This window comes from Equus quagga, chromosome 16 (assembly GCF_021613505.1).
Source record: "Equus quagga isolate Etosha38 chromosome 16, UCLA_HA_Equagga_1.0, whole genome shotgun sequence".
Lineage (NCBI taxonomy): Eukaryota > Metazoa > Chordata > Mammalia > Perissodactyla > Equidae > Equus > Equus quagga.
In genome coordinates, this window is record NC_060282.1 from 15,819,947 (window position 1) to 15,949,618 (window position 129,672).

At 42.3% G+C, this 129,672-nt stretch overlaps 1 long non-coding RNA gene across 1 annotated transcript; it reads right to left on the reverse strand.

The window, feature by feature from the left end:
* Positions 1–21,500: 21,500 nt before the first annotated feature.
* LOC124228190 (uncharacterized) lies at positions 21,501–106,186 on the reverse strand. The gene is made up of 3 exons (XR_006885657.1): positions 105,875–106,186; positions 82,093–82,185; positions 21,501–21,740 (listed from the first exon to the last, which is right to left on the reverse strand). It is a non-coding gene; the product is annotated as an uncharacterized LOC124228190 (long non-coding RNA).
* Positions 106,187–129,672: the final 23,486 nt, after the last annotated feature.

Here is a 129,672-nt window from a genome sequence, read left to right on the forward strand (position 1 = left end):
TTCCCAAATAGTTTAAAAGAGTGCTTCATGAATATATAACAAAGTGAAAAGCATGACTATTTTTCATCAAACCTGCTGTAATCCATCTTTATTTGCTATAGATATTCCAGACACCCCAGATTCAACAGTGCTCACAGATTCCACCTGGGTACGTGTTCTCAGCGGTGATCTTTTATCTAGTTTCTTCTGTGGAACACTAATTAAAATCAATTAGGGTGACATGTCATTGACTGGCCTGGTTTTACCAGTGCATAACAAAGAGACAGAAAAAAAGAGATGAAGGGTAACAATGTGTTACTTGTTTTCACTGCCTAAATTGCAATTGTCTATGTCTAATGGATGAACAACTGAAATTTCAAAGCGCTTACTTCAAGCATAACTAAACCTCTTCCATCAAGCAACTATATTAGAAATTTGATGAACACTCTCTCTTCTTCAAATGTGCATGAAAGAATTCATTCCTTGATGATTTTCATAAAGAATGTCTTCAATCTTCCCTATCGTTGAGCTTTGAAAAGCCTTATAGCCCATGTCCCCTCTTTTGTACTGATCATATACTCTTCTGTGTAGCTCATTGTTTGTTTTATATGTGCTAAATCACGTGTCTCCAGCGAGCTCGTGGGTCCAAGACAAGAAGACCAGGCTTTCTTTTTCCTTTATGTCACACATAAAAGGGAGAGAGGGCAAAGAGATTAAAGGAAAGGAGAAGGGAAGGAAGGAAAAGAAGGAGAAAGGGGAAAAAAGAAAGAAAAATGAAACAAGCACATACTGGGCATCCATCGTCTTCCACACACGGTGCTGTGTACTTCTATACAACATATGCTGCTTAATCCTTTTAAGAATACTGTAAATAAGCACCTCTTTCCCTTTTGGAGATAAGGGAACTGAAACACAAGTTGGTCACCAGCTGAAGGGCAGAGGCGGAATGAAAACCCAGGTCGGTCCTTCATGCTCACTTCTCCTTCTGAAGGAACTTGACCTGCCAATCCCCTTCTCAGGGGACAGCAATGGACAGCCAAATTTTATACCATCAGACTCTAGCTCTCTCCCCATCCTGGGTACAAATGATTGGATGAGATTTCGGCATCTGAGCCATGGCCATGTCCTGCATGAAAAGATTAAGCCATTCAGGTTATTTTTATTATTTGATCTTGAAAATAACTGAGGGACTAAGTTGGTTAGATGTGAGACACAAAACCCAAAATAATGAATTAATAAATTCCCTATCAAGCCAAAGAGTAGAATATATTTATAATACATATAACCAACAGAGGACTTATAGATGGATTATATAACTTGTCTGTATATATCAATGAGAAAAAGACTAACAACATGATAGAAAAATGGTGAAAAGATTTGAACAGGTACTTCAGAAAAGAACATATGCTGTATAGGATGGCCATATAATGTATCATCCAAACTGAGACCACTTTTGAGAAAGGGGGCCCTACTCCTAATTATTCCAAGACAACAGGAGTAAGCCAGGACAGACTCAGGCAAATTATGACGTAGGAGTCACCATAACCAAATAGAATCAAACATATGAAAAGATCCTTAGCCTCATTGATCACTCGGGAAATGCAAATTAAAACAATGAGATACTGCACACACCCAGTGGCATGACTTGAAAGAAAACTGCTAAGACCAACTGTCAGTGAGGATGTGGAGCACACGGCACTCTCATACGCTGTGGGGAGGCGGATGGGGGGGCGTTAAATTGGGGCAATCACTCTGAAAAACTCTTTGGGAATATCTACTAAAGTAAAACACACATGGACAATGCATCAGTTCAACTCTCAAGTATGTATACAACAAAAATGCATACACAAATGCACCAAAAAACATGTAAAAATTTGCATATAGCATTATTCATAATAGCCCAAAACTGGAAACAGCTCAAACGGCTATCAACAGTAGGACCGATAAATACGGCGTAGAATATTCATACAATGGATGACTATGCCATGATTAAGCGAGTGAACCACTGCTACACAGAACAACATGAATGAATATCACGAATGTGGTTCTAGGTACTACAAAGTTGGACTCAAAAGAGTAGATAGTGTATGATTACATTTTTATAAATGTCAGAACAAAGTTAATCTATGGTTTTAGAAGCCAGCCTACTAGTTATCTTTAGGGAAGGGTTAGTGAGTGAGACAGGGGCCTGAGGAGCTTCTGGAATGCTGGGAATGTCTCATTTCTTCATCTGGGTGGTGGTAATTCAAATATGTTCACTACGGGAAAATCATTGAGCTCTAAACTGAAAATTAGTACAATTTTTTGTATATGTGCTATAATTCAGCAAACAAATTAATTAGTAAAGCAAGAAAAATATTTTTTAAAAAAGAAGAAAATTTCTTGAAGCAAAATAGGGCTTTGATGGGCAACATTCAAGCCAGAGGTACAGGGAGCAAAAATAAAGCAAACAGAGGAAGCCAGTGAGTAGAGAGAGTAGAATGAACAGATGTGCAGGTAGAAGCTGAGAAGCCATCGGAGAAAGAACTTGGGTTAATAAAAGAGAGACAAAGAGAACACTGAATACCTTGCACTGCCTCTAATCCTGGTGATTTTCCCATTCTCCATTCATGTGCATCTTTACAACGATCACCCTTTTTCTTGAGGCAATATAAGAGACTCTCCCTTAAAAACAAACAAGGTGAATTTAATCACCAATAGTGCTTTCTTTCGCAGACCTCCTAAAAGTACAACCTCGACAGCTAGGGAGCTTATCTTCATCAAAAGCTGTTTCTGTGATATAAATGAAACCAAAATAAAGTGAGCCAAGTGGCTGATGAACCCTCATACCTTCCATGACAAGGGTTAGATGACTTCCAAAATATATTGCAGATAGAGAAATATCGTCCTGGTTCAAATCTATCATCTGAACTGGGTATATAAGCCATGAGTGGTACTGGAATAACAGACCTTATGGTATTTCATGTTGACACATTTATTGAACTGTACTATGTGCCAGCTGCTAAGCACTGGGGTTATGGACCTGAATATAACATGACTTCTCCTCTTGGCCTCATAGGTTTTGTCTGTTTGGTTTACTGCTGAATCTTCAGCACCTGGAACAGTGTCTAGCACATAGTAGGTGCACAAATAATATTTATTGAATGAATTAGTGAACGAATAGGGAGAATAGATACACAAATAATTGCCATGCAATGGAACATAGTGTCCTGTATAATAGGCTTTGGCGATGAAAGGGAAGTAGTCACTTCTCCAGGAGTGGTGAGGAAAAGCTACATAGAAAGAACTATTGGGTTGAGCCCTGAAGAATTTTCTCTAATTTATTGAGAGACAATGAAAGACATTCCAGGCAAAGAGAACACCATGGGGGAAATTTGGGATATTTGTGTGCATAATTTGTTCACTCTTCTCTTCCACAACCCAATCAATGAAAAGTAGGAAAATGCGAGTGGCCCACCGAAAGTAAATACCCGACTGGCCTCCTGAATCAGCTGGTCAATTCTGTCTACCAGAATAAAGAGAGATGAAGAATTATCCAGATGATGCACATTACTAGACAAAAAAAAAAAAAAAGAGTTCTTGAGGATTAAGTACTCCAGTTTATTGATCTTCCACAAGTTTTCAAATTGAGTTTCATAGAGCCCTAGGGTCCGTCTGAGAGGGACCACCATATGAACCACCTGGCAAGAGAAGAGGAGGAACGTAGACAAGGACCCATGGCCTCCAACCCTGATTTAACCAGAAAAACTCCTCTTTTATCTGTTTTCTTTAAGATTTTACCAAGAAGGTTGTTCTCTATATAACTGGGTAGTTATTCTACTTTTATAAAAATAAAGTTTTTCAACGAGTGATCTATAAAGTGCAAACTCGCAGAATAATTGTACAGACGTTTACTGCACTTTGTGTAGTCACAATTTAGTTACTCTAAGTAAAAAGGAAACTCTATTGATTTTTATGTCTTTGAAATTATGTTCTCCCAGGCATTCCTAGTGTACAGGTGAGTAATCCTAGTTGTGATTTTTAACACCATAAAAAAGAAGACATCTATCATGATTGTCTCACACATAAAGGAGCTGTCAGTGTACTAATTTTGATCCCCTCTCCCCATTCTCACATCCTGCGCTGTGTCCTTTTTTTGGTATACTTTGCACTGGGAACCATGAGCCCCTTCAAATATGTCTATTGGTTGCCATGCTGGTTGGGTATGAGAAATAAAATATTATCACATGCTCCTTTCTCAGATTTCCCCATTTAGTCTCAGTTCGTGACTTTATTTGCATGAATTTACATTCTTCATTTCATTTATAAAATAAGTCAAGGGATTTTATAGTCTCATTGAATGCGCTAACATACAGGATGCCTATGCCATTTCCAGATAGTTAAGATATTCAAATGATTCATTTCCTTTGTGCTTTCTTCCAACTCTCCCAGTGCCACTATTCCTCTTTTAGTAAATGGAATTTTATAATTTTCCAAAGCAATTTTGTAAGTTCCCAAAGCAACAGTTATGTGTGTGCATACATAATTGAAATTGACCAAACGTATACATGTAAATATGTGTGTACATGCATATATAATTTGATTACTTATATCACCTGTATATAAAAGACAGCAATAGTCAATTTCTGCTCCCTCACTTGCTAGCTCTAAGATCTCGGCTTCCTCAACTTTGTAAAGTAGGAGTAATTGTGTCTAAATCTCACAGCATTTACATAAAGTTGTATCATATGTGTATAATAGGACAGCCATGCTATAATTGACCTTCATTTCTGCCTTCGTTCTTCTGTGGCTTTGGCCAAGAAGTAAGGAAACTGATTTTAATGAACTGTGGTCAGAACTGTCACATCTAGATGAGCATTGTTTTTCCAGGTGGCTACCCTAAGACTCTGAAATTTATTTCAAAAATTTTTGTTTGTTCAATAAAAATTTATTGGCTAGCAATTCCTGGGGCACTGAGCTTTGAGGATGAAATATACAAAATCCATGCTTTCTTGAAATTTATATCTTAAACGAGGCAAATATTAATCAAAAAAATCACACCATTGAATGTACAATTACAATCCTGGCATGAACTGTGGGTAAGAGGAAAGGTCCCATGAGAGTCCCTATGAAAAGGAGGTGACCCAGCCTGGAGAGATCAAAGAAGATTTCTCCAAGGAAGGGCCTCTTGAGTTGGGATCTGAAGGATGAGTAGAAGTTAAGTAACCACAGTGAGTTGGGGTGGGGGACCCACAAAGAAATGAGATTAGCAAGAGGAAAGCTCTTGGAAGGTGTAGACTATGGGGAGTATGAAGAACTGAAGAAAAGCCATGGGTCAGGAGCACAGATGGAAAGACGAGAGTGGAGAGAGACTACTGGCCAACAGTGACCAAGCATCTCTAGATACCAGGCACTACTCTGGGCCATTTACCTGGATTGACTCATTGAATCCTCACAAAAACCCTGCAACGGTAAGCACTATAAGGTAAGGTGGGAGTTGAAGGGAAAGTCCCACACTATCTTGCGAATGTTACTAAATACTGAAGAGTAGAGGACTGAGGAGTTCATTTACTTAGCAAATATTTATTGGAGGCTAACTGCATCTCAGGCACCCTTCTGGCACTAGTTTATCCAGGCAAAAAAAGAGGAAAAGCAGAAGAAAAAAGAAAAAACCACAGGAATCATGGAATCCTTCCAGAGGTACGGGGGCCAATAGTGTAATTCCATTCTGCTAATGGAATACGGAGGGTTGACCAGCCAGTTGGCAAAGACAAACCTATGTCGTTATCCACTGGTAGATATCCCTGGCCATATCTCTGTTCTGTCTAAAATGAAAATGAAAATTGATTCCAGGCATTTGTTTGCAGCTGCAAAAAGCTTCCGGGCACAAGCCAGTCCAGCCAGCCCAGCCAGTCACTGGGTTCCTTTCAGCAATTTTTGGAACTTCTAATGATGGGTTGGATGTGCTCTCCTCAAGTCACTGAAGCACAGAACCACCTTGTCTGTTCTACCTTCTTTTCCTCTTTGGTTGCCCCGGTGGTCTTTCTGAAATCATGCCACCCACAATGCAATCCCACACATCAGCTCAAATGAGCCATTTCTGGCCTCCTCCCACTTTCACGTGGCACATGTTCCCAAGTCAGTCCCAGGAAATATTCCGGAAAATTTATAACAGAAGAGGAAGAGGTGGTTGGAACTCCAGCCCTCCTGCACCCCCCATTGCATGTCCCAGTCAGGACCAGGTATTTTTCTACCAACTGAGCTCATTCCTCTTCTTCCTCCATGATTGTGCCCCTAAATGATTCTGTTATATTTGCAAATATCTTAATTGGTTCCAGCTGAGCCAAGGCTGGAAAAGGACCAAGCAGTCAGAAGAGGGGAAGAGCATGGAATTTGGACATAGACATGAGCCCTCATGGTTGCTGGAACCAGCTTATCTGTCTTGAATTCAGCTCCACCACATGGTAGTTTCCCAGAGCAAGTTACTTAACTTCTCTATACCTCAGTTTCTTCATCTACAAAACAGGGTAATATTCCAGTTTTGTAGGATTATTATGAGGATCAAATTAGATACAGATATATGTGATAGACCTATTTTATATATAAAATACATAAATATATAAAATATATATGTGATTTAAATATATACAATGCACTTAGCACAGTTCCTAAAAGAAGCTATTATGATTATTAGGTTTTCTAGTTATCTATTGCTGCATAACAAACCACCCCAAAATTTAATGGCATGAAGGAATAGCCATTTTATTATTCTCACAGGACAGAGACAGTGCCCAAACCTGGGTGGCTTGAATGTCTGGAAATGGCTGGGACATTTCAGCTTCACTGAGGTTCTGTGTCTGGGATCTCCATTCTGATTGTCACCTGGATTCCTTAGTTATTCTTCCCATGAAGTCTGCTGGGTCTGGAATATCCAAAATAACTTCTTCACTCCTATATCTGGCAGTTGTGCTAGAATGACTAGAACCACTGGGACCAGCAGGACATCTCTCTATCTCTCTCCATGCAGCTAACTTGGACTTCCACAAAGCATGGTGGTATCACGGTAGTGAGACTTCTTACTTGGCAGCTGACTTTTCCAAGAATAAGCATTCCAAAAAACCAACAAGGAAGCTGCAAGGCTTCTTATGAACTAGCCTCCAAAGTTACACAGTATCCCTTCTGCCACATTCTATGCTCAAGAGCAAGTCACAGGGTCAGCCAAGATTCAAGGGGTAAGGATTGCATAGAACTTGAATACAAGGAGACTGAATCATTGGAGTGCTATCTTTGGAGACAACATATCAGAGTTTTCCCTCTGACCTGCCTTGATCCACATCCTTCCCACATGCAAAATAAACTCACCCAAAGATGGCCACACCAATGTCTGCCACGTGCTCTTCTGCAATGTGAACCTGATACTCCCCCATCAAGAGGGAGAGTGTATTTCTCTACCCTCTTGGGTTTGAGGAAGTATGTGACATCTTTGGCAACAGAATATGGTAGAAGTGGTGGTGTGCCTGTCCCACATGTAGCCCTCACTGGCATGGGAGCTGCTTCTTCCTGACATCTTTCAAGCTAGCCATCACATAAGAAGTGTGGCTATTTGCATCCACTATGCTGTGGAAAGTATAAGCCAATGCCCTGAAGGGTGAGATGTGATGTGGGAAGAGAAAAAAGCCAAAGAACACCAAGGCACCAGGCATGTGAGTAAAAAAAGCCATCTTAGACATCTAGCCCAGTTGATGCTTCAGATGGCTCCAGCCTCAGCTGCCATCGGACTGCAACTATGTGGCAGATGACACGTAAGAGCCATCCAGCTGAACCCAGTCAACCCTCAGAACTCTGATGTAATAATAAATTGCTTGTTTAAGCCCCTAAGTTCTAGAGTGGTTTGTTAGCAGTAAGAGATAACTGAAGATGCTACCTACATGATCTTGGGCAAGCCACTTAATCTATCTAAGCCTCAGTTTCCCCAGGTGTCTCAAAGAGACACAAAATAAATATTCGTTCTTTTCCTATATTTTATCAATGCTGTGGCAGAGATTTTATATTTGCTTTGCCATTCTCATGCAACATCTTTAGAGGGAGGATATGCTTCCTCTTGATTTGACAGAGAAATGAGAAAGCAGAGACGTGCGTTACTGATGCACCAGATCATTTCCCACCTCTTCTTTGATGACATCAGCCTGAGTATCTCCAGCACTGTCACTTCTATATAAAGATGAGAGGGCAGCTGTCTGAGCTCCAGCTTGCCTCTTTCATCCTAATGGAGATCTCCGCAGGAAAGACACATTGCACTCAAAAGTCTTCCCTGGAATCTAGGTCTTTCACATGTCCGGCCTTTGCATATTTGTCTGCTTTTAAAAGGGGTAACTTCTTCCAAACCACTGTCAGCGTGAATACCAAAAAGAAAATGACAGATGTTTCAGAAGTCCAAAACCTACGCATTCCTAGGACTATGACCATCATAGGCGCCTAGTATTCCATGAATATTAAATGGATGTGGAAAAGGAGGATGACTTGTCTTCCTTTGATTGGAAAACTATATTTCAAAACTTCCATTATTCAAAGAATGTTCATGGAAACATCACATCCTAGTCACCAGGATGCATGTTAAAAATACAGATTCCAGACACATTGCATCAGAATCTCTTGGAGTGGAGGCAGGAAATTTGTGTTTTTAGCAAGCACCCACAGTGATTATTAAGAGCACTAAAATTCAAGAACCACACTCTGCATTCCCAGATTTTTTTTCCAAGTTTGATTTGGGAACTATTAAATGGCTAAGACTGGGAACAAAGAGATCCCAGCAAAATTTAGAAATTCGAGTTCCTTGCATACTTCCTTACAGAATTAATCATGTCTATGGATTTTTTCTGCATTTAAGGGTATAAACGCTACAGATGGTTCGCTGATTTTAAATCTGTTTTTGCTTAATCTGTCTCAATCTAAAACAAAAGCTAGACTACCTTATTATAACTTCCAAGGCTTCAGTAAAAGTGTTTAAAGGCATGAAGAGAATTTAATGGTACCAAGTGATTACTTCCTTCCCAGGTAAAACAGCATGAGAACTCCTTTGAGTTGACCAGGTTCCTTGAGTGAAAGAGCAGAGGATTTAGAGGACTATGTTCAGCAAATCAATTAACTTTCCTGAGCCCGATTTTCCCCATCTGCTAAGAGAATTTGAGGATTACATAGGCTCACCATATTGCGCAACTCACATTATAGTCTATGCGCAATGCACAACTTGAACAACTGTACAAAGAAGTCTTATAAGGGAGTGAACCAATGTGTCTGAAGGCTTTCTATATACTGTAGGGATACTGTAGGGATAGTTAGGGATTCTTGCATGAGGTGGAGATGGGATGGAAAAAGAAAGCTTTATTTGGATCTATAAAACAGGAACCCGAGAAAGAGATTGTATAGATATAAAATTGTTTGATTGAGGTTATTGCTCAGGATCAGTAAAATAGTTGATTGGCCCAAAAACATACACATGTGCACATGCAGACATCCACAAACATACAAACACATCCACTGTAGAGGACACTTTAGGTCCCCTACCCATATTTTCAATACATTCTCTGTTTTTCCGGAAAATCCCTTATTTCTATTTTTGGACAGACCTACTGCTCCTCTAACTTCTGGATGTGTGGTCTGGGTAGGGCTCCATATTCAACTACAAGGATGCAAGGCATGATCCAAGCCTTAGTCAATCAGACCCCACCTTCCCTTGGGGAGAAGCAGAGCAGGACATGACCCAAGCTGGACCAGTCAGAGTCAATCTCCATACTTCCGCAAGTGCTCCTGCCTTTCCCCCGCTGGACTTGAATTGAGCTGGGATGAGGCAGTGGCTGTGGCTGCCATGTCATAGCAGGAAGGGTAAGTCTGGAGCTTCTCAAGAATGAGGGCAGTTTGAGGTCTGGATCCTACCGTGCCTGAGGCAGACTTTTCAGCTATGTAAATCTGTCAGTTCGCTTTTATGTTCTGCTTAGGCCAGTCTGAGTTGTTTTGCCATCACTCGCAACATCATGAAATGAATACTATGCACAGCAGTGAGACCCATTGCTTGACTAATTTACACCAAGGTTTTACTTTATCTCTTTTTTCCTGTCTGCTAGCTTTTATTGCATCGAGACATCAAGTTTCACTATGATGAATACATAATTGATCATTCAAACCACGTCACTTTTGAGAGTGAAAGGGGTGCTATTTATACCTACGTCAGGACAAAAGCATAGGCCAAGGCAAACTGCACTATATGGTCACCATAAATTTGACCAGATGATCAGGCTATTGATAATTTGATGATACAACCAGAACAAATTTTTTTAAAAGTGATTTGCTTTACAGTGCTCACCACGTTATTCCTGACACTTAGAACAATGTCCAGCACAACGCCGATACTCAATATTTATTTAATGAATAAAGCTTTTCAAAACCATTTCAGGATATTCATTCATTTCTTCAAAAAATACTTGAGTACATTTTATATGCCAATCATTGTTCTAGGCACTGAAGGTACAGATGTGAGCAAGGTAGATAAGGTCCTTGCCCTCCTCGAGTTTTCATTCTTGAGGAGAAAGACCACACAATACACAAGGAAGGAAACAGGTACTTTCTGGTAATGGTATGTGCTGTAGGAGAAATGAAACAGAGCGGCATCTGGGGAAAGAGACATGCTCAAGTAATATGATCAGGGAGTATCTCTCTGAAAAGTTGACATTTGGATGGAAACCTAGTCAACCAGGCAAAGAGCAAGAGGGGCTCCCTACAGCAAAGATTAGTTCTCTGTCTGCTACGCTGCACTGCTCTCCAGCTCACAGCATGATCCACACAGTCACACAGTGCTCAGTACTCCCGGAGCTGCCAGTGGATCAACCTTGAGGAGGTGTCAAACTGGTTGAGGAAACAAAACATAGACCCGGGCACAGAGCGAGTGCCATAAGCATCTAAGGATGGGAGAAGTTAGAGCATCCTGGGATGGAGAGTGGGCACAGGGAAAGACTTCACGGAGGAGGAAGTAAGAATTAGGATCAGGGAGTAGAGCAGTGGTTCAAGGCTCTGGGATCAGGCTCTGGGATCAGGCCCTGGGTTTGAATCTTGGTTCTTCTGCTAATCAGCTCTGTGACCTTGAGCAGATAATCTTTGTGAGATTTACCATCTTATTTGTAAGACTGGGATAATAATGACAGTCTCCCAATATGTACTCAGGGCTTAGCACAGCATCTGAGAAACAGTAAGTGTTCAGTAAATATTAGCCATTATTATCAAATAGTGAAGAGGGAGTAACAATTTAAATATGTTCAGGAATACAAGAAGAAATAAGATGCTGGTCTTTCCCCTCAGGAATCTCAATGTGTACTCACAGTAATGGGAGTTCTCAAATATGCTCGTACTGAATACCAGCTCTCTGAAGACTGGATGGCAGCGTTCTACCACGAAACCAAATAATGGTAATTTTTTCCAATTATCAGGAAAAAAAATTAGTTTAAGATCACATTTTTTTTCCAATTTCAAATTTTCTTCCCAGATATATTTTTCTTAAACTTTGGACATCTGCTACCTAAAGAGCTGGCAGTTGAAAAAATAAGTGAACAAGTGGCAGACAAATATTACCAGAACAACTCAGAAACAGCCAACCATGTTTAAACCAACAGCTTGTTCTTTTTCATGGACATGTGCACTCGAAGTTGTGGTTTTTAAATCATACACTGATTGTCATGTCATCTGGAAGTAAAACTGTTCCTATTGCTCGTCCCAGAATTAAATATATCGGTATTTCATGGTGTTCTTCAAGGGGTGTCATGCCTTCCAGATGCTCTATCTCCTGAATAAGTTTGAGAATCACTCTATAGAAAAGTTCAAAGCCATTGACAGAAAGTCCCTAATTCATCCTCGCACCCTCCGAAGAGCTGGGAAGTGGAATATGGCAGAGGTGCCAGAGTGGCCAAAAAGTAAATAAACAAATAAGAGAAGGAGACTAAGATACTGTCATCTCCTTGTAGAGGAAAGTGAAACCCAGAAGATGGTCGATGATTTGCCCACGGTCACTGAGGAAGCTGACAAATGAACTAAAACTAAGAATGCCATCTCAGGGATTCATAGTTCATACACGTCTCTGCTGTGTGCACAAAAATCATTGAGCTTCCCAAGAGAAGTGTGATTTAGGAACTCTGATTGCAACATATTTTGAGGTTTCTAGTCCCAGAGGCAAGATAACTAAAAGAGCCTCAAAGCAGTAGGCAGAAAGTGTCTGCTCCTTTTAATGGATGACACCCCAAATGGCCACTGATTCCCCCATTACACTTTGCATAGCCGTTCAGGCCACTGTCTCTTTGATTATACTAAGTCCTCTCCCCAGTTATGAGTAGTGCCCAGCTCACATGCTACTTATTCCGTGAAGTCTTTGGTTGTAATCTCTCCCTACCCCAAGTATCTTTAGTCATGGCTTTTACATGTTTTCTGGTAAGATCCACATGAGAAATGCCTTGATACGCTCTGCATTCCTTTCTATTGCTGCCACAACAAAATACTACAATTTTAGCAGCTTAAAACAACACAAATTTACTATCTTACAGTTCTGGAGGTCAGAAGTCCAAAATGGTTTTCACTCGGTTAAAATCAAGTGTTAGGCAGGGCTGTGTTTCAATCTCAAGGCTCTAGGGAGATTCCATTTCCTCGACTTTTCTATCTGCTAGAGGCTGCCTGCACTCCTTATCTTGTGTCTCCCTTCCTCCATCTTCAAAGCCAGCCACAGAGCATCTCTCTGACCCTGTTCCACCATCACAGCTCCTTTTCTGATCACAGCCAGAATATGGTTCTGCTTTTAAGGACCCATGTAGTTATATTGGGCCTACCAGGATAATCTCTCAATCTCAATGTCCTTGATTTAATCACATCTGCAATATCCTTTGCCATATAAGTTAACATATTCAATGGTTCTGGGAATTGGGATGTGAACATCTTTGAGGAGCCATTATTCAATCTACCATAGTCTGCCTTTGGCCCAAAAGATTCATGTCTTTTTCACAAGCAAAATACATTCACTTCGTCTCAAGGTCCCCCAAAGCCTCAACTCATTACAGGATCAACTCAAAGCTCAAAACCTCATATAGATCAAATCAGCTCAAAGGTCCCAAATCTCAATATCTAAATCATCTAAATTAGGTAAGAATGAGGCTCTGGGTATAATCCATCCCAGGACACAATTCCTCTCCTTTTGTGGGCCTGTGAAACTCAAGAAATAAGTTATCTGCTCCCAAAATGCAATACTGGGAAAAACATAAAATGACAATTATAGGTATTCCTGTTTAAAAAGGAAAAAACTGGAAGGGAAAAAAAAAAAAACGGAAGGGAGAAAGGAGTCAAGCAATTTTGAAATCCAGCTAGGAAAATTGCATTAGGTTTCAAGGCCTGTGAATAATCCTCTGAGCTTGTGGCTCCTCCCTCAGGTTCCACCCTCTTAGGCTTGAGGCTTTATTCTTTGATTTACCCTTGAATTTTCATAAAAGGTAGCACTTGCTTTCAGCTGAGTAGTTTTGTCAGCTTGTTTTCTGCCAGCAGAATGCTGAAAGCTGACAGCCTTCTTTCATTTAATACTCTCTTTCAGTACAAGCTGACAGTGTTTCTGATGGTATAAAATTCTCAAGAGTGTTGTAGATCTCCTGCATATATCATGATGATTCACACATAAGTCCCATCTGTTCTCAGGCCCTCTGAAACTTACCCAAGATTCCATTTCCTCCTTCTATCCCAATAGAAACAGGTTCATCCCAGGGATGGGACTCATAGTCCCTTCAGGAATGTCCATTGTCCAACTCTCTTGCTTTCCTTTGGAATATTCCTTTGGGATATTTATTGCAGCAGGGGAGAAAAGCTATTCTTATACCATCTTTCATTTATAACATGCTGTTATCTATCTTATAAAATCTATGCTTCCTGAGTGCTTGGGGTTCTTTGACTTTTGATACTCAAAGCCAGAGTTTTAGCCTAGCAGAAAACCACAATTCTCTCCAAAAGCCTGGCTCCTACAACTGAGAACCTTGGCTATAAACTTTTAAAAGTCCATTCAGCTACTCACCTGACTTCATCATTCTAGTCAAGGTAGAGAGTTCTCACTGATTCCTGCATGTGGTGGAATAATGCTGGACAAAGAAAGCATTACATCTGTTAATAATCAGATTAATCAGTGAAATATGTTATGTGATTCAATCCTGTTGGTAATTCTCAAGGTGGGGATTAGTATTCCCATTTACCATAGAAGAAATAGATACACAAAGCATGAGCAACTTGCCCAAGTCACACCACTTAATGAAGTGTCTAAGTGTATATCAAAATTCTGTCTGACTTCAAGACAGAACTGGGGCAAGCAATTCTTATAAATATACCAGCCGAATAAGCCTGCCAACCCTCAATTTGCACACTTGTCAAATGAAGATATGGTTCATAATCCCACATCCACAATTCCAGAATCCAAAAAGCTTTGAAAACTAAAAGTGTTATTGATATTATTGTTTACAAGTTTGGTGCCAAAACAAGACCTGAACTGACACTTACACCAGTTTTGTCCCATGCATGTGCGTCTCTGCTTCTAGTTGATATTTTTGTTGCATTTTGGAGTTTTTATGGCTTTTAATTGCATTTGGAAAATATCCCCCCAAAAAGGTAAACATAGCCCAATCAATAATACACAAGAAGAGAGAGAAGTATTATTTTTATCAATAGCAAAGAAAGGGGAGTCATTGCAGGAATCATGGTGTGTCTATGAGGTGACTTGCCATAGAATATAATGTAGGAAACACCACCATATACAATTTAGTGAAACTGAAAGACAATTTGTTCATATTTTATAGTGACTATGACAACCAAGAAATAAAGAAAAATGAGTGAAACATTGCATTGAGGAAAATATGACGAACTTGATTTTGGATTTATTAGACTTGAAAACAATAAAGTGAATGTATGTCCCTGACTTGCTTGCTAATCATGAACTGAGTGAGGCTATTCTATGAAGAAGTAAACATTGAAGGTGAGTATGAATATTCAGAAAGTTGGGTGCAGAAACTTAGCAAGTGTCATCGTGTAAAATATTTGAAAAACTGTGGTGAAAAAGCTTCTGTTGATCATGAAGCAGCTGAGAATCACATGTATAAATTTTCTAAGATTATATCTAATGAAAATCTTAATTTTTAACAAATTAGCAAATGCAGATGTAACAGCTCTATACCGGTGCAAGGTTCCCAGAAAAATCTTAGCGATGGCTGATGAGTGAACCCCAGCCAGGTTTTGATATTGAGTCCAGGGTGACTGTTTTTAGACCTGCCAGTTCTACAGGAGAGATTTAGTAGATGGTGATTGCAAAGAACCAACTTCCAAGATGTTTAACCAACGTATGCAACTTCTCTGTCATTATTGTGCAAATAGGAGAGCGTAGGGGAGCAGATAAATACCTTCCGACTGATTCAATACCCATTTTGTACCCATGGCTTGAGTTCATTGCAGGCAACTTGGACTGGAAAAGATTGCAGACTTTTATTATTCCTGGACACTACTCCACAAATCCCTCTCCTAAACATCTTGGGGAAAATAAAGTTTTTGGCATGTGGTTTTCCCCTTGATGTTACAATCTGTGATACAGGCTTGCTGGTGAAGTAATTTTACATTCCATGGAGGACAAGCATAAATTCCCCTCCACCTTTTGTTTTCCTTTAGCTGTATGCATACTGCAGTGAACAGAAACCTAGGAATCCGAGACATGCTAAAAGAGTTGAGGTTGTTACTTCTGCAGGAGCTAATGCTCAGAATAATGTTGACACATCAACATTGACAAATTCTAAGCATAGGCTTCAGACTATAGGAATGCTTGAAAATGAAGCTGCAGATGAAGACTTTGAAGCTTGTATCAATAGTGAGAATAGGATCATGCCAAACATGTAAATAAACTAGAAGAAGCTGACATAGAAGTGATGAACACTGACACTGTTGTACACTACTGGAGTGACGGGAAAACTGGAGAAATGATGCTGAATACAGGGACGCATGAGCTCAGCCGTGACAACAATGATGATGACACTGTGAACCCCAATTAAAAATTCCAATAGCTGACAGATTAACAAAAATCCCAAGAACAAGGTTGTAACTCAACAGGGAATAAGAACCTCCCCCTTCCTCCCCACTGAACCTAGACTTCATAAAGACACACACACATCAGATGAGGCGGGATTTTTTTCTTGTGGGTAATTTGCAGAGTTCATTTAAGTTGGGAGTTATCACTATTGCTCAAATTATTTCTACAACTTTATAATTATTTTTACAACTTTACACCTGCACGATGGCATTAGGGGATATGAGACATAGAGTGTGTGGAAAATGGGACATGGAATATTCCTAAAATAAACACCTGGAGAGGAATGTAGTACAGAAGAAAAGGCACAGGTTCTTGGCCACACTGCCTGAGTTTGAATCCTGGCTTGATCACTTGCTAGCTGTGTGACACTGGGCAAGGTATTTCACCCCTCTGGATAGCATTTCCTTGTCTGTGAAATGAGGGTCATAATAGAAACTATGTCACTGGGTTATTGTGAGAGTTGAGTTTAAACCACTTAGGACAGCGCCTGGCACATAATAAACACTAGAGAAAAGAAAGCTATTATTGTTATCTTCTCAAGAAGGTCATATTGAGACAAGTGCTCCACACATGGGAGAGACGTCAAAATATTAAAATAATGAATGAATAGATGAGCGGCCTATATCCCACTCCAGATACTGTCTTTATCCTTTCCTTCAATTTTTACCGATGGTCAAGCTAACCCTCTTTTTGCCTCTATGCTTATCTCAGCTCACCCAAGTCAATGGCCACAAATACAACCCCCCAAAAAGCAGTCAACATAAAGGTATTTTAAAATGATAGTACCCACAATTAATGTAAATGTATGAAAATAGCCACTCATCAAACATTGCCGATACGAGTATAAATTGATGGAAAAAGTGCTTGTATAAATATATACAAGGATTTATGTAAAAGGACCTTCACTTCCTCTAAGGGTTATAGGAGGCTGGTCCTGTTGAAGCCTGAGGGCTATTTACTGAATATCTGCATATGCCAAACATAGTTAAGAGTGCTCTGTATTAATGTTACTGTTGATAAATTGCAGAAGCTCTGCAAGGAAGGTTTTATTGCCTGCATTTTGCAGATAAGTAAGCCAGAAAACACAATAGTTGACTTAGTTTCCCATAGTCATACTCCTAGTAAGTGAAAGAGCCTAACCAGAATTGTGCTCATTCTAATGTGCCATTCTGCTCCATGGCACACCATACACATGTCATTACTGTTATTATTATCCCAACCCATGACTATATGACTCAATGATTCTAGGGTTATCCTTCTAATTTTCACAGATGTTCCACCCACCCCTCTATCTGAAAGTTAACTCTTTAAAGAACCCTCAGGATAAGGACAAGTGGGTTGTCGGAGGCTCATTTGCCTATTTTCTCAGCTCCATTTCTTGCCCTTTCCTTGCTCTGCTCTGATCCCTGCAAACTACACTTCTAGCCTCTCTTGCCCACTAGTTTCTCAGTAGTTTTGTCCAACAGAAAGCATTGGGAAGAAATCTGGAGGATAGAGTAGAGAAGTCAGAATACTTCTCTTCTCCACTTTGAGAGGTGACTCCACATGGCCATAATTCCTCTGTAGTCCAGCATCCTCCAGGCAACACCCCCGTCCCCTTGGCTCCAGTGTTCACTCGTTGGTCCCTCCACCAAGATTACAGTTCCTGCCAGAGGGCACCAGCTCCTGGGTTTTGCCCGTACTCTTTCCTCGCTGAGTCTCAGCCCCAGGGGTAAAGCCGATTTCCTACAATTGTTAACCTCTGAGTTGCCTCACTTTCCCATTTTCCTTTCTCTAAACATCCCTTTGACTAGATCCCTCAACTGCCCACCTGGCATGGTCCTGTTTTCCTGCCTGGCTACCAACTCACGTAGAATGATAGAATGAGAATTGAGACATAGGTATTTTTCTAGGGGTTCTGACACAGAGTTTCCTGGAAGCTGAAGAACTGATGACAAAGAAAAAGAAGCACTGAGCTGGAATCCAGGGTCTGGGTTCTCTTTCCTGAGCCAAACTAGCTGCTGTGACTTTGGACACATTGACATGTCCTAGTCCTGTGAGATTAAATTTCTAGTCCTGGGTCTGTGTGCTCAGAGGCATCACTGCACCTTCGCAAGCAATGCCTGCACTGCCCTTGTGAGCTGCTGGGACGTCTGCACCTTCTGCACCCGCCTACGAGGCAACAGATCCCAGGTGCCCTGCGCTCCTGGAGTCTCCATAGCTGAAGGAATCCTGCTCCTGCCATTCTCTTTCCACCCAAAGCAGAGGCCTCATGCCCTGCATACCCACTCACTTCCTGCCTATTATCCTCAGTTCCCTTTATGGAACTAGCGTTTCGAGGGGAGTCATGTTGCCAGGAAGTTTCCTGGTCTCTTTGCTGTGAGTCATGGAATAACCATCACATGTAATACAATTCAATAACTCCTTGTGAACAGTGGAAACCAATGATTTTTGCCTTGAAGACTTTTTACTGAGAATTCAACTAATTCGTTATGATAATTAGCAAAAATATAGTTCTCTACTGCTCACCTGGGAGCAGACTAATTAGAATATTAGAGGCAGCTGCTCCTACCCAGTGCCACACACATGCTAGTCCAGCAAATATCTTTATTAACACGCATGTTCTGTCAGCTATGCTAAAGCCATAATTTTCTTAAGACCCCCTGCAGTTTCACAGAAGCTTCCTAGAAGGCCCCCAGGCTAGGCCTAGCAGCTGCAAAGAAGCCAAGACATGGACCTGGCCTTGAGGAGACCCCAGAGAACAGTCTTAATCTATTTTTTAAACCATGCCCTCTTTGCATAATCAGAAACCTCTCTTTTCCTTCCTAATTTGATATTTCAAATTAAATTATGAAGTTGATAAAGCCAATACTAAGATATTACGTTTTCTTCATAAAATCAAGTCAAAGAAAGTATATTCCTTTTCAAACTTTGGCTATCACCATCTTCCATAGGCTGTGAAATACTTCCCTAGGGCAACTTCATCACCCCTACCCATGCACAGCTGAGAATCATAGATCTGGAAGGAGAGGACTATATCAGATCTTTCAGCATAAAAGATAAGTGCCCCGCCCTTGAGCTGTCTCATTTTGGATTCACAGGGGAGCACAAGGCAGTGAAGACGGTTAACTTAGGCTTGGCAGCTGGGCAGCCCTGGGTCCAAGTTCCAGCAGCTCCTCTCTTGAGGACCTATATCACCTAAGGAAAGTTGTCCAACCCCTCTGATCCCAGTTTTTATGTTTCCAAAATGAAGAAAATAGCCAACACTCACCTGACGGGTTTGTTGTGAGGATTAAATGAGATACGTGAGCTGATGTGAGACGGCTCACACATCAAGGCTTTTTGACGTGCAGGGGCTGTGTCAAGTGTTTTACCAGCCCATCTACTCTTTGCAATAACCCTATGAGGTAGACACTGCTATCCCATTTTACAGAAGGGAAAATTGAGCCTTCAAGATGTTAAGTCCCTTTTGCCCAAAGTTCTCAAGTTATTAAATGACCAAGAAGGGACCGAGACCTAGACCTGTCGGACCTCATGAGCAGTGTTTTGAACCATTACATTATACGCCTCCCAACGTGCATGTTGGTTCCCTTCCCATCATCAACAATACTGACTACTTATGCTAAGACCCCCCCATGATCCTATTCTTTCTACAAGGACAGGCGTCTTAGTCAGCTCGGGCTGCCATAACAAAATACCACAGACTGGGTGACTTAAACAACAGAAGTTTATTTTCTCAAATTCTGGAGACTATACGTCTAAGATGAGGATTCTAGCCAATCTAGTTTCTGGTGAGAGCTCTCTTCCTGGCTTGCAGGCGCCTTCTTCTTGCTCTGCCCTCACATGGCCTCTCCTCCATCTGTGCATGGGGAGAGAGAGCCCTGGGGTCTTTTCTTAGAAGGATGCTAATCCTATGAGATCAGGGCTGCACTGTTATGACCTCATTTAACCTTAATTACTTCCTTAGAGATTCCTTCTCCAAATACAGCCACCCTGGGGATTAGCGCTTCATCGTATGAATTGGTAGGGGAGCACAAACAGTCCACTAACTGCAAAGATGTTAGATTTGTTCACCATTGGATCCCCTGTGCTTAGAACTGTCAGGCATAGAGTTGGCACTCAGCAAATATTGGTTGAATAAATGAATGAGTTAATAAATGAATGAACACAAAATGAACTTGAATTAATATAGGACACTGATTATAAACCTTTTCACCAGCAGGGATTCATTTTATTAATTTATTCCCATGGGCCTTGTGCTTTGATAAATTTTGTCCTCCAAGCTGAGACTAGTAACAAATTGGTTTTTCCCATGTTTAATTAATCAAAGACAGATAAATTGCTAGCCAGTACTTCTAATCAGCATGAAATATGTAAGCACTGTAACCAGCCCGAGTTGTTTCATTCCAGGCTAAAACAAACACAGTGACCTATTGACTTAGGTGAACTTACTGCAAGCAAATAAAGAATTACTCCTAAGTTTTCAGAATTCCAAAACTAGCTTATGAACCTATAGGGATCCGGGGACCCCAGTTTGGGAAACACTTCCCTAGTGTGATCCGTGTCATACAACAAAATGGCATCTCCTCAAAGGTTTAGGTTCCCATGCGAGCAATTAAGAAAACACATGCATTTGGTCAAAATTATCTTTAAAATCCATTAAATTACCCAGGTTCCAGGTTTTTTATACACAGTCTTCTACAGCAATGTGTCTAAATTTGCAATGTATGCAGTAACATGCAACACACAATCAAGTATATTTGTGCCAATCGTAATTGAATATTATGGCATGTAATTATGTATAATTGATTATCCAGTATACGTGTATGAATGAATTGATGTTAGCTGTGCAAATGATATGACTCCACCATAATGCTTTTCATATATACAAAATAATACATGTAATAAATATTTAGATTACAAGGAATAATTAAATAAACACCAATGTTCTTCCAACCAGGTTTAAGAAATAGAACATGCCAAGAATTTTTAACTCTTATGTTCCTCTCCCTACTAGCATGCCCGCCTACCTTCCCCTAGCTTAATGTTATCGTGCATTTTGCTTTTTCAACTTTACCACATGTTTGTATTACTAAACAACTCATTGTTTAGCTTTGTTTGTATAGGAGCTTTATATAAATGGTATCATATGGAATGTATTCATGTGTGATTTATATTATGTAAATATGTTTTTGCCCAACATTATGTTTCTGTCTTGATGCATGTGACTGTATTTCATTCATTTTTATTGCTCTATAGAAAGTAATTTTTCAACTCAACGTGTTCCTTTTCCCAAATTTAGTTATTTTTATCTAATTTAGCCGTGTAATACAAATGCATCAACAAAGAAAACCAACAGCAATTGCCACAACAAACAACTCCCAATCTGAGTGGTATCAACAAAACGGAAGTTTCGTTTTCTACTCACATCACAGTCCAGACCAAGTGGGCAACTCTGCTTGGCTGCTCCCCTCCAAGGAGTAACTCAGGGATCCAGGCTCCTTCCATCTTGTGACACCAAGATCTTCAGCACTGGCCTTCTCGTAGCCATGGAAGCAGAGAGAACAAGAAAGATCTCTCAGGTTGCAGGGGAGGCTGAGAAATGCCTCCTGTGTGCCCAGAAAAGGAAATGGAGTTGGTGAACGTCTCTGTGGTCTTGGTCAAATTTAAAACGCTGTAAAAAATTTCACTGGGTCAGGATCAGAGGAGAGGCTTAAACAGACTTTAAAAGTTATCTAATCTAACTCCCTTCGTTTTTATCATTCAGTGAATTTTTTTTAGCACCAACTATCTGCTAAACAATGGTAGAGTGACATCTGTAGAATCTTTGATGAAGACCTGCCCATCCTCTGTTTCAACATCCCCCAAGCCAGGGAGCTCACTGGCCCTAAGGAAGCAACTCCCATATTTGCACAGCTTGGACTGATTACTATTCATAATGTACATGTCAAGTAGTTCCAAGTGATGACAAGGACCAGGGTATGTCTGTGCATATGCACAACTGCAGAGGACTCAAGACCCACAGGCCAGATTAGCTGAAAGGTTCACCAACGCTGAAGTCATCTATGATAATGACAGTAGTTTTATATTTTGAACATGAAACTCCACTGTGACTTTTCTCTTTTTTTTACGTTACAACAAATTGTCATAGAGTGTTTTCCAAAGTTTGGATGTATTAGATGTCTCCAAATCTCAAAATAGTTGAGCCAGTTGGGTTTTGCCTTTACCCAACTGTTCCCCATATTTCGTTTTCCTCCATACTCTGCCACACACCTACACACACACACACACACTTACAGATGTACCAGCACATGTACACACGCATACTGAGGCCAATATATTATTCTGTAACTGATGAAGACATTTTCAACTCTTTACTTTGTAAGATTTCAGAATACTTCCAATAAGGAGTAACCCAGCACAAACACACCATATCTCTAACAGATATTTCCAAGGAGTAAGTTTGATAATGTCAACAAACTCTGTGGAGGACGGGGACTTTTGCAGGAATACCGGGGTAAACATTAAGACTGGCCCTGGGTTTTGAAAAGAGGCACCAGCACAAATATTTCTCCTTCCCAGATAGGCATGCTTAAACTTTTCTCCACTCAAAAATACCTTGAGCTCAGTGAATCCTAACTTGGGTGACTTATCTCTTCTGTTGCCCTTGAGTTTGGAGTTTGAGTACAAAATCAAATAACCATTTTGCTTCTGTATGTGGATGTATACATCTCATGGAAAAATTTTAGGGCAAACAGCTTGAATTCAAACGTACTAGTTAGGTAAGAGGTTGGCAAACTTTTTCTGTAAAGCGCTAGATAGTAAATATTTTAGGCTTTGCAGGCCATATGCTCTCTGTTGCAAGCACTCCACTCTGCTGTTAGAGCATGAAAGCAGCCAGAAATGAATGGATATGACTGTGTTCCAAGAAAACTTGATTTATAAAAGTAAGCACTGAGTCCGATTTGGCCCAAGGACCACAGTTTCTGCCCCCTGGTTTCATCCATGATGCCCTGCATCCCTTACGAAAGTAGCAGAGTCACCCCAAAATTGGGTTGGGTGTAGGTAGGGATTCCCAGCGTCAGTCTTCGGAGGGAAAGAAAGTGGAACTGGGAAGGTAGGCCTGAAATCAAGCAGGAAAGGGCCCTCCAGTCTTTCTTTGAGCTTCACTTGCTTGAGTCTCAACTTGGAAGATTGTAGACCTGCTGGTGGGCTCCCCCAGGTAAGAGGAAAATGATATCCTCTGCCCCTTGCCATGTGGTGGCACACGTAGGCTTTGACAAAAAGGAAACTTGAATTTCCCTCCAAACTAAAAGGAGAATGAACCCTATTTTATGGACCACTTTATCCAGCTCCCTACCGTTCAGCTTTGCTGCCCCACAACTATCCTGCTCTATCTTCTACTATAGCTGCCACCCCCATCCTAATGAGTCGAAAATCAAATTCCTGATTAACTCGCCTACACCTGCTCCTCCTCCAGTCATCCCCATCTCAGGAACTGTCAGCTCCCTCCTCCCACTCCTCAAGTCAAAAAAACCTCAGTCATGCCCTGACAGCTTTATCCGCCCGGCAGTAACTCTGGTTACGATTCAACCTCTTCCCACCACTTCCACCTCTCCTGCCCTGCTCCCAGCCAGCATCACATCTCCCATCTCTCCAGTCCCTCGGAGATCTTATCAAGTCTCCTGACTTTAAATGCCATCTATCTATACATGACAACCTCCAAATGTTCACCTCCAACGTAGACCCTCCTCTGAGATCCATACGCACCTTTTCCACTGCCTGTTTAAGATCTCTACATGAGCATTAATAGGCATCTAAAACTTAACATTCACACCGTATCTTCCTCTTCGACTCTGCCTTCCAGCAGTTTTCCCCATTTCAGTAAATAGGAACTTCACTCTTCCAGTGGCTCAGACCAAAATCTAAGATACCTCTCCCTCTTTTTGTATCCATCTGTCTGTCTGTTTCTTTCTCTCTCTCCCCTTCCTCCCTCCCTCTTTATCTTCCTTCCTCCTCCCTATGTAATCCGTTAGCAAATCCTACTGCCCTACCTTTAAAGTGAATTCAAACAATTCTCACCCCCTCTCCGACCCCACATTAGCCCATGACTTTCTTAGATGATTATGATAATCTTCTGCCACCCTATTTCCAACTTTGTCTGCCTGCAGTCTTTTCTCAACCCAAGAAAGAGTTATTTTAAAACTCAAGTCAGATGATGTCACTCCCCTGCTTGTAACCCTTCTCCCTCCAAATTGTCTGATAAGCCTTGCCTACACAACTAACTATAAACTGAGAGAGAGAAAGAAAGGGTGGTCTCTGGTGGTCATGATCATTAGAAAGTTCCAGGATGCTTATTCTGGTCTGGGGCTTAACCAGATCAAAACGTTGTGTATTTTTGCTTACAAAATGTTCATCTGCTCTGGTAACAGTTGAATGCTCTACTCATTTTCTTTCTTTGGCCAATTCTCTTGGATCTACTACTTGATTAATTGGTCCTTATGATGATTCAAACTAATTTTATAAGAAGTAGCTCTTTACTTTCTAAATAGTTAAGGACTGCACACTTACAATAAATGTTAACAACTATACCAAGCTTTCTAAATCAAAAATGCTTTCAGCGGCCAGCCCAGTGGTGTAGTGGTTAAATTTGCATGCTCCACGTCAGCGGCCCGGAGGTTCACAGGTTCGGATCCCGGGCGCAGACATATGCTCCACTCATCGAGCTGTGGTGTAGCGGCATCCCATATACAAAAGAGAGGAAGATTGGCATAGATGTTAATGCAGGGCCAATCTTCCCCACAAAAAAGAGAAAAAGCTTTCATTTATTTAAACTCATTTTGGACCTCACAATATTGGTAAAAAAACAGCAAGCATTTTTTGAATGTTTACTATGGTCTTTGCTTGCAGGGTAATCTCAATTGATTATCAAAAGAAACCTATGAGGTAGCTACTATTATCCACGTGTGTTAGACAAGTAAACTGAGGCCCAGAGAGGTAAAGTAACTTTTCCAAGTACACACAGGATTGAAACTGGAATTCAAACTCACATCTGTCTGGCTATAAAGCCTTACTCTGTTTGATCTCATTATAGTGTTGTTGTAAGGGAAGAATTATGGCATAATGAAGCCAAAAGAGTGAGCTCTAAAATCAGCTTAGATAGAACTGAATCCTGCCTGTACTACTGTGTGGCTTTATACAGATTATGTTGCCTCTCCAAGCCTCAATTTCCTCATCTGAAAAAATGGGGCAATTAATACCTATTGTAGGCAATTATGAAGGCAGAGTAAGATACAGTAGGAAAAATGTTAACACATCTTAGTTATTATTATTTGTGATCTGATAGATGAAGAAAGAAGGAACAATGAAATGAAGTGACTTACTCAAAGCTGAATTGCTATTACTGAAAGAATCAAGATGAGCCTAAATTTGTGGAATTTCTGACATTCCACAAGCCAGTCACTGAAATGGCAATTTCATATGATTCAACCTAATAAGCCTTCTTTTGTCCCAAGTTCTGGGCTCTATTTACTGGACTATAGACTAGACCAGAGATGGACATTTGAGACCTATAGCGTTGGCAGCTTTTAATAATCTTGGTATGAAGATCTGTCTTTTAGGACTCTCTAATTATCAGTATCAGTGGGAAGAGAGAATGTGGGCACTTCTAGATTTCAATATCACCACAAATTTAGCAGCTTCAAACAACACACGTTCACTATCTCACAACTTATGCAGGCCAGTAGTGCAGGCACAGCTTTGCTAGGGGATCTGTTTAGGGTCTCTCAAGGATGCGATTGAGATATCAGCCGGGGCTACTATCTCATGTGAGGCTCAGCCAGGAAGGATCTCTTTCCAAGTTCATAGGAGCTGTTGGCTCAGTTCAGTTCCTTGTAGTTGTAGAACCGAGAACTTCAATTTCTTGCTGTCTGTTGTCTGTTGTCTCCTAGAGGCTGCTCATAGCTCCTCACCACATGGGGTTTTCCAACATGGCAGCTTGCTTCTTCAAAGCTAGCAAGGGAGACAGAGACTCCAGCAAGACGGGCCCTACAATCTTATTTAATTAATCACATCCATACAGTCATGCATATCCCATCATTTCATATGTGGTTGGTTAGAAGCACGCCATAGGTCCTACCTACACTTAAGGGAAGGAATCACACAGGGGTGTCCCCAGGAGACAAAGGTCTTAGAGTCATCTTAAGAGTCAATGTGACACACATGGGATGGTGACACAGCCCTACGGGGAAAAAAACTAGTGACGATATGTGGTTGCAGCAAACAGTACGAGGTATAATAACAGTCAGTCCACAGCTTGCCATATATTACCTACTTCTGTCATTGACCTGACAAACTGGTAAGTGAAGTGACAGATTCAAGCCAGGGGTTTGGAAGTCTTAAAGTTCGACACTTACTATTTGTGCATTTTGGATATGTTATAACTCAACAAAATAGCTCTGAAGTTTTTACTATTTCTTACAATTTCCTTTTAAGAAGGTATAATTTATTTCTTCCCATGAGTTGTATGCTGGTTGTGTAACCTAATTTTTAACACTATTAGATGCCTGATTATTTTCCTTCTTGTTTTAAATAACAAAAGAAATTCTAATTTAGTCCTTATTCATCCAAAGCAAAACAAAAATCCCAATTTTAACATATTGTTGCTCCCTGAAGAGACTGGAAAAGTCAAGCATGTTTGTTTCATTTTAATGCTTGATCTCTTAAATAAGCCGGCAAAGAAATGACATATTTTGATTGAATTTATCAAATGTTTATTATTTTCTGCTACCAGTTATTCAGAGTTATTATGGCTCTATAATTCAGTAAACATGTTCTGATGTAAACAACTGTGAAAATTGCATTTTTGAATGCGCCAACTGTGCCCACAACATAAGAAGAGGCAGTAATTTATTACTCAGACTAATAATTAGAAGTAATTAACTACTAGAAGCAATTAGAAATAGTAATGTATTCCTTAACATAATGTAATGAGCTGGTTTGTCAATGCATGCTTGAATATTTAGCAACCAGTAATTACTTTTAGAGGCAAGGAAGAAATGTGGCTGTTTTGTTAACAATCCGAGATGCGAGGCACATGTGTCAGTCTGGCCCATTAACATGGAGATTCGACAAGTCACTGGGTAGAATCCTGCTGAAAATGAGAGTTCGAGGATACACTTGGAAAGAAATTGTCTCAGGATTTCACATTTTTTCAATCACGGAATGAGTATTTATTGAGTATCTGCTAGGTATTATGTCACCCATGCTAGGCATGGGTGACATAAACATGAGTGAAATAGACACAGTCCTTCCCCAAAAGAGGTCACGCTTTAGAGAAAGACATAGACAAATGTGGTATGTAGCATGATGGGGATACATAAGGTGCTAAGGAAATATAGCCTAGAGAAGGGCTTTTTGTTTTGTTTTTAGTGCTCCTCAGCATTCTCTGATTGGCATGTACACCGAGGCGTTGAGTAGATGAAGAGCAGGGAGAAGAGTCTATGGCATGAACAAAAACACAGATGAAAAGCCCCTGAATTTGGAATGAGCTGGGCACCTCCTTGGAACTAAAGAAAGACCCTGAAGCTTGGAGCAGACGGAGCAGGAGAAAGCACCGGTGTTGGCAGGGTGCCCTCCTGCATGGCTACCCCAGTCACGTTCTTCACCTTAAGAACGATACAGGAGCATTGAAGGGACCTCAGCCAGGCAATGACACAATAAGATTTGCCTTTTTAGAAGATCTTTCTGGCAGCTATTCAAGATAGAATGAGGGAAGGAGAAGAGGATGTGTGGAAGCCAAATAGCACTAATGAGCAGTTCAGTTAAAAGGGATGGTAGCTTTAACCACAGTGATGGCTGTGGGATGGAGAAGTAAAGCCTGAATCACGAACATTTAAGGGTAAAATTGGGAGCGCTTAAAGATGATTGAATAAAAATAGTGACAGCAAGAGAAGGGAGCTGACTGGTAGAGATGGATGGTCATGGAACCATGAACTGACCTAAGGAGTACAAGAGTAGCATCTGGTTGTCCCGTTGACTGGCAGCGCTTTTTGGGACGTGTTGAGTTTGAGGTGTCCAAATGCATCAAAGGGAGCCGGTAGAGCAGGCAGAGTGTATACCCGTCGGGAGCTTGGATGACAGGCCTCAGCTAGAGTTACGTATTTTGGAGCCTCATCGGCATATAGGAAGAGATCTACCTGAACAAGAATTTAGAGTGAGGAGGAAATCCAATCTAGAACGGAACATGGAGAAACTCCATCTCCACAACTCCAGCAGCTGGGCACTTTGTGTCCCTTCCCAAATCTCCCAGCTATTTCTCAGAACCCCCAGTGCTGACTCAACAGGGCTGATAGGTCTTCAGCCTCAGCCCCTTCAATGATATTCTCTGCTCACAAGTCTTTGGAGGGAGGCAACTCCGCTGCTGCTGCTGCTGGTACCACGTTATCAGAACTAAATATTGCTTTTCTCCCTAGGGCCTTCTGTTGCTCCCAAAGCTGCAGCCCCCTGAGTTAACCAACGGTCCTGTGCTCTCCTTAGTCTTCACTGTGTTAATGCATCCACCCTAACCTCAATGCAGGAATGGGAATGCCCTCCTCTGAAACTCTGGAGCATGCATTCTCTTCAGCTGGAACACACTGCGTGCTCTCTACCTAAGGATCGGGCATAGTCCACACAGCAGGCATAGGGAATGGATGCCATGCTGGTCTCTCAGGATTCTCTTGTCTTATCTGTCCTAAAACCTTCCACTCGTGGGGCTCATGCACATAGAAACCTGAGCTGGGGCTGGAGGCCTGTTGACCAGTTCACTGGACAAAACCAGTCTCTGCAACCCAGTTTGTTTCAGCCACACTACCTTTCTGGAAAAAGCCAGTGGTAATACTCTGGTTTAGAGCCAATACCAATGAAATCAACAGGCATTTCTATAATGTTTGGAGTTTAAGGAACCAGCATACTTTTTCTTATTTAATTTCCTTAACAGTCCTATGATGGATGTCATTATCCTCATGACACAGGTGAGGAAACCAAGGCTCAGAAAAGTAAGGTTAATCATGAGAATCGCACAACTAAGGTGGCAGGACAGTGACTGAAAATCACGTCTTGTAACTAAATTTTGTACACTTCTTATTACACCACATTCAAACCTGCTCCAGCTGGAAAAATTATTGATAAAAGATTTCATAGATGCATGTCACCACACTGTGTGAAATCTGAACCACATATGATGGGATTTTCCAGGGAAAATGAGGATAAGAAAACTTCTGATCACATCTAGTTGTGAAAATATTGCAAAATTCAGGGGCAGAGTCATAACTCCAGAAGCTGTTGGGAGGACTGAGAGACGGTAAAGCATCCTAAATTCAGCAACAAAAACAAGTGAAAAGCAAGTTGTCTAGATCTCCATTTGTTGTTGCAGTATTAAGTAGAAAATTAATTTGAACTGTGTCTCCAAAGGGTGCTCCACCAGTGGAAACAGAATCACTTAGGGTGCTTAATAAATGCAGATTCCCTGGCCCTTCCCCAGACCCACTGTCTGAGAATTTCTGGAAATGGGATCCAGTAATTTGCATTTTATGTTCAGTGATTCTTTTCATCCTAAAGCTAGAAAACTACTGAAATAGGCCTTTGCAAAACTGACTGCTAGCCTGGGAGCAGAAAATGAGAACAGCAGCTGGGTGCAGGACAAACTAAGTTTTAATATAATGACTTTCACAGCAAGCGTACGCCTTAGAGCCCTTGGAGAAGTTCTAATAAAGAGAGGCAGGTGTTGTGGGAAAGAAAACTGAATTTAGCTGTGTGCATTTTAAGTTCCTACTTTGCCAGATCACTTGGGAAAATCACTTAAATTCTGAGCCTCAGTTTCCTCATCTAAAAATGGTGAAATTAATTCCTGCCTTGCCAGTTTATTTTAAGCATTAAATAGGATTCACAGGGTGGAACTCTGAAGAGGGTAAAGTTCTTTGAATAGAAGAGCTCTGTACCTTTTGTTTGATGTATGTTTTTGTGAGTTCTCATCCATAGATCTCCATAGATCACCACTAGTAGGACCTCAGCTATTTGCAAATGTCAAAATCAAGTCCATGACCATGAGGTCTTGACAAGTTGAGTCCCCAAGGCCACGGAGGGCAGTTTCCTACTTAATTTTGTTTCAAAAGATGGATGGCAGCAGGATATCAAGCTAATTGCTGCCAGGACAGGAAACTGGTAAGAGCCATGTAAACTTTCTCTCTTCGTCCCTCAGTATCCTCATTATATCTTCTCCTGTTGGCTCCAAAACTGGGCCCTACTCCAGGCACTCTCCCCCTTCAAACAAAGATTATTCTCTGAAAAGCAAAATTTTTCTTTATGTATTTTCTAAATGATATACTAAGACATAGATCTTGTGAAGTGCTTCTTAATTATCTTGCCCTAGAACATTTATTATTATAATATCTATTGGACTACAACACATTGAGGTTGATTCTCCTGTAAGAACAGCCATTAATTAAAAGAGAAATATCGTTACTCCATCCTAGCTTGAACTGGTTTTCACTTCCTTTTTACTTGCCCAGTGTTTCATCTTGTCCTCAAAATTTCTTTGTGTGTGTTCCATTTCCATGGTCAGTCAGTAAGCATTTACTCCTAATGAATCCTGCTTCTGAGAGTGGTTGGATCATTCCACCCCAAAATTCTCCTTATCCCCTTCACTGTCCTTTCTTGGCACTAAGAATGAGTTTAATTCAACTAGTTTCCTAGGGAGGCAGGTTAAACAATCCAGCATGTGGTTTTATGGATATTAAGAAGCTAAGAGTCTTGGAAAACTAAAGATGGAAGAAGAGAAGGGGAAGAAGGAAGAAAAGAACTTGCCTGTACCAAGCACCTTCTACATGAAAAGCACTAAGCTAAGAACTTTAGACTCATTGCTACGTTTAATTAAAATCCTACTTCCCTCCCAGCCCACTGCAAGCTTTAATCTTACTCTCTCCCAAAATGTCCCACATTTGGCTGCACTTACAGTGGAAATTTCATTTTGCTGGAAAATCCATCCAAGGAATGACAAAGTGAATTTTTTCTTTAAGAACACAAACTGAACTTCCCCATCACACCCACTTATGCACTATCATTTACTCGCCCCCTTGGGCAGGCATCATGTAAACATATGCAGAACGATCTGTTACAGAACATCTTTGTGGATACTTAAACCGCTGACTTTGCTATGATGACTCTGAGTCCACTCATAGTCAACCGTAATGCTGGAAGGACCCTTACAGATCATCTAATTCATTACCTATTCCCTCACTTTAGAGATGAGAAAATTAAGGGCAGCATGGCAGATTGACAGCCCCTATAACTTTTCTATTTTTCTGTGCATCAGCAGCTACTTAAAAGAGTGGAGAAATTCCTAAAATGCACCCACAAAGAAGAGGTGACTGTATGATATTTCTAGGGCTTCTATTTAACCTTCAAGTAAAACCTATTTGAATTGTTTATATTGATTTACCTGGTTGTTTACATTGATTCTGAGAACCACTCAATACCTTAGTCTTGAGCAGAATTGAGATGAGTCCAAACCACAGCAGCATTCGAGTAACCAGTGAGCAAAATTGGCATGTCCTGCCCCAAAGCTGAAACCACAGTCACTTTAGCTCAGCCTCAAAGGATTTGCCCTTCCCAACATTATTTCCATTCTTCAGGCATTGTCAAATATCGCTACACAGTGTTCGGGAGTAAAAAGAGAGCAAAGATTGTGGGGCGATCTATGTTTTTATAATAGAGAAGTGGAGGCCTGATGACGCTGAGAGCCAATGACAAAATGGAACCAGCCTCATAATTCTTGGGCTAGAGTCTTATTTTCCAAAAGTTTCCTCACTGAAGGAGAGAGGACTCACTGCCTGTTCAAGTCAAGGGTCGTTTGGTGACAGGGAAAGGAAATCCACTGAAGCTATTCCGAGAGCACCTGGAGTCTTTCTTGGGAAGACGTAACAGGGAACCTCGCAGAAAACCTAAGACTTAAACAAACACAGATCTCCCAGGCCTGGAGCTAGGAAGTTGGAAACTTCAGCGACTCTTTCTGTCTCTGAGAAGCCAGGTAGTCTTTCTAAACTCTGCTTCTCAATGGCATCAGCTCCGTTCTCTCTCAGCTATCTTCTCTGAGCAGGACCCAATCCAATACCCAAGGCTCAACTCTGCATGACTTCCAGATAAGCATCTTTACTATACTGACACCTCTGTGTTTCTTCATTCACTGGTACAGTGATTGACCTTGGGTATGTCTTTCTCTGGTCCAATCAGCAATTGCTGGTGATGGGTTATGAGGCACATAGGGAAAGCAATTCCAGGGGTTGAGTATGAGCAGATCAAACTAAAAGGGGAAGTTGGCATGGAAAACTGATTGCCACCCTCAATGCAACATGCGACTATGTAAGTGGATTTTCTAAGACCAGTCATTCATGATTTCCTCCTCCCCTCTTGCCTCTGCTTCTCCTTTTCCTAAAATTCCCAAGGATGAAAGAATTTGGGATAGGCTCAAAACAGGATTTGGAATTCCCCTAAATAAACAATAAGATCATGACTCATGGACATAGAAAAGATATCTGCTTCCTCTAACACACACACACACAACACACCTATCCCAAGTACTCAGCAGATACAAATGCATTGGTAAACACTCTACAAATATTCACTGAATGACAAACAAATGAATAAATGAATCAAGGAAGGAAGGAGTAAATGAATGAACGAACAAATAAAATGTGTATTTGTATAGATGTGAGTTCTTACCACCGGTAGCATTACAAAGTTTTAAAGAAATGTTTTGCCCACGTGTGTTTAACTGCTCTTCCCTTCCATTGGTGTAATATGGAGAAGCAACATAGCATAGAGATGAAGAGCATGTACTCTGGAGACACACTTCCTGGGTTGGATTAGCATGACCTTGGACAATTTACTTAACTTCTCTATGCCTTCCCTTCTTCTTCTAGAGAATGGGGATAAAAATAATAGCATTAACCTTATAAGGATGGTATGAGGGTTAAAAGAGTTAATGTACGAAAAGTTCTTAGAAGAGTTTCTGGCATAGTAAGTGCTATATAAGAATTCATTATAAGGGGCCAGCCCCAAGGCTGAGTGGTTAAGTTCACACACTCTGCTTTACTGGTTTGGATGCTGGATTGTGACCTACACATTGCTCATCAAGCCATGCTGTGGCAGCATCCCACATAGAAGAACTAGAATGACCTACAACTATGATATACAACTATGTACTGGGGCTTTGGGGAGAAAAAAGAGGAAGATTAGCAACAGATGTTAGCTCAGGGCCAATCTTCCTCACCAAAAAAAGCATACTTTAAAAAGAATTCATTATAATTAGACTAGATGAGTTGTTTCCATAAATTCAATTAATTCAACAAATGTTGAATTATTATTGAATTACTGAATATTTCAATATTGATATATGTGCATCATAGATATGTTTGCATATATGTATGTATATGTACACACATATATCACATATGTGCAGACACGTGTGTGTATCTATCTATCTATCTACACAGTGTGACCTTACAGGATTAGTCAAGGAACTAGATGAGGGAGATAACACATAAGCAACTAACCAAAGAGGTTAAATTAAAAAGAGAAATCCTACATAAAAGTTCCCATAAGGTTATGAGAAATAAGAATCAGAGATTAATTCTACCTGGGAGTTTGTATGTATATTCATGTATGGTTCAGAAATTCCAATGGTTAGGAAAGTTTGCCAGTTTGTACAAGAACTGACATAAAACCTGGATTGACAAGAGCCCACCCATGAGATGAGGCAGGTGTGAGAGACAAAATAGGAGTGGCAAAGGCAGTTTGTAAGGCTTAGGGATGATTTGGAACCAAATCCTGACCTGAGAATCATAGGGCCTTATCTGGGAGGTTCAAGTTGGATTTGATCCAAAGGTAATAATGCATTCCTCTCCAATTAGCATCCTGGGTAGAGCTAATTTTGGCTGAGACAAGCCCAAAAGGTGGCCAGATACTAAAATCAATGAACAGCACTTCCTGGCTGGGGATAATGAGCTAACACTGCTGCTTCCCAACGCTCCTTCTCTCACAACCTCCCACAGCCTTTCCTCACCCCATTTGTTCGGCAAATTCCAATTGCAGCTATTTGTAGTAATGTATTGATCTGGGAGGCAATGCCTGTGGAGAAGCCCTTTCTCCTTGTCTCCATAGAAATACAATGACATTGTTCTACGCCTCCTCAAATTTAGCTGAGTTCTTTACCTTCTCCTTGCGTTCATGAACTTCAGAAGAAATTATCTTCCTTAGACTATGGTCACCGTGTGGGGTTTCTTCGTGGGGTTCCGGGGATGAGTTTGTGTAAATAAAAACTTGTTTTCCAATTGATTCCCAAGGTCATTTCTAGACTGCTACATCCTTATTTGAAACTGATCTGCCGTGAGCGTTCGTTCTGAGTGTCTTTGTCTCAATCTCTAAAGTTTATCAGGGTCTGAAAGAAGAAATCACAATGTATTTAAGAACTACATATTTAAAAATGTCTCCATCTCATTTAACAGAGTCAGAACAGAAGGAGTTGGCCTGAAGGCTTGAGAAAAAATTGTAAAAATTGTTACAAGTCCTCATTCAAAAACAAATATCATCTAATGGAAACAACATGGCTTCTAGAAGTCAACACACTCAGCTCTGCCAATTTCCACCTGTGTGGCCCTGGATGTGTACCTTAACAAACACCCGCCTCAAACGGCTAATATGAAAATTCAATTAGATAATGTTTGTAATGTATCTAGCTCAGTAAGCGCTCCAAAGTTTTCCTCCTTTTCCTTGTCCCTCTTGTGAGAAATGAAATATTTAGCAGCAACTAAGGAATTAGAGAATGGAGATATGGCTGTGGTGTCACCCAGGGAAAACGTGGTAAATTTCCATTCATTACTCATTCAAAAGATCTTTATTGAGTTCCTACTTGGAGTGTTTTTCAAACCCATTATTGGATGTTGTGGGACACAGAAAATTGAAACATGGCTTCTACCCTCAAGAAGCTTAAAATTGAATACGTGATAAAAGACACATAGGCAAAACATTAAGGTATATGTCAGATCATAATTTGTGATCTAAAAGAGGTACCAATTATTACTTTGGGATTTCAGAAAATAAGAAATGACATATAGTTGCTACAGATGAAGAAGGAACTGTGGGCTGGAAATAGAAACACACAGGTGGTCTGACAAAGCATTTAGACTATGCTTGAAGGACTGACTTAGGACCCCTGACAGGAGATTCCACCTGGAAAGGATGCATAAAAGCATAGCTAAACTTCCAGGTGTTGAGGGCCTACTATGAGCCAGGTGCTGTACTAAACACTTTTCAGACATTTTCTCATTAATCCTCACCCTACTACTGCAAGGAAGATCCTATATCTCCTGTTCACAGAAGAATAAATCATCTCTGAAACATTAAATGACTTCCCAGTCATCACACAGTTAGTGAGAACTGGAGCCAGAATTTAAGTTCAATTTCTCTGACTCTTAAGTGCCTGCTCTGAATCACTGCACTATGTACAGAAGAAAAGAAATGCAGGAGGTGTACATCAAACAAGGAATAGCCCAACTTGACTGAAGTTTAGAGTATCTAAACATCAACAGTAAGAGACACATAGAAAAGAAGAACAGGGATAAACTCGAGAAAACCCTCAAATGTTAGCTTAAGAATTTTGGCCTTTGTTTTGTATTTCAGAACTAATTTAGGCAATGGATACCAGAAAGATAGCCTGCATGTTTTCCATTAAGGAAGGCTTCAAGCACAAAGACAAAAATGTGAGAGAAAGAGAACAAGTAGGAGATATGTAGCAGGAATTTCCTCTTATTTCAGCAAATGGATCAATCAGGATAGATTAAGTTATGTGCCAATTACAAATAACCACAAAATATCAGTGGTTTAAAACGATACACTTGCTCACATTGCATGTCTACTGAGGGCCAGCAAGAAATCTCTTCTCCATATCACCTCACTCTAGGACCTTGGCTGAGGGAGTGGCCACCAATGACAACTCTAGCAAAGGGCAAGAGAGCTCTGGATGGTCTTACAACTTCATTTAAAAGCTCCAGCCAGAAGTAACAGGCATCACTTCCATCCCAAGTCATGGTCCCACTTGACCACAAAAGGGTGCAGTCCTAGGTTATGCCCAGAAGTAGAAGAAGCGGACTCCTTAGCAAACTGAATTAATGACTATGCCAGCAAGCCCAGGTCTGAAACTGACTGGGGCTATGTGAAGATCTCATGTGCTGTCATCCTTAGGAATGACTGCCTGATCTGGAGAAGAAAGGACACTTTCTGGGGAGGGTGAAACAAAAATGTAATCTCACACCACCCCTTAGACTTGAATGAGCATTGATGTTACTTTATTGTCTTTAGTATGGTAAATATTGAAACCATAGGGTAAAATGCTCAAGTAGGAAACTAGGACTCAGAAGGGGAATGCTAAGTATAAAGAGGAACTCTAGACTCTCTGGGCCTTCTGTCTTGTGTCTGGACTTCAAGGTACAGCTAAAAATGCTTCCCTGGAGGGTAAGAGAGGAAAGAACTCAGCCAAGAGAAGAAAGGTAGAAAGCTCATTCAAGGGCAGTCTGTAGGGGAGTCCAGATCATATGGATTCAGGTTATAGCACGTGTGTTTCCAGTCTGTTACCCCTGTGCACATAGTAGCATATTGAATGTTTATATGGGGCTCAGCTGAGTGGTTCGTATACTCATCTAGCTAGTGGGCATCCAGGCATTGGAGTGATTGCATTCTGTCAGTGGATCAGCTCAGGGCTGGACTCAGCTCTCTCCCACCCTCTCCATGTAGTCTCAAGCCTTCTTCTTTTTTGTGTAGCCTCTCCCTGTGGCTTCTCCCCATGATCTCTCCAGTAGGGCAATCAGATTTCTTACATGGTAGCTCAGGGCTCCAAAGAAAGCAAAAGCAGGAGCTTCCAGGCCTTTGTAAGACTTAGGCCTGGAACTTACATGGTGTAATTTCGTTGCATTCTGTTGGTTAAAGGGAATCACCAGGCTAGCTTCCATTCAAGGGGAGGAGACTAGTCAGGGATATGAATAAAAAAGAGTATGGGTCTATGGTGGCTATCAATGTAACAGATCATCACAATATGCTTGAAAGGTAATATTCTTACAGCCACAGCCTCTTCACCCCCTAGAAATCTGAACGTTTAGAAAATATAGAGATGGGCCTTAAGAAGAGATCCCATGACTACGCTCTAAGAGACTTTGCCCATACCCCTCACCCTCTACCACAAACGCTCTACAAGAGTTAGAGAAATCAGTTTGTGTGCCTTCTCAGAAAAGTAAGCTAGCTTTCCCCACATCCTTGCAAGAGAGCACACAGTCTCTCCGCAGGAGAAATGAGAAGAATAATGCCTGGTGACTCACTTTGGTAAGCACTCTCAGAAACAAATTACCGAAATGACTCAGTCCTGGCTTCATGAATCCTAGGATGGAGCATATCAGAACTGAAATGAAGGATATTAAGGAACAATAACAGGAATTCGTGAGTGGAAAGGAACACAACTTTTGTACCCACAGATGGCCCAACAGTTCAAAGCTGCCATATCCCAAGGAGAGTTACAAAACCAGGGTAAAGAAGGGAGAAGCCACCACCACCTCTATAGAAGGGATTTGAACTTGAACATGACAAAGCAGGGGGGTAGAAACAGAGATGTGAGAGAGCAGTTTGGTTTATTCGATGAGGTTGTTTTGCAAATAAACCCAATTACACAATTTATTGGATTGTCCTGATACTCTCATTTTAGAAATTCTTTATCCTTTATCTTCAACCTGTGAGATCTTAGTGACTTTTTGCTTTCTTATTTGAAGAGTTAAGATTAATAACTACTGTCAATGCTTCTCAAACAGCCACATAGGAGATCAGATCCACCTTCTAAAGCCTGAAACAATTGGGTGTTCCTGTGCCTGGGACTGGTCCCACCCAGCTGCAATCCTGAGAGAGTTGGCAACAACTTTGCAAGCCAGAGGCCTAAAGCAATTGTAAGCCCCTGAGCCTAGCAACTAGCCATGCTGTGGGCCTACTCATTTATCAGAAAAATTGCAACAGGAATGTGCTATTAGGCCTTACAGCCAACTGTGCTGGGTCTTCCTATGCCCAATAAAGTGAGTGAAGGATCCACGGCAGCCACATACAGCTGAGAATTACAACCAGCTGACCAGGGGTACAGTCTAGCCTCCCTGGGCACCTGCAGCAAGAACAACTCTGCCACAACAGAAGGACACATGTAGCCCACACAGGGCTCACTCCTGGAACAATTGGAACTGATGATAGGGGGGAAGCACACTGCTAGGCCTCATAATGCATCTCTTACATAAGGCCACCTCTGCAAGATCAGGAGATGCAGCTGACCCACCTAATACACAGATATAAGCTCAGAGAAAGAGGCAACATGAGGAGGCAAAGGAATACATTCCAAGTAAGGGAACAAGACAAAACCCCAGAAAAAGAACTAAATGAAACAGAAATAATCTACCTGATAAAGAGTTCAAACAAAAAGTCATAAGGATGTTCACTGATCTTGGGAGAAGAATGGATGAGCTCAGGGAGAAGTACAACAAAGAATTGGAAAATATAAAAAAGAAGCAATTAGAAATGAAGAATACAGTACTGGAAATGAAAAAGTCACTAGAGGGACTCAATAGCAGGGTAAATGATACAGAAGAACGGATCAGTGAGCTGCATGAAAGACTAGAGGAAATCACCCAAGCTGAACAGATAAAAGAAAAAAGAGTTACAAAGAACAAGAACAGTCTAAGGGACATCTCAGACAACATCAAACACACTAATATTTGTATTATAGGTGTCCCAGCAGGAGAAGAGACAGACAAAGGGGCAGAGAATCTATTTGAAGAAACAATAATTGAAAACTTTCCTAACCTAGGGAAGGAAAGAGATATCCAGGTACAGGAGGCACAGAGAATACCAAATAAGATAAACCCAAAGAGGCCCACACCAAGACACATTATAATTAAAATGTCAAGAATTAAAGAAAGAGAGAGAATCCTAAAAGCCACAAGAGAAAGGCAACACACAAAGGAAACCCTACAAGGCTATCAGCTGACTTCTCAGCAGAAACCTTACCGGCTAGAAGGGAGTGACACAATATATTTAAAGTGCTGAAAGGAAAAAACCTTCAGCCAAGAATACTCTACCTGGCAAGGTTATCATTCAGAATGGAAGGAGAGATAAGAGTTTCCCAGACAAGCAAAAATTAAAGGAGTTTATCACCAAGAAACCAGTTTTACAAGAAATGCTAAAGGGACTTATTTAAGTGGGAAAGAGAAGACCACAAATAGGGATAAGAAAATTATCCCCCAAAAAAGGAAATAAAATCACTGGTAAAGGCAAAAATACAGTAAAGGTAGCAGAAAAGAATGCCCACTGTCACCGCTCTTATTTAACATAGTATTGGAAGTCCTAGTCAGAGCAATCAGGTAAGAAAGAGAAATAAAAGGGGTCCAAATTGGAAAGGAATAAGTGAAATTGTAACTATTTACAGATGACATGATTTTATATAGAGAAAACCCTAAAGAATCCACCAAAAAACTTTTAGAAGTAATAAATGCATACAGTAAAGTTGCAGGATACAAAATCAACAGGCAAAAATTATTTGCATTCCTATACATTACCAATGAATGAAGCTGCAGAAAGAGAAATCAAAAATACAATCCCATTTACAATTACAACAAAAAGAATAAAATACCTAGGAATAAACTTAACCAAAGTGGTGAAAGATTTGTACACTGAAAACTATAAAACATTGTTGAAAGAAATTGAAGAAGACACAAAGAAATGGAAAGCTATTCCGTGCTCTTGGATTGGAAGAATTAACATGGATAAAATGTCCATACTTCCTAAAGCAATCTACAGATGCAATGCAATCCCTATCAAAGTTGCAATGACATTTTTCACAGAAACAGAATAAGAATCCTAACATTTATATGGAACAACATAAGGTCCCAAATAGCCCAAGGAACCATGAGAAAAAACAACAAAGCTGGAGGTATCACACTCCTTGATTTCAAAATATACTACAAAGCTGTAGTTACCAAAACAGCATGATACTGGCAGAGAGATCAGTGGAACAGAATCAAGAGCCCAGAAATAAACCCACACATCTATGGATAGCTAATTTTTGACAATGGATAAAAGGAAGTCTCTTCAATAAATGGTGTTGGGAAAACTGGACAGCCACATGCAAAAGAATGAAAGTAGACCATTATCTTATACCATACACAAAAATTAACTCAAAATGGATTAAAGACCTGAATGTAAGACGTGAAACTTCTAGAAGAAAACATAGGCAGTACGCTCTTTGACATCGGTCTTAGCAGCATATTTTCAAGTACCATGTCTGACTGGACAAGGGAAACAATAGAAAAAATGAACAAATGGAACTACATCAAACTAAAAAGCTTCTGCACAGCAAAGGAAACCATCAACAAAACGAAAAGACAACCTAACAATTGGGAGAAGGTATTTGAAAACCACGTATCTGATAGGGGTTAATATCCAAAATTTGTAAAGAACTCATACATCTTAACAACAAAAAAACTAACAACCCAATTAAAAAATGGGCAAAAGATCTGAACAGACATTTCTCCAAAGAAAATATACAGATGGCCAAGAGGCACATGAAAAGATGTTCAATATCATTAAGTATCAGGAAAATGCAAATCAAAACTACAATGAGAGATCACCTCACTCCCGTCAGCATGGCTATAATTGACAAGACAGGAAACAACCAGTGATTCGATGGATGGTCAGAAACGGGTTACTAGACGTATTAAAGTTCATTCTACTTCACAGTAATACCCATTGTAACTTTAACATTTCCAAGAGTAGAATGAGGAGCATGTCTCCACACCACCACCTTTCTCACACAACATAAGACCTCTGTCTGAGAGCTCAAGCTCTGACAACAGGAACATGGGGATTTTATAATGATTATTGTGTCACTTGGGGTCCCAGCAGGAAACAGAATTCCATTCGAAAGGATTTAACAAAAGATAATTTACAACCATTGATAGAATTAAAAGAACCAATTAATCTGGAGGCACTCAGAGCCTAGCAATAACGATAAGCCATCATCATCCCTTTGGCTGAGGGACAAAGGGAGGAAATAATGTTACCATGGTCTGGCGAGAACAGAAACCATGGAGAAGAAAACACTTTGCAGAAATTCTGGTGTAGAAGGATGCAGCCACTATCCCAACCGCAACACTCAAATAGAGAGGGAGCAGGGATGTCAATACCCCAAAGCTTCTCTGCTCAAACCCTCCAAACTCTCCAATCTCCCAGTGGCGTCTGTCATTGGCTGAGTCAAACCATAGGCCAGAGGACAATGGAGCCCTTAATATAATCCAAACAAACCAGTCTCCAGGACACCAAGAGCTCAGCAGGAAGGGGAAAAAAAAATGGTTAACAAGAGTCGGGGGTAGGCATCAAATGGAAAATAATTAGCACAATCATAAAAATGGGGGTAAGGGAATAACTACCCTGAGCCACAGTTGTAGTAATGAGAGTACAGTCAACTCTTAAAAACACTTAAAATTATATTAAAAAAAATTCATGGAGGAAAACACTGAAAGCAATCTTATTCACTCCATATTTCAAATTTATTATATATTACAAAAGAAATTATGGGTGGGGCTTAAGAGTCACTATGGAACCCTGCTTGAAGACCAAAAGATTCTAATTAAAGGGTCTAGCACCACTAAGCTGTGAAAATTTTAGCATGAAAAATAATTGCAATCTTATGGCTAATTCAAACAAGCTGTACCTTAGAAACCTGTACCATTAGTTCACAATGATACCTCAAAGAGGAAATTAAAAATAAAGTATGAAAAATTGCAGGTGTAAAATAAAAGAATGATGAATACAATAAGGTATGTTTAATTTTTTATTTTTAAGAAAGTTATAGTATAGATATCCATGAACATTTTGTTTCTTCTATTCAGTATATGTCTATTTATAAAGTTTCAAAATGTGCTATTTCTATCTTTGTTAATGGAGGAAGTGGATACAAAGAACAGTGAGTGAGACAAATACTCCTAGAGATTATATATAATAACCCAGTACATAAGTGGCTTAAATATGTTTCAAAATTATAAATGATTCATGTTCTTAAAGAGGAAAGTTAACTATGCAAATTCATTCTCTGCTCAAGAAGAAACCTCTGATGGCTAACTAAATAAAATAAAGTATATGTTAGTAACATACATGTTTAGGAATACAAAGAGACCAGGTCAATATATCACAAAGTGGTCAATAGGTCGTGCAACATGGGCTAAGTGAGAGTTTAAATATACATCATGACTTCTACTTCTATCCATGAGGGAGTAAAGAGAACATGAAATTACCTTCCCATTGTAAACAAGATAACTGGAATATAAAAAACAACTATTTTGAGATATTGGACAACATATATAAAAGGACTGTAGTCTCTACAAAAATAGAAACAAATTAGGTGAGCCTGACCACTGTCCAGGCTTTGTCTGCAGGTAATTCCTGAAATGTGGCACAAGGGTGGAGAAGCCATACAAAACCTGACAGTCTTACTGAAGCAAAAAGACAGACATCAGGGTTCAAGAAGGCCAAGGTGGCCAATTGGTGGGGCAGAGTACCTAAGAGGAAGAACCCAAACAGAGAAAGAGTTATGGAAGTCTACCTGAGTCTTAAGTGTTTGACTGAATGCGTCTGCACATGTATACAATGAAACTTCATGAGGCTGGGCAAGGAACAAATTCTAGAGAAAGAACAGTAAGTGGATAGTTGTAGGCCAAAAGATTCCAAGAGCTCACATAGGGCCAGGAATCATGTAAGACCCCCCCAGCCAAAACAGGGAGATCTCAGTGAATACATGAGGCAATGCGTAGAGACCCCAGAAAGCCATGCCTCAGAAATGGAGATAAATTAGTCCTAGAGTAATGGATGTTCTAGGTGCATCGTAAATACCTTAAAAGAAAATCTTGAAGGGATGAACTGGCTCTGCAAGTAACTTAACTTCCTGACAGAAGCAAACCTAACATTCTTAAAAGCAATGTAACAAAATCCAGCCGTCAACAACATGAATTTATTCAATCAAAAACTAATAGATACACAAAAAAAGCAAAAAATTGTGACCCATAGCCTGGAGAAATAGCCAATAGAAATAGACACATGATGGCAACAATGATAATATTAGCAAACAGGACATTAAGACTGCTATTATAAATATGCTTCATATGCTCAAGGATGTAGTGAGAAATATGAACAGAATGAGGAGAAAAAACGGAAGGTATTATTATCTAGAGGTGAAAAATAAAATAACAAAAATAGACGTTAAACTAGATAGAATTAACAGCATACTAGACCCTGGAGAAGAAAAGATAAATTATTTAAAGAAATATGGGCAAAATATTTTTCACGTTTCATAAAAACTATAAACCTACAAGTACAAGAAGTGAAAGAACCTTAAGTATGGTAAACACACACACACACACACACAACTACACCAAGACAGATCATAACCAAATGGGTAAAGTCATAGAGAACAAAATCTTAAAAGCAGACCAGAAAAAAAAAGATACATTACATTCAGAAGAAGAAAGATAAGAATTACAACAATTTTCATATAATAAACTATATAAGCTAAAACAATGGACAGACGACATTAAAATGCTGAAAGATAAAAGAATATTCAGCCTAGACTTCTATACCCATTGAAAACACATTTCAAAAATGAAAGCAAAAGGGGCCAGCCCTGTGGCCGAGTGGTTAAACTTCCACGTGCTCCATTTTGGCAGCCTGGGTTCATGGATTCGGATCCTGGGTGGGACCTACTTCACTCATCAGTCAGGCAGTGGAGGCATCCCACATACAAAGTAGGGGAAGATTGGCACAGATGTTAGCTCAGGGCTAATCTTCCTCAAGCAAAAAAAAAAAAAAAAAAAGGAGGAGGATTGGCAATGGATGTTAGCACAGGGCGAACCTTCCTAACACACATACACACAAATGATAACAAAAAAATACACTTTTCAGATAAGCGAAAGATAGAATTCATCACCAGCAGACTTGTGCTTCAAGAAATACTAACAGTAAATTCTTTAGGCAGAAGTAAAATGACACTAGATGTGAATTTGGATTTACAAAAAGAGCTAAGAGCCCCAGAGAGGGTAAATACATGACTAACTATAAAAGGCAATTTCCCAACTTTCAAAATCTTTAAAATACACTTGATAGTTTCACAGAAAAATAATAAATTAGCACGGGGCTTAAAATATACGTGCAAGTAAAATGCGTAATAACAATAGTACGAAAGATGGGAGGACGAAATTGAAGTACTGTTATAATTTTTATACGTTATTTATGAAGTAGTATTATGTTACCTAAAGATGGACTACGGTAAGTGAAATCTTCATATTGTAAACCCTAGAGCAACCATTACAAAATAAAATAGAGCTGTAGCTAGTAAGTCAATGGTGAAAATAAAATAGAATTCTAAAGCACACATATATGGTACATGTAGAAGAAAAGAACAAGAAGCTGGAATTAAACCCAAATATATTAAAAATTGCATAAAATGTAAATGTCTACACATCCCAATACAAAGAGAATAAACTATATGTTTATATTAATACACGCAGAAAATATATTTGACAGACTTTAACACTTGATTTATAAGTAGAAAACAAAACCTCTCAGCAAACAGAAAAAGGAAACTCCTCAACCCTGTGAAGAATGTCTACAATAAAAGCTACCACTAATATCATATCCAATGGTGAAATACCGAACATCATATTTGGCGGTGGACGACACCGTGAAATCAAGAAGAAAAGCATGCCTGCTCTCAGCAGTTCTATTCAGCATTGTACTGGAGGTCCTCGCCATTTCAATAAGGCGAGGGGAAAAAAGGCATATGGATTGGAAAGAAATAAAACTATTTTCATGTACAGAAGAGATGTCATGTACAAATTTAAAAATCCTAAGGAACCTGGGAGAAAACCCACTAGAAACAAACAAAAAAAATTGAGCAAGGTGACAAGATAAAATGTCAGTATGTAAAAAGCAATTGGAAATTGAAATTTAAAAAGATACCATTTACAAGAGTATCAAAAAACTGAACTACTTAGACATAATTTTTATGAAATATGTTCAAGACCTGTACACTTACATGCATAGTGGCTTTATTTGTAATCAACAAACCAGTAGCTGCTTGAGTTCAGGTCTGGGGTCATGATGGTCATTGACCAACAAAGGACACAAAGGAAATTCTGGGTAGTGATGAAAACATTCTGTGTATTCTAGGTATTGATTGTGTTGTTGGTTATTTGGTGTGCACATTTGTGAAAATTCATTGAACTGTACACTTAAAATGGATGCATTTTTTATATAAATTATATCAAAATAAAGTTGAAAATAGAAAAAAGACAAAAGTTTTTAAAAAGGAAAATATGGACGTGATTTCATGGGGGAACTATGAGATTGGAAATATAGAAGGTGTGGACCTAAAAAGCCATATGAGCATAGTTTATCTCTACTCATCAGTGATTGGTGTTTGAATACGCATGGCAAGGCAGAAGCTCTTGTGCTTTGAGTGAAAATCAGTTAATCTAAAATCTTAGCACTGGGATGGTTCAACATCCACAAATCTATCAACGTGATAGACCAAATTAACAAAATGAAGAATAAAAATCACAGCATCATTTCAATAGATGCAGAGAAAGCATTTGACAAGATACAGCATCCGTTTATGATAAAAACTCTAAATAAAATGTGTAGAGAAAGAAAACACCTCAACATAATAAAGGCCATATATGACAAACCCACAGCAAATATCATTCTCAATGGAGAAAAACTGAAAGCTATCCCTCCAAGAACAGGAAGCAGACAGGGATGCCCACTTTCACCACTCTTATTTAACATAGTATTGGAAGTCCTAGCCAGAGCAATCAGTAAGAAAAAGAAATAAAAGGGATCCGAATTGGAAAAACAGAAGTGAAACTGTCACTCTTTGCAGATGGCATGATTTTATAGATAGAAAACCCTAAAGAATCCACTAACAAACTTTTAGAAATAATAAATGAATATAATCAAGTCACAGGATACAAAATCAACATACAAAAATGAATTGCGTTTCTATAGACTAACAATGAAGTAGCAGAAAGAGAAATTAAGAATACAATCCCATTTACAATTGCAACAAAAAGAATAAAATACCTAGGAATAAACTTAACCAAAGAGGTGAAAGACCTGTACCCTGAAAACTATGAAACATTGTAGAAAGAAATCGAAGAAGACACAAAGAAATGGAAAGATATTCCTTGCTCTTGGATTGCAAGAATTAACATCGTTAAAATGTCTGTACTTCCTAAAGCAATGTAGAGATTCAACACAATCTCTATCAAAATTCCAATAACATTTTTCACAGAAATAGAACAAAGAATCCTAAAATTTATATGGAACAAGAAAAGACTCTGAATAGCCAAAGGAATCCTGAGAGAAAAGAACAAAGCTGGAGGCATCACACTCCCTGATTTCAAAATATACTGCAAAGCTATAGTAACCAAAACAGCATGGTGCTGGCACAAAAACAGACACACAGATCAATGGAACAGAATCGACAGCCCAGAAATAAACCCACACATTTCTGGACAGCTAATATTCAACAAGGGAGCCAAGAGCATACAGTGGACAAAGGAGAGTCTCTTCAATAAATGGTGCTGGGAAATCTGGACAGCCACATGCAAAAGAATGAAAGTACACCATTATCTTATACCATGCACAAAAATTAACTCAAAATGGATTAAAGACTTGAATGTAAGATCCAAAACCATGAAACTTCTAGAAGAAAACATAGGCAGTATGTTCTTTGACATCAGTCTTAGCAGCATATTTTCAAGTACCATGTCTGACTGGATAAGGGAAACAAAAGAAAAGATGAACAAATGGGACTACATTAAACTAAAAAGCTTCTGCACAGCAAAGGAAACCATCAACAAAATGAAAAGACAACCTAACAATTGGGAGAAGATATTTGCAAACCACATATCAGATAAGGGGTTAATATCCAAAATATACAAAGAACTCATATGTCTCAACAACAGAAAAACCAACAACCCATTTAAAAAATGGGCAAAATATCTGAACAGAGATTTCTCCAAAGATATATGGATGGCCAACAGGCACATGAAACGATGTTCAACATCATTAGCTATCAGGGAAATGAAAATCAAAACTACAACCAGAGGGGCCGGCCCTGTGGCTGATTGGTTAAGTTCGCATGCTCCACTTATGCAGCCTAGGGTTTCACCAGTTCGGATCCTGGGCACGGATGGCACCACTCGTTGGGCCATGTTGAGGTGGCATCCCACATACCACAACTAGAAGGACACACAACTAAAATATACAACTACGTACTGGGGGCATTTGGGTAGAAAAAGCAGGAAAAAAAAAGAAGATTGGCAACAGTTGTTAGCTCAGGTGCCAATCTTTAAAAAAAAAAACTACAATGAGATATCACCTCACTCCGGTCAGAATGGCTATAATTAACAAGACAGGAAACAAGTGTTGGAGAGGATGTGGAAAGAAGAGAACCCTCGTACACTGCTGGTGGGAGTGCAAACTGGTGCAGCCACTAAGGAAAACAGTATGGAGTATCCTCAGAAAATTAAGAACAGATCTACCTTATGATCCAGCTATCCCACTGCTGGGTATTTATCCAAAGAACTTGAAAGCACAAATGCATAAAGATACATGCACCCCTATGTTCATTACAGCACTATTCACAGTAGCCAACACTTGGAAGCAACCTAGGTGCCCATGAAGGGACGAATGGATAAAGAAAATGTGGTATTTATACACGATGGACTACTACTCAGCCATAAGAAATGATGAAATCCGGCCATTTGTGACAACGTGGATGGACCTTGAGGGTATTATGCTGAGTGAAATAAGTCAGAGGGAGAAAATCAAATACCATATGATCTCACTCATAAGTGGAAGATAAAAACAACAACAAACACATAGCAACAGAGATTGGATTGGTGGTTACCAGAGGGGAAGGGAGGGGGGAAGGAGGGAAAAGGGGGATTAGGCTCACATATGAGGGGATGGATTACAATTAGTTTTTGGGAGCTGAACATGACGTAATCTACACAAAATTCGAAATATATTATGATGTACATCTGAAAGCTATACAATGTTATAACCCAATGTTACTGCAACAAAAAATAAAAATTAAAAAAAACAAAAAAAATAAAATCTAAGTACTGAAATCATGAGTAGTCAGTGAGATGTTCTTTTTCCTTTGTGTCTGTAAGATTACTACTTCCCTGGTTAGGTGTCGAAATATTATTATTAAAGGTTTAGAAAGATCCCCGCTAAGTAAAGAAATAACCTTTAGAAAATACACAATCAAATACAGAATTAACGAGGAAATGAATTGAAACCATGATAGTGAGATCCTACAATAGGTTTAAATGCACAATAATATGTTTTATGATATCTCTATTTGTATTTTGCCTACTGTTTCATATATGTGCAGCATTTAAAAGAATGTTATACTAAATTTGAAGATGCATTTAGTTATTTGAGAGAATTTAATCAAGTTTTAAAATGATAATGTTAATATTCATTAAATTGGTCTTCAAACTTTTGGTTCTTAGATATACGAATTTAACAAATTGCATATTAAATAAATTACAAATGTTAGTATTTATATCCATGTACAGAGAGCACCGCAGACATTAGAGTATTTACCAATACAGATGAGAAAAATAAACACATAGAAGTTAAGTAATTTGTTTAGCTCCACAGGGCTCTCTGACTCCTGGAACCATATCTTTCATAAGATGTTACATTCTCTCTCAAGACAAATGAGAAAAAGATTAAATCTATTCTAAAAAGAGAAAGACAACACAAGAAATGATTGAGAAATGGCACTGATGGTAAATGAGCAGGAATGACATAAGACAGTACAGTACCGCAGAAAAAACACTGGACCAGAGTCTGGGGAGCTGGATCCTTGCCACAGGATGACTACTCACTTGCTGAGTACTAGAACAAGAACAAGTAGTCCACCTACACAGATCATATGTCCTAGCAAAGTGCCTGGCTATAGACTTTCCACTTGAAATATAAATGATGAAATTGGTATTAGAGCCAATGACGTTGCTGCTCCCAAAAATACAAAGCAATAAGACAGAAAAAAAAAATTTTCAAAAATCAAGGCAACAGGAAAATAGACACAGATGAGATCAAAACAAAAACAAATACAAAGGAATTTGAGTCAAAGTGCAATGAAATGTAAAGTTCAACGATAAAATTTGTCTCTAAGCTTCCTAGAAGCCAAAGTAAAAAGGGAAATGACCAGCTATAAGAAATAATAATGCATAATGGTTAAGAGACCAAGCTTTGGAGTGAGACTCCCTGGGTTCATATCCCAAATCTACCACTTACTGACTGTGTGACCCCAGGTAGGTTTTCCTAACCCAGGTAGGAAAATAAAATAATAACAATAAATAATTCATAGGATCAGTTCAAGTATTTACAGAAGTTAATACTTGCTTGCCGTAAGTTAATTCATATACAACACAGTGCCTGGCATGTGGAAGTTGGTCAGTGTTAGATCTTTTAAATTTTACCTTTTTTTTTTTTTTGCTGAGGAAAATTAGCCCTGAGCTAACATCTGTTGCCAATATTCCTCCTTTTTTTGCTTGAGCAAGATTGTCCCTGAGCTAACATCCATGCCAATCCTCCTCCACTTTATATGTGGGTCGCCACCAGGGCATGGCCCATGAGTGGTGCAAGTCCATGCCTGGGATCTGAACCCTCAAACCCAGGCTGCCAAAGCGGAGTGTGCCAGACTTAACCATTTGTTTTGGAATGGTAACTCCAGCTGATTCTTGATTTAGCAGCACACTAAGAAATTTTACAACTCTTTAAGACGCTTGTATGTGCTCATTAATGACTCGCACTTGCCTAGAAGCCCATAGCAATGACCAGCAAAGTGTTTTAAAAAACCAAAAATTCCCAAAAAACCTAGTACAGTGCCCCAGTCATAGCATACGTTCCATAAATGTTTGTTGAATTACAACGTATGGCACCGAGTACCAGTAATATTAATAAAATTAATAAAAGTTCACACATCCTTTTAACATCTCCCAAAGGGTTTTCTCAGATCTCTAGCATTTTTTCTTTCCTTTTGAAATCTTTAAAGACAGTATCTCCGATCCAGAAGAGAGATAATGAGGACATGAACTAAGGACTCCTTCACCCCTAAACCTTACTGAAATAACAGATCTTGTGTACGCATTTGGTGCCAAAGGTTGTCATTCAACAAGTATTTATGGCACACCTGCAATGTGGCAGGTTCTTCACTAAGTTCTGGAACGAAAAGATGGGAAAGACCATCTCAGTGTTAACAACATTGAGTGCCACGACTTCAAGGAGAATATGATCCAGTAGAAGAGACACGCCATATACACCAATAAACGTATTAGCATGAGGAACATCTATGTGCCATTAGAGCAGTACAGATTGAAAGCGCCACAGGAAGCCAGAGGAGGGTGAGATTATATGAGCCAAAATATGTGAAACCAAGTAATGAATGTGGAGCCTGCAGAGGGAAAGCCCATTCCAACTCTGCCACCCCGTGTTTTGTGTTTTCCATTTCAAGGATACTGCGAAGTAGGTCAGCAAAAACAAATTCTCTAATAGACCCTAATGAAAGTCTGAGACAATTGAAATCTTTCTTTGGTGTTTGACACTTGTCCCAGGGAAAGCCTGCTATGTGTCAACTCTGATAGAGCACAACAGCCGATGTTAAAACATTCCATCTCCTCGAGTTGTCTTTGCAGAATGCACCCAATTCATCTTGGGTGAGGTGAAAGACGTGGTCGGATTTCTGAGTGATGAAATCGTTCAAAAGGAATCCAGCCTCCACATGCAAGATATTGTTATGTTAATATTTGATTCAAGGGAGTGGGGCACTAGTTATTAATAATTCAGTCATCATTTAATATCAGAGACGTGGAGTGTGCTCGACTGTTGTATTAGTTTACACATAAGAGTGACTAAGATGTAGCGTGTTATTGCCACTGGCATATTTCTTACGTTACATGATGACAGCATGGCTTATGAGGATGGAGATGATATGCTTCTGCTGCCATCCAGATCCATAAAACAATTGGGAGCAGCTAGACCAGCCCTACTGGGAGAGGTTGTACAGAGAAATATAGACTAGGATGCTGTTTTAGTCTGGATTCTTCCAGAAGAAGCAGTCCCTGACATGGGGATTCAATGCAAGCAGTTTATTCGGAAGGTAAAGAAAATACTAGCAGGGGAGGGGATGAGACAACAGAGAGATGGCAGCCACTTCAGGGGGCCCTATTAAGCCAGGTATCACTACGGGTGTCTGGAGTTCAATCCCACGGGGTCACTCTGACAATCAATGTAAAACACTTGCCTCTGAGTGTCACACACCCAAGGAATGAGAAGCTAGGGTGTTCATACAATAGTCCCCATTAGTGATTGGTTGAAAGCTGCCACTAAAAAGTGTAATTCCCTTGCACTTTCAACCCACCATATGAATAGGAATAACATGCCTCAGAGAAAAGGTCCTCAAGCACCAGGGATGTAGAGGTCGGCAGTTAGAAATGGGGGATGTGGCAAGGCACTGGTGGAATCTGCCACCATGTCACAACAACTGGCTCTTAATCCTGTCTCTGATACCCAAATAGACTGAAGGGAAGGGAACCGACATTTATTAAGCACCCACTACATGCTACACCCATTGCACATGTCATAACACCTAATCCCTAAAATAAAGCCATAGGCCATTTGTTCCAAGTGAATGAACTAGATATCAGAAGAATAAACAAACTTGGCCAGGCTAGCCCAGCCCCAGTAAGTAAGAGAGGAGTTAGACTCAATCTTCTCCAACCTCAAAGCCAGCACCTTCCCAATAAAAGCCATTAGACTTCCCCTGTGCAGCCTCATCACGCAATGCTAAGTCATTTACATGCAATCTGCAGATCTAAATTTTGGCTGGTGGTTTCCAGACATTCCCAGCTTTTGCTTCATTTTCCCCTGGCCTGGAATGCCTTTCTCCTTTAACATCTACCTGTCTAAGTTGGGCTGCTGGGGAATCTGAAGACAGCCTTCAAAGAAGACAGGACTTCGGCAAGCAGAGCTGGGCAGAAAGAGACCATCACACAAGGAAGAACAGGATGAAGGTAGTGCTGGTATTTTTAATGAGTCTCTTAAGTGATTCTGTCACACACCAGGGCTTGAGAACCACATCCACAAGCACAAACCAAGAACTGAGAATGTGCATGGATGCTGAGGAAAAACAGGGAGATTCCTGTGGCTGTAGCTGTGGAGGAGGAGTCTGACAGTTGGGCAGACGCCAGCACAAGATGGCCTTTGAAAGCCAGGCTATGGACGCTGGTCTCCTGCTGGGGACAATAAGCCCCTCTTGTGGATTTCTGAGCAGGGAAAGTGTCATACACAAAGTGGTATTTCAGGAAGATTAATCTGGCAGCCATGAACCAAATGGATTAGAAAAAAGGATTGGAACGGGGAATGCAGTAACAAAATATAAGGAGCTTTTAGAAATTTCCCTTGAGTCCCAGGAGTTTAAATTTCTTTACTGATTCATTTCTCCCTTTTCTATCTTAAATTAGGGACAAGCCAAGCTAACTTTGCTCAAGTCTTGAGCTTGGTTTCAGGTACTTACTATTGGCAAAAGACACTCAAAAAATTTCCTCTCTTGGCTTTGTGAAGTATAAAAATCTAGCCAGTCTCATTTCTCTTCTTTTTCACTCATCACTCTGCTTCATAAGAAACATTCAAAAAGCCTTTCCTCCTCACTATCAGAAAGTGGCTTTTTTTTCATCTCTATAGTGATAAGCTTTCAAAGCAGAGCTAAAAAATTCTGGTGTCTGGAGAGCCAAGATGCTAAACGTGGAAACCCATGATCTCATCTTGCCAGGTGAGTCACTAAACCTTCCCAGGTCTATCGACCCACAAAGCATCCTTCAGATTAGCATCTCACACGTACACATAAAGACCTGGCTTCTGCCTGTACCAATGCCCTGGATGATATGTCAGTCCTGCTGTTTATCCAAATAATGGGTTTGGTTCTCAGTCCAAAGAGCCATTAGGAAGACATCTCAATAAATGTAAAAGAACACGATTGTATTGTTACTCTGGGAATTTCTAAATGTTTAATAAAACTGTAATTTGAAATACCATGTCCATGTGGATGCCAATCAATGGGCCCACAGCCAGTACCCAACATTACCCTTTCACTACTGATGGAAGTCCAGCCAGCTTTTTGCTAGCTAGTGATTGGAAGAGACATTTATGGCATCAAATAAAGATTAGGATCATTTCGATTGGCAATTTTCCAGTTTAGCCAAAACTATAAAAAGGCCTAAATTGAGAATGGAGAAGTCATTGGTGTCAGAGAAATTAGATTAATATTGTTGGGACTTTTCAGGAAGCACCCAACTCATCTCTTCTTCAACTGATGCTGAACAAATTAAAAAGTAAAATAATGAACAGCAGGTGGAGGACCAAAATATCACCTTTCCTATTCTAACATATATGTCACCTCATTATCAAGGTACTGGCTTCCAACTTCTCTTTCCTGTACACGCTATAGAAATCAATAACTGTGCAGATGCTTAACAGCCCCCCTGCTAAGCCGGGACCCTATCTCTACAGATGTGTTTGGTACTCCTTTTGAAACAAATGCATTTTTAGTTTAAAAGTAATAAATTGCCTTTTATTTGAGTGATATGTAATTGAAATTGTTATTTTCACTGTTGGTAAGTGTGAAAGATGGAAATGGGTATCCACATGGTCTGGAGGGGTGAGAAATAAGTTAGATGCTATGACAAGACCAAGCCCTTAATACAAGGCACAAGACAGGACGTGCAAGAGGTTCTAATGAAAAGTGGCCCCTCCAGAGGACACAAGCACCTGATGCAGGCTTCCAAAGGATGCAGAAGAGACTCAAGCTAAGTGGATAGCAGAGGATGTGATATAGTTCAAGCTTGCTCATTCTTGCCATCCCAATCATTTAGGCTTCAGCTGTGACTTTCCCTAAATAAGCAACTCTAGAAGATTTAAAAAATGAAAGCATTTTGATCCATTTATTTTAAGGACAAACCCTTTTCCAGTCCATTGTAACATCCAACAGATGTATAGTGGCGATGGATTTGTTACCAGACTTCTTTTTGCAGAGCTACAAATGTGTGCGGCTAATTATATAACCACCTGCGGTTGTACAGATGGAAACATCTCAGCTCCAGCTGGAGCTCACACCAAGACTGGAAGATGCTTGGCAGTGGCAGTTACACACAGGCTTTGGCGGCTGACAACTGGAATGGTTTGGCCTGTTTTCCATTTTCAGGTTCCAGCTACAGCTCGGGTGGACAGAAGTTTCCATGCTTTAAAATACTTCCGCAAGGAGCTGGGCTGGCTGGGCACGACTGGACTTTTTCAGTTCCCGAGCACCTGCTTATGATTCAGTTCTTTTTTGGATTTGACCAAAAGAAGTGGATTTATTTGATTTATTTATTATTTATTTTATTCCATTCTATTGAGCTGAAAAATATAAAAAGATAATTATTAAAGATAAGGGTCCCATTTTTTAGCTACGATAAGCATGGCTAACAGCGTGTACTCTTTTGAGAGAAAAGGAAATGAAGTCACGGGCACACTTGACCGGAAAGAAACTAGATAGAGTTAAGTCCAGACACTGGGTCTATTCAGGGATTTTCCACCACGTTCCACTGTTCTCTGCCTCTCAAGAGCTTGCTCTTGACATCTAGGGAATTTCATATTTCATTGACATTTGAGAATGTCTCCTAGATTATTCTATGAAGTTGTGACTGCTAGGAGCAGTAATATGGAGAAAGCAAGCTTCATTTGATGCAAACTCTTGAAAATCTGAATGTTGTAACAGACTGGCTTTTTCCTGCTTCTAAGGAGGCTCTTCTCAATGCTCTAAGAACACATCCACCAAGTAAAACAGGATAATAACCTCCCTCAGGTCTGACTGTGAAAGACAATGGAGATGTTAATTTTGTGTGAAACTGAGGTCTGCCTGCTTCTGAGATACTGAAAACCAGCTTGTGGTTTATCGCTTCTCTTTGAAACCGTTACTCCAACGCATAGCACAGAGCTTTTTGAAAACCATTAGGCAGTTTTGAAAACATGATAAGGTCAGGCTTCTGCTCATACCATCCTAATGATGTGAAGATGGAGAATAATCTGCCCGGAACACCCTTTGTAAACCGATCCTTGGGGAAATTGATGGTTTATCCAAGTACATTTAAGGCTTACCAATTATATTCACTTTAGGTTTATCTATTCACATTTCTCTGGTAAAATCAGATGTTACTCCTATTAACAGTAATATTCTATTATTATAATTCCCGTTGACAAGATAAGAAATGTAAAGTCCAAAAAGACCATTAGATTTCCCTAAAGTTGCAAAGCAAGTGCTAAATTTATTAAACAAGAAAGCTATTAGACCGAGGTGCCCCTAATGCCCTGGAGGTCTATGTAAGCAAACTAAAATCTAAGCCTGTAAATGCCTCAAGGTTATGAAATCAAAACTCTAAGGACAACCAGTTGCAAACAGCCAACTAAACTTTAAGGTATCGCCAACGAAATAATTTCCTTTCTTTGCTTCTGCACTTTATGTAAATCTTTTCCCTGGCTCCCATGGCAAAATGCTCCTAACTACTTATGGTTTGGCACTGATCAATTAAAATCAATTTTGGCTCAAATAACCTCCTTTTTTCCCCGACTTTTTGTTCCGCCACGTTTATTGTGATATAATTGGCATACAGCACTGTAGAAGTTTAAGGTGTAGAGCATGATGATTTGACTTACATGTATTGTGAAATGATTACCACAATAAGTTTAGCTAACATCCATCTTCTTATATACGTACCAAAAAAAAAAGAAAACCTTTTTTCCTTGTGACGAGAACTCTTAGAAGCTACTCTCTTAGCAACTTTCAAATACACCACACAGCGATGTTAACTATAGTTAGCACTTTGTACATTACATCCCCAGTACTTATTTATCTCATAACTGGACGTTTGCACTCAAACAACCCCTTAAAATTTTTAACATACTTCAGTTTATCTCTTAACACAAGTTAGAAGCAAAAGTGGAATTTCAAGGCTCAGAATTATCAATCTGTTCAAATCAAGCCGACAGAACGATATTGAACTGCTACCACAAGGCTAGCAATAAGGTAGACATTGAGGAATATATTAAAGAAAAATAAAATCAGCCTCTCTCCTTGACAAAAAGTTCTAATCTGAAAGAAGACACAACTTGAACACAAACAACTGGTAGAAAATACAAGACAGGAAGATTATCAAGTACAAAGCACTTTGAATGTCAGGAAATGAACATCTTCAATGTCTGCTGATTCTGCCTCTGACGTGCCTCTTTAGTCCCCTCCCATGACTGCACCCTGGCGCTTCAGGAGTCCAGTCCTCTCCAGCGTCCGCTGGATTACCAAAACTCTCCTCCATGCCCTTAGTATCCATCCGTTCTCCAAAATGGGCTCCTGATATCCAGTCCTGGTCCTTCTCTAATTTACTACCACCAAAATACTCTCTCTAAAACATATTCTCACTACGTAGCTTCTCTGATAAAACACTTCTGGGTACTTCCAGCTATGGTAGTATGAAGAGGTCGGCAAGTCTTCTCCTTGCAAAGAAAAAAATAAATAAATATAAAACTGGACAAAATTATCATTAAGAATCATTGCAAGAAGCCAGAAATAAAACAAAGGCAAGGAACACATTGAAAAGCATGGATTCATGAAAAACATTGAGTAAGAACAGCTACATCTATGACCTGATTAACTTGGAGGGCTCCTATTCCTTCCCAGCTTGACGAGAATGATAGTTTTACCAGGGCAAAGCAAACCTTAAAAATCAGCAGGCTTTCTGCCAGAAAGGGTAGCCTTGATTTGGGGCAGAAGGCAAAAATCCAAGTAAGTAACATTATGATCAAAGTGGTAAACTCAGCAGAAAATGAGTGAGGAAACCCCTAATGACTGTGCTAGCCTGAGGTTGCAGACCCAATTGGGGTGGACAGCAGATCAGCAAGAAATGCAACAGGAGACTTAAGAAAATGAGAAAGCCATAGAAGGACACATCCCTGGCAGACAAGGAAGTTACAAAGATGCACAGGACAGACCCGAGAGAGTCTGCTATAAAGAAAGGCCGACTCGAGAACTGGCTGATCTTTGAGTGTGCTCCCCATGCCTGTCACGTACCATCAGCAGAGGTTGGAAGCCTCAATCAAACTGTTGATCTTGAAAATTTACACTACTTGTATTAGTGACCTAGGGTAACAAATTACCATGCATTTGGTGGCGTAAAACAACAGAGATGTATTCTCTCACAGTTTCGACGACCACAGAAGTCTGAAGTCAGTATTGCTGGCCCCAAACTAAGGTGTCAGCAGGGCCACACTCCCTCCAGGAGCTCTAGAAAAGAATCCATTCCTTGCTTCTTCCAGCTTCCGGTGGTTGTTGCCATTTCTTGGCTTGTGGTCCTATCACTCTAATCTTCACGGCCAGCATCTTCAAATTTCTCTTTGTTCCATCTTCCCGTTTTCTTCCCTGTGTGTGTATCAAGTCTCCTTCTGTCTCCCTCTTACGAGAATAATTATGATTGCAGGCCCACCCTGATAATCCAGAATAATCTCCACATCTCAAGATAGTCAACTTAATCACACCTACAAAGACCTTTTTTTGCCATATATGGTAACATTCATAGGTTCCAGGGGTTAAAACATAGATATCATTTGCAGAACCATTGATCAGCCAACCACACTATCCAATTTCAAAACTTGCTATAAAGCTACAGTAATCAAGACAGTGTTACATTGACATGAAGATAGACCTAGAGACTAAGAAACAGAATAAAGTCCAGGAATTAACCCTGCATTTCAAGGTCAATTGATTTTTAACAACGTTTCCAGAGTAATTCGAATGGTGCTTGAGATAATTGGATATCCTTGAGAAATAAAAGAATAAAAAACCTAAGATCTTTATCTCATGCGTAAGCAAAACTTAACTTAAAAAAAAATGGATAATAGAGCTAAATGTAAATGCTAAAATTGTAAACCTTCCTGGGGCTGAGTGTTTCTGAGAACACTTTATCAGGAAGTCAAAGTTTTTCTCACCTAAATTAAGGGGGCTTTCCTAAAGAAGGAAACAGCTGCTGAGATGCAAAACCACAGAAGGCACGTGGGGTGACTTTACTGCAGATTCCAGCAGCCTAAAAGAGGTGAACTCCAGGCAGAGTGGAGAAGGGGAAGGGTGGGGCTGTATTTAGGGTAAAAAGAGAGAAAAGGGAATTTTTAAAACGCCAAACGTACAGCAGGTTTTGGAGGGTCAAACACCTGCAGAACTGATTCCACACAACTTTAAAGAGGGAAAAAAAATTCATATTTATTTCATCCAACTTACACTTTACATATGATACGTCACTTATCTTCACAATAACCCTCTGAGGCAGTTAACATAATTGGTGCTTTACAAGAGGAGGAAACTGAGGGCTGTAAGTGATTTGTGCAAAGTCCCAAAGCTGGTGAATAGAACCCGAATTCAAATCTAAGTGTGCCTGAACTCTACCATTGCCTACCTGTGAGAATGTTGTGTTAATTAAAGTGCTAATACTCATAAAACAGAGAGCAGAGTGCCGGATGCATCATAAAGGCCCTCCAAAAGAATGCCATTACACTCTCCCCAGTGGCTCAAGGCTCCAACACATAATGTTTAAGGAGGCAAGGCCACCCAGCAGCTATGCCTCGCTGCTCACTATGTGCAAATTCAGGCTGTAAACGCTGCTGCCTAAGGAACACAGGACAGAGAAGCTACCCAGGGAAAAGGAATTAAGCCTGCTTATGAGGATTTGCAGCCAGGAAAAAGCTCCTTCAGTAGGATGCCTGGACCCAGGGTACAATGCACAGGGCTCCCAGGAGGTCACTACAATGGACAAAGAATGAGGACAGACGTGATAAGCAGATCAAAACACAAAGGGCACAAGGAAAGCAATAAATCCCTGGCCTAGGGAACAGGGAACAGCCCCTGGCATAATTCAGTTGTCATATTTAGCCTAAGTCTTTTGCACATCTGTATACATTTATCCAGTCATTCCTGTTAAAGACCAAAGGGGCACTAATTAAGGGAGCAATAGAAGTGACTGCCTGACCTGCTGGTGACAAAACAGGGATGAAGTGAGGGGCTCTGCGCGCCACCTACTGGAGAGAAAGGAAAGATTGAAGAAGTACATAGCTAGTGGCTGATCTATGGTGGTTACTTACCAACTTCTATAACTAGGACTAAGGAATGTTATGTGATAATGATAACAACAACTGATGTTCACTAACACTTGCTATGGGCTTTGCCTGGGTTATCCATGTATTATTCACAATCTTACGAGAACCCACGATATCCTCACTTCACAGACGAGGAAACTGAAATTGAGCGTGCTAGCAGATAGTGTAAAGTTAGAAGCAGGTCTATTTAATCCTAAAAAGAGGCCATTAGCTATAGCGCTAGGTACATCCCCTATGCCAAAAAAGTGGTCTAATAACACTTCTTTCCGCTCTTCTTCTCCCAAAAAAACTGGCAGTAATCATGGTTTATAAATAATCGAAATGTCTTTCTTACTTTTCTGGCATTTCCTTAGGGAATCTGCTTTCAGAATATTCCAATTTCACTCTCGCAAAGTGCATTAGTCACTATGGAAACAGTTAATTCATTGATAAGAGTGGAGATCTTTTATTAATAAGGATACAACAGCATATGTGACCCATAATTAGTAGGTCTGCATAGAAAGGCATCCCAGAAAAAAATATATAGCATTATAGGATTGTGGCCTTAGCACGATCTGCTGCAGGATGTCAATATAGGACAACCACTGGTGGCAAGTCCATTTGGCAAATCCCCCGAGGACTGTTAACTACTGGTCTCCCCAGACCTCATTTCCCAAAACTGCTACTTGCACAGCAGCAGCCAACGGCCTGCCGAGCACAAAGTGGTCTCTGTCCTCCCCATGTCATCCTCCTGGAGGGCTTTCAAATGACTTGTGAGGTGGCCAAACAGTTACTGGGTCTAATTAGCTCCCCCACCAACTGGAGTCCTCCCTCCCCAAACCCTGTGGCCTTCCACACCAAAGCTGCAAATTGCTTTCTGACCTTTGAAGCCATCCCAGGAAGTCCCAGGCAGCCCAGAGGAAGAGCTTCCTCGCTGTGCCTTTAGTGCCTGGCACCCTCTGATCAAAAGCATGGGCAAAGGGCAAGAACCGGCCCCTGATGGGCGATGGCTTTGGGGAGGCGCTGTTGGCGGGAGCTAATCAGGACCTGCAAAGGGAGGACAAGGGGCCTGTGTGTAAAGGCCCAGCCCCTGCCGCCTGCTGTGTGAATTTGGCCATTCAGACCCAAGTCAAAGCCAAGGATTTGGATTGTCCCCCCTTCCTTTGTCTCCTAAGACCCACTCATTCTCTCCCTCCTTCCCTGGGCAGTGTTGGCTCAGCTTCCATGCTTAGAGGGCAGCAAAATCAGGACAAAGGCGCTTTCTGCATCTGGATCTCTCCCCCAATTCCTCGCCTGCCGCCCTCCTGTTTTCAGACAGCCTGTCTGAATTCTGGCTCCAACGCCTACTCACAGGGAGACTTTGGACTCGTTCTTTGACTCTCCAAGCCTCAGTTCTCTTATCAGACTGCCCAGGTTGCATTCCAGCACCATCACTTAGTAGCTGGTGATCTTGGGACAGTTACCTCTTTCCCCACCTTGGTGCTCTCATATGCCATGTGAGGATAATATAGCACCTGTCTCCTAGGCGGGAGCTGAGGCAACACGGGGGCTAGCTGTGAGTCTGGAGCCAGAGTGGGAGGGGCTGGGTGGTGGGAGCTGGAGCCCTGAAGGAGACATAGCCACTGCTGGTGACATCTCTCTTTGGGCTAATCAGCAGCAGCCAGTAAGCCAAAGAGCCTGGGAAGAGCTGATTGTAAGGGTGGGAACATAATTGAGAGCAAACAGGCACAGGACTGCTAGCAGGCTGCCCCAAAGGGTTGGCTACAGGGCTAAGAAAGATAAGCCAGCAAAGCCCCCAGCACAGGGACTGGCACCTCGTGGGTGATCAATTGTTGCTGCATGGCAGTCAATAGTTGTGATGGTTAACTTCATGTGACTTGACTGGCCACAAGGTGCCCAGGTTAAACATTATTTCTGGGCACGTCTGTGAGGATGTTTCCAGAAGAAATTAGCATTTGAATGAGTGGATTCAGTAAAGCAGAGTGCCCTCCCAGCGTGGGTGGGCATCATTCAATTCCTTGAAGGCCTAATAGCGAAAACTGGGGAGGGAGGACCTTTCACCCCTTTCTTCCTACCTCCCTGTTGAGCTGGGACGTCTCATCTCCTCTTCTCCTGCCCTCAGATGGGGTTTATCCCATCTGACTCTCAGGCCTCCAGACTCAGAATGAGTTATGCCACCAGATTTCCTGGGTCTCCAGCTTGCAGGTCGTGGGACTTCTCAGCCTCCATCATTCCATGGACCAATTCCTCCCAATAAATCTCTTTTTATATCCTATTGACTCCGTTTCTCTGGAGAATCCTGACTAATGCAGTACTCCTAGTCGTAATAGTTGTAATGGGGACAGAACTATGCAGACAGCTATGCCCCACGGCCACGTGTGGGTCCCTGTCCAGCCTGAACAACTTTATCAGCCGCTGTAATGCTGCCGTCCTGAGGCTAGACTGCAGGGCCCCTTCCTTAGCTCCAGCTGCATCCCAATGACAGAAACCTAGAACATCCCTTTCTCGGCCTGTTTTTTATTATTCCCAAAGCCCAAACTATTGTTGAAAAGTGTCACCGAAACATGCCAACCAGGTTGATACCAGAATGCTGCCCACAATTGCTTCTACCATCTCGTATTCCCAGAACACTTTCCTCACAATGGCCCCTCTCAGAAGATCATCACAAAAAACTCATCTTTTCTCCCATAACTCAGCTATAAAAGTGCAGGATAGTGGTTAAGGGCATAGACTCTGGAATTGGGTCTGAAACCTGGCTCTACACAGACTTTCTATGTGACAGGGAACAGATCATCTAATCTTGCTGAGCCTCAGTTTCCCATCTGTGAAATGGGTGGTTCCGATGATTGAAAGAGAGAATCCAGTGTGGAAATTAGCCAAAGAAATATTAACTAAGATGGAGTCCGGGAGGCCTGTAGGGGGAGCTCTCACATCCTACTACATTGTCAATGACACCAAACAGGAAGCGACAGAGGTTTGTATCTTGGACAGCACGTAAAACTACTTTACTCCTGAAGGAAGACCTCTCCTCACCCAGCAATGGCCCAGCCAATGAGAAATGTCACCGCTCAGCCAAGGAGAAGCCATCGCCGCCCTGAACTGTCACTTTCCCCCAATAGACTTTCATTTAGAACAGTCCTTACCCACTCTCGTTTTTTCTCTATAAAAGCAGCTCCTTGTCTCTGTTTGTTGGATTTGCCTATGGTTTGCCATAGCATGCACATCTCTAATTGCAATTCTTTTGGCTATTCCAGAATAAACTTGTTTTGAGGCTTTTCAAGTCAACAATAGAAAGCAATTAGCACAGCAATTCAAACACTTATTAAGTGCCTGCTTCATGTGACTTATTATTTCCTAGGATTATATCTCTCCTCCCTACCTATCTTGTCTTCTTTTATAACTCCGTGAGAAAATGAGTCCCTCCATCTTTACAAGTATGAACTCACCTCCTGTTCTCCAGTAACATTTTGGATTTCTCTCCATCAGATGTCTCAGCTTTTTTCAGTATTAGTATTTACTCTTTTCCTTCTTCGCTCAAGTGATTTCTCTCCATATTTGTAAATAATTGACTTGGGAAAAATACGAATAGAAAACATAGAAAAATTCTCTTTCTTACTAATAAAGAAATATACTTTAAAATGATTCTGAACATCTACTTTATATCTACCAAAATCATAAAAACAAGTGTATTCACTCATTCTTTTTTTCAAATGGCCAAACACCATGCGGAAAGCAGAGGACAAATAAGCTGAGTGGTGGCCCTATAAAGTGACACAATCTTTGCAGAAAGCAATTTGGCAAATGGTGACAGGAGTCATAAAAATGTTTACCTTCTTTGACCCAGGAATATCAATATGGAGAATTTATCCCAAGAAATTAATTCTAAAGGGAAAAAAAATGATTTCTGCAAAAATGTTTATAGCTGCCCTAAATATTATCGCTTGAAACTAGAAACAGCTATTCCTGAGAGACTGACTAACCTGCACTAATACCATAAACACTTGGAGAAGATGTGGTTCTGAGACATGGCAATTACGATGGAAGAAAGAACAAAAGTATTCTGCATCCGTCATTATCGTAACTGACTCCAGGCTTGAAATGGACCACAGGGTGAAGTGAGGAGAAGGAAGTCAGAATCACTTTGTCTCTGTCCATCTTCTTTCCCCTTACTCAAATCATTACTCTTCCTCTCCTGGGAACTCCAAATTCTCTCTCCATTATGCAGAGCCTTCCAGCATTTTGTGGAGCCCCCTTGAAAACGGCATGTTCCTAGGATTTCCATCTTGCCTTTGCCACTTTCTAACTCTGTGGCTTGAGAAAGTCAACTTCTCTGAGCCTCATGTTCCTCTTCCGTAAATTGAGGATAATCATCAGTATAATATTTTAAAGCAATTAAGGGGCTTTTCCCTTTTGCATTTCTGTGGACATAATCTATGTCATCAATCTAAATGGTCCAACTGCCATGCCTGGGATGGAGGTAAGAAAATTATGATGGGACTTCAAGGATAAAGGAAGGAATCACTCTTGCTGGAATTTGAAACTAGACAATAGTATTAAAATTTAGGTTTTTGTCAAGAAAGACATTTCCCTAAATTCCTTTATCTCCTTCCTTTAACATAGCAGGAGTCATCCTGGTGTAATTGATACTGCACTTTATACAAGGGAGGTCCCAGTTGTATAACAGGAAAAGAAGTGGGGAAGACTGTCCTTTCTCATCCCAGTGAAAAATGGGAAAAGATAGAAGGCAGGGACAAGGGAGGCAGATGAACAGCAAGACCCCTGTCAACTCCAAAGTCCCAGAGTGGAGGAGGAGTGTTCACTAAGTGTATCGGGATGCTGGGAGACAAGTTAGGAGGTGGGTGAAGTAATTTAGGAAGAGTTAACGGAGACTTGGAATTTGATAACTGCCAGTAGGAATTTAAAAAGAGAGTGCCAAGAGGAGTTTCAAGAGAGAGAGATGGAACACAGATATTGAGGAGATAGAATCATTGTCTTCAGGAATGACTGGATAGCTCTCCAATTTACAAATCGTCTTTATTGTCTGCTGCATTTGTTATTTCCTAAAATTCTCTCTTCTCCCAATTGCCACGACCTCACACCACATAGTCATTCTGCCTCCCCTCTGGAGTCTCATCCTCTGCCACACTAAAGAGTTAGTTTGCTTTTCACAGAACAAGTGGCTAAAGAATTTGTAGAGGGAGAAATGGCCTGCTTTATTTCAGGGCTATGTTAGAGTTTACAACCCACCAGACAAAAATATTTTACAAGATTTTCTTTCATCTTGTGAAAATGTCTAATGACGCTATCCACCCTGGTAAAATTACTATTACACAAGAGAATACCTTAATCTAAGGGAGGGAAAGCTGATTTAGAATTTACAGTTGACAACTAATCAATATGTGGTATAGGGTAGTGCTAAACATGTTGTCATTAACAATTATTACCTGAATCTAGCTTAGTAATAAAAGAGGCTATCAGCTGCTTTCTGTTTATTGCTTTAGCTCACTTAATGATGATAACACTGCCTGGCCTTTCTACCATTTACAGAAAATAAAGATGTACAAAGCACTTTCTGATCTCTGGTGGCATCTCGGAACATATGAGGAAGGAAGTGAGGTGTTATAGAATTTGTATTGCACAGAGAAAGGAACTAAGGATCAGACAGAGTATGTAAATTGGGATGCACAGAAGGTAAAGAAACTCTCATTGGTGTCCTTGTAGGACACACGTTTCTATTTCCCATTATCTGAGCCCTCCTACATCCTCCAGGAGTCCTGAAAGATTGCTGATGAAGAGATCTTCTTCACACTAACGAGCACTCTCAGTGCCCTTGGGTGGACGTGCTCTGGGCTGAGACCCTTGAATGCTTTCAGTTCTGTTTGGGCTTTCATTAATCTAGTGGGGCTTAATTACATGGAGGTCTCTAACATTTCTGCTTGATTCTATTCATCTTGATGGCCAAGTGTATTTGATAGAACTCTTCTGGTTGTAAGTAACAGAGAACCAACTCCAACTTCTTTATGCAAAGGAAGTAAAGAGGTTAATCAACCTAATGGAGATGAGCAGGAGTGTGACAGTGTCTGAAGACACTGGACCCAAAGACTGGAACCTGCCTGGACTCCATACTAGCTTCTATCTCTGCTTCTCTCTCTGTGGTGCCTTTAGCTTCTACCTCTACAGACTGTTTTTATATTAATGGGAAACATGGTCATTGAATGGTCTTACATTTTCTGTCTTATGGATTTGGTCACTTGAAATCGACAGCCCTCAGGATCTCTTTTGCCCCAATTCTAAGAGTTCCAAGGAAAGGATTCATTGGGCAAGCCTGAGCAAGCAGTCCAGCCCTGGACCAATCAACCTGGCCAGGGACCAAGTCAAGTTATATTTTTATGACAATTTGCATGTAAATCACTTGGTCAAAGATATAGAAAATTCCCAGAGAATGTGGGTTGGCCACAAAAAAGACGAAAGCAAAACGCTCATGTCTGTTTCCCTCTGTCACATTCTCACCACATCATTTGACCCAAGCTATAGGAATATGTACTTCTTGTTCTCTCTCTTACTCTAAACATAGCTAAACTCATCTTTCAATTTTTCTTAGCACTTTTACAAAGCCTCAGCTTACTTTTTCTGATGCTGACACGTGAATTTTTACAGTTGTCTATCTCATTTGCTGCATTAGGATCACTTACAACTACACAGTCAGTGGTCATTTTGCACATCTCCCACACCCATGGTGCCATCTCCCTATCTGAAGTCATTGGTCTGAAAAGCATGACTACATTTTCTCTGAATTTTTTACAATATCCCCATCTTGATGGTAAAGGGCCCTTTAACAAAATAAATCACCATATCCATTCATTTACTGCAAGACCATTGAAGTGTCAGGCACTGAGTTACATCCTGGGAGTGAGGAGGTTGCTGCAGGAGAAGGAAGAGATACCCAGAAATGGCTCCCAACGTCCCTGAGATTCTGGCAGGAGAGGCAGACGTGGGCACAAATTAAATTGGGTCCAGTATGTTAAGTGTTGAAGGGGATCCTGCCGTGGTGTACGGGAGCCCTGAGAAAGGAGGAACTAACTCACAGGAGTAACTGAAAAAGGCAAAGTTCTCTATACTGGTACTAAGACATACATCTCCGCCTTTTCTGTCTTGTCTCAGGAAGGAGACTGCTGGAGTCACCAGATCATAGAATCACTAACCTTGGAAGCAGAAATGGCCCAAAAGGTCATCAGGATAAACTTTTACCCAGGGTACAAACTTCCCCTGCCAACCTGTCTCTGCCTGGAGGCCCCCCATGATGGGGACCTCACTGAGATCATAGGGGAACAAGTTGGCATAGTGGAGAAATCAGTGTTTGGGATCAGACAGACCCAGGTTTAAAATCCAACACTTACCAGCTGTGTGACCGCAGACTGGCCACTGAGCCTCTCTGAGCCTCAGATTTCTTATCAGTTAAATGTCATCACATTTACCTACCATATAGGGTTGTTGTGGGTAGTGACTTTGACCACTTACCTCCTTAAGGCAGCCCATTCTATTGTAGGACAAATGAAACTGACAGGAAGCTCATTGCTGGATTAAGATGGCATCTGCTACATATGCACTTTGTATGCTTTGGTCCTGATTTTGTCCTCTGCACAGGACTGCAGACTGGACAGTGATAATCTACCTCTGCCCTCTCTGCGTGGCTGTCCCCTCCCTGCTGCCATCAGTTCTCCTGGCTCATTGCATCCCTGCTAAATCTTTGTATTTTTCCAAATTCAACCATCTTAGCCATCAGAGATTCAGACTAGTGGCCTTCACAGTATCTGCTTATTACAATAAACAGGCTTTAAATTAAATCTGAGGTGCCACAATTTCCTTTCAATAAAAATCACAGAAAATGGAAATGTCAAAAGTTGGAGAAAGTAGAACTGTTTCACAATTGAAAATAGAACCATGAGCTGGAGAATTCAAACCAGCTCATTGGCTCACACAATAGATGTTTCTGCTACAAGAAAAATGGGCTATAGGATCGCCCACTTCTCCAAAATCAAATTCATTGTGCTCTGATAAGATGCCAAAAGGAATCCCATTGACAGATACAAAACATTCAAACCGCAGGCTCTGTGGTTGAATGCCACTCTTTCAATGCTCTTACTCACCATCTTTAGCAAATGCAAAGGAAATAAAATGAGATCTCTGGAACAAGAGATCAACAAATTTATTACTGACCCCTGTATGATGCAAACTCCTCAGACCAATGATGGACTAACAGTCTAATTATTTTAATGTATTTGCAAATTGCACACCAAAACAATATGCCATGTGATATATAGCGTCAAATTTTACTTTCTGTCTATATTTCCCAAATATGCTTTCCAGGGGTGTGAAGTAGGGAAATCAGGTAGCACACCTTAACATCATTTTTTAAAATACATGAGGAGTTGTAGCAATTTAGAAATAACTATAGACTTCAAAATTTTCCATTTTGCCATTTATCTGCCATTGATATATATCCCAGCAGGTAAAAGAGTGAATGAATACCTTATAATAAGATTGGGAGTCCTGGACGAGACCCACAATTGTCAATTACGTTGTATTTTAATTTAGAGATGCTTCTTTGAAAATTGTATGTTCATTTGACATTTCCCTTGGACAATAATGGAGGGAGAAAAACATGTTTCAAAGCTCTTGGGGGCAGCTATTCAAAAACCAAAGTGCTAAGCAGAGTTGCGCACAGGTAGAGGGGTCCTTTGTGACTGAGTGTGACCCTGCTGTTTTGGACTATTTTGAGAGTCAGCCCACTGCAAAGAAACACAGTCTACAACCATAATTAAATGGTGTTTGAAAAGACCTTTTCGAATGTGAGCAGACATTTGTGATATGAAACGCCATCCAAGGAAGAGCCTGGCATGGGGATCCTTGACGAGCTAGGTGGTACTGGATGCAGACTCAAGTCAGACACCTCATGGGAAAGAATAGCTGTAAAAACCTCTAGGAGTAAAACAGATTTGAAAGGCAAGTGGAAGGAGGAACTCCTAGAAGGAGACAAACAGGCTGGAGGGGCCCTCCCTCTGTAGCAGAGCTCCTTGGAGCACAGGCTTTCTGTCGGACTGCCTGAGCAAGCCAGTCTGTTAGCATCTAAGCACTACTTTTGCATCCGTAAAATGGGATAATAGAAATGTCTAGCTCAATGTAGAGCATCCAGTATAGGGCCCGGTGCATGAGAAATGCATAATTATAACTAGTTATTAGTGTAGTGATAACAATAATTACCCTGAGACCCAGACAAGGGGTGGGGCACATGATTTAGAGTGCTCTCTTTCTCTAAAGACATTTCTGGTACCTAAACTGGGTCTTGGGTGAGTAACGCCATCAGGTGGGGTGCAATAGGCCTGGACCTTGAATAGATCGTGGGCTCCTTTCTCCATTTTCGGGTGCTCTCCAACTCTCTCTTCCCACTCTTACTGTGTGTGGGGTTGACCAGGTGCCCCACGGAGCTCCAGGATTTGTGTCTATTAAATTGTCCTTGAGCCTAATGAGGGTGTCCTGGCAAAAGGATTGTTCCTGCTGGCCAGTGTGATTTTTCTTTCATGGGAATCATGCAAGATTTGGCCATCAAAATGATGCTGACATATTGATTTGGAGTGACTCAAAATGTTTATGTAAACAGGGGGCTGTAAAAAATATCTTTCGGGGCCCCCACACACCTTAGGAGCAGCCCTGATAATAAGATGCTATCCTTAACACCCCAGAAGAGGATTGGAGAAGTTCAAGAGAAATATAGCCGGGAAATTGCCCCACAGCCCCCATTGGTAAGTACTCCTAAATCTCAATCATCCTCAGAAGATTTTTAGTACCTAAACAAGATTTTGAAAAGTTACTACTAGTGAAAGAAATAAAATTAATATGATGACTCCACAATTTGCCCATCAGAAAAACCAATTCAAATAATAGTTCCAAATTCTGACCCAGATGATGTGAAAGGCATTTGCCAAAATTGCTGGTTGTAGTATAAAATGGTTCAACCTTTGGGACAGCAATTTAGCAATATGTGTGAAGAGAATTTAAAAATGCTTGTGCCCAGTTATATCGCTTCTGGGAATTTAGCCTAAGGAAATTATCATAAATATAGAAAAAGCTGTCAACTTTGCTCTACACAACAGCTGGCCTCCATCTCCTTTATTTTTATGTCTTGTAAGAACTTCTGGAGAACCAAGTAAGACATGAATTACACTTTTGGCTATTCGTGGTGACAAATATAATGGATTAATCATATTTTTTTTATTACAGCTAGCATTTATTGCTTCTTTAATAAATGCCGAGCAGTGCATGGTGTGTTTTATACAGGCTAATTCATTTAATATTCACAACACAAACAACGAGTACATCATTAAGATTCCTTCAACCCCAAGAAACAGAAATCTCAGCTCCACTGGCTTAAACCATGAGGAAAGTTATAATAATAACAAGAAATCCAGAGGCAGGTGACTCCATGATTGATAAATTCAGTGGTGCCATTAAGAAAACACCCAGATGCTCACATCACCCTCTCTGCCACCCTTAGGCAGCCTGATCCTTTGTGGTCACAAGATGGTGGTCACCATAGCGCCAAGCCTCGCATCAACACAGAAGTCTCTAAATGAAATATCTCCATGCTCCTTGACCAAAATTGCATTCTCTGCTCCTTATTTAATAATTCCTAGCTATTGGCATAAACAAGAAACACATGGCCATGCAGAAGACGAATTACATAAACAAATACAGGTTTTGTTTAGAAAGCATCAAAGGGCAAATGGACATTGGATAGCAACCAACAGCCTCAGCTAGGAGTAAGATACTTACTAGATCCATTTAGCAGAAGAAGAAGCTGAGTTCTGGGGAGGTTAAGTAAGTTGCCTGAGGTCACACAGCTAGTAAGTAGCAGATGTAGGATTTGAATCCAGTTCTGTCTCTATCTAGAGACCACACATTAGCACTATGATGCCCTAGTTATCCACATATGTGTATACAAACATATAAAAAAGTTCTGTATTAGGCAGGGTTCTCCAGAGAAACAAAATCAAAAGGAGAGAGAGAGATGAGATTTATCATAAGGAATTGCCTCACATGATTATGGAAGCTGAGCTGTCCCATGATCTGCTGTCTGTAAGCTGGAGACCCAGCAGGGCCAATGGTATAGTTCCAGTCTGAGTCCAAAGACCTGAGAGCCAGAAGGGCTTATGGGTAAGTCTCAGTCCTAGTGCTGGAAAACCAATGTCCCAGCTCAAAAGCAGTCAGAGAGAGCAAATTCTCCCTTACCCCAGCTTTTGTTCCCATCAGGACTCCAACAGATTGGATGAGGTCCACCCACAATGGGGAGAATGATCTGCTTTACTCAGTCTGCTGATTCAAACGTTAATATCATCCAAAAACACCCTCCTAGATACACCCACAATAATGTTTAACCAAATGTCTGGGTACCCCAGGGCCTGGTCAAGTTGACACATGAAATTAACCATCACGGCTTCTCAATGGAAATCATTTGCTCTCATTTTTCTGTCGTTTTTTTAAAAGATTGGCACCTGAACTAACATCTGTCTCCAGTCTTTTTTCTTTCCTTCTCCCCAAAGCCTCCCAGTACATAGCTGTATATTGTAATTGTGAGTGCCTCTGGTTGTGGCATGTGGGATGCCATCTCAGCATGGCCTGATGAGCGGTACCATGTCTGCGCCCAGGATCCGAACCAGTGAAACCCTGTGCTGCTGAAGCGGAGCACACAAACTTAACCACTAGGCCACGGGGCTGACCCCTCATTTACTCTCTCACTGTGCTTGTTGACATGAACTTCTTTCATGCCAACAAACAACAAAAACATATTATCAGTCATAGTATTGAAAAGGCATGAAGAAGAAAACTGGGTTATTTCCTCTTTGCGTTTGATTGGGAGGTGCTAAATAAACTGGGCAAAGACACCTATTTTATTTATTTTCTTGCCCTTTTGTTCAACTGGTGTGTGATGGAAAGAACAGAGGCTTGGCCTTCACAAGACGTGAGTTCCAATTCCAATTAAATCTTGGCCATAAAAGTTCTTTGTAAAATAAGAAATGGAATACAAGTGATAGCTAGCGGTTGTCAATAGTTCCTGTAGAAATAGAAACAAGAGCAGTTTGACAAGGACAAATATTAATAACCAAGTAGAGTTCTCAGCCCTTTCTTCTCCTCCTGACAGCTAAAGAGACTTTTCTCTTGCCCCTTTAGCTCCTCCCTATCCCTCCCTGTTCTATCTTCGTCTGCCTTCGGGGCTGTTTGCTTGTGTGTTTTCATACAGAATAGGGAGGATGAGGAGAGAAGGATCAAAGTCAAAGGAAGAGGCAAGAAGAAGACAGGCCAAAGCCACTCGAGCAAGAGGGGAGAGAGAAAAGGGCGCGAGGAGGAGGGTGTTATGCGTCGGCTGTGGGGACGGAGAGGATGAGAGTCTGAGCAAGGAAAGGAGGATGTGCTCTGCCTTTTGAGAGGGATTCTCATAAACGTTCTTCGAAGGAATATAGGGAAAGTTTGTAAGTGCTTCGCAATTCTTTTCTTTGTTGAAGTGTGTTTCTTCGAATGTGACAGTATACGGGAGGAATGATGTAGGGCCCGGAGATTTGAGTAATGATAATAGGAGCAGTCAAAGTCGTAGTAGGAACAGTGGCAGCCAGAGGAGCAGAAACAGCATTCTGCAAGTTGCCTTCACTCTTAGGACCTCGGGCCCCTCATTTGCAAAATGAAGGCATTAGAAACTACTTCTAAGCTCTAATATTCTGTGGTTCTCTTCATGTCTACTAAATACCCAGTCCTGAGTAAGTGCTACAGGGAGGGACATAAGGAAATATAGCACATTCTTCTAACCCTTCAGGATCTGACAGAGAGAAAAGATTTCTTGCTGTCCCTTCACATTTATGACTGAGCCCTGCCTCAGGGCCTTTGCACTTGCTCTTTTATCTGCTTGGAATGCTCTTGCCCCACATATTAACATGAGTTTCTCCCTCACCTCCTTTAGGTTTTTGCTCTAATGTCACCTGCTCAAAGAGTTCTTCCCTGACCACCTTATTTAAAATAGCAACTTCTTATGAATTCCAGGGGATACAAACATTCAGTTATAGCACTATTTAAGGTCTCAAAGAAAGAAGAGGAAAAGAAAAGAATGCTTATTACCTACTATGTGACACAAGAATCTCAGAGAACTGGGGTGATTAGTTTCTAGTCACAAGGCTGGTTTGTAAGGCTTTTTTGGTGAGACTCAGCTTGATGGTTTATTTTATAATAAACAGTTAATAATAATAATAACACTTACCAAAAAGAATTGCAACTCCCTTCTAGCTGTCTAGTTTCCCTGCTGAATTTTGCACTACATTTGTCATCACCTAATATATTATATAACCTATTTATTTGTTTGACATCTGTCATTCCACAGAAGAACTTATGCTCTATTAAGACACCATTTTTTTGGTCTGTTTTCTGCTTTGCCCTATCTCCAGCAATGAGAACAGTGCCTGGCATGTGGTAGAGGGTTAATAAATACTTGTCGAGTGAATGAATAGGAGACATGACATGACTCGGTCAAGCAACAGAACGAGGAACTACATTTAATACACGTAAGAGGTAGAAATAGAAGCACTGAAGGAATTGAGGAAGGAAAAGCGGCACGTGAGCTGGAGCGTTTAGGAAAAAGCTCAATGGGATGGGGTGACAGGGCTGGGCTTGGAGAGGAGAGCGGGCAGTAGCTAGGTGGGAGAAATAGGGGTGCCTTCCAAGGTATGACAGGGAGTGTAAAGGTGAGAAGAAGGAATGCGAAAAGGGACAGAAAGACAACATTAAGAAGATACACAGGGGCCAGCCCAGTGGCCGAGTGGTTAAGTTCACATGCTCTGCTTCAGCGGCCCAGGGTTTCGCTGGTTCGGATCCTGGGCACGGACATGGCACCGTTCATCGGGCCACGTTAGGGCAGCATCCCACATGCCACAACTAGAAGGACCCACAACTAAAAATACACAACTATGTGCTGGGGGGATTTGCGGAGAAAAAAAAGAAGAAGAAGAAGATTGGCAACAGTTGTTAGCTCAGGTGCCAATCTTTAAAAAAAAAAAAAGAAGAAGAAGGCGAGGACACACAGGGTGCCGGCCCGGTGGCTCAGCGGTTAAGTTCGCAGGTCCCACTTCAGGGGCCCAGAGTTCGCCAGTTTGGATCCTGGGTGCAGACCTACACACCATTTATCAATCCATGCCGTGGCAGGTGTCCTACATATAAAGCAGAGGAAGATAGGCACAGATGTTAGCTCAGGGGCAATCTTCCTGAGCAAGAAGTGGAGAATTGGTGGCAGATGTTAGCTCAGAGCTAATCTTCCTCAAAAAAAAAAAGGTTTCTTCACTTACGTCTCTGGCATATTGATATTCTTTGACCTCCCTACCTCCTCTGTCTCTCCCACTCCATTTCATCAGGGCTTCTCCATGTAGCTTGGATTTCCACATCACAGAGATCTCAGGATAGTCCGATTTCTTCTATGGCAGCTCAGAGCTCCAGGAGCAAATGTTCCAGGAGAGAGGAAGAAAATGCTGCCGTTATCTTAATGCGCCAGCCCAGAAACTGGTACAGCATCTCTTCTGCCATGTTTTCTTGTCCAAAGGAAACACAGAGCCTCCCCAGATTCAAGGGGATGGGATGTAGACCCCGTTTCTCAATTGGAGGAATGTCAATGAATTTGTGTCCCCCTTAAACCACTTCGGCAATCTGAAAATATTATCTCTACTTCTCGAAGAAAGAAACTGAGACTAAGAAAGATGAGAGTAACTTACTTAAGGAGGAAGGCCACATAACTCTTAGATAAGATGATAGTAATGAGAGACTTGACAAAGCCGTTCTTAAACTTAGTATAAATCCATTATAGTCACATAGTCTGATATTTCTTTAACACTAGACAAATACATCTGTGAAACTGAACAGAGACTAGAATGAGGTTAATATAAAAGGAAACAATATATGACCAACAAAAGGCAACTTAATTCACTGGAAAACTGTGGTTTTGAAAACAAACTGACTCGCATCATATTGAAATATAAATTACAGATGTATTAAGAAATTATGAGGAAAATTTGTATAACCTTAAGGTGGAGGCAACATTGTAAGCAAGTTAGGGATCCTAGAAGTAAGAAAATAAAAGATGATAGATATATAGATATATAGCTAGATAGATAGATAGAGATAGACATAGATTATTATTTTATGACAAAAATATCACAATGAAAGTCAAAAAAACAAGTATTAGACTGGAAGAAACATCTGTAACATACGTGGCAGAGCAATAGCTAGCCATCCACCAAAAACTCACACACAGAGATAGCAGCCAGCCAAGATCTACACTCCTCTGCACCCCCTGCTCTGATGTCGCATCAATGTTGGATGACGTGTAGCTCTTCCAGGCCAGGGCTTTTGAGAAGTGGGTAGGGATTCTCCACCCTTCTTCCCCCGTTCTTCAGTTGTATGCAGAGAACTCCAAGGCCCGAGGGATGATAGAGCTGTAAGACGGTAAGAATCTGAGTCCCTGAAACACCAGTTAGAAGAAAGTTGTCCACCTGCGAACCAGGAACACTCCCACTGGATTGTCAGGGGAGCAGGAAATGGTCTTCCATTGTAGTAAGCCATTGAAATTTGGAGGTTTATTTGTTATTGAAGCTACAATTATCCTAACTAATTCAACAAATTTATCAAGCAAAGGATTATTATCACGAATATATAAAGAACATCTACAAATTGACTATTACAAAGAAAAGAATTCATAGAAAAATGGGAAAATTATAAAAACAGTCAAATCACAAGTGAGAAAACCCAAAAGGATAATAAGTCTAAGGATATTCTTAGCACACCTTTGCTAGTACTCAGGGAAACGCAAATCAAAGCAACTCATCAGACTGATAATAATTAAAATGGGGATAACATCCAGAGCCAACAAAAATATGGAGAAATGAGCACTTTTGAAAGTTGACTGTGTGAATTGATACAATTTTGGAGGGATGTAATCTGGTAAAATATATTAAAATTGAAAGTAGGCAAATTCTATTTATGTTTATGAATGTATGAAAAAATTGTGGTACATATAGTTTCTACCTAATATTTGTTCAAAAAGCAAATTAATAAGTGAAGAATATATGGAATAAAAATTATCATGTAAGGCTTTATAGCCTTTAACTCTTCCTTGTCTCACAAAGAAAAATCCTGTATTTGTCCATTTAGTTTTCCCATTTCTCCTCCTCTTCTCCTCTAAAGAAACAAGATTCTTGCTTGAAGGAAAAGAGGCCAAAGAGATACACATTAAAAAAAAAAAAACCTAGGGCATATGGGGAGAGATGTAAAACTGCTTAAGAATTACAAAAAAAATAATTCTTGGGAGTGGTGCATGGAGAGAGACTCTGAAGCAGCCACAGGTATGAGAGAAGTGGAGAAAAAGGGAAAAGTGATGTTACATGGTGTTTCCCTGGATTAAATGGATCCTCCCTCTTTGATATTCTCTCAGGGAGTCAAATAAAGAATGAACATGAATTACCTTTTCATCATTTTTCCTTTGGGTATTTTTTTGCTATTGGGATGACGTGTCTGTTAACATGAACCCTCTCTGAGACTGGACCATCTGAGTCCCTGGAATAATGAGGGTTACAATTGATAATATACTGTATTCTCTCCACTGTCGACACCTGCAACATGCAATTTCAGCTCTTAGGACAAATCATAGCTCTTGATTTCTTGAACATTTCTTAAACACCTACTGGGTGTCAAGATCTATTGAGGGGCCGGCCCCGTGGCCGAGTGGTTAAGTTTGTGCACTCCACTACAGCGGCCCAGGGTTTTGCTGGTTCGGATCCTGGGCACAGACACGGCACCGCTCATCAGGCCATGTTGAGGCAGCATCCCACATCCCACAACTAGAAGGACCCACAACTAAAATATACAACTACTCACTGGGTGGATTTGAGGAGGAAAAGCAGAAAGAAAAGAAAAAGAAGATTGGCAACAGTTGTTAGCTCAGGTGCCAATCTTTAAAAAAAAAATCTATTGAATTGCAATCCATGAAGGCAGAATTACTAGATGATTCTGGAATTCTCACAAAGACATCCAAAAGTCCGGCCCAGTGAACCATAAATGGCATTGTTGTTTTCAAATAAAGACCTAAAGGCTTTGGGAATCTGGAGAAAGCGTAAATGTTGTTTAGCAGTTGATGTGGCAAAGCATCAAGCTTTCATTCTTTATGACTCAAACTCCTTCTCCTGGACGCCTCCCTTTTCCTTATAAAAATATCTTTGAGCTGAACCTGTAGTGACAGTCCATCATGACTCTATACTTAAGTCTTGTCAGATGCCAGAAAAAATTACCACCCATCCCTCAGTGGCTCATGGACCGGACATCCTGAACATCAGCAGAAACCTCACATGCAGCGGTTGTCCATTTGCAATCAGTGAAGATCAACACCAAGAAACAAGAGGTGCAAAGAAATAAGCGTCCTGAAAATATTGCATCCAGCTCCCTCAAGTTGCCAGCCTGGTTCACTCTTTGCAAAGAGGTTCACCGGAATTGCCCAGCAATTCTGATGGGCATGGTAAATATCACAGAAAGACTTTCCCAAGCTCCCAAATGTTATTAGGTAGGATGGAGAGAGAAGCTAAAGTTGTAAAGAGGCATGACTTTCAAAGGGACACAATAAAATAGATATGATCATACAAGTGGAAAGGGATGGAACAGTTCTGGAGTTAGTTCAAGCATAATCCACATGTTCTTCATGATGCTAACATGTTTAGGGCTCCAATCCCTCCAAGATCTTCGCTACTTTGTCCAAGATGAGTAAGTCACTTGACCAATATGAGTCTCAGTGTTGCTAACTATAAAAGGAGGCTATTACTACCTTAACAGGATAATTTAGAAAATTTTAAAAAATTATTTATATGTAGATGTGTATATAAATATATCTATGTATTTTTTTCCCCAGAATAACGTGTGGTTCATAGGCTCCTGTAAATAGGTGTTCTTTTACATTTTCCTCTGCAGCATTGCTAAATGTTATAATATCTGGCATAGCAGGTATTTACTTTTCTAAAGGAGGCCTGGAGAGAAGGGCAAGACTGAGTGGCCTGTGCAACTGAGCCCAGGTTTTCAACAACGAGTCATTCAAATTCAAGTGTAGCTCAGTAAACTGGAAAGTCTGGAGGTTAGCATACCTGGACTTTGGTTCCCACTTAACCACTCACAAGAAAGAATTGTCCATCCCAGTGTGTTAACAGTGCTAAGATTGAGAAACTCTGCCCTGGAGGAAGCCAGCTGCCCTGTAAGAATTCCCTCTACCCTGAAATCATCATGTGGTGAAGGAAACTACTTGTACAGGCCATATGGAAAGAGAAAATGACTCAGCAGTTCCAACTGTTCCAGCCATACCAGCCCAGATGCCAGACATGAGTGATGGCACCATCTTGGACATTCACTTCCAGCAGAAGAGATGTGAAAAAGAACCAAAGAACCCACAGACCTCCAGTTGAGCCAATCTAGACATCTCCAGCAGTTAGAGCCACCCCAGCTGAGGTCCCACTCATCAGGGAGCCACCCCACTGTGTGCTGCCCGAATTTATGACCAAAAAAAGTGTGAGACTAATAAAATGATCGTTGTTTTATGTCACTTAGTTGTGGAGTGGTTTGTTCACAGCAACAGATAACCAAACGAACAGCAGCCTATCAAACTCATCGAAGAGATTAACTCTTAGAAACCACGAACCTGGATTCAGAAAGACTGGAACTAAGTAAACAGCACAGGCTAATTCAACCCTAACCTCAGTGATCCCATGTAAAATGGGGATATTAGTCTCTACCCCTTAAGATATTGAGAAAATGAAATAAGATCAGGAGTTTAAAAGTACTTAGGGTATTAGCTGGCCTAGTAGAGCTGTTCAGTAAATATGTTTATGGTAGAATTAATCTGGTTTGTTTCAAGAATATAGAGCAAAGATGACCTTTCTCCCAGACCTCCTTCAATATTGAGTAATTTAAATGGACAGGAAGTGGGTTGTCTCAGAAACTCTTTCCCCCCACCCAGCTCATGGGAAGATCTCTTGCCAATCATTGTCAAGCAGATCTAGGTAGAAACCTGGCTTCCAACACTTACTAACTGCATAACCTTGAGTTACTTACTATCTCTAAGCCTCTTTTTCCTCCTGTGTAAAATAAGGATAATAATAATACATCTATCTCAGTGTGGTTCTGCGGATTAAACGAGATAAATGTACATAAAGCCCCTAGCACAGTTCCTAGCACAAACCAAACGCTCGATAATTTTGTTGTCTGCGGGCCCCTGTCCGCCTACCAACTTATCTGACGTCTCCGAATGTCAGGAGTGGCCGTAACTTAGAGACTAATTAAGGGCATAACTTAGATACTAATTGGATCCTTCACAAGGTAATGAAATAAACTTTCTCTAACTTTGAATGATGCCAAAAGGACTGTGACTAGGATAGAAAAGATGAATCCATTTCTCCTCCTCGGTAATAATCAAGGCATTCCTTGCAGTCCAGGGACGTTTTCAGAAAGTCAAAGAGGAAAATCGTGTGACTTCCGCGGTCAGGACACGAGGAATCCTCTGCTATGTAAACACTCAGAGGGAAACCCAGTCTCTGTGGGCCCAGGCTGGTACCTTTCTCTGGGTAACCCACATCTGCTCTTTCATTTTTTCGACTTCATCCCTGCGTGTCTCGACCAACACAAAAGATTATTCTGCAAAGATATAAAGAAGAACCAATTTGAGTCCAGATTTTTTCCAAGCCTAAGTAAAAGCATTGTAAAAAAGCTATTACACCACCTGTCAGCAAGAAATTAGGCTGGTCATTGAGATGCAAGTCCTGTTCCCCCTCTCCCAGCCTGTCGAGTTAATTACAACCCGTGACCATGGCCTTCTGTCCCAAAGACTGTTCAGATCTTCCCTCGGGACTCAGTTCTGTGAAACCTGGAAGTGAAAAGCTGCTACTCTAGGAAAATCAACCAAATGAAAACCCCCAGTGGTGGGATTCTCCAATTCAAGAGGCCTACTTGGTGCCGAGGAAAGAAATGAGGAATATGTACAGACAAATATGATTAGAATCCTCTGAGAATTGTGAAATGAGGAAGAAAATTCTAAGAGCTTTTATTTGAAAACTAAAGTCCCCTTCTGGGCTGTAGTATCTATGGTTTAAAATGAACCTGAGAATCTGTTCTAAGGAAGACCGGTGGATTCAGTGATTATGCTGTAAAGGCAGGAGAATACCACACACACACACACACACACACACACACACACACACACACTCATTAGCCACCCAAATAAAACATTTTGCTTTTTTTTTCCAGGTATGACATCCATTTAGAGCCCTGTTAATTCTACACTCTCCCTAGCTTTACACAATCTGCAAGATTTTCAAAAAGGCTATGTTATGAAGGAAAGAAACAAAATAATTTTCAATATCTGGGCAACAAAGTATTTTCATATATATGATGAGTGGGGTCATGTAAACATCACAGCTTAAACTGCAAACCACCCCCACCCAGGCACTCCTACATCCCTTTCTTGGTATATTTTTCTAGATAGCACTTACGACTCTCTGACATATCATATTTTCCCAATATATGTGTTTCTTTTCTGTTTTGCCTAAACAGGATATAAGCTCCCTGAGGCAGTGTTTTTCCTGTTTGGGTTACTGCTGTCTCCACAGAGCCCAGAACAGTGCCTGGTCCATGCTAGGCATTTGTATAATCAGGATTCAATCAGGAAATCACACCAGTTATTTAAACAGAGAGAATTAAAATAAAAATTTGTTAACCAGCCATAACGTTAGTTAGTTAAAAAGAGAATTCTAAAGTAACCATCTAGGGCTGGGTTGACCAAGATAAGAGGTTGAAATGATTAATTATTAAAACTTGGAGAAGAGGCTCCATGGGGCTGACACTTGGCACTCTGAGAAGGGGACACTGCTGGGCTGGGGCTGGTGTCTCTGAGCTCAGAGGAAGACCTCTTGGCCTCAGACACCCATCTGAGGAGGGGCACTGCCTGGCTGATGTCTTCAAGGTGGGGCATGACAAGGCTCAATCCAATTGTAAGCTGGACTCAGCTGCCGCTACCAGGGGGCGCTGCTGCCTCCAGGCTGATGCTCTCAGGAACCGGAAGCCATAGGAAGCCTTTGAAGCCCAGGGAGCCCATGGGAAGAAGTCAATCCCCTCTCCCAGCCTGTCCAGCCTTGCAGAGTTCCAGCCCCTGAATCTCAAGGCTAAGCGTAGAAGGGAGGTGTTTGTGCTTAGAGGTAATAACTTAATAAAAGTATCAGTAAAGATTTCTAGGAGAAAGAAATGAAAGCAGAGAAGAGGAGAAGAAAGAAGGAAGGAAAGACAGATGGACTGCTGGGCACAGATCCAGCTGTGATCTGCTGAAGACACAGAACTCCATGGCATTAAAGCAAGAATAATAACAATACCTACCAATTAGTTTGCTCCTCCACTGTGCTAAGCTTTCACACTTACTCTCTTGTCCCGTGACAACTCCAAGATATAGGATTTATTATTCTCATTGTACAGATAAGAAAACTGAGGGCCAGAGAGGTTTAGGTACTTGCTCAAAGTCACAGAGCCAATAAAACGCTGGAGTGGGGATTCAAACGCAGGTATATTTAGTATTAAAGCCTATAATCTTCCCTCTCTCCTACTTCATGTGCATTGGCTACTGTGTATTTGGAAAAAGAGCATTCCAAAACCTCAGGATACCTGGAGCAAGAGAGGACTTGGACTTTGCACAAGTGTGTGTGTGGGCATGTATGTGGGGGGGGGGGCATGTGTGTGTGTGTAAACTCCAATTTCAACTGTTAATGTGATCCTATCCATAACCATGAACCCATGAGGCCTGAGGACACTAAGTTACCATTATTTCTAGCAAAGGCTTTAGCTAATGAAAGCAAAAAATGAAGGATGGAAGAAAAGAAGAGGCAAAGAAAAAAAAAAAAAAAAAAAAGGAAGAGAAAGGGCAGGACAGAGTGAGAGGGAGGTGAAAAAGGAGGAGAGAGAAGGGGTGGAGAGGGAAGAGGAGGAAGGGAGAGAAGCGGGGGGGGGGGGGGGGAGAGTGGAGTGGAGAGAAACCCTCCTGGTTGTTTTTAAGTCTTGTGCATCAAGCTCCTCCCTGCACAAATAGCTGCCTGAGAGATTCCACCTTGCTTGCCTTCTCTCGACCAGAGCCAGAGCAGCTGTAATGAGGTTATTTCTTCCCCGCGAGAAGCTCTGTCGTAATAAGTCCCTTCGCTGGCTGCTTTTAGGCTAAGCTTCCTCACAAATATATGAAATGCCCAAACCCAGCCATCAGCACAGCTAATTGAAATGCCAACTTGAAGTTCACTGGATGACTGCCGCTGGGGTCACAGTCGTTACCAGCGATTAAATGTTATGCGAAGAGATCCATGAAGAGACACAGTTTAGCAATAGACTTTAACCCTACGGCCGCTGCGGGAAAAGAAAAAGAAAGACAAACGTGGGACCAGAAAGCTCGGCTGGAACCGGGGCAGAGTGTGGCTTGGGGGCCCAGCAGGGGAACAAGGAGGAACTCAGGGTAGCTGTCAGGAAGCTGACCGTAAGGACATAGACGGACTCACCTTCTTTACTAAAGGGCCTCTTGGTCAGGGTGGTAGAGTAGACCCAGGGACCAGAACTGAGCACCCATCACAGCTTCACCTCTTTTTTCTCACCTGGAAAGCAAAGACAATAATATGGCTATCTTGGAATTCTCACAAGGATTAAATAAATAAGCAGTTTAAATGCTAAGATGAATGCCTGTTAGACAGCAGTTACTCAACAAATAGGTATTTCTACCATGGGTCAACTGACAACAAATAACAAATCTTCATGGCAAATTTATGTATCCCGGAACTCTTAAGGGAGCGCAAAGACAAATACCACCCAGTTTCTGACCTTAAGAGTCTCCAGCTGAGATAAGCGAAGGGCCATTTGTTGAGCACATACTAGGACCCAGGGCCTGTGCTAAGTATTCTATGTAAATGAGAATCTTCAGTCCTCAGGAGCCCGGAAATAAACAGACTCAGCAACCACACAGCAAGGGAATGAAGAAGATGTATTTCAAAGCCTGGTATGTCAGTCTCCCAAGGCCATGTCCTTTTCCTACACACTTGGTCTCCTAAGATGAAAACATGTAAAAAGTACAAAAACAACAGGAGAGGAAACAGAGGCCCCAGGAAGCAAGGTGTTCCAAGGCAGCACGTATTCCCCAGACAGAGGAGAGCCCCAGGCTTTTAGGAGGAAGGGTTGTCACTTTGGGTTGCTCATGCTTGTCTTCGTTTCCTGGGGCTGCCATAACAAATTCCCACAAACTCCATGGTCTAAAAACAACAGAAACATTCTCTCACAGTTCTGAAGGCCAGAAGTCCTAAATCAAGGTGTCGGCAGGGCCGTGCTCCCTCTGGAGGTTCTGGTGGCTCCCAGCAATCCTTGGCTTCATTAGCAGCATCATTCCAATCTCTGCCTCCTCAGTGGTCAAGGTGCCAACTTCTCTCCATCTGTCTTCATATGTCCCCATTTGTCTCTTATAAGAACACTTGTTATTGGATTTAGGGCCCATCCAGGTAATCCAGGATGATCTCATCTCGAGATCCTTAACTTAACCACATCTGCAAAGACCCTTTTTCCACATAAGGCCACATTCACAGGGTCTGGGTATTAGGAAAGGGACATATCTTTTTGGGGACCACCATTCAACCCACTACAATGTCCTAACGTTCTACCATGTCTGAGACTTCCTTTCGCCGATTATTTCCTCTCTTCCTCTTGCCATCTTGATCTCTCATTAGCCCGCCCATATCCATGAGCAAGATTCTCTTTCTTAAAAATCCCCTCCTCCTGCTTCTCTTTGTTCTGTAAACACTAAACCTCTTGAAAGAGTTGTCTGTACCTGAAGTTCCAACTTCCTCGCCACCTACCTTGACCTTAATCCCTTGGAATCCCGTTTCCACCCTCATTCCTTGACTGCCAGTCCTCTCAAAGGTCACCAACAACTTTCCAGTTGTCTTTTCCCATGGAGTGTTTCCAGAAGGCCTCATCTCTCCCCATAGCCCCCTCCCTTCCTCAGGCCCAGCCACACCAGCCTTCTTGCTGACTTGAATGCTCACTTCTGTCTCCAGAATTTCTATTCTCTCTGCCCAGAGTGCTCTCCCATCCTGTATTAGTCAGGGTTCTCCAGAGAAACAGAAGCAATATGATGTATGGCAGGGGGAGGGGAGGGTGCAATGTATGTATGTGTGTATATTTGTGTGTGTGTCGGGGGGGGGGGTGTTTTTAAAGAGATTTATTTTAAGGAATTAGCTCACGCAATTATGGAGGCTGCCAAGTCCAAAATCTGCAGGGTGGGTCGGCAGGCTGGAGCCCCAGGAAGTGTTGATGCCACAGTTCAAGTCCAAAAGCCTGCCTCTTGCTCAGGAGTGGTCAGTCTCCGTTCTATTCGGGCCTTCAACTAAATGGATGAGACCACCCACATTAGGCAGGACAATCTGCTTTACTCAAAGTCCACCAATTTAAATGTTAATCTCATCCAAAAACATCCTCGCAGAAACATCCAGAATAATGTTTGACCATGTATCTGGGCATTGTGGCCCAGCCAAGTTGACAGATAAAATTAACCCTCACACACCTCAACTCCAGTCTCTTGCATAACTCACTCCTCAGCTTTCTGGTCTCAGGTCAAACATCACCATTTCAAAGGCCTTCTCTTACCCCCTGATCTAAGGTAGTCTCCCATTTTGTTTTCTTTGTAGTAAGTTTCACCGTCAAAAATTAGCATATTTATTTATTTGCCTATTTATCTTCCAACAGAAGATAACTCACCACCAGCTGCATTATGTGAGGGACTTTGCCTTGGCCACCCCAGTGCACAAAGCAGCGCATGACACATATTAGGTACCGTGTTAGTGTCTTGGTTTGGATCCTCCAGGAAGCCAATGCAAAGATGGAGCTAGAAGTGTAAGGGATGTATTGCAGACACCACTTGTGAAAGATAAAGGGGACAGGGAGCAAGGAGAGTTAAGACTGTAATACAGGTCTGACATCTGTGAAAGGAGAGCAGGGAGGAAGAACTGGGTGGGAAGAGTCTTAGACTACAGTGCTGTTCTAAGAAAGTTCCAGCCAGGCCAATAAGGAGCCCAGTAGGGGAGTCCCACACCCCACAGGAATAGACTGCCCTCTGCAATCATTGGCTGGGAACAGCCCAGGAGAAACGTACCCTTGATGCCAATGCATGGGCGGCCCAGAGGGGCTGTCAGTCATGTTCCCCTCAGGAGGAGATCTGAGTGGAGCAGCTTCATGGCCACCCCAGGCGCTTAGCAACTGTTGGGTGACTGAATGGATGAACACCCTCAGTCTACGTGCTGCTCCTTCGCTCCTCAGCACAGGGCACTGCAGACAGCCACCTTCCTCCCTCACCGTTCTGGCACCTCTCCCTTGGCCCCTGCGTGCTTGCATCTTCCTGGTGTTCCTCCTATCCCTCTAGCCCTTTGATTTCCCTCGTCCCCATCTCATCCCTGAAATAAAGGCATCCTCAGGACTTCAACCCTCTGCCAGGTCCCTTTCTTCTGACACACTGTCCTGTATGCCCCCGCCAGGCTTGGGATGAGAGATGCACATGAAGACATTTTGTTGTTAGTGCCGCCCAGTCGATTCTGACTGCTAGTGACCCTGTGTTCAGCAGAGCGGAACCCTGCCTGGTCTCTTTGCACCATCCTCTCACCTTCGGGTACTTTATCAGACAACGCTCCACTGGTATTCATGTGCTGTTCGTAGGGTTTTCATGGCCAATTGTTTGGGAAGTGGGTGGCCAAGTCCTTCTTCCTAGTCCATCTTAGTCTGGAAGTTTCTCTGAAACCTGTCCACCATGGGCGACCCTGCTTGTATTTGGAATACCAGTGGCATAGCTTTCAGCATCGCAGCAATAGGCAGCCACCAGTATGACAACCAACAGATGGTGGTGTGGTTCCCTGACTGGGAAACAACCCCAGGGCTGCAGCGGTGAGAGTGCTGCGTCTTAAACCCTAGACAGCAGAGGAAGGCGTTGGTCTGGGGGATCTGGGTAATGGCCGCAGTTTACGGAGCACTCACTGTGTGCCAGGCCTTCCACTGCACCTTTTATTTGCAAATGTTGCTTCTTCACCCCTAAAGAGATATTAGAATCCCATTTTAGAGATGAGGAAACTGAGGCCCAAGGCTACACAGCTTATAAATTGCCCGGATTCAAACTCAGGTCTACACGACTCCAGAGCCTGTGCTCTCACTACACTGAAGGGCCTTGAGGTCAGAAACCACGTTTTACAACTTCTGTCCTCACGCACCTAGCACAACTAGCTGAGCACACAGTGGGTGCTTGACGACTGCTGAGTGCTTTATAGCCTCCTACCCTGGTCCACACTTGCCTGCCCAGTCCCCGTCAGCCTGGAGGGGGCTAACAGCTCTGGCGGAGGGAGCCTGGCTCTGGGCAGCCTATTCTGAATAATGAGCCTCCGGTGCTCTTGCTAATGACATTCTCCTCTCACTGCTTCAGGTTTTACTCACAGGAGTAATGAATTAATTAGTGAACGTGGGTGAGAAGCTCTTTGAAGTTGTGAAAAGCCCAGAGTACAAATGCAGAAAAGGGACCAAACAGACTAAATCAGAAAGCCTGGGAATATTGTATAGGTCACGGAGCCTGGGCCACCAGCTCTCTGAGGACAAGCACAGACAGAACAAAAGAAAAGATGAAGGGGCACCCAGTGGCGCTGTGAACACACCCAAACACCCAGAGCAGCCTTCAGAGGCTCCCTGTCACCTCCTGGAGTCTGGCCAGCAGTTCGCCTGGTTTGCTATTCCCATGGGTTAAGAGTGGCTGCCTGGATGGCTGTGTTGGGGAGGAATCTGAGGCCACCTAGAGGCTCAGCAGGAAATAGTGCCACATTATCAGTGTCGTGAGTGTTCTGTTGGTTTAACTACTGATACAAAATTGCTATATAGCCAACCACCCCAAAACCCAATGACTTATCACAACCATCATTTATTTTTATAATCTGTGGGTCAGCTGGGGCTCACCTGACTGATGAGGGGTTTGGCTAGGGCAGTTCAGCTCTGCCTTCTCTCACTCCCCTCATGGGATCAGCAACTGGTACAGGCATATTCTCCTCATGGTGACGGCAGAGGTGCAAGAGGGCAAACCCACTCACCCAAGCCTCCATTTGTGTCTCAGCTGCTAATATACCATTAGCCAAAACAAGTCATAGGAATGAGATGAGCCTGGAGACAAGAAAGGGTCCCAACCCCAATGGGAGATCACTGTCAAGTTATTTAGAGAAGGAGCTGGATACAGAAAGGTCGCCCATTAGAATAGCCTACCACGGGGACACAGAGGGGGTATGGTGGTGGAAAGCAAGCCAGGTATTTGGCTCCAGTGACCAATGACCCAAACTCCCTATGCTGCTGTTTCTGCAAGGCAAGCAGCTAGAGCTGAGCAGTGCCTGCCCCTGCAAGCAGGGCAGGAACTCTCCAGTTCATCAGTCCCAGTCAGGCCTGCATCCCTCTCTTCTGCTCTCCATCTGGCTCCTGAAGGCATTGGAGGTTGAAATCACCATCGTAAAATGCACTTTATCCTTAACATTATTTGTACAGTATATACACAACATTACTGAACCTGAGGAATCTGCCGCTGAGAAAAAGAAGGATTGCTGACTCAGTTGTCCTAAGTGATAAACAGCTAAATGGTCATTGTGGCCAGTGTTTGAACGGTCTAAACCTGGTGACGTAGAAACATGAAACCTTTATTCCCTCTAAGCACTGCCTTCAATGCTGCTGTGTCACATCTTTTCCATCCCTTAGTGACATCCCATAGCTTTTCCAGTTCAGTCCAGTGCAGCGGAACACATAGTTCATGTCTAATTTGGCATTCACACTCCCCATCCCCCTGACCCCCTGGCTCAGTGGTCAACTTATTGGCCTGAAGGACTTGGGGGGAGGGGGAAGTGGTATGATCAGTCCTTTCTTCCCCCACCTCATCTGTCTCTACTCCCAGCTCCTCCAGGGGAGAAGAGAGAATTAGAGAGAAATGAGGGAAAGTCTTTTTACTTGGCTCTTTAGCCTTGAGTGCTGGCATCCAAATGCTGGATGTCTTGCAGTAGACCCTACAGGGTCTCTTCACTGCAGGTTCCTAACATGGGAGATGCACTCTGGATAATCTCTTCCAGTCCCTCCATACCCACACTCAGATCTCCCCCTACAACCCACCCCATACCCTCTTTGGCTGGGTACCACCAAGACAATTATGTCAGACCTCCTTGATGCCCCATCTCTCATCCTCTTGGCCACCATTTTGCCTTAGCCATTGTCACAGCAACAAGCTATAGCATCTCTCTTCTGCTGCCCCAGGCATCTCTTGCTTTTTGCCTGGGGTTTCTTGTCTTATGAGTTGCGTGCTAGAGTCTGCTCAGCCACTCTGGTGTATGCGCAAACTGGAAGCGCAAGGGAGTTAACACTCCCAGAACACTACGTGGAAGACCAAAACAGTTTTCCATGTCTCTAGTGAACAGTTCCAAGGCAGGATCCCAGCAGGATCAAGACCCAGTTGCCCACAGCAGTAACCCAGTTGTTCACGGAATTAACCACCTCAAGACCGCACCCATGGGATTGGCTTTCCTTCCTTTCATGTCACTCTTCCCAGCCCCTCCACTCCTGATCTCTGGGATTACCTCCCAAAGTAAGTGACTTGCATATGAGTCCTTATTGTAGGCTCATCTTTAGGGAACCCAAGATAACACAGCAATTCATGCCCAGCTAACTTCTCCTGGAGCAATCAGTTGGTTTATGCGAAACTCCCACATCCTTGCCATGCCCAAGGGATGAAGGAGGCTGCCCACGGCCACCCCAACTCTTGGTCTTGCCATTCCTCTCCAACACTCTTCTCTGCAGAGTCAACAACTGTGCCCAGAGCATTAAATTCTTCTTGGAGGGAAATTCTCACTCAGACATGAATGACATGGAAAAGAGCTGTAGACTGGGCATTAATGCTCCACTACAAATTATCCCCAGCTCTGTAACCTACGGAGTAATTCAAATATGTCATAGAGTCCTAGAACTAGAAGGTGCCTCATTTCTACACTCCATGCTTTACCTAAGGAAGCTGAAGGTAACAGAAGAGAAACAACTTACCCAAGATGACTCCACAGGTTAGAGGCAGGCTCAAGCAGGACTAGGGGCTTCCTGACTCCCAGGCCAGCTCCTTTCCCCTCCCCCCACCACTCTCAAGGGAAGAGCATCATGCTATCATGAAATGACAAAGACTATGAGATTTTATACACAAATGTTTGAATCCTGGTTCTTCTTGCTAGTGGTGTGATCTTGAAGAAGTTATTCAACCTCTCTTGAGCTTGGTTGCATCATCTGAAAAATAAGGATAATAATGCCTTCCTCATAAGGTTAGTGTGAAAAGTAAATAAGCACATGATTAGTACACAGTTTCACGAAGAGCAAGCTTAGGAAGTAGAAGCTATTACAATTGTCATCTTGCCTCTCAAGACTCTGGATTTCTTACCTAAGACATGGTGATAAATCATATACAACATGCATACTCCTGGACTTTGGTGATGTCACAGGAAGATAAAACATATGAAAGCGTTTTGAAAAATTAAAAATATTACAATTGTAAAAGGCACTATTATGATGATGATAATAACTTCAAAACCAAAACCATTCGATCTGCCATCATTCAAATTATCACCCTGTGATTTCTGAGTAAGATCATTGATGTTCAGGCTTTGCATAGAGGAAGGCACAGTAAGTCCCCTGCATTTCCATGGAGTCAGAAAAAGGAGAGAGATTTGTAGACTTGCCTGAAGCCCTAAGACCTGAGAATATTCTCTTGTTATTGCTTCATTATGACCAGAAGGTTGGCACCCAAATATGCTGTTGAGTGGTTGACATACGTATTCCGGAATAAAAAGGGAATTATTGTCCCAGAATTGGGGAAATATTGGGTGTCTTTTAAAGAGATTTACCAAACCAAGGCCATGGAAAATAAACCCAAGGAAAATGTCACCAGAACCCAGGAAATTACTGCCCACAAATGGGTCCTTTCAAAGGGAAGGTTAATAATTATCCTATATTTCCTAAATTGCAATAAAATACCAATGGCAGGAAATGAAATGATGTACACTAAGCTCCCTTTATCTCCAGTTTTGCTTTCCATGGTTTCAGTTACCTATGGTTAATCATGGTCGGAAAATATTAAATGGAAAATTCCAGAAATAAATAATTCATAAGTTTTAAATTGCACACTATTCTGAGTAGCATGATGAAATCTTGTGCTGTCACTCTCTGTCCCACGCAGGACATGAATCACCCCTGTGTCCCGCACATCCATGCTGTATACCCTACTTGCTCATTAGTCACTTAGTAGCCATCTCAGTCATCAGATCAGCTGTCGTGGCATCACAGTGCTTGTGTGCAAGTAATCTTTGACATCACCTGCTCCTGACATCAAACCATCGACATCATCGATCATGGGTGGATGATCCTCTTTCTGACGTATTGTCAGATCATCAATAATAGCCTCATGCTGTGTCACAATGCCCACATGGTTCACTTCCCTTCATCTCACCACGTAGGCACCGTATCATCTCACGTCATCACAAGAAGAAGAAGGGTGAGGACAGCACAGTAAGATACTTGGAGAGAGAGAGACAACACATTCACGTAAGTATTATTACAGTATATTGTTATAATTGTCCTATTTTATCATTAGTTATTATTGTTAGTCTTACTGTGCCTAAATTATATATTCAACTATTGTAGGTACCCAGGTATAGGAAAAAATATGTATCTACATTAAAAAACCTTATACATAAGGCTCAGTACTATCTGTGGTTTCGGGTGTCCACTGGGGGTCTTAGGATGTATTCCCCGTGGGTAAGGGCAGACCCCTGTATATACAACAAGCCATCATGACCTGAAGTCAAACATCCAAACATTTTTTGCGTATATATGTATATATTGTGTATATGTATGCATACGTGTATGTATATGTGTGGATATACATACACGTAACAGAGAAATTCAGTAACTCGTAGGCACTGCAGAGCTAGGCCGTGGTAACAGAGCTGCAGCCTTATCCTGTCCCTGTGTTTCCGGAGCTTACGCTCTTTCCCCTCTTCCTCGTTTGTTGTTTTGAAGACATCGGCTGTCTGATACTCCTTAGCGATGCACAGCAAAACCCTGAAACTCAGTAGTCCTGCGATTTGTCCTTGTAGGGAGCAAGAAAGCACAGGTTGGTTTGGCCATGGCATGTTCCTCATCTGGGCTGGAGGGGGCGAAGGCACCCAGGGAGCACAGGAACTGCTGGGCGAGGGCAGATCCTGGAGGACAGGGAGGCTGATGGGACCAGGGACCTGTGCCAAGAAAGACAGGCACCCCCGGGAGCTGGTGCCTGAGTGCAAATCACTGCCTAGCTTGATCAGCTGTCCACATGCCTTTGTCTTTGCAGGACAGCCCCATCCTTATCAATATTATGTGTCTGAGAGAAAGGGGCATTGATTGCTATTGATGGGCAGTTGTTGGCCCACCTCATCAAGGGCCCACCTCTCTTGTTGTGACAGGACACCAGGACTCCTCCTGGGGCTTGCTCCTGGTGGAGATAGTTAAGAGAGATCAGTGGTTCCTCGGTGATACCAAACCATCAACCCCACCCAAATCTGGGTGACGTGAGGACTCTTGGCCACAGCTGAAGCCTGATGCTTCCAGATGGAGCTGGAGAGCCAGACCTGAGAGTTCAAATAATAAGTAGCTCCATCAGGCAGTGAGTGGAAGGGACTTGGGGACATGGAAGTCTGAGGTAAGGGGTGAGGAATGGTCTTGGGAGTCCCAGTGGAACCAAAGAAACTATTCTGCCAAGGGCTTCAACCAGTCCTGTACCAGCCACAGTCTTGGGGGCCAGTTCTCGGACCTCTGTCATCCCCACACCCTGGAACAGTCCAGAGGCCCCCAGCCTCCCACTGTGGCCCTGAACTGAGGCCAGTGGAACTGGGACCACACTCACCAGCATTTTAAGACTTGAAAAGAGCTGAACCAGATTGCAGCCTGGGTCAGCAGGACTGGGAAGGGGAGCGAAGAATAGCCAGGACCTGTAAAGAGACCCCCCTTCAACCAAAAGGGCACATTCAGAGCATCTAAGGGAGGCCAGCTTGGGTCTCCCAGAACTTGAAGCAAATGAAGGGCTCCATGTAAATACAGAACTCAATAGCACCACCTTCTGGCAAAAAGAAAAACTATAAGCAGCAGAACGTGAAACCAACCTTAACAGAAGCAACCACGCAGTTCAAACCCGAGCTTCAGAAGCCATATTCTAGGTCAAGTCCCTCACTTGACAAAGGAGAAAACCGAGGCCCCGAGGGGAAGCTTGGATTTGAGACTCCAAGCTTGTCACTGAAGGAGTTGCACAGAAGGCTGGAGAAAGCAAACTTGTTTTTCTTTAGTTATAAAGAAAGAGAAAGAGGAGCTGGGGCTTAACACCCCCGCGATCACTGTGCCACGCAGTAATGCTAACATAGGTTACTACTGCCCCCACTTCGCAATGGAGACCCCGTTGTTGGGCTCAGGTCTCGGAACTCATGTTCAGGTGTGTTGGTGCCACACCCAGTGTTCTCTGATCACAACCTCGGGCTGCCTCCTGATGGATTCAAAAACTGGAGCCTGAGAGGCTTTTATTGTGGCTGTTGCACACAGTTGAACTTTTGGGCTGTTTAAGGCCAAGCTGTGTCTAAGCTTTCCCACACTATGCCCAGTGTAGGATTCCACAAGGACCCTCTGCATAGACCCCCGCCCAGTAGTTCATTCAGGAACGGGACTGGCCCTCTCTCCTACGCATGACCTTGCTGGATGAGGATCCTCAGAAACCAGAGAACCCCATTCCCAAGTGCACTGCTTTCTAGACTGCTACTGCCCACGGCCTTAAGTCATATCTGTGTGTACCAAAGAGTTGCCCCTCAGTGAACAAGCGTTGAATGAATGAGTGGGCTAAATGCCCCGAGGAGAGCATCATGGCATCTATCATGTTACCTGAGAGACTGCACACCTGGCCTCCTCTGCTTCTTTGTCCCAATCTTCTGACCCTTGAAAGGTCATTTATTTCTGGATTCTCTTCACTTGTCACTCTACACTCATCCCCACCCATGACTTTCACTTCCATCTAAACACTGATGGCTCCCAGACCCCAATCTTCAGCCCTGTCTTCTCTGGAGGTTCAGATTTAATGGTGCCATGACCTTCCTGTATTAGCTGGGAATGCATTCACACAGTTTATCAGAAAGCCTGACATACACCCTGGATTAAACAAACAGGGCTTTATCTTGCTCGCTTATCAAGCAATCAGGAGGGAAGTGGTTGCTGGCATTCATTCAATAACTCGATAATGTCAAGGCCAGCATCCAGGCTGTTCTCTTGACTTTTTCTCCTGCTTATCGCTTCAGGGTTTCATGAAGCCACTGAGTATGAGGCCATAAGAAAGAGGAAAGATACATTGCCTGCTGTACATTTCCCTTTTATCAGGAAAAGCATAATGCTTCCCAGAGCACCTGGTGGATTCAGAAGCCATGAATAGAGCCCCCCTTACTGCAAGAGGTACTATGCGCTATTGAGGTGATGTTAGCTAGGAAGGTGTGGGGCCCTGATATTGTCACAGAGCTTAACAATGTCTGCCATACCAGGCTATCCCCTGAAATCCATAAATTGCCTCAGACCGCACCTCATTCTCAAGCCCATCGTCCAAATGGTTATCATGTTCTGCACTTCCTGCTCAAAAGCTCCTCTCCCATCAATTCTCTTCTTTCTATCTCCTCCATCAGGTTCTTAGTTCATATCTTCACCATTTCTCATCTGATTACCTTAATAATACTGAAAAGTTCCTTTGTTATCTGGCCTCCACCTACCTCTCTATCTTCATTCGTCTTCACTGAGACCACTGCTTATAAGCAAACCCACAAACATACTGATATACACGTACATTGTTACTGGCTTCATTCCTTTCTACGCATCACCCCTCTGCCCACCTTGACAATAGCCCTACCCAACCCCATCCCACCCCATCAAATCCCCACTCTTTCACTCCAACATATTTGTTCTCCTCTTCTCATCCTTCAACATGGCCTAGATGACCATTCCTCCAGGAAGCCTTCTTTGACTCCCCGTGTTGGTTAGGTGACCCTCCTCTGTGCTCCATCATGCCTAGTATCATGACTTCCACTTCCATCTAAACATTGATGGCTCCCCAGCCCCCGTCTTCAGCCTCATCCTCTCTGTAGGTCTAGAGTTAATGGTGTCACGACCTTCCTGTATCAGCTGGGAAAACATTCGCTCAGTTTATCAGAAAGCCTGATGCACACCCTGAATTAAATGAACAGGGCTTTATCTTGCTCACATATCAGGTAATCCAGAAGCAACTGGTTGCTGGCCATCATTCAATGACTCGATAACGTCAAAGCCAGCATCAAGGCTGCTCTCTTAACTCTTTGAAGAGGTCCAATAATTACACTCTCTTCGCTTCTCAGTTCTAAATTCGTTGAGAAATAGGACAAAAGAGTCAACCTATAGAAAACAGATACATAATCTTTTTACTGACAAAAACTGATGCTGGAGATTGCGTGTTACAAATTTGAGCAAGCGGGGTTCCTATCCCAAAGCCCAGAATTAGACAGAAGGATCATTCAGCTTCATGGGGCTGAGGCAGGCCCCAGGCCCCCACCACCTCTGCAGGCACAGAGCAGGGTACATGCCCAGGGTGTTTCTGTAAGGCAGCCTCCTTGTAGAAGGAAATATGAGGCACGGAAAGAAGCATTCCCCTCCAACCCCCGTATGTAACTTTGCCTCGCCACATTATCCTCCATCTGTGTCTTGTCTGTGTCCCCACCACACTGCACATTCCATGCATCTTGCTCCGTGTTGTTTCCAGAAGGACCACTCTGACTTGATCCTTCCCCTGCTCACTCTCTGCACTGCAATCAGTGTGGTCTTTATAAAAACCATGTCTAATCATGTCACTCCCCTGCTCCTAGTCTCCTGGAGGAAAAAGTGCCTTTCAGCTTAGCATGGCACGCCCATCTGACCTCAGGCTGGCCCAGTGCTCCTCACCTCCAGCCACTGCAGCCCTCACCTCCTGTGTTCCTGCCACGCCAGGCTCCCGGCTTTCCCTGGACACACACGCCCTTTCTTTCCTCTTCCTCTTTGCGCCTGCTCCTCTCTCCGCCTGAACTAAATGTCTCCTTTTTTCTGCCTTCCACATGCAGTCTCGTTCCTAAGCAAATCTTCTCTCCTCTCTGAAGCCTTTCCTAACACCTGCCCCGGGACAGGGAGTAGATACTGATCTCCAATAATTATGTGGAGTATAACAGCTGCTCAAGAGAAGGTTGCAGAAAGAAAGCATTGTTGAAGGAATAGTGACTGAATGAAAATGAACTTGTCTACCCAGCTAGACTGTATGTTTCTTACAAGCAGGAGCCATGCCTTATGCTTCTCAATAACTTGCCACAAACAAAAATGATGATGATGATGATGATGATGATAACTCCAGGGACAATGAGAATGATGACAATTAAATTGGCAGGTCTCCTGGCCCTCATCTTCCTCCCAGAGGTACAGTACATCTGAGAAAGCTCTCCAATTTCACTGATCTGTTGTGAGAAATAAATGACAACATGTCAGAGCAACACTTTGCAAATATAAAATGTCCTCCAAATGGTTTCAGCCCTGAGGGCAGTCCCCAGCTTTGAAGGGATGTGGCTGCCTAACCACCTCAGCAAAGACTTGTGTTCCCGAATACACCCAGGGCAATACCTTGTCATCTGCTAAAAGGTTTCAGAGCAAGACAACATCCCAGCTGAGAGAAACATGGGCCACTTCAAAATTGCTGGCAGTGGAAAAGCTCTGACTGACACTGTCTCCCTGGACACAGTGTCTGGGGGAATTTTATTCTTCTCTTTTGTTCAGGACAAGCCATAAAGACGTGGCCCCTATAAGACAAAGCCATCTTTTGTCTCTGTGATGGGATGCTGGTCTCCGCATGGGCCTGCATTCACCAGGAAGGGGTTCTGCAATGTCCTGTGTGGCAGAGATCAGGGTTCAGCCCCAGGGCCCCAGATCTAAGCTGACCAGCTGTACTGCATGATCCTGAAAAAAGTCATTCTCCTCTCTGTGCGTCAGTTTCCTTTTTCGTCTCCAGAAGGCATCTATGTTCTCTTCATCTTTCAAATCGAAGCAATAAAACTCATTTCTTCCCCTTGCTCACTCAAGCCCTGGCCGCATTGGTCTTTGTGCTGCTTCTAGGACGTTCCAGCCACACACCCACTTCAGGACTTTTACACTAGTTTTCCTTCTCCCAGAAATTGCTTCTCCCAGATCACAACATGGCTCTCTCCTCCCCGCCTCTCAGTCTTCGCTGTTCATCCTCTTTCTAATTATAACCCCGCCTCCACTCCCTGGCACTCCTGCCTCCTTTGTCTTGCTTTATTTTTCTCCGCAGTACTTACCACCTTCTAACGTACTAGGTAATACGCTCACGTATCTAGTTATCTGTCTCGCGCCTCCTGCCCCATTACGATGGAAGCTCTAGGAGGCACGAAATTCGTCTGTCTTTTTCACTGTTCAGAACAGTGCCTCACACACAGTGGGAGCTCAAAAATATCTGTTGACTGAGTAAATGACTTTAACACGTGTTTACTGAGCACCTACTATGCATCAGGCTCTGGGATATAGAAATGAGTAAGATGCTAAGTGCCTAGTAGGAAAGACAAGGGAAGAAATAAGTCCATCAATCAATAAAACAAGGGCAGAAATGCAAGGACAATGGGTTCAGGACCATCACAGAGGAAGATCTAGCTCCTTCTCTCTGGAGGAGGGAGAAGTCAGAGGCTTCCCGAGGGACTGACTCCTGCTCTGAGAGTAGAAGGATAAATAGCATTTTCTAGCATCACGGGAGCTGGGAAGCCTGGTCCAAGGTGGAAGGTTTGTTTCAGAAAATACCAAAGGCTGGGGCCGGCCAAGTGACCCAGTGGTTAAGTCTGTGTGCTCCACTTCGGCGGCCCAGGATTTTGCTGGTTCAGATCCTGGGTGCAGACCTAGCACTGCTCATTAAGCCATGTGGCAGCGTCCCACAGAGCAGAACTAGAAGGACCTACAACTAGAATACACAACTATGTACAGGGGCTTCGAGGAGGAAAAAAAAAAGAGGAAGATTAGCAACAGATGTTAGCTCGGTGAGTCTTTCTCATTAAAAAAAAGAAAAAAACTCTATCAAAAAAAATAGAAAAGACCAAAGGCAAGACTCTGCCATTTGCTAAAAACTTTCTATTAGGAGCAGAGATATATATCACCTGAGGGCTTAATAAGTCTGTATTGAATGGGACTATAAATAAAGGATTTAAACAGAAAGATAATCTAAGGCATCTTCTATCTCTACTACTCTATATGTCCACCTTTCTATGGTATGTTACTAAAACCCCCCTCCAGACTAAAGAATTTCCCAACACCCTAAAAGGAAATTTTACCATTATAACCTTCTTTGAAGAAGGAATTCTCCCCAGGGGCCTCAGTTAAAATGCACATTATCAGAAGTCTTGAGCTACCAGAACAGATTTTTTTATTAAATACTTTTATTGACACCTGGAAATAAGTAGGATGCTGAGAGAACGGGAGCCAGGATAAGTGAACTTCCATGGGGACAGCAATGGTATAGACAAGAGTGCAAAACTCAGGTGGCCCATCATCTGTTTCACATGGCCTGGGAGCTAAGAATACTTTTACATTTTTAAATGGTTGAGAGGGGAGGCAAAGGGGAGAATCAAAAGAAGAATACTGATCCACAACACATGAAAATTAAGCAAAATTTAAATTTCCATTTCAATAAGGTTCTACTGGAACAGGGCACACTCATTGGTTTACGCTACTTTCATATACAACAGCGGAGTCAAGTAGTTGCATCAGAGATTGCACAGACTGTAAGGCCATTTATTACCTGACAACTTGGAAATGCACGACCTTTAGGTTCGCTTTGGTAGATAATAGTAACTCAGAAGCTACCAAAGGTTAAAGGTCGATGCAGATTAAGCTATTGTACTATAGGCTCACCACCAGATTATCCAAGAGCAGGACTCAGACCAGAGAGTGCCTGTGATGGTTAATTTTATGTGTCAACTTGGCTAGGCCGAGGTACCCAGGTATTTGGCCAAACACCATCTAGATGTTGGCTATAAAGATATTTTTTAGATGAGATTAACATTTAAATCAGTAGACTTTGAGTAAAGCACATTACCCTCCACAATGTGGGTGGACCTCATCCAATCAGTTGACACCCTTAAGAGAAACAGACTGAAGACCCCCACAAGAAGAGGGAATTCTGCCAGCAGATGGCCTTCAGACCCCAGCTGCAGCAGCAACTCTTCCCTGAGTCTGCCAGCCTACCCTGCAGATTTTGGACTTGCAGCCTCTCTGTCTCTGTCTCTGTCTCTGTCTCTCTCTATATATACATAGATAGGTAGATAGATAGATAGATAGATGAGATATCTTGTCAATACATAGATATATATGTGTCTACACATATCTATCACATACGTGTATATGTAGACACATATATATCTATGTATATCTTGCTTGCCAGATTCTTAGACTTTGTCTTTGCAAGTATAGGAATTATCTCTAAAATATTTAAACCAATCCACATATTCTGAGTAGCACCTGTTTGGCCAATAAGAGCCCATTTCTAGTATCCGTTATGCTAATTAATATCCCACATATGCCGCCAAGGAAAACCCATTTCTAAACTCATTGCCTAATTAGCAAATTCCCTGGTATTGATCAAAGGAAAAAGATAACAAACGAGACCATCCCAGCCATTGCAGACTGTGAGCTTTCTGATTAGATGGCTTGCTGGCCACCCTTTGGAAATGAATCCCTGATTTATGGAACTGACTACACCTCGGGTGTGGTTTAAACTAATTGGCACATGTGCAAAATCACATTGAGATACTGAAGGATTTAAAAGTAAATTACAGACACTCTAATGATGGGGTATAAGGAATGTCACATTTCTAGATCAGATTTTAATCTGTTTTAAGCTACTATCCCGCTAGGATGGCAGAGAATTCAATCCTAGTCCCCAGTGGGAACCCCCTCCCACATCCCTCCTCTGAGGTCAGGTGAGGGTCCCGGGAATTTTACGCAGTCCCTTGCATCCTAGGAGGATCCTCTGGTGGCCATGTGGCTCCTCGGATGTGCTCACCATCCAAGACCACCTCGAGGCTGGCCTCAGGGACCTTCGCCAAGGCCAGGAGTCCAGGGCCTTGGCCCAGTCTCCAGGTACACCCCACAGTCACACCCCTTGGCAGGGCTGGGGCACAGAGCCCACCTGCCACGAAACCTCCAAGCTGCCCCCAGCCCCTCTTCCTTTTCCATTTGCCAGGAAACTCTATACCTTGAACCTCCCTCTATCTTTAGGTGAGAAGAACCCAAAGGACCCCCAGAATGCAGCAGATATGGAGCAAGCGGAAAGCAGGTCAAATCCTTGAGCCTTGGAGCATGAAAGAGAGAAGGAAAAGAGGGCAGTTCTGGGCCTGAGCAAAGGAAGGGCCGCGTGGGATTTCCCAGAAAGTTTGAATCCAAGAATCCTTCTCAGAAGACGTGAATCTGAGCAGAGCTGAAATGGGCTCGTGCAAAGACTGTGGAGGCGGGGGGGGCGGTAATTCTAGGCTGATGAAAGCAGGCACCAGAAGCAAATTTTTGGAGGCTGAGCCCTGGCTGGAGTCTCCCCAGCCCTGCTTTGAATGGGGTGTCCAGCCTGAGGAGACAAAAGTAACTGTGGGATCATCATTATGATGCTTCGGTCTCCAGATGCCAGGAACTATCCAGCCTGCGGGAGGGACAGGCCACCATTTCTCTTCCAAGGACCGTCACAGCCTGTCTGCTCCCCTGCCACAGACTCTGTGACTTGGCCCTTGGGAATCCGCCTGGCAGTCTCTAAACTGCCCAGCAGGTGAGTTGGACCATTGAGTATGAAGAAATCTCATGTTAATGACCTTGAGTGAAAGTGTCCAGGTCTTCACCAGCCTCCCTTAGCCTCTGAAGTCATCTCCTTCCTCCCCATTTGTGCCCCACAGCGCACCAACTCTGGGTGGGATGGTCCTGAGCCTCATTGTAAGAGTTTCTCTAATTAGCTGTGAAAGGCCCATGGGCATCTGAAGCCCCAGTTTGGACTTGTCCCTGCCCATCTACAATACTAGGATGCTGCTTTCTCCACAGCCACAGAGAGAGGCAACACTGGGTCCACAGTGACTCAAAATAAGGAAAACAGAAGTCAAACGCTATCGCAGAGAACATCCCACTGCCCCCCACATCCCAGCCCCACCCCACCCGGGGCTCCCTGGAGGTGCCAGTCAGCATTCCCCCTCTCTGCACTTCCACTGCCCCCACTCAACAAATCCCACTATGTCCTGCTCCACACGAGACAGGCATGGCTGCCAGTTTGCTGCAAACCTTCCACAATGGTTAATTTCATGTGCCAAGTTGGCTGGACCTTGGAACCCAGATATTTGGCCAAGCGCCAATCTAAATGTTGTTGTGAAGGTGCTTTTTAGATGAGATTAATATTTAAATCGGTAGACTTTGAGTAAAGCACATTACCCTCTATAATGTGGGTGGGCCTCATCCAATCAGTTGAAGGCCTTAGAGAAAACAGACTGAGGACCCCAGAGGAAGAAGAAATTCTGCCAGCAGATGGCCTCCGAACTTGAGCTGTAAATCAACTCTTCCCTGAGTATCCAGCCTGTCAGCCTACCCTGCTGATTTTGGACTTGCAGCCTCTACAATTGCATGAGCCAATTTCTTAAAATAAATTGCTCACTCTCTCTATATATAAATATATATATAGGTTATATATACACACATATATATATAACCAATAAGATGTGTGCATATGTATGTATACACACATATGCTCACACTTACACACACATTCTATTGGTTCTGTTTCTCTAGAGAACACTGACTCGTCCAGCTTCCAAGAGGAAACTTTTGAGCATGGGTTAAAACACTTCTCTCTCCTCTCACAAGATCAATTGTTCTGTTTTTATGTAATCCAGAGGTAGAAGAGGAAGAAGGATGGAGAATTAGAAAAGGAGGGAAAGGAAAGGATTTTTCAACAGGGAAAGGAAGAAAAGGAAAAGGAAGCCAGCAGCTGGCAGCCAAGACAGGCATGTCAGCCTGGGTCCTCCCATGACACCAACACAGAGTCAACAGTGTGAGAGATTTTTTGGAGGGAAACGTTGCATAAGTTAAAGGGTAGAGGGAGCAGGAGTAGGCAGAGAAAAGCTTCAGAGTATGACATCTGTGAAAGGAGAGGGGAGAAGAAAGCAAAGTAGGGAGAAAGAGCTGCAAACTGCAGCTCTGAGAACCTGGGGTCCCTCTCCTCAGATGGATGGATGAGGAGGGTAAGCAGGGAGTGGACGCTGAGTCCACGCTTTGTTGCTCCTTTTCATGGGCTCAGAAGTTTGCCCAACTAAACACTAAGCGATTAATTTACTTTTAGCAAAGGCACACATAATAAAATCATTGCCATGTAATGCTAACTGTATTTGATATGACAATCACAGCGGACAGATGCTGTGGTCACCCCAGCACCTACTTTGAGGGCCACCTCTGTGTCATTCTCGGCTGTGTCGTTCTGGTGGCACTATCCTGGGGCTTCTGGAGGGCAGGTCCCTTCGGCCTGGCCCAGCAGGACATTTCAGCCCCAGGCTAAGTGATGAATTGAGAGATAAGCTTGTGATCTTAGCCAGATAAATCAAAGCCCTGTGAGGAAAAAGTCAGGAAACAGATGCTCTCGTGTCTCTGGGAGAACTAACCGTAAAGACAGGGCAAGCCTGGAGACATCGTGGCCTCCATGGGCAGAGGGTCCACCAGAGAACGAGGCAACAGAGGAGAGTAGAGCTAAGAAAGGCAGAGACCTCAGGCCAAACTAACATCTTTTCAGAAAAAGGGAGGTAAATCTGAGTTTATCACTAACAAATTTTCACTGCAAAAATTACTAACACACGTGTTCCCTCTAGAAGGAAAGTGAAAAATCAGAAAGAATGTTCTAGAAAGACTAATGAGCAAGGAAATTGGTCTTTTTAAAAAATGGGCAAAATGGGGCCAGCCCAGGGGCGTAGTGGTTAAGTTTGTACACTCTGCTTCAGTAGCCCAGGGTTCGCAGGTTCGGATCCGGGGCATGGACCTACACACTGCTCATCATTGTGGTGATTAGCCATCTTGTGGTGGTGTCTCACATACAAAATAGAGGAAGATTGCCACAGATGTTAGCTCAGCAACAATCTTCCTCAAGCAAAAGGGGGAAGATTGGCAACAGATATTAGCTTAGGGCCAGTCTTCCTCACCAGAAGAAAAAAAAAAAAGTCGTATCTAAACCAGCATTTACAAGTCAATAATAAATCAATTATTCAATTAAACCCTGGTTACTAATTTGGGATAAAAACAAGGTTGAATGCAAATAATGGACAGTAACATGTGAGATAAATGAGGGAGCTTTGGGTCACAATACTCCAAAGACCTTGCCTTTTTCAGGAGGAGTTCAGAGATTAATTTAACTTTAGACTTGTTTAGTGAAGATCTATGTTAAAATTAAGGGTAAGCACTAAAAGATTAGAGATATGAGATATAACTTCTGGTTACAGAGAGAAAGGGGGGACTAAAAAAAACTCAACTAAATTAAAACACAGGAAACGGACGTAGGGAAGAAGCATAAAAAACGTTAATAAATATCAAATAAAGTGATAGGACTGAACCCAAATATATATCAGTAACCAAAATAAATTTAGATGAAACCCTCTAGTAAGAGGAAATATGGTTATCAGGTCTGGGACAGGAAATATGTGAGATAAGCCTGGAACATATTGTTACACCAGAGAGCAAAGAAGTTATCCAAGATGACAGGGGTCTCATTAAAAGGATTCAGGAGCCCACTTGAAGAGGTTCCCATGGTCCAAAGATGGGACAATTTGAGCATGAGTAAGAATAATGGCTGAAATGGAGGAAAACACAGAAAATATGTTTGCAATATCAAAATACGTAAGATATAAAGCAAAGAACTGAAGTGCTGTGAAACATGTCAAATACATCATAATGGTAAATTTTAAATGGTCGTACTTAAGGAAATAAATTCATTTTTAAAACCTACCAAACAAAAGGAAAAAAATCAAGCATTGATCCTACCTTTCCTGTATAAACAATACATCAGGGAAACCAAATAATTGAATGGCATAAGTTTCTGCTTATAGAAGGACCCCAGCTATTAAATGAAAAAGAGTCACAGAACTAAAATTACTTTCAAAAGGAATACAGTATCACCATTCTGCAACCCTACTAAAATAATGGAACTAGTACAAAGGGTGGTCAACTTTTTCGAGGAGACCGATAAATAAGTATTTTAGATTTCATAGGCCGTGCGGTCTTTGTCACGACTACTCAGATCTGCTGTTGTAGGTCCAAAGCAGATGTGGACAATATACAAATGAATAGGCATGGCTGCATCCCAGTAAAATTTATTTTCAAAGACTGGGGCCATTGGGATTTGGCTCCCGGTGGCCGCTGACCACTTGACCGCTTGCAGCCTGCTGACCTCAGTAGTGATCATCAGTGTTTGCTAACATCACATAAGACAGTCAACCATGTTGACCATGTTGTCAAGCACAGTGCAGCTAACTGAAAAAAAAATAGCAAAAGAAAATTATAAAATTTATAATTTTTATAAATTTATAAAAGAAATTATAAAATATACTTCTAAAAAATCTTGAAGATCAAAGACAGAATCAAAATGGAAAGTGGAAAATATTTATAACTAAATGATGAGAAAAACAGTATCCGTCAAATTTGTGGAATTTAATGTGGCACTTTGAGGGACATTATAGCCTTAAAAAATGTAATAGAAAAGAAGAAAGATTGGAAATTAATGAGCTAAGCTTGCAAACATTTAGGGAAAGGACAACAGAATAAATCCAAAGAAAACATATAATAAAGAGGAAAAGTTAATAAATTGGAAACAAAAATATACAACAGAAAAAAAGGAAAGCCCAAATCTGACTATTTGAAAAGAACAATGAAGCAGACACAGCAGGAAAACAAGTTAACACCCACACAGGCTGGATGGAAAGTGACCAAGAAACTTCATATTAAAAATGCTACAAATGACAGATTCGAAAGATTAAAAAGGAAGGTAATGTTTTGTTAACTAATGATTGCAAGCCATTAGGATTTATTCCAGAGGTTCTCAGCCTTCTACCTAGGTACTGATAACTCTTTGTGTTTTGTTGAGAATCCACTGTGTTATACCTGATTCTCTCCCTTCCATTCTCCTGCTCCCCTGAGCCTCCCCCATCATGCTCAGCTGATAGATAACCTGCCCCCAAACGTCAGTGAGGACGTCGAAACCATTAGGTGCAGCCCCTCATTCACTTCCTGAATTCACTGACCCACCTGCCTAGACTCCTCTTGTTACAAGCTCAAACCCCAGCAACCACGTTTAAAGATGCCTTTTCCTGGCCTCCTTCTTCATAACTAGCATTTTAAGTTATTTCTTCTCAGTGTTTCTCCCAGCAGGTCTTTCCACTCTGTCAACAACATCATTAACACACATCCAAACTCACGCAGCAAACTCTTCCCCGGGCTCCCTGATTCCTGTCTTTTTTCCCCAGCTCACCATGACAACCACAGACAATTTAATTTCCCTTAAAAAATCAAAAAAAAAAAAAAAAAAAAAAAAACTAACCATGCTCTCAAGCTTCAAAGCCATCCAGGACGCCCTCCCACCAGTCAGACGAAGACCAAGCGTTGGTGGTGGCCATTCAAGCCTTTAGCTTCCCACTCAGATTCTGCCCCGGCTCCCGCTCCTTCCCTTCCAGGTCTTCCTGTGGACTCACTCATGGCACCATCTCCTCCTTTGCTCCCTAAGGACTTCCCTTTCAGGAATCCTCCTCCATTTCCAACTTCACCCCAAACTCGTGTGAACTTCCCTCCACGTAACAGATTTAGGGGCTTCACTCATAAAATACTTTAATATGAGTGATCTCTCACACAGCAAGTAATTATTCTTTCATCAAATATTTATGGGCCTTTTTCGCCTAAAGATCTACATCAGAATATTTACATCAGCCCTATTTATAATAACCAAAAACTAGAAACAACCTTATGTCTTCCTACAGTAGAATGGACAAATAAATTGTGCTATCTTCATGGAATGGAATACTATACAGCGGTGAGAATAAATGAACATCCATAATATAGGGTGCAGATGTGATTCATCCCTATAACGTTCAGAAGAAGGCAAAAGCAGGCTCTAGTGCTAGAATCAGGATATGGCTACCAACGGTGGGGATGAGGGGAGGGTTTGGCAACTGGAACAGAGCACTATAGAGGCTTCTAGGATAGCACTAGTTCGGCTTCTTGATTCTGGTCATAGGGTGCAGGGATTTGGGAAAATTCATCAAGCTATACACCTATGATTCATGCACTTTTCTGTGTATGTTAAACTTCAACAAAAAGTCTACTGTAAGAATGCAGCGAGCACCTCCTATGTGCCAGGTGCAGGGTTAGAGTCACTCGGAACACAGAGATGGTAGGGGCCTCCAGGACTGGAAGCCTAGCACAGAAGACAGCTGAGCAAACACAACAGCATGGCAGCACCGGGCGGGAGCAGTGACGGAGGCGAGCACAGAATGCAACCTGGTGCATTCTCTGAGCCTTGGTCTCCTCACCTGTGAAATGCGGATGATGTTTCCTATTTCACTGAGTTACATAGGACCAAAAAAAAATAATACAGATGGATGTGCCCCTAGAAAGCCCGGGCATAGTAGATACTCAACAAATGGCACCCAACTCTGAATCTGATTCTCAGCATGAATATTCCAGGAAAGCTCCCCAAATGGCAGCTTCTCACACTCTGTCTCCATCCCCATTCATGTTACACGCATGCACTCAGACACACATAAACACCACATACACACACACTACTGCTCATGGCTTCTTGGAGGAAGACAGCAGAAGGAGACATATATTAAACTTCAAAGGTGTTCATGGTCGTTTTCTCTCATTTCCATAAATGTCTGGGTTCCCATACCATCTGCAAAGTCCTGAACTGCTCCCAATCAGAGGGAACATCAACTTCCTCCACTGCCCAGTGCCCAGCAGCAGCCCAAAGTGTCACAAAAATTCCCATCAGAGGTAGCGGACATGTGCCCTGAGGTACCTGGCTGAGAAACAAATGGCTTCATCTCCAGGCACTTTCTTTCTCTCACCAGGATTGAGGAGATTTCCAACAGTTCTCTGAAATCTACTCACCTTTAGAAATGAATGGGGAACATGGACAGACTGTGCTGGGATTGGGGGCTGTGGTTCTAGCTGGTTTCATTTGGCAGTGGTCCCCCGAGGTCTGACGGCTAAAACAGATAGTGACCTCAGTCGGCAGATTGTAGAGTTGCTGCATGATGGTGAGCAGGTCCCAAAAGCTGTGGTCAGGACCCAGGGCACTCCTCCCTGATGCCACCTGTCATACTCACCTGGAGAAGTGAACATGAGAAGTAAGCCATCGACAGAAAGGAAATTTGCTACAGCAGGTCAGAGCCCAGGTATCTGTGCACGCAGCCAGGACAGCACCTTCCTCGCTTCAGTTCCCTCCTCCAAATTTCTCTCAAACTCCACCCCATCTTCTCATCTCTCTTGCCAAAATCTAAGCCCCCATCATCTCTCAGCCAGACTTCTAAACTCTCCTCCTCACTTATCTCCCTGATTCTGTTCTTGCCCTGCTGTCTGTACCAATTTTCCCTTCATCCCCTCAAACCCACCAAGCTCCTTTCAAATTTGGCAGCCTGCCCTGCCTGGAACATTCCACGTCCCCTCTTCTCCTGGCTAAGTCCCACTCACGCTTCAGACCTCCGCTCCTACGTCACCTTCCCAGAGTTCTTGCTAATCCCCATCCCAATCTAAACCAGATCCCCACTCCATCATTTTCTCCCCTAATAACCACCCCAGTTTGCATCCATTGATCTTTTTATTTGTTTGCGTTATCTGTCTCCTTTGCTGCTGGACTTAGACTCCAGGTCAATCGGAAAAAAAATCACACATTTTTAAATTATTGATAGGATCAGATGAAATAATGGATTTTATATAAGGCCTGTTTTGCATGCATTCCACACACATATCTACAGAGGCACTGTACTGTGTTGAATAGTATTTCCAAAAAATTTATGTCCATCTGGAACCTGTGAAGGTGATCTCATTTGGAAAGAAATTCTTTGCAGATGTAATCAAGTTAAGATGAGGTCATATTGGATGACGGTGGGCCCTAATCCAATGACTGGTGTGCTTATAAAAAGGGGGAAATTGGGCACAGAGACACAGCAGAGAAGACCACGTGAAGACAAAGGCAGAGAGTGGAGTCATGCATCTACAAGCCAAGGATTGCTGGAAAACCATCAGAAGCTAGCAAGAGGCAAGGAAGGCTCCTCCCTATATAGAGCCTTCAGAGAGAGTTCAGCCCAGCCCGCACCTTGATTTTGGACTTCCAGCCCCCAGAGCTGTGAGAGACTAAACTTCTGGTGTCGTAAGCCACCTACTTGTGGTACTGTGTTATGACAGCCCTAAGAAACTAATACGCACACCCCTGCAATTTGCCACTTGGGGTACCTACAAGGTGGTGCATGCACCCTACCTCTGCCCTAGTAAGTGAGTTTTTGTAACCAAGGAAACAGCCCTAGTGCTTAGCCTTAAAAAGCTACCAGGAAGATCTTGCAGAAAAAGATAAAGAATAAAGATGAATTGTTCTCTTGAACTGCCTGCTCCGTGGATGATACCTGTCAATCTTAATGCCCCGGTTCCCTGCCTGCATATAATGCCAACCAAGATCATAACAACAGAAGTCAACCTCAGCTTTCCCTGTTGCCCGAGGTCCAACCAACATCTGGCTTCCCCTCCTCCTTACTGCCCATCACTGGGGGAACAATTCCATCACAGTTTCAGACTGACAGGAGAATAAGTGGGCAGCAATGATTTTATCTGCAGCCCTAGGCAAGCGGATTCTATAAAAACGATCCATAAGGAGAAACTGGCCAGATGTCTTGGATCAGGGTATCTACACGTCCCCTCCCCAGCAGGACCTCAGCTGTGATTTTCCTTTCCTGATTATATGTTAGAGATCAGAGACTAGGACAGCTGTCAGCATACAGCAGTGACAGAAGGGAGGCCCCAACTCATCCACTAAGCCCACAGTTGGGTCTGCATCTTCTTCTGGTGTGTTAGATGGGAATGCCCCTTCCTACACCTGCTGGCCATGGGGAAAAATTCTTCCCCAAATATTTCCAGATCCTGCCCCGTGCTTGTCCCCACAGAGGCGGGATGAGTTTCCTGGTCCGTGTACAACAGCCATTGGTCCATATTTCTCAATAGGGATGAGTTAATCCATGAAAGGTGGGGAGTGAGGGTCTCTAGTCTCTTTCTCTTTCTCTCTCCACCCAGACCTGTGGGTAGCACTGATATGAGAAAGTGTCTGCCCTGTAGATACAAAACTTACCGTAAGAGACTAGACCATGGACAAGGAATAAGCAAGCCCATTTGGGCTCTCACTGTAGCCTGTCCATCTTCATCAATAATAAAGGTGACATTTTAGTCTCCACATCTTAGCCATTTGTCTGATTTCTCAATTGGTTCAGAACCTGGGTAGTGAAGAAAGATGAACTTCCTCCGGCCCCCAGTGACACTCAGATGCAATCGATTCCCATTATTTTGGGTGGTAGTTGCTGAGAACACTGAATTAGTGAATTAGTGAACCACAACTCCCAGGAGAAATACTAGTGCATAAGAGAAAATTAAGTTCAGAAGTGTTAAGTGACCTGCCTGAGACCACCCCACTAACAGGAGCCAGAGTTGGGATTCAAATCCGGTCCTACCCGCCCATGTCAGAGCTTCCTACACTGCCCTGCCCATTTCTCTCTCTATCCTCTGCTCATCTCTGCAGGAAAGCTGAAACACGAGGCCGAGGGTTGCCTTGTTCAACCTCAGCTGGGAACGCACACATCAGACAACTCAAATTTTTTGCTACTCTGCGCATGTCTGCAAATGATCGCAAAAGTTCCGGGAGTATTGATTTGGGGTTACAAATAAATTTTAGCAAGTGGGTGAATTCACAAAGATGGAATCTGTGAATAATGAGGATCAACAGTACATTGTATTATTGCTTATCGTTATTCACTGTCCTCCTGGTAAGATTATACATCCCTGCCCCCTGTCATGTGACTCACAGGACCTCCAGGATGGGAGGGATTATACGTCTCCGTCCTTTGCAATCAGCCTGGTCGGGTGACTTGCTTTGGCCAATGAAATGCAAGTGGCAGTGATATATGCCAGGCCCAGGAGAATCTCTAAGAACCATCTCATGGTTTTACCTACTTTTCTTGCTCATTTTCCTCTTGCAAGACAACAGCACATCCCAAATGGGGCTGCTCCTTCCGCCTGGATCCTGGAGGATGACATATGTGAAGACGACACCTGGGTCGCAGCTGACATGTAATGTGAATGAGAACTATACCTTTGGGCTTGGAAGCCATTGAAGTTTTGAGGTTTAAAAGTGCAGCAAAACCAAGCAAAAGCTAACTAGTGTAGACTCCCCAATGTGATGAATAGGTAGCCTTGTTGTAACCCATACCCTGATGGTTAAAGGTAACTAACCCCTTTTGTTTAAATAGTCGTTCGTTGGAAGTTTACTTTTTGCTTTCTGCAAATCCACAAAGAGGACAAGTTAACCCCATTCTCTGGAGGACAGAGAATGGGTCAAAAACGAGACCAGGACTTAATCCCGCAGTGGCCTGATATGCCAGTTCAGGTCCTGCAGGAAGCAAATGCCATGATGGAATTAGATATACAAAAGACTCATTACCAGGGAAGGATAGAGGGGGAAGGAATGGAGAAGACTGGGAGGCCCTGCAGACAGTGATGAGGTCCGAGACCTGTGAAAGGGGAGAGCGAAGGAAGGACTAGGGAAGAAGAGCTTCAGACTGCAGCTGAACCCAGATGATGGGGAGTCTCAAAGCCAGAGCTGCTCGTGAGAGGACCTCACAGCAAGCTGGCAGCCCTGCCAGGCTCAGTCACAGGCTGGGAGCAGCCTGGAGGAAGCATGACCTCAGTGTCATGGCCAACTCTGCTCTCGGCAGCAGGTTCTCCTGAAGGAGACCTGAGTGGTATATCTCCATGGCCACCACCCTGAGCAAGGATGGAAGACAAGGCCTGGGCTCCATGGATCCAGATAGATATGGAAAATGGTCCAGATGAGGAATATATTAGAGATAAAATCCAAACAACATGTCCCCAGTAACTCTTTACTGGCCACCTCTAACACGGGTAATAGAGTCAGCGCCTAGAATATATTTCTATTTCTACAAACTATTTGAGGACTATGTCATTCGTTACCCATTCAAGCAAATGTTAAGGCACAGCTGCTCCATCAAAAAGGAGGAACATTAAGATGAAGCCACATACTCAAGGTTGTGCAGCAAGTCCAGGCAGGACCAGAATTCAGGTGATGCTCATGTAATCCCTTCACAGCCACTGCTTCCTGCCAGGATACTTCCACAGATTCTCCAACCAAAACGCCGTGAACTTGGCAGCTCTTGCCCATGGTCATCCATTTCCTCCTGACTTGAGGATGTATCCAAATAGAATCCAGCCAGGGTCACCATATCTACTTCACCTCCTCATTTTACGTGAAGGAGAAGTGATACCCAGACAATGAGGGCCAGATCCAGGGCCACAGCATCTAATGGAGATAAGACCCCAGAATTTCCAAGTCTATCCAGGATTCCATGAGGACACTGAGACCTGGATTGCAAGACTTGGCATTCATGTTTATCGAGAATCTACTATGTGCCAATCATTGCCTGAGGCCCCGGGAATACAGATAAGAACAGGTAGTAGAGACCCTGCCTCTCAGAACATTCTGCTTCAAAGCTTTCCCAGGTGCTGCTCCAAAGCACAGCTCCAGTATTCCCTGGTTTGGTTCTAAACCCACAGAGGTAAGAACGCAGCTTTTCCCTGCTGTGTGTGAGCTCGTGACTTTTTTCTTATGTCGGTGAGGTCAATTACTCTCCTGCAGTTGTGCAGCAAAGCTTTTCAAGACTCTCAAGTCACTGCTCTTATTAATTACTGTATCAGCTGTTTTACATACCCTAATTATCTCCCCATGGCACAGACAATGGCCTTTTTAAAGATTTTTTTCCTGACTCTTTCTGGTAAAAATAGAAAATATGAATATGTATGTATCTTTAAGACTTTTCAGAATTTAAACACAGCATGAGCACCATCTGCTGGTTAAAATGAGAAACATCTGCATTGGCTCCTATAGTTTCAACTTTGAATGTCCTGATAATAATAAAACTAATGATAATGGAGTGACTTCAGCAACATGGCAGAATGAGCGGTTTTCTTTGTCTCTCCCCCTTCAAACTACAACTAAATGGACATTCATTGATCAATGGAGGATTCTCACACAGCACCTCAGGATGCCTGAGAGACCCATGCTGTTATACATCAGAGGGTGGATGGACTACCCCTGATAGGAGGTGGAGACAGGTGAGAACTCTCCAGCCCCCAGACAGCCTAGTACTGGCAAGTGACTCTTTCCTGGCTGACATGCCCATAGCACTGCCACAGCCCCAAGGGTGGTCATGTGCATCGTTGCAACTGTGGAAACAGGTGACTATGGCCCTAAGCCCCCTGTGATTCCTCTGTGGACCAGTTGGAAAATGCACATTCCCATGGCAGCCCCAGGGAGAGTCTCTGCTCAGCCATAGTGGAGAGGCCTCACCCACTAAGCACAAAGGCTGGGCGACCTTGGAGCAGAAGTCGCATGGCTGGGTGAACTACCTGCTGGCTGCATTAAATACCTATAGCTCTGCTGTGGCCATGAGGGAGCAAGTGAGATCCAACAGGACCACTCAAGTGGGTGATGACAACCTGGAGCCCCAGCATGATTGCTCCTTGGTCCAGCGAGAAAATCCACAGTCCCACAGCAGCCCCAGGGAGAGTCTCGGCTCAATCCACCTGGACAGGCCCCTGCCCACCAAGGACAAAGGCTGGGCAACGTAGGAGCAGATGTGGCATGGCTGGGTGAGCTAACCACTGGCTGCATTAGATGCCCATGGCTCTGCTGCAGCCCAGAGGGGGCAAGTGAGATCCAGCAGGACCAGACTGTGGCAGAGCTGTGAGTCTGGGCGAACAAGCTCCCAGCTGCCATGACAGCCCATAACACCGCTGCAATCCCTAAGGAAGGAGTGTGTCTAGGCGAGTCTGAGGGAACAGGCAGCAGCAACCCAAAGCCCCTGTGTGTGATTGTTCCCACAGTCTATGGGAGACCCCACAGGGCCACTGTGATCCCAAAGAGTGGCCCAGGCTTGGTCAGCAACAGCTGACAGGGATCCTTCTAGGAGCAGGTTACACAGTTCCCACCCCCTGCCCCCAACGGCAGAAAGTGGAAGCAGTAACCAAACTCTATCTCTATGAGGAGGCACAAATACACGCCATCAAGCAGTATGAAAAAATATATTAAATCTTCAGAATAGAAAGAAAATGACAAGTACTCAGTAAACAATCCTGAAGACACACAATCTATAACCTAAATGACAGAGAATCCAAAATAGCCATCATTAAAAAACTCAACGAGTTAAAATAGAAAACAGATAGACAACTCAATGAGTCCAGGAACTACATCACAAAAGAGCTTGATACTATAAAGAAGAACCAATCAGAAATGTTGGAGATGAAAAACAGAAGGAAGAGATTAAGAAAAATCTGGACTCTCTGAAGAGTAGGGCTGATAATATGGAGGACAGAATTAGCAGTCTGGAGGATAGGAATATAGAAAAGCTTAAGATAGAGGAGGAGAGAGCACTAAGACTAAAAAGAAATGAAGAAACTCTCCAAGAAATATCCTACTCAATTAGGAAATGCAACACAATAATTATAGGTATCCCAGAGGGAGAAGAGAAGAAGAATGGAGCAGAGAGCTTGTGCAAAGAAATAATAGCTGAGAATTTCCCAAACTTGGGGAGGGAGCTGGAAATCCATGTGACAGAAGCCAATAGGTCTCCAAACTTTATCAATGTAAAAAGATCAACCCCAAGGCATATAGTAGTGAAGCTTGCAAAAGTCAACAACAAAGAGAAAATATTAAGGGCAGCAAGGTAGAAGAAAATGAGCTACAAAGGAACCCCTACCAGGCTGTCAGCAGATTTCTCAGCAGAAACCTTACAGGCTAGGAGAGAGTGGAATGATATATTCAAAATTCTGAAAGACAAAAACTTTCAGCCAAGAATACTCTATCCACTGAAAATATACTTCAAATATGATGGAGAAATAAAAACTTTCCCAGATAAACAAAAGTTAAGGGAGTTCATCGCCACAAGACCCTCCCACAAGAAATCCTCAGGAAAGCCCTCACACATGAAAAAAAAAAAAGGAAAGGGGTTACAAAACCCTGAGCAAGGAGATAAGTAGAAAGACAAAATTGGAAAATTGCAGCTCTCCATCAGAACAGGTTAACAAATGCTTAAAGTATAGCATTAAAGATAAAGGGAAGGGAAGCACTAAGAATAAATATAATCTTGTCAATTTAACCACAAACTCACAACACAAGAAGAAAAAAAAATGTTACAATAACAACTTAGAAGGGGAAGAGGAATGGGATGGAACCAGTTTAGTCTAAGGAGATAAGAGACTATCAAAAATGGACTATCTCATCTATGAGGTGTTTTATACAAACCACATGGCAATCACTAAACAAATAATTAGAACAGAGACACAAATTGTAAATAAGGAGAAAACTAAGAAAACCAACATAGAAAACTATATAACTGAATTGGTAGTCCAAAATACATGGGACAAGAAACAAAGGAAATGCAGGAGAACTGAAAAACGAGTGAGAAAATGGCAGCATTAGGCCCCCACATTTCAATAATCACTCTAAATGTAAATGGATTGAATTCTCCAACCAAAAGACAGAGTGATAGGATGGATTAAAAAATAAGACCCAACAATATGCTGCCTCTAGGAAACACACCTCAGCCCTAAAGACAAACACAGACTCAGAGTGAAGGGATGGAAGATGATACTCCAAGCTAATAGTGAGCATAAGAAAGCAGATGTCACCATACTTATATCAGACAAAGTAGACTTCAAGGAAAAACAGGTAAAGAGAGACAAAGAGGGGCAGTATATAATGATAAAAGGGACACTCCAGCAAGAAGACATAACACTTATAAATATACATGCACCCAACACAAGAGCACAAAAGTACATAAAGCAACTATTAACAGAATTAAAAGGAGATATCAACAACAATACCATAATAGTAGGGGACCTCAACACCAACTAACACCAATGGATAGACCCCCAGACAGAAAGTCAACAAGGAAATTGTAGAATTAAATGAAAAATCAGATCAGATGGACTTAATAAATATATATAGAACACTCCATCCAAAACCAGCAGATTACACATTCTTCTCAAGTGCACACAGGACATTCTCAAGGATAGACCGTATATTGGGAGAAAAAGCAAGCCTCAATAAATTTAAGATGATTGAAATAATATCGAGTATCTTTTCTGACCATAATGCTATGAAACTAGAAATCAATTACAAGAATAAAACTGGGAAAGGGGCAAAGATGTCAAGATTGAGCAACATGCTACTGAATGACCAATAATTCAGTGGATCATTGAAGAAGTCAAAGGAGAAATCGAACATTATCTGGAGACAAATGAAAATGAAAACACACCATACTAACTCATTTGGGATGCAGCAAAAGAGGTCCTAAGAGGGAAATTCATTGCAATATAAGCTCACCTCAATAAATAAGAAAAATCTCATATAGGCAATCTCCAACTACACCTAACAGAATTAGAAAAAGAAGAACAAACAAAGCCCAAAGTCAGTAGAAGGAGGGAAATAATAAAAATTAGAGCATAAATAAATGAAATCAAAACAAAAAAGACAATAGAAAGGATCAATGAAACAAAGAGCTGTTTCTTTGAGAAAATAAAGAAAATTGACACACCCTTAGCCAGGCTCACTAAGAAAAAAAGAGAGAAGACTCAAATAAATAAAATCAGAAATGAAAGAGGAGAAATTACAACAGATACCACAGAGATACAAAAGATTATAAGAGAATACTATGAAAAACTATCTGCCAACAAATTGGACAACCTAGAAGAAATGGATAAATTCTTAGACTCTTACAACCTCCCAAAACTGAATCAAGAAGAAATAGAGAACCTGAATAGACAAGTCACAAGTAAAGAGATTGAAACAGTAATCAAAAACCTCCCCAAAAATAAAAGTCCAGGAGCAGATGACATCTCTGGAGAATTCTACCAAACATTCAAAGGAGATTTAATACCTATCCTTCTCAAACTATTCCAGAAAATTGAGGAAGATAGAGCACTTCCTAACACGTTCTACAAGGCCAACATCATCCTGATCCCAAAACCAGACATGGAAAACACAAAGAAGGAAAACCTACAGGCCAATATCACTCATGCACATAGATGCAAAAATCCTCAACAAAATATTGGCAAACCAAATACACAATATATTAAAAAGGTCATACACCATGAACAAGTGGGATTTATACCAGGGACACAGGGATGGTTCAACATCCACAAGTCAATCAATGCAGTACACCACGTTAACAAAATGAGGAACAAAAACCACATGATCATCTCAATAGAAGCAGAGAAAGCATTCGACAAGATCCAACATTGATTTATGATAAAAACTGGGTAATAAAATGGGTATAGAAGGAAAGTACCTCAACATAATAAAGGCCATACATGACAAACCCACAGCCAACATCATACTCAATGGGGAAAAACTGAAAGCCATCCCTCTGAGAACAGGAACAAGACAAGGGTGCCCACTCTCACCACTCTTATTCAACATAGTACTGTAGGTCTCGGCCAGAGTACTTAGGCAAGAAAAATAAATAAAAGGAATCCAAATAGGCAATGAAGAAGTGAAACTCTCACTGTTTGCAGACGACATGATCTTATATAGAAAACCCTAAAAAATCCATTGCAAAGCTACTAGAAGTAATCAAAAATTACAGCAAAGTTGCAGGGTACAAAATCAACTTACATAAATCGGTAGCATTTCTATACTCTAATAACAAACTAACAGAAAGAGAAGTCAAGAACACAATCCCATTCACAATTACAACAAAAGGAATAAAATATCTTGCTGAACAGACATTTCTCCAAAGAAGATATACAGATGGCCAATAGGCACATGAAAAGATGCTCATCATCACTGATCATCAGGAAAATGCAAACCAAAACTACACTGAGATATCACCTTACGTCCATTAGAGTGGCTAAAACAACCAAGACAAAAAATAACAAATGTTGGAGAGGTTGTGAAGAAAAAGGAACCCTTGTACACTGCTGGTGGGAATGCAAACTGGTGCAGCCACTATGGAAAACAGTATGGAGATTTCTCAAAAAATTAAAAATAGAATTACCATATGATCCAGCTATCCCACTACTGGGTATCTATCCAAAGAACTTGAAATGAGCAATTCAAAGAGACTCATGCATCCCTATGTTCATTGCAGCATTACTTACAATAGCCAACACGTGGAAGCAACCTAAGTGCCCATCGACTGATGATTGGATAAAGAAGATATGGTGTATATATATAATGGAATACTACTCAGCCATAAAAAATGATAAAAATCATCCCATTCACAACAAAATGGATGGACCTTGAGTGTATTATGTTAAGCGAAATAAGCCAGACAAAGACAAACTCTGTACAATTCTACTCATATGTGGAAGATAAACAAACACGTGGACAAAGAGAACAGGTTAGTGGTTACCAGGGGAAAGGGGCTTGGGAGTGGGCACAAAAGGTAAAGGGGTGCACCTATAACATGATTGACAAATAATAACATGCAACTGAAATTTCACAAGGTTGTAAACTATCATAACCTCAATAAAAAAAGAATGGTAATAAAAATAATAATATATTTCAAAATAAGATTTGAAAATACCATTTATGCATCTAATTCCTCTGCTAAGTGCCTTAATCTGCATAGCATAATTAATTTTCTAAAATATTCATCATGAATGTCATAGAAATTGTTCTATATATTGTCTCATTAAATCTTCACAACAACTGCTATTTGTTGGCTTCTGTTATTTGCATTTTACGCTTTTTTTAAAGATTGGCACCTGAGCTAACATCTGTTGCCAATATTTCTTTTTCTTCTTCTTCTTCTCCCTAAAGTCCCCCAGCACATAGTTGTATATTTTTAGTTGTGGGTCCTTCTGGTTGTGCTATGTGGGATGCCACCTCAGCATGGCCTGATGAGCAGTGCCATGTCCACGCCCAGGATCCGAACCGGCGAAACCCTGGGCTGCTGAGGTGGAATTCAGGAACTCAACCACTAGGCCATGGGTCCAGCCCCTATTTGCATTTTAAAGATAAGGAAATGGAAGCACAGCGAGGGAAAGTGACTTGCCTAGGAAGTAGGTGGGACAGCCAAGATTTGAACTCCCACGGGCCTGCCTTCTATTCTGTACCAGTGTTGTACAATAAGCTTAGCAGAAGGAGACTGAAAAGCATTTAAAGTCCATAGAATGAGTCACAGTTTGCAAAGCACACACAGGTCCATCAGCTCATGCCGTCCTCTCACCCACCTCATCAGAGAAGCTGTGTCACCGTCCCGTGTTGCAGATGAGGAAGCAGAGAAAGGGGAGAAGGGTTAAGAGACTCGCCCAAATGGCACACTCAGAGAAGAAACAGGACTTGAACCTGGATCTGCTGACTAGGATCCCAGGTCATATCCTCCACGCAGTGTTGTAAAGGAGGCATCTTAATCGGACTCCATGCTCCCCTCCCCGGGGTCCAGCAGGACCAGGCCCTGTGTCAGAAGGCAAATATGAAAATGCTTCACTTTCTGAAGGTTCTCAGAGCAGGAGATGTGACAACTGGGCCTGGCTGCCTCCAGAAAGGGGGCCCCTCCCCCAGCCCTCCCCACCCCGTTTGTGCCTTCCACATCCATGCCTGCTGGGGTGAGAACTACTCAGAACCTCAGCATACTGGCAGGCCACCCCCTTCACCCACCCACACACACACACACACACACACACACATACACACACATACACACTCCTTAGCACTGACTGGCTCAGCTGTTAGCTTTTCCTGAGTCTCCAAGAACAGCAGGCATCACACAGCTCATTGTTCTTGGGGTCTCCCAAAGAGCGCCTTGCACACATTGTTGGTGACTCATCCATGTCTAAGGAGTGACTAAGACAGAGGAATCCCAAGACCACAGCCATTTGGAGTCAGGCAGTTAGGGTTGGGGCACAGCTCCGCCTTTTACAGAAAGCTGTAAAGCCTCTTTAAACTTCAGTTTCCCCATTTCTAAAATGAGATGAATAATCCCAAACTCAGAAAAATTCAGTGAATGTTAAAGGGACGTCACACTTGAAAGTGCCTCATCAGGTATTAAACCCTTTGTAGGTGCTCAAGAACACATACACCTCCTGAACAATATGGCTTTGTGGCCATGGGGGACCATAGGCTCCTCCATAAACTGTGAAGCTAGTTGGAAACCACAGAGATGTGAAGACTAACTGTAATAAGCTGTAAGAATATGCATTGTTATCATTATTCGAAAAGAAGAGTTGGGGTTCCACAGCGATTCATCAATCCCACAATTTATTGAGTGCTTCTGTGTTCCAGACACCATGTTGAGGGAGGGGAGGCTATTTAAAATATTCCATGGTCCTGGGCTTAAGGCACTCACTACCCAGTAAGAAGACTGTACTCCTTCCATTTCTCTCAAGCTGACACAACGGGGACCAACGGGTATTTGCAAAGAGGCCACATCCAGCTCAGCGTGGGAAGCAACTCATTGCATCAGCAACAGGGCAGCATTGAGTCACCTGTCAGTTCCTCTGACTGCCACTTACACACTGTGTATCCTTGAACAAACTACTTATCATGTCTGCCATATGAGTATCAGCCCAGATAATGGATATAAAAGATGATATGTAAACAGCAAATTGCCAAGGAAATATTGTGACAAAGATGGAGACTATTCCTCTATATCATTTTCCCCTTCATCCATAGCTAGAAACATGGCTGCTCAGAATAAAGACTACATTTCCCAGACTTCCTTGCAGTTAGGTGTGGTCATGTGACTAAGTTTTGCCAATGGGATGTAAACAAAGTGTCATGTGGTAGATTCTGAGAACCTTTCTTAAAGACAGGTGATCCGAGCACTCCAGCCCCTTCTTTACACCTTCCTCCATGCTGTGTTCGGAATGCGGGTGAGACTACTGAAGCTCCATCTTGGGCCATGAGAACAGTGGTCAAACCCTAGGGAGAGTGGAGTGGAAGGTGAGCATGGCCCAGGTCTCTGAGGACTTTGTGGAGAGAAAGGTCACAGCTGTTCTGGATTGGATTGCCTATGGATATTTACATGAAAGAGAAGTAAATATCTGTTTAAGCTACTGTCATTTTGAGGTTTTTGTCACTCCAGCTGAACCTAATTCTAACTGATATAAATATAGTTTGCTATCATGACTTGACATGCAAGAATGGCCCTTCTAACAACAGGCATCATACCAAAGAATGGGATGGACAAGTAAGAAAGTCAACTCCCACAAACGACACTTAAGAAAATACTGTACCAATTTCTGTTAAGGTTATTATAGAACAGAATCTTCCATCAGCTGGATTCCAAGGACCAGTGATCCAATGGGCATGAGACCCATGTGCATAGTAGGATCCATGACAGAAATCAACCATCTCATGAACAATTCATGCAAAATATTTTTCTCAAAGCACCTACTAGATGCCAGATGCTCGAGCTATAAGGGAGCTAAGATGTGGTCCCTGCCTGCAAGTGGCTCACAATCTGGTGGGAGACAGATGATGATAACACTGTGGGGTCTGTGCTATAACGGAGATGTTTGAGGTGCCACAGGAACACAACAGAGGAGAGACACAGGCATCCTGATAAAAAAGCAAAGGGAGAATCCAGAAAGGTTTCTCTGGAGGAGATATCTGAGCTTGGTCTTAATGGATAAAGGGAGTTATTCAGAAATAGAAGAGTGAGGAAAACGTCCCAGGCAGAGCACAAAGTGCAGAGGCAAGAAGATGTTTGTGGAAACCCAGAGCAGGCACCCAGCAGGGCCCACCTGCTACAGACCACAGAGGGACACCTGGAAGGAGCAGCCACTCCAGGAGAGCCCTGTCAGCCTTCGGAACACAGCAGCACCCCCAGGTTTCACTTTCCAGGGTGACTCAGAGGATGACGTGGGACTGCTGTGGGCTCCCGGGTGGTTTTTCACAGAGACAGCTTCTGCATTTAGGGTCATTGCTGGTGAGTAATGAGACAGACAGGCTTTATAGATGGAAAGTGAGAAAATATCAAAGTGCCCAAAGCAGGAAGAGGGAGCTGTGGGTCAAGCAAGAAAGAAGCGAGCATTATTGATTCCATTTTTGGAGACAACACAAGAGCTGGGCCTTCTACCCGCTTGCCTGCCCACCGCGATGAAGAGAGAGTCTCAGTCCCACAGCTACATCAATCCCAGAGTCGAGTGGAACATCCATAGAGCCTTCCCAGATGTTCTTGCCCTTTCTTGTATGGCAGGACTGAAGCGTCCCCATCTACAGAGTATTCAGACACACCTTCACAGTCTCCGAGAGTCAGTCCCTGCCCTGTCCTGCCGCCCCAGGATCTGGCTCCCAGAAATGCAAGACACAATTCATGTCTTCCTGGACTGCTCACACACTCAGCCCCTGGCCTGACTGGAACTCGGCTGAGCCCCCAAGTAGAAATGGTCCAGGTAATAAGAGGGATGATGCTTACGAGGATGAAACATCCCAGCCTCACATATTGCTTTGTGTGAGGATTCTCCCAACAACCCTTGTGGAGGGTATGCTTATTTACCCTGCTCAGATGAGAAATTGAGGTCTGAAAGAATTGTGCCAAGGCTCATACCAAGTCAGGGTCACTCTTGTCATTATACCACTGCTGCTCTGAGAAAGAGGTATCCACTCCTGATCCCAAAAGTCCCATTTTGGCATGACATGTATGACTGAAGACACTCATCATCAGCCTTGCAGTGGATACCACCCTGCGCTAGGGGCCATGGGAGATCCAAGGCAATAGGGGGCATGCCTTACCCTCGAGGGCCAGGGCATCTGAGGAGTACCTGCTGTGTACCAGGCGCTGTGCTGGGTGCGTAACATGAATCATCTTGAACAGTGATCCTTACAACCACGATGAGGTAGTGATTATCATATCTATTCTGCAGACGAGGAAACACACTTGAGGAAGCTAAAAGTGATTTGTCAAAGATCTGAGAACAGGTCAATACAGTCATGCGTCACTTAATATTGGGGATACGTTCTGAGAAATGTGTCATTAGGCGATTTCATCGTAGCGTGAACATCATAGAGTGTACTCACACGAAACTAGGTGGTATAACGTACTACACACCCAGGCTATATGGTACTAATCTTATGGGACCACTGCCATGGATGTGGTCCATCATTGACTGAAATGTTGTTATGTGGTGCATGACTATAGAAGGTCCCATCCCAAAACCCATGCTCTTTCTGCTACACCAGAGATCATCACTGGGAACGAGGCCGATTCCTGGGCCCCACCCTAAACCAGCTGAATTGGAATCTCAGAGAATGGGACCCAGTGACATGCTTCTAAAACCTTTTCCCTCGCTAATTTTCTGATTGGTAAAGTGTGAGAACACTGTCGTACACCAAAGGGCCTCAAGCTGGGGAGTCAAGGCCCTTACGCCTCCAAGTTCCTGTACTAAACAATGGAGCAGGATTGTCTCCAGGAGCACGTGTGACATGAGAGGCTGATGGCACGGCAGTTAGGAGCATGGTCTCTGGAACCAGATTGCTTGGGTTTGAAACCTGGCTCTGCTGAATATTAGCTGTGTCACCTTGGGCAAGTCACATTCCTCACTGTGCCTCAGTTTCCTCATTGGAAAAATGGGGCTCAAAACAGTGCATACCTACAGGGTAGTTTGGGGGATTGAATGAATTAAATGCATAGAGAGTTTACAACAGCGCCCGCCGCAGAGTAAGCATCCAAAATGTAGCTGTCATTATTACAGGATTAATTGCCAAAAATGACGCAGGAAAGAGTCACAGTACATTTGATACTCTGGTTCCTGAAGGAGGAGACCAAAGGGCAGAGTTCCAAAGGATCTGGGTGGATAAAGAGAGAAGAGATTAAAAACCAGCTCTTTCTTTAGTTTCTGGGCTGGTTCTTATGTCACTGTTTGTTACTCCTTGGGAAATGTCACCAAGAGCAAGTCACTGCGGTCAAGACAGGTCATGAATCATTCCGCAGGGCTGAATCACAGCCGAGCACAACTTCGCCAGGACCTTCAGGTGAGGGGTGTGATGGTGAGTGGTTCAAGCTGCAGACTCCTGTCCCCAAGAAGTGAGCTGTGTATGCTCTTGATGGCCACCAGGGGGAGACAAAGGGGACTTAATTGGCCTTACCAAGAGTGAAAGGTATTCTCAAATTCCTGGAGGATTGGGGCTATTCTCGCCGCTTCGTTTCCACTCATGCTATTTCCCCTACTTAGAATGGCCCCCTTTTATCCCCTTAACCTCTTGTCAACCTTCCAGCAGACTTCTTCATATTCAAAGTAACCTCTGGCCAGACAGAGTGCTAGGGGCCATGGTAGATACAAAGAACTAGGCAGCACTCCTTTACCCTTGAGAGCAAGGGCATTTAAGGAGTGCCCACTGTGTGCCAGGCATTCTGATGGACACCAAAGAAAACCTGTCTCATTTAATCCTCATGACTACAATGAGGTAGGTTTTGTATATTTATTTTCAAGACTCATTCAACAGGAATGATATTTGTGGCTGTGAATTATGGATATAATTACCATATTTATGATATGATATGAATTAGCCCATTTAACTCTCAGTACCACCCACTGGGTAGGTACTACTATTCCCATTTTACAGCAGAAGAGGCTGAGGCTTGATGAAATTAAGTAACATCCTAGCCCAAGAACACAGAGCTAATAAGGAGGATGGAATTCAGATATGAGCCCAGGGAGTCTGGTTACAGTCGTCTCCCCTTTATCCGCAGGGGGTACGTTCCAAGACCACCAGTGGATGCCTGAAACTGCGCGTAGTACCAAACCCGATATGTACAGGTACTATGTTCCTATACATACATATGACAAAGTTTAATTTATAAATTAGGCACAGTAAGCGATTAACAACAGTAACGAATAATAAAATAGAACAATTATGACCATAGACTGTAATAAAAGTTCTGTGAATATGGTCTCTCTCTCTCTCAAAATATTTTACTGTGCTACACTCTCCCTTCTTCTTCGTGTGATGATATGAGATGATGCAATGCCTACGTGATGAGATGAAGTGAGGTGAATGATATGGGCATTGTGACGTAGGGTGAGGCTACTGTTGACCTTCTGATGCTACGTCAGGAGGATCATGGAGCTGTGATGATGTCGATGGTTGGATGTTAGGAGCAGACAATATTTGTGGTTGACCACTGCTCACTGAAAGCATGGATAAGGGGGGACAACTGTAGAGAACCAAAGCTGCACACTGGCCACCTTGCTGGTCCCTCCACAAAACCTTGGACTAATGCCCACCCTGTGCTTTCTCTTCTCTGAATTCTGATCTCATTTATAGTCAGGCCAATGACAGGATCTGTACTGATTTCTTCTCTCACACACACAGGTAAATTCCACTTTCCCATCCTGTCTCCACCCCACCACAGACAGGTAAACAGTAAGTTCCTTGAAGCCAGTGACCCTATCTCATTCTTCCTTCTAGCAGCTACCATTTATTGAGCACCTACCATATCTAGCATTATCAAACGCACTCATTCTTTAGATTCATTGTCTGTTAGTCTTCACAATAACACTGGGAAGTAAGCAGTATTTCCACATTTTAAAGACGGAAGATTAAGTCTCAGAAGTTACATGACTGTAGACCAATGTCACCCAGCTAGCAAGTAGAATACGCAGGACCCTGGAGCCTGGGATCTCCGCATGACCCTAAGCTACAGTCTCCCCCTCTGCTTTGCATAGAGCTGCACCCAGAGTGAAGAAAGTCCTCAGAACATGAACTTGAAGACTTTGGTTGGAGTCCCTGGTCAACGATTGACTAGTTGTGAGACTTGAGCAGGTCACCTCACCTCCCTGAGATTCAGGTCAAACGCTTTATATGTCAGTTCTGGTCCTGGTATAGGTCCCAGACTCAGGATCCCTCCGGTTCTCTGTCCTGCTCCTGCCTCTTGGGATTTCGTGTTTGAACATCACTCATCTAAGACCTCCTTCAGGACAGGAACCTCGTCATATTCACCATCACATCCCTGGAGCCCAGCACAGAACCTCACACATATTGAACTCAAAATATGCTCAGAATAAATGAAAACATAAACAAACAAGCAAATTGATACATCTCCTCCCTTGGGCACTCTATACCCAGATTCTTTCTGGGACCTGGCTTAACTGCTTCCTACTAACTTCCTGCCCTCAACTCCATTGTGTAAATTTGGACAACAAAAAACACTTTGTGAATTTTAACAGGCTATGCAATACAGTACATCTCTCTCTTTTTTTCTTCCCCAAAATCAACCCTACCTTTTGAGGGGCATTCCATAGTATTAGGATGTCCCACAGTCACTCCGCCTTGGAAGCCTACTGGGAAAGATTATACTTAATCTAACTCTTGACTCTAGGACACTGACCTAAGTGTAAGGACCTAAGAGTCTGTCTGTCTGTCTGCAACTCTGATACTGGAACAAAGACACAGGAAGAGTTTATGTGGTGTCAAGAGTTCAGCAATAATGAGGAGTCAGAGGAGTTGTCACAGCGGAGACAACATTCTAGTGGTACTCTCTAGGGCAGACCTGGGCTGTGGTTGCCACTGCCCAGCCTCCCTGCGTTCTCAGCCTGGTCCTCCAGCATCCTACTCACCATCAATTCTGTGTTCTGTGAACTCTTAAGATACTTCCAGTGAATTCTAAACTTAAGCAGAGTCTGCTTCTGTAGCTTGCAAACTGTGGCAGAAGCTAGCTAGATGCCCAACAATCCCCTTTCCTCTCTCCTAAGCACCTAAGACCATTTTTCTCCATCCCCTTTGCAGTTAAGTTGATGGGGTTCTGGCCAATGGGGTGGTCATAAATCCCTTTGAGCTATCACCACACTCTGTCTTCCTCTTCCACAGGGACTCCAGAGGCTACTCAGCTAAGAAGACATTGTCACAGATGGAAGGAGCCAGATCCCCAAATCATCATTTGGAGAAGAGACATCCCAGACAGCCAACAACCAGCATCAAATCATGAAATAAATCTTTAACAGTTGTGCTACTGAGGTCTGAGGGTAGTTTGTGACAAGACTTAGAGTTTATCACTCCGACAAACATACCACCCATAACCCAAACGAGTTCAATCACCATTATCATTAAAGTTGCTGTTATTAACATGGCTCTTGTTAATACAGTGGAAGTTCAATAGGTACTTCACTGCTAGGAAATTGTGCCATTTTTAGGTCATCAATAACTCATTCTTGAGCTCCTACGAGGTACCTCAAATTATACTAGGTATTGGAGAGCTCAGTGACTAAGATGTGACAACTCAAAAGGGAATATGAATATGATTTGTCTAATACCCGGCACACAGTAAGTGCTAAGTAAAGAGTATATTCTCGGGTGCAGTCGAATATACTGGTGAAGAAGATAATCCCCAGAAGGAGACAGACCTGGATTCAGATCCCATCTCCTCCACCCAACGGTAGGAACTGAGACAAGCCACTCTGCTCCCCTGAGCCTTCTTTTCGTCCTCTGTTAAATGGGGAAATTAGTTATTTTTTTCACTAAATACTGGAAATTTCACTAAAAACTATTATCTTCAAGGATTAAGGGAGATAATATGTGTACATCATAGATACAGCCCCCAGCACAGAGTCATTATTAGAAAATGCCATGTTTAATATTATAACATGGTCTATTACTAAAATATTACAAGGAAGTGAAAGTTCCACATGCGTTCTTCTTTCCTACTTGCTCTGTTCTTACTTAGATATTGCAGCTGGTTAGGAATTGGTTCAGTGTCAGCTGTGCTCACTCTTCTTTTCTCAATTTAGCATTCCTGGCTTGTTTATTTACTTACCTAAGGCTGCTTTCTTCCCTAAGTGCTTTGAGCACATCAGTGTGGATGTGTGGGGCGTGACCAGCAGATACTTCTGTGTTTTGTCTCTAACCCCACAATCAGCGGTCAGTAGAGCAGTTTTACCCCCCAAATAAGGAAAATATTAACAACCCCAATACGCAAACATTCATTTGAGAACAAAGTGTCTTCGCTGGGTACATTCCATCGATTTATGGATTCTAGGGGGTCTTTATCCTGGTGACAAATATTTGCGCAACAGCCAGCACATTTTCACCTTTGTGAAAAAGCAGTGACTGTTTATTCTATGTATTGAGTGTCTCTATTCTATTGAATGCTGAAAATAACCATCATAGAGTGAATCGATTATGATCCCCGCTTGACAGATGAGGACAATGAGGTTTAGAGATTTAAAGAAACTTGCTCAAAATCAGCAGCTAGTAAGTGTCAGCAGCTTCTCTCTATCCTGTATCCTTGAGCCTCTCACCCAACACTGGGCACATATGAAGCAGACACATTTCTTTGACTTGAACGTTGGTCTTTTTACTTTAAATTCTAGCACTAAGTGCTGGATATACCAGTCAGCGCAGTTATCCAAATGCAAGCTCATTTCCCTGACGTGGGCATCTTCTAGGTGGTGTGTGGGATGCACTGACCCCAAAGGTCTGGCCTCGATGGGCTGGTGCAATGGAAAGGGCACAGCTTAAAAACCCCACGTGCCCAAGACTGACTCCTGGCCCCACCACTCACCAAGTCACTTCACCCCTGTCAGCTTCAGTCTTCCCATCTGTGAAATGGGCATAGCCATATACACAGTAAGCTGTGAGGATGAGGTACAAACTAGCACAGGCGTAAACACAGCTATGCTCCCTAAACAGCAGCTCTCCACCCCTTCACTTAAGCCTTTCCCCAACGTTAGGCCAAAAGAATGACAGCCCAGTGGGACACCCAGCCAATCAACGGTGGTTGTTGTTGTTGATTCTCCGAGACCTACGTAGGGATTGGGGGTGTGGGCTAGAGGTGCATCACAGCCTCATGACATACAGGAATGCCTTGAGGAATCTGTTATAAACAGAGATGCTTGGACTCCGCCCATAGAGATTCTAAGTCAATCAACCTGGACTTTTAACCAGTTTATAGGGCATACTGACGCAGGTGGTCACCAGGCCACCCTCTAAGGAACACTGCCCTTGGGCCATTGGACTCCAACATCGCAATGTCCGCCGTATCCTCATTCCGTCTCCATATTTTTTACTTACCTTTTTGTTCATCAGTTTCATTCCCATCGACATGATTTGTAACTTTAGATAAATCCACTTTTAAAAGACATGTTATATCAGTATCTTAAGCACATCCATATTGAAAGGAAATACAACAGGCAGTTAACAGGAGCTTGAGCCCTGGAACAAAAATTGCCCGATTGAAATCCCCTCTCTGCTGCTGACCAGCTGGGTGAGTTTGGACGGGCTCCTTAAAGTCTCTGTGTCTCAATGTGCCATGTGTCCAAAGGGGTAATAAGGGTAGCTCCATGATAAGGCTGTGGATGATTAAATGTTTTACCATAAAGCACTTACATCAGTGTCTGGCATATTGTAAGCACCCAGAAAATATAGTTATTCTTATGATTGATGAAAATAGCAGTACTATTTGATACAAATAAAAAATAATCACCCAAGGGGCCAGCCCCATGACCTAGTGGTTAAGTTTGGCAGACTCCACTTTGGTGGCTTGGGTTCAGTTTCCAGGCATGGATCTACACCACTCATCAGCAGCCATGCTGTGGCAGCAACCCACATAAAAAATAGAGGAAGACTGGCAACAGGTATCAGCTCAGGGTGAATCTTCCTCAGCAAAAAAAAATAATAAAAAAAATTTAAAAAACAATCACCGAAATACATGTGTAACTGGAAAGTTATTCAAAGTTCATCTATAAACCATCCGAAATCGTCTGTGCATCACCAGTAGTATACATTTCATGCTTAGGTAAACGTTTCTCCAGAAAGTGCCAGGTAACCACATCAAGGGGTTCCCTCACTGGACAGGCTGACTTGCGAGTTACTTTGGTGTTGCCCCAGATCTGATTTTGAGTTTCCAGTCAACCCAAGAGCTGCAGAGGTCTAGGGAAAATTTCCTTTGGTGTCCATGGTTTGGGTTCATACAGAAGAAGCCGGAAGACAGCCATCTGCCCACGGATTAGGAACTGATCTCTCTTTTGTGGGAAACAAAGCCGCCTCTCAGAGCAGGTTGCTCAATAGCAGGCTCGTTAGCACTCTGTGCTTCTCGAGGCTCGTTATCTACAGATCTCAACGTGCCTCAAAACATTCATTACCGCTCACAACACCACCCTGTCGGCCCAGAATCCAGTCCCCATTCTGCAGATGGGAAAATTGATAGGAAGGGCTATTAAGCTACTGCCCTCTGAAGAGACTGAGCTATTAAGTGCCTGTTGAGCAAACAAGGAGCTGTGGCAAGAAGGAAAGTGATGACTCTGGAAGATCCAGGCCTGCAGTGCCTCCCCACAAAGCAGGTGTTTGCCCTAGGACAGAGACACATACCTGGCAGACGTTTCCTCTGGTTGTTCCCATGACGGGGTGGGAACAGGACAGGGTCTCTGGAGAGCATTACAAGAGTCGGCCACGCAGTGGGCATTTCATAAAATGTTATTGGATTAAAGGGCAGATGGGATTTTCCAAAAAGAACCCAATTTCTCCTTCTCATCCAATTCCCCACCAGAGGAGGGAAGATAAACTCAGCAAGGTGCAGAGGGTAAGGAGGATTTGGCTGAGAGATTTATGATCCAGGATGACAAAGAGGTGTGTAGATAGTGATTGGAAAGGAGGCCAAGAGCAAGGAAGGCAGCAGATCCAGAGAACAACATGAAGGATAAGATAGCTCGGGGGCTACAGATGCAGTTCAAAACTTACGCTGGAAAGGTGTATCTTCAAAAGGCTCATTTCAGGAATTTGTCCAAAGCAACTAATCGGACAATTATATAAAGATTTCTATAAAATTATATAGCCATATCTATAAATGATATTGCTTACTAAGGTGTAATTTATAATAGCAAAAATCATAAGTAATCCAAATATTCAAAATGGGGGATTGACTCGGAGAGGTTATGGTACACCTATACTACACAGCCATTAAATATATATTTAAGTATATTTAATTATCTGAAGAAAAGATCATCATAAATAAATGAAACTTGAGGATACAAAACAATTAACAGAATCCTAAAGATATCAAAGGAAACAGAATCCTATGCTTAAGGAAAAGCTATATGGAAATACCACAAAAGTATGTGGATAATCTGGGTGGTGGAATTAAGTGTGACTTGACTTTTGTATATAGTCTTGTGCCACATAATGACCTTTTGGCCGACAACAGGCTGCATATACAATGATGGTCCCATAAGATTAGTGCCGTATAGCCTTGGCATGTTGTAGGCTATACCATCTAGGATCGTGTAAGTACACTCACTCTATGATGGTCACACTACTACAAAATCGCCTAACAATGCACTTCTCAGAATATATCCCCATCGTCAAGCAACACACGACTGTATATGTTTTTGTATTTACTAAAATTTCAACAACAAGTATGTATTATTGTAACTTTAAAATGTTAACTTTTTTCACTTTTACTGTGAATATTGTTGGGTCTTTAGTTAGAGACTTGCTCTGCTTGGGAGATGGCTATGGGGTTCTAAAACAGATCCACAGACTTAAAGAAGCAGATTGTGTCTGTTGCCTGGATATTTCATGGAATCCAAATGATCAAGATACCCCAAACCCTCTGTCAGAGGACATGAGAATGAGCCCTGGGTTAGGAGTCAAGAGAATCTGCTGGTGGTCCAAGGTGAGCCACTTGCCCACTCCA